The 105,840-nt window shown below is 40.9% G+C and overlaps 2 protein-coding genes and 1 non-coding gene across 9 annotated transcripts; 2 read left to right on the top strand and 1 right to left on the bottom strand.

Annotated features, from left to right (window-relative positions):
• Window positions 1-6,607: 6,607 nt before the first annotated feature.
• On the bottom strand, window positions 6,608-6,679 carry Trnac-gca (transfer RNA cysteine (anticodon GCA)). The gene has a single exon. It is a non-coding gene; the product is annotated as a tRNA-Cys (tRNA).
• Window positions 6,680-21,841: 15,162 nt separating this feature from the next.
• Window positions 21,842-96,909, top strand: LOC128741347 (uncharacterized). 7 transcript variants are annotated; one of them, XM_053837116.1, is made up of 7 exons: window positions 21,842-21,907; window positions 22,638-23,195; window positions 76,597-78,833; window positions 80,756-81,041; window positions 81,111-81,251; window positions 84,370-84,592; window positions 94,319-96,909. In XM_053837116.1, exons 3-7 carry the CDS (start codon window positions 76,762-76,764, stop codon window positions 95,923-95,925), a joined length of 4,329 nt encoding a protein of 1,442 aa, XP_053693091.1. In that variant the 5' UTR covers window positions 21,842-21,907; window positions 22,638-23,195; window positions 76,597-76,761; the 3' UTR covers window positions 95,926-96,909. The 7 variants fall into 7 exon arrangements, with proteins under 7 accessions (XP_053693091.1, XP_053693092.1, XP_053693090.1 ...); XM_053837117.1 differs by lacking the exon at window positions 21,842-21,907 and adding an exon at window positions 22,136-22,409 and having other exon boundaries at window positions 22,646-23,195; XM_053837115.1 differs by lacking the exon at window positions 21,842-21,907 and adding an exon at window positions 22,136-22,409.
• Window positions 96,910-102,972: 6,063 nt separating this feature from the next.
• LOC128742661 (transcription initiation factor TFIID subunit 10-like) lies at window positions 102,973-103,769 on the top strand. The gene is made up of 4 exons (XM_053839087.1): window positions 102,973-103,032; window positions 103,093-103,241; window positions 103,312-103,376; window positions 103,445-103,769. Exons 2-4 carry the CDS (start codon window positions 103,125-103,127, stop codon window positions 103,674-103,676), a joined length of 414 nt encoding a protein of 137 aa, XP_053695062.1. The 5' UTR covers window positions 102,973-103,032; window positions 103,093-103,124; the 3' UTR covers window positions 103,677-103,769.
• Window positions 103,770-105,840: the final 2,071 nt, after the last annotated feature.

The following is a 105,840-nucleotide window of genomic DNA, read 5'->3' as shown; positions in this document are numbered from 1 at the left end:
AAGAATCATGAGAATTGCTCTAGCCGTTCTTGAGATATTTATGGTACCGACTTTCAAAACCTGGTTTCGAGAAAAACGGCATTGAATTTTTTATGCGCTGTGCAATTGTTCCAGACATGCGCGGTACAAATGACTGTAACTTTGTCATTTTTTGGAATTCATCGAAACGGTTTCAAACACATATGCTAAAAATGTTAATCTTTTGATATAAACAATAAAAAAAATTCGATTTTTTAGAATTGAAAAAGTACTATGCCCCCTTAATAGCCGTATAGTATAATATAAGATCGAAAAAAGTGCCACGATAATTTGCTATTTTTTCTTCTTTACATTTTCAAGCACTTATCATCATGTTACTAAATTGTAACGATTTTAACAGCGAAATTTAGCCATAAAAGATAATGGATGTATAATAAAACTAACATTATTTTTTGAGCTATTGCCATATGGCATACATTGAAATGTATTGCTACAGTTTTGTGATATTTTTCGTATCTGAGATTCGCTCTCATACACTATTACCATGGTTAATTTCGTTCTCTGAACTGGATTCTAGATCTATTTCATTTGGGATTCAATAACCAGAAACACCAAACTTTTGGAAATATGGCTTTTTTTATCTTTTCGGTGTTTGCCGAAATGATTTTCAGCCTAATTTGAGATCAATTTCTTTCTGATTTTCAGAAACGTTTTCAGCAATTTTATGCTAATTTGAAATTATTTCCTATTACAGCCTTTTCGGTCTCATTTATCAGCGATCTCAAGCTTAATATAGGATCATTATTTTGTATTTTTGGGCTTTTTTGGGAATTTATCAATAATTTCAATGGTCTAGAAAACGCTAAAGCGTTTCTCGGTAATTTCATTTGTTATTTATTTCGTTTACATTCACCGGACACGGACAGACAATCTTTATCAGTGATGGCCGAATGGCCGTTCCACGAGATTTATGTGGCCCGCGGACTGATTTGAGGGATAGTGGGCTTATGATTTATTTAGTTGATATAGTTGATCTGAATGCTTTGTTAGAGCAAGTCCTAGAAAATGGTTGCAGCGACGGTATATTTTATGTTTTATTATTCGCAGTAATAGCCACACGTCATAATGGACCGCGAAATTCATGGGACGATTTGTTTTGGCCCACCGAATGCCTCACATGTGTACCACTGGTCTATATAAACACTTATAAACTAAGGACTAGAACTATGAATTCACATAAAAATTCCTTATACGGTCGCGAAAAACGTTAGAACTAGCACTGCTCCATTCAACTCCATTAAATTGGGTCAACGCATTTACAGAGCATTTTGCCATGCTGATAATCATGAAACTACACCAGTTGTCACCAGTCGCAAAACTTGACTGTCGTTGACTTTTCGTAGCAACTGACAGTCAGTGGGAGCACAGATAGTCCGGGAGATTTTGGGGTCGTCAGCATATAACCAGGGGGGTCGTCAGTATATTTTGCAACCTTTCGGTAACACATGGCAAACGTCACTAAAAATATGATTAATAATAATTGTTCTAAGCTAATGTCTTGTGAGACTCCGGAAGGATTATTAATTTTATCTGACTCTGTTGATCCCCGTTTGACGCATAGTGGACGGTTAGTCAAATACGTCTTGACCAAGCAGACAAGATTTGATGACACAACCAGACGATCGAGTTTGGTATGCGGAACATGGTGGTTGACTCTGTCACAGAGACCTTAAAGTCGGTGTATATCGTGTTGATTTGAAAGTTCTGGTCCATGTAAGGAAAGCACAGCAACGAGAACTGAACTAACGGTAACGGTAACGGTAACGGTAACGGAAGATCTAGCAGGGAAAAATTCGGGTTGTTCTGGAGAAATGTATGACTTCGCAACTCTAAAAAGATCTTAGTTTATAGGTATTTCAAAACGTTTTAATCTGGAACATAGAGAGTCCATTGCATTTAGCACCCTTTTTCAGCACTGAGAACATCATTGATTTCTTCAAGCCCAATTTAAGATCGTTGGACATCAGAAGCGTTTTTCTGCGATTTCAAGCTTCAGTTGGAAACATTATTTTACTGGACCTTTATCGCCTTTAGAAGTATTTTTCGATTATCTTAAGCCTAATTTGGGACTATTTACTTTATTTTTTTTTTTTTGCTTTTTGACTTTTGAAAGCGTTTTCTAGCTAGAGTTTTTAACGATTTTGGGGCTAATTTGGGACAAATATCCCTTTGACTCTTTGCTGACCTTTAGAGTGTTTCCAGCGATTTTGACTTTAATTGGAAACTATTTTCCTTTTCAACTTTTGGTCACAAGAAGCGTGTTTTAGCTAGTTCATGCTTAATTTGGATCATATTTTGACCATTTTTATGGAATTGAAAAGTGCTTTTCGATGAACTTAACCTAAATCAGCCCAGAATTACCCCGCAAAATCAGTCAAATTTCCAACTTTGAAATGCCATTGCATCAATGCACATAGCTCACATACTTAATGTGATATTTCTTATCGAACTATATCTATTTGCCTTCAAAATAGTGTTATTAAGCTATGAAAATAGCGATTTATTTTCATTTTATTGCGGGAAGTATAAAATTTGTCAAGTGATGCCATATGACATCATTGGGACGATTCGGGTTAAACCTAATAAGGAATTATATTGTCTATATTATAATAATAAATTGAAAAGTTTTTTCGATAATCTTAGGCCTAATAAGGACCTAATTATTTTCTTTTTGAGCCTTTTTCAGCGATTTGGGATGTAGCATGTACATTTTTGGGTACAGTTTTTATTATTATTTGTCTTACTGGGAAATTTTCGATACCTATTCAGATAGGTTTTATATAGCCGAATGCGTATATACGGAGTGTCGTTTAGTATGGTAGTTCAGCATCGCTTGCTTTCTTGCCTTACTCGTTGCAAAACATTTCGCATCTACTCTTTTACGTCTATTGCTCTATAATTCTATAATTTACTCTATAATTTATTCGTATAATTCATCGGACAATTTGGGTCTAAATGAATACTTAAAAGTTACTTAATTGTTAGTATTTACATTGTCAAGTGCATGAATTCGTTGGCGGTAAATGCGTGATGGTTCGTCAAAATTAAAAAGGTCAGCAAAGCAGTTGAATTGTCTGGTCATGGAAGCGATGGGAGAGTTGGCAGCATATTGCGTTGAATAGGAGTCTTCCTGTAGAATCATTCTGGGTCGTAAAACTCTTGAAGGTGCGTAGAGTCCGATTTGCGATAGGATGTCCGGTGCATCATATTCGCCAGTTAAAAGCTTGCAGACAAACACAGATTGACCTGTCTACGTCGACTTAGCATGCTTAAACCCAACAGACGACAACGGTCTTCGTACGGTGTTAAGTTTTGCTGATCCCTCCACGGAAGATGACGAAGTACATATCGAACAAATTTTCGCTGTACGTTTTCCAGTCTGGCGGACCAGACAGACTCGTGCGGGTTCCAAACGATGCTCGCAAATTCCAGCGTTGACCGTACAATAGAGCAATAGAGAGCTTTGAAGCAGATCGGGTCATTGAATTCACCATCACTTGCCACCATCACCATTACGGCTGCATGCACGCACCAACAATCATATCGTGCGAAAAAGATGCCGTCAAGTGTATTTGCAGCGTCGTAATAGACGTAAGAGACGAGACGCAAAGAGAATCTAACATTTGCAGTTATGACCTATTCAAAAATCAGGCTAGAATGATTGAAAAACTATTTAATGGGCACCCAGTGGAATTTAATATTCCTTTATAGGAGTCTCATTTTTAGTATTTGAAGGTCATTTTGAAATTTTTAGGTCTCACGCACTATGGATTGGTGAAGAAAGTGTTCACAAGGCGGGATTTACATAGAAACTTTGTAAACGAGGTATGTATCTCGTAAATGCGTTCAGGATGTACACGTTCAGGCATGTAATGCACGAGTAAGGTTTTCCGCACAAACTGACGCCGCTGATCAAAACTACCCTGAAGCAAGTGATGTGCTACGTGCGCGTTTCGAGGGCCTCTCGAGTCCTTTCGAATCACGTGATAGGGTTGCGGCAAGGGAATGGACTTTCCTGTTTGCTATTCAATATTACTATTGAAGATGCGAGCGGGCATCAAAACGAGAGGAACGATCTTCAGCAAGCGTTGCCAACTCCTAGCCTTCGTAAACGACCTCGACACATTACTAGCGGAGACAATCTACGCCAGATTAAAAACGATGGCTAGAAATATTCGTTTACATATCAATGCGTCAAACACGAAATATATGGTGGGAAGAAGCTCCAGGGATAGCAACGTATGCCTTGACGGCTATAAACTGGAAGTGGTTGACGAGTTCGTATATTTGGAATCTCTAGTCACCGCCGACAATAATACGAGTAAGAAGATCCAACGATGCTTTCAAGCTGGAGATCGAGCCTACTTTTCCCTCCGCAAGACGCTTTGATCAAGGAGCATACACCGCCGCACAAAGCTGACGATGTACAACACGCTAATCAGACCGGTAGTCCTCTACGGACTTGAGACAGCCTACGGAAGACACACGTGCACTAGCCGTATTTGAACGAAAGGAGTTACGGACTATTTTTGACGGAGTACAAACGGATAGCTGAGAGTGACGTAGGCGTTGTACCACGAGTTGCATGCACTACTTGGACCGAAAGCTGGGTGACTGGCCACGTCACAAGCATGCCGGACGGCTGTTCATTGAAATCTGTTCTCTTCAAGAACCCCACCGGCACCAGGAATAGAGGGGCCCGCGTACTGGATAGCTCGACCAGGTTGAAGCCGACTTGCGTGTGTCGAGACGCTCAACGAATTGGCGACGAATATCCCAGAACCGAGAACAGTGGAGAGGAATTCTTGATACGACATGAGCCACCCCGGCTCTCGGCTGGTAAAGTTAAGGTATACACGTTCATGTTTATACTATATTGCTATATTTTGCTTGGCCTAAGTAATGATTAAGTGTTGAATAATAACACATAAATTAAGAATGTGCCTAAGTTATTTACACTTTTTAACTATGTATAAGGCTTTGAAACCATTGGCCAATAAAAGATAGTTTCGCGGTCGTAAATATGCTTACGTGTCAGCGGTTTCGAAACCTTGCCTGGTTTAAGAGTTTTGAGCTGTGTTGGTACTGTTCGGAGGCACCCCGGATTGAGCTGCCCTTCAACCAGGTGGCCAGTTTTCGACCTGAACTGCGTTACAAACGCGACGTTTCGACGATGGTCACGCTAGGGTTTAATGGTAATCAATGAATGCCGGATTAACTGCTCAGGGTCGCATTGGTTATGTTTGGATATATTCTGGTGATACCTGGGAGTCTCTAGGGGTGGCAGGTGCTTAGAGATAAACGTGCAATGACATTGGAATTAGATTGTATTAACTAACAAAATTAAAAACTAGAACTAAACTTCTGATGATGGCTTTACAAAGAGATAATTGGAACTAATTTTTTTCGTCTTAGTAGTTTCTCATACCTAGTAGAATTTAATGTAAAATAATTGAGAAAAATAGTAATAGCAAAATGCTGCAAAATAACGGTTAATTAAATTCATTTTTTGCTAGACGTATGCCCGTATGCTGATTAAATTATAGTTCATTATAGTATACAGGGATACCTCGACATAAGACAACCTCGTTATAAAACAACTTCGATATAGAATGATTTATGTATTTTGGACAGGCGTTACGTGTACGCTATTTTGGACACTTCCATTTAATTTTGCCGTAAATGTCCAAAATAACGTACGCGTAACGCCTGTCCAAAATAGATAAATCACCCTAAGACAATTCGATGTAAGACAATAAGTTGATAACGACACTAGAGTTAATTTTCCATTCCAGAACGGGCTTCATGAAGATGTTCATTATATCAAAATAATTCTGGAAATTGTAGAATACCTAGCTCAAGCAATAATAAATAGATCAAAAAACATAATCCCACAAAATTAGCGACTGCTAACGCATTTTTTTTTTTTTTTTTTTTTTGAAGAAATCATGTTTCGATATAAGACAACTTTTTGAATAAATTGTCTTATATCGAGGTATCCCTGTGTAATTAGGAATTTCGTGTCTCTGGTTTCTGGATAATCATTGCATGAAGCAATGATTCAGTCAGTATATACATTTCTCTGATTGCACAAAATCAGTAAACGTGGAAATATCAAGTGCAAGCTTGATTGTACTAAACTTTTACCGTACTGGTTTGTCCTAAAATTTTACAATTTTTTCGCAAGTGTAAGTTTGATACGTCAAAAAGAAAAATTAAAATGCAAATTGCTGGCAAAAAAAATATTTTGCAATGCTAGGTTAATGATTGTAATTTTTTTACAGCAGCTTTTTGTATTTTGTAATCATGAATAAAAACGATTACAAAAGACTGAGAACTGGCGGATTTTAATTGTTCAATGATATGAAATTCTTTTGAATAGTAGACAACGGATGTGTGTTTCAGAAGTGGTTCTGCCCTTCATTTAGCCAGCTTCTTCTGAAATATTGAGTCAACTTTCTTGTTGTTACTTTTAAGTCTAATGTTCACGATAGCGGGCGTAGCTTAAGCGAGACATGCAAAATTTTAAACAACCTTCTTTAGTACACGGAGCAAAAAGGATCGGTTGAGGGGGCACCCGGGTTTGAACCGGGGACCTCTCGATCTGCAGTCGAATGCTCTACCACTGAGCTATACCCCCACCACTGACAACAGTGGGGCATCTAACGAGAAAATCACGTAACCGTTTACTGCGACGCAAAATACTAGGCGTAATCAAAGCAGAGAGCAGAAGCCCCAACTGGCCGATTCATTGGGCCGCTGCTAAAGATAAGAAGAGTCCCAATCGGGTACATGCGATGTCGTGTGCGATGAAACCGATGAAACGAGCAGCGGAATGGTACAGTTAGAGACACAATTAACTTTAGGAGAAGTGAATAATACAATACAATACTACCTTTTGTCAAAAGCAAACTAATGCTTGACTGACTTATGACCTATACGACAGGTTCAACGTTTAATACTTAATTTTATTTCTAGCGCTATGTAATTTTGGAAAAGGGTTGCCCCTTTTCACAATGAATACAAAACTTTAAACGTGGCAATATATTAAAAATAAAAGTGAATAGAAATGCCGTAGAACGTATCGACTTTAATTGCCGAATAGTTAGTGCTCTAAAGCGATTCTAGCAATGCTTTGTATAATCAGATTCGTTCGCAAAGATCGCATTTCAAAGGGCCACAGCCACGTTTCTGCAAAATATATGTTCAAGTACTATCGCCGAATTTCTCGCAAGTAACAGTAAAGTCGTGTTTAGAAAAAAAGTTCCGTCAGCGGCTTTCTGTTCGGCCTCTAGGCCGCTTTTTGAGCTGCCTATTGCAACCTTGCATGAGCGGGAATCCCTGAGATTGTCCGCCGTCATGCGGCCCATTATTTACAAACAGAGGCATGGAAATTCAGCAAACATTTCCAGCACGGTTGGCGTGAGATGTTTGCAAAACATGGACCACACCATTTACGGTTCACCTGACTAGCCAAAGTCCATTGCAAACGGGAGCATGATTTGTGCTAGCTCTAATTTATTTCGTCTTTAACTACGAAGAACAGTTTTTTTTTTAAATTACTTGTTGCAAAATTACTCATAACTTTTCAGCTTCAGAGATTTTAGCCAATCCCAAACCAAAAACGGCTCTTTCGTAACCATCAGGAAGTTACGGAATTCGTTTCACTGCGACTGCGAGTCGTCCACGCCGTCGTACCGCACCGCCGCGCCAGTGCAAAGTCCGCCAGTTCAGTTCCACGAACGTCAGCCCTGCCAGCAGCCCCGGTCGAGTGCTCGCTTGCGCTGATCGTCCGTAACCAATTCAATTACTTGCAAATATTAACTGCACCCGTTCGTTGTTTATTCGGTATCAATTTCAGTTTTGTAACATCGTACGAACCGACCCGGTCGATTTTGCTGACGGCGCACAAAGGCTACTGCTGGGCTACGGCTGGGGCCGGTTTAATGCTGTTTCGACGAAAATACTCCGCGGTTCAACAGCTTCTTATGACACACATAAAAATCGATATGGCATTATTTTGTGCTGAGAATCAGCAAATTGTTTGTGCTTTGTTTGTTTATGAGCTGGTGGCTTTTTTTTTGTTCTCTCTGTTTAAGGAAAGAACATTAAGCCTAACTGGTCGAAGGAGTGACGAATGGTTACATACGAGCATGCTCACATATAAATGACCATTGCGGGTATGTGGCGATTTTACATTCCGAACCCATCGAAATAGTGGCACTAGGTTAGTGGGTCTTCGGTGAAGCAAACTTAATCAACTTTTTCGCCAACCAACCAACCATCGGTACAGGTGTATGTAAATGCTAAATGGTTTGCCACGAGTGGTGAGAAGTTGGATGGCTTAGGGTTGGTAGGAAATAAGGTTGTTTAATTTTCTGCAGCTATGGCCTACATGTGGAGCCATCGCTCGCGGCTAATGCAACCGTACGATTGCATAGAACGATTAGCAGTATGGGACTACGTAAGTTTGAATAACCTACATTTCAATTCAGTTACATCCAGCACAACGAGCTATCCAATTCATGATCGCGCCGTATCTGATTTGTTGATTTCCTGTTTTTTTGTTCATTGTTGAATATGCTCAAAATCAGATCATGCATCCTATTCAATGTTACATTGAAAAATGGAAGACGCAAAACGACAGAAGACAAAACTAGGCCAAACAGTTTGTAAAGATCCTATTAATGAAATTTCCATAGGATAATGGCACCAGAAATCACAACATTTGTAGACGGAAAACAAGTAAACCGAAGCACACAATAAACAGAAACATTTTTGCTACGTTTTCGTTATAAAAATTACGACTAAGTGTTTGGAAAAGTCACCGTAAATGTAAAATTTGTGGTTCCGACCTCCGAGATCTAGCTTTTGGCTCCTCCAGAAACATCTTTTGCATCTTGTTGTAGTCTGAAAATTTATTTATATTCACATTTGCTTACCCGAAAAACTTCGTATTACCACAGATTAAACTGTGTTCTACATAAATCGTAAATCTCGGATGACCTTTGTTGAGTTTTTCAAGTTCGTGAGGAGTTTATGGGTGGTTTAATATACAAATTTCCTCACAGTTAAGTAGAAAACAACTCCCCCATTGTTTAGTCTGATCAAATAAAGCGGATAGCATTAAAATATTCGCCATATGATTATATAACATTTCACCGAATACCATTTTGCGGAACACCACTTCTCGGTTGACCATAACGCGGAATATAGAGTTTCGCGGAGTACCATTTCGCGAAAAACCTCACGCGGGATGTACCATTTCACGGAAAATATTTTCATGGAAAGTATCATTTCGCAGGGGTTATCCTCTCCTTACTCGCTGTCACTCGTTCGAACCCAACTGCCGGAAAGTAATAGAGGTCAGTAGACCTAGGAAAATAAATAAACCTAGATAGAGGTTGCAGGCGCTTTCGACGGCGGGTCACCGGCAACACTCGCGCCCTGCGGCCGTCTCGCCCTGAATCACCTAGTGTTACTATTGATAGTTTTTGGTGGTCTTGTTATTGACTATTTATGGAAGTGTCTAAAATTTCTGGAGTTCGATTAGTTTTTAAGTTACGCAAAAAATTTTGTTTTATTTGTATGAGAGTCCTGATCCACCACAGGGGTGAGGGGTCTAGAACCATCATAAAAAAAATTCCTACCTCCAAAGCCCCCCACATCCCAAATTTGTTTCCATTTGCTTGATTAGTTCTCTAGTTATGAGGAAGTTTGTATTTCATTTGTATGGGAGCCCCCCCCCCCTTTAGTGAGGGGAGGGGTCTCTAACCATCATAAGAACCTTTCCCAGTCCCAAAAACCCCTACATGCAAATTCGTTTCAGTAGTTTGCGATTCACATACGGAACATACGGACAGACAGACAGACAGAAATCCATTTTTATAGGTAAAAAATAGATTTACAAAATTCGATCTTTTGATCGTTTAACCCTTTATAAGGCAGTGGCAACTATATTGCCACCAACAAAAATTTTTTATTTTGCTTCTATGATTATATTGATGTCATTATAGACGCAAAACAAATATTTTTCGTTGGTGGCAATTTTATTGCCACGGCCTTATAAAGGGTTAAAGGTCGTTTAATTAGAAGTCCCGCTGTACTTCGTCGGCGCAGAACATTGGAGCCTCCTCTACAAAGCAGAAACTATACGCAGCATGCAGCGACGTGCAGGTTCATGCACGAGTTTAATAGACTTCAGAATATTATAACTTTGGATATGACACCAAATATGTTGAGACGAAGACTTAGTCTGCACTACAGAGGTCAATTATATAGTGTTTATATTTTATGTATTTATAATTTACTAAAGTCAATGTTTAATTTATAACTGTAATTTAATTATTGCTCAAGGGTAAAAAACCTATAAAAGCCAGAACAAATACAAATAAATAAATAAAGAACAAAATAGAATCAATCTGCAGTTGAGTAGTCGCATCTCACCAGAAAGCGTGACGAATTTTTGCAGTAATTTTACTCAAATTCAAAAATCAGTAGGTGAAAGACAAAAGTCGAAGACTAAAAATCAAAAGTCAAAATTCAAAAACCAACAGTTAAAAGTTATAAATCGAAAGCTAAAAGACTAACCAAAAGTCTATTCAAAAGTCAAAAGTGCACAGCCAAAAGCCAAAAGTCGAAAGCGAATGACATATGTAAAAAGTTGAAAGACAAAAGAGTAATTCTCGCTGAAACGGGGCCACTACGGACACGAGATCTTCAAATATTAGAACTTTTGCACTTAATTGGTTCAAAATGGTTACGAAATAAGACTTACACTTTGAATACCTCGAAATAGTGGACCCCTCGTTCGTCAAAGGGCCTAACAGTGTCAACAAAAATTGAATTTCCAATATTTGAAGATCTCGTATCAGTAGTGGCCCCGTTTCAGCGAGAATTACTGAAAAGTAAAATGTCAGGAGTCAAAAGCTGAAAGTTAAATGTCAAAATTTGTAAATCAAAAGTTGAACGTTAAAATCAAAAGGAGACTCAGATGTCAAAATTTTACTCAAAAGTAAAAACCTTAAAATCAAAAGTCAAAAGATAAAAAACAAACTTCAATTCAAGCCCCCATGCAAAGCAGAAGTCAAATCAAAATTCTTTAAAATTCAAAAGTGAAAAGTGACAAAAACCGAAATTGGAAATTGGATTTCTAATGAACTTGAAATTGAATATGAAATTAGACACGACAATTTATATAAAATTTGGCACGAATTTGACTTTAAATAAAGTTTGAACTTTCACCTGAAACTTTTACCTTGGACTTCAATTGTGCTTGAAATTCGACTTTTAAGACTAATTATGACTTGAAATCGGAGTTGAAAGATGGACTTAAAGTTTGACTTGAATTCAGAATAATTTGAATTAGAAATAAAAATTAAACTGGAAACCGCATTGGAATTTGGATTTGAAATTCGACTTAAAATTGAATTTTATTGAAACTGCAATTTGAATTGGAGTCAAAATTATAGAGTTGAAATAGGGTTTGAAATCGGACATAAAAGTAGACTTGAAACTGGATCGATATTTACGCAATTAATTTATTTATCGGAAAAATACTAGACAAACAGATTAAATAGTCCGGACTTTCGGGTCACATCTTGAGAGTTTTGTACGTGCCCAGCCTGGGCATTCCCGTGGCCTTGTTCAAAAGTCAGGTCTTCTATCAGATTATTAACCTTTCCTTTATTTTATTTCATTTAATTAATAATAAATAAATCTAGCTATATATATAAAAGTGAGCGTGAGTATGTTTGTATGTTTCTGTGTTCCACCATAACTCCAGAACGCATTGACCAATCTGCACCAAACTTGACACATATGTTGCTTGATATAAGAAAATCAGCACTGTGGGGTTGACAAAGGGGGGGGGGGGGGTTCGTAACAGGGGGAGGCCTTAACTTCGAATTGCCTGGACGGTTATTCGTCAAACTTGGCACAATTGTTCCTTGGCATAAGAGAATCAGCACTGGAAGGTTAACAAAAACAAGGGAGGAGGTTCCCTGACAGGAGAGAGGGTCCCTAAAAGAAGGGAAGCCATAACTCCAAAACGCCTTGACCGTTATTTATCAAACTTGGCACACATGTTCCTTAACATAAGGGAATCGAATCAGAACTGAAGTGGTTGACAAAAGAGGGGGGAGGTTCATAACAGGGTGAGGCTCCGAAATATTTGCACGGTTTTCCCATAAGTGACGGTGGGACAAGGCGGGGGGAGTAACGTCCACATGACTGCAACAATTTATCCGTACAACAGAAAAAATCAGAATACTAAACTGCAATGCTCGCAGCTGTAGCTTTGTCAAGTGTAATTATGCACCAAATCAAAGTGACTCGTATAAAAAGTGTTCATTCAATCATTAGTGTAAAGTGGTGTTGGCCGACTCTATTTGGATTACAGGGGCAATCATTCAAACAGTGTGCAGTTGATCTGAGGACACCATGTTTTTCTCATGGCCAGCTTTATATGGTATGTTTCAGATTTCAGGATAGGATGCAATACTAAACTAATGAATAAATAAAAAGTTGTGTTTAGAAAAATACAATAATAAAACTATTCATTACCTATGGGTAGGGTGGCCATTGTTAAAAGCGGAAGATGCAAATAGGGAAAATATCTTTATTTCTCTTTCTTTATGAGGCTTTATAGAGATTTCCGTAAAACAAATATTTCCCTCCGTTCCCAGCTCATACAATCCTAAGAACAGAACAAAAGACTAAATGGTATGTAAGCAAATGGAAATTTATGTAAACAAGTTAAAAATAACATTATAAATGTATTTTACCACAGTGTCCCTTGAAAAAGACACCAAACATAGTGTCGAAACGTCGGGAAAACATCAAAATTCAGTCTTGATAAATTTCTCCGAAGACTGCCCCGCCAAATATTAAGAGTTACGATTTCCGTAAAGAAAACAGATGTGCAAGTGGCCGGGTAGACAAAGCTGGGGAAGCTGACAAATGGGGAGGGACGTCCAAAAGAGGCGTTATATTTTTGCACTATAAACATTTCGGTTGCAATAACTGATGTACAAATGGCTGTGAGATAAAGGCGCCCCGAGTAAGATCGGGCACTCAGCTAGTAAATAAATAAAACCTGGCCTGGTTAGGCCTCCATGAAACAAATTAAACACTTTAAATCAAAGAGAAGAAAACTTTTGCCAATTAAAGTTCAAAATTTTATTCTGACAGATACGGATATCGCCTGATTTCGGACTTTAATCGGAAAACGATTAACGCAGGTGCGTGATTTGGAAATTGGTTTTATAATGTAAGGTTTCAGTTTATCTACCAATTTAGCTTTGATCAAGGTTAGTCAAGAAAGGTTTTCTGATGTTCAAATTTATTTATCACCCCCGCTGGGTTACCCTTGACAATCGACGAAATTTTCAAAGCGAAAACTATTAAATGTGTATTAACAACGTCGATGGTTGCTATCCAATCGCTCCGCGCAATTCTATTCTACAAACTGTGAAAACTAGATCACCTATTTTAACTCACCTTGGCTTTGATTATTCTGATATAGATAAGGCCGTTACAAATATTTTATAAAGTTTTTGTCCTTTCGGTGTTGGGCAACTGAAGGGAAAGGGGCAAAAAACAGAATTTTTTTAATCAAGCGAAAAAATATGCGTTTCAAGCATTTTTACTCAAAGTTTAAACGTGAAAACCAAATATATTCCTGCTTTTCATATACGCGTTATTATTTTCCATGCAAAAACCAACGAACAGAAAGACTAAATCCAATTATATTTTTTCCCGATTTTCGGAAATTCCATTGTTTGAGTTACCATTTCTGTTGGAATTTCTGTTGGATTTCTGTTTCGTGCACTCATTTCTCGGGTTCTTTAGGCTGTGGAGCCCACAGACGATTGATTTTACAAAAAAAAAATTGGGCTTATATCCCACAAATTATTTTTTTGTTTTTTATAATAAATTTTATTCAGGTGCCAACAAACAGTATGTTCTTATTAAATAATAAGATAAAGATTAAATAATCAATAAGTATACCAAAGGTCATTCAGCATCAATTATATTTTTCATAGCAGGGGTCGATTTTAGGTTGTCATGTACAAGGAAATATTAAAAAAAAATTGCAGTTTTGCACAAATCCAACTGCGAATGCGAGACAAGACGTTTCCATGCAAAGTAGCTAATACATAAGCGACTGGACCGTAAACTGAAGCGTGCGCTTCGGTCGATTTATCGATTTTTTATCTCTTCCAGTAGGTACATTTAAAGCCTTTTCCAGCCAGTCACACCCCATGTGCTGTCGTGTCGAGCCGGCTTTGTCCATGTCCAGCCAGCCGCAGTCGTTGCGCGGCGGATTCATGGTTGTTTATCGAACGCCTTTCTCTCGACGGCGGACGGCTTGAAACACAATCCGTTAGACTAAACAGAGAAAAGCACCCAGGGAACTGAACCCCATCAAGTAATAGGCACAACGTGTGCTCGGAACGATTTAGTTTTATCTTGAAAATGGACCGTACGTGATTTCTACACACGCAAAATGCTGCCCGTTGCCACCCTTCCGGAGGGTTCCACTCCAGCACCCATACCCACCCATTGTATCGCTTTGCGTGCCGATCAGGTTCCCCTTTCTAATTCTGCAAGTGCTTTCTAGCTGGTCATAAGACTGCACCACACGAACAACTGTGATTGGTGGTGGAATTTCCTTACAGAGACCGCCTGCATTGAACCATTCCTACAGAGCAGGAATTTCTAGCATTTTCAACCATCTGGAGCAGCTGTAAGCTAATCCGAGCTTGACTTAAAGTTCCTGGAAAACCATCACTCATTTTTCGTTGAATTATGATTGCGTGAAATGATTCAACGAATAAAGCACCTCGACGGTGTGCGGTCTAAAATGGCTGTGTTCGCTGTTACCTGAGCCGCCGTACCGTACCCGATGGCACAAAAACGGGTTGCAAATAAAAATGTCTGCAGCGTGGTGGAATATTAAGCGATTTATATGTAGTCACGCCCATTGGGGGGTGGAGCCATCGTGTTTTCAAGCCGGTGTTAGTTGAGAGAATGTCGATTTCTTATATTGCCGGCCGTTTGAATGTATACGATATGCAGAAAGCTAGTGAGAGCACAATCGTATCTGCGAGAATGTTACTACCTAGTTCATGAGCGTGAATGTTGGCTATTGTGGAAGTATGCACCCCGATAGGTAATATATAATTTTATAAGTCAGAAAACAATGCGCTAAATAGGTTTGCATATTTTAAAATTTAAGGTTTCATTCAGTAAGTAACATTTAAATTGAACACATGGGTGCTTTTCCATTTTGTTCAAAAATATTGACCAAAATAGATTATTAGGCATTTCTTCTTAAACAAATGTAAAGCCTTAACGATTTTTATAACAAACTTCTCTGAACAAATAACTTACCTAAACTTAAACTTTTCAGTGTTTAGTTTTAAAGTCTCCACTAGCTTATGCTGGTGAATGGTTGTACTGGTTTCGAATTGGAGATCCAAGTGTAAAGCCACCAAGCCCGATCACCGATACGCACCGCATGTCACGCAAGCACAGAATTAGAGTGTCGACCACAAAATTCACTCACAATTCACAATTCACAAAATTCACAAAATGGATGAGGTCTTACCTTATCGGCCGTAGCTTATGCCTAAAAATCGGTCCAGAAGAATCAAGACTGTTTTGCAATCTAACGGGAGTTCCTCAAGGAAGTTATTTAGGACCTTTGATTTTTACATTATACGTCAACGATGAATGCGCGATGCTGCGCGAAAAATTTGCTTACAATCACTGTCCTCAAATGCAACATAATTACATTCCACCGCACTCAATTACTTCAATTGTTTTGGGTCACGCACTGCAACGAGTTGACCACATTCATTCGTGATCTAAGCGTAGCTCCCGATTGTGCACTTACCTTTGCATCTTGAGAAGATTGTCTTGAGGACTATTAGGCAACACGCATTTATATTTAAAATTTCCATTGACTTCAAGGATCCTCACTGTCTCCGATGGCTCTACTGCGCCTTCGTATGCTCAATACTAGATTCATGTTCTGGTTCCCGTTTCGAGCTACCTGCATTGTAAGGATTGAAGTGGTGCAAAAAATGTTTATGCGTTACACTCTTCGCATGCTGCCATGAAATAACCCGTTGGATCCCCCGTATATGATGCAAGATGCCGATTGTTGGGAGTCGAAACACGCTCATGTTTTGTTCGTTGATAAACTCTTAAACAGATGAATTAATTGCCTTACTGTACTGGAACAGTTCAATCTCTACGCCCCACGGTCATTCCAGTACTCCTGGTACGGGCCCCAGATAATGCAGGCAGTTTCTAGGAGAGGTCTTAAACGACCGGAAGCACAATCTGAATCTGGAATCACAATCTGGATCACTGAACTCGTTAAAAACCTTTAACGAAACTAATAAACCCCAGCCGGTAATTTTCTGGGTCCAAGATTACTGCCTTGCGGCGCCCCATGATTGTTGTTCTCATGATTTAACTTAAAGGACTGGATATGTAAACAGATCGAAAAATAACGATCAGTTTTGTGGTTCTGCTTGCTATAGAGTGTATCTTTCGGTCATTTTTTCCTTTCTACTCAAAAGTCAAGCACACAATTTAAAAAAATGCAGGCAATTAAGCCAATTGTCTACACATGTAAACAAATCACTTGAGAGTTACTCTGTTAAAGTTGTATAGGGAAATACTCTCACAACAGACGCCATAACTACTAGATAAGTATAGGCGCTAGCATCACCGGATTTTTGCAGGTTATATTTGTTGGGCAAATCGCGTCGAGCTTGTTATTGCTTTGGCTTCCGAATTTTTGACAGTAGTCGACCTCAGCAGTTCCAATAAAATATGTAATAGCACTAGACGATGATCTGCAATTCAGCATGGTAGCTGCTTTAATGTTTAAGTAGAATTATTATCGACCATTCGAATCCAAGTTGCGTAGTATCTTTTGGGCATGATAGTTCAACTTAACAGCAGCGGAAAACTTTTCAATAATTTTTCAATGAAATTTAAGATTAATTTTGCAACTAAAATCGCAGACTGTTACCCCACCTGTCGGGTACTCGCAATTCATCCACATTAAATCGAATTATTCGTCAAATCGACTTCAGGTATCAGCAACCTGTTCCAGGTTGTTGGACGGACAGAGATATAATCCAGCAGATAAGATCAGATTACTGTAATTACCGCGACATTACGCTGGTGAACGCTGCCTACAAGGTGTTCTCCAAAAATGTCGGGAGTATCACGTGCTCACGCATCATACTTTTGTGGATTTTGGGGGCAGCATACAATACCGTTGAACGCGAACAGCTATAGCAACTAATGCACGAGTACAGTTTTCCGGACAAACTGATGTGGTTGATCAAAGCTTTCCCGGAGCGAGTGATGCGATTTCACGGGCATTCTCGAATCCTGCAACAGGGGGATAGACTATCCTGTATGTTATTCAATATCGCTATTGAAAGTGGCGAGCGGATATCGAAATGAGAGAAACGATCTTCAGCTAGAATAGCACTCCTACCCTTCGCCTAGCCTAGCAGACGATCTCGACATCATTACTAGAGACATTATGATGGCGGAGGCAATCTGCGCCAGACTAAAAACCTAGGAGGAGGCTAGGAGGATTGGACTACAAATCAATGCGTTAAAAATCAAATATATGGTAAGAAGAAGCTCCAGAGAAAGTAACATTTGCCCCCCTCATACAGTGACTATCGATGTCGATGGACTGGAAGCGGTTGATGAGTTCGTATATTTGTGATCTCTGATCACCGCCGACAATAATACAAGTAAGCAGGCTTGGCATACACTTTTCACTTTGATTTTGCTCTTTTGATTACTGCTCCTCAGCCAAGCAGAATTTGAAAAAGTGGTGTATGGGGCATTTGTAGAGCTGGTAATTGTCTAGAATATTGCTGAAGAAAGTGAAGTTTTATCTGTAGTATTTACGGCGCTGTAGGTCAGCAATGCCGTTGATAGCAAAAAGAGCGCTCTTTTTGCTACCAAGAGGGTAGCAGCCTTATAGCGCCATAAATACAAAATGCACAGTAATGCTTACTTCAGCAATATTGTAGATAATAATAAATTCTACAAACGTCCCATACATCACTTTTTCAAATTTTGCTTGGCTGAGATGCAGTAATCAAAAGAGCAAAATCGAAGCAAAAAGTGTATGCCAAGCCTGCAAGTAAGGAGACTCAACGACGCGTTCAAGCTGAAAGACGAGCCTACTTTTTTCTCCGCAAGACGCTAATAATACCGTTAGTCCTCTACAGACTTGAGACTGAAATTTTGCTTACGGAAGGCATACGTGCACTTGCCATATTTCAACGAAAGGTATTGCGGTACGCGTATGAACCACGAGTTGCATGCATTACTTGGAGAGATTCCCATCGTACATCTGACGAAAGTTGGGATACTTTGGTGGGCCGGCCACGTCGCAAGGAAACCGGACGAATGTGCAATGAAATCCGTTCAAGAACCCCATCAGTACCAGGAATAGAGGAGCCCATCGAGCCAGATGGCTCGACCAGCTTGAAGCCGACTTGCGTGTGTCGAGATCGACACACGCAATGTATTGGCGACGAGCATTCCAGAACCGAGTACAGTGGAGAGGAATTCTTGAGACGGCAAGAGCTACCCCGGCTCTCTGCTGGTAGAAGGAAGTAAATAGGTAAGTAATACAAGATTAAATCATTAACTATTTAGCGGCATAATTCTGTAGCTCTAAATAGTAGCGGCATGGATGATAAGATTTCGTCAAAATGGTTTATCGTCCTGTCACAGTTTTCTCAATCTTGGTAATATGCCGCACTTCCCACTAAATGTGACTCCGAAGTTTGAAAGTGTGACTGCACAAAGCTGCGATCATACTGGGTCCTACTGAAATCATTGTGGTAAGAAAGAGAAAGAGCAACAACGGCAATGTTGCTGTTTCGTTCTGTCACATACATTGCTATTAGTTCCTTCAATAATGTAAAGTATTGGGGAAAATAGTTCAGATTTACCAGCCCGACATATAATCTATACCTATAAAAATGGATTTCTGTCTGTCTGTCTGTCCGTATGTTCCAGAATGTACAGAATTGAAAACTACTGAACCGATTGACGTGAAAATTTGCATGTAGGCCCCTTTTGGGCCGGGGAAGATTCTTATGATGATAAGAGACCCCTCCCCTCTAAGAGGGAAGGCTGCCATACAAATGAAACACAAATTTCTGCATAGAACTAATCGAGCAAATGGAATCAAATTTGGCATGTAGGTGTTTTTGGAGGTAAGATTTTTTTATAGTGAATTGAGACCCTTAACCTCTTTAGGAAGGGAACTATGACCCCTCCCTATTTTAAGAGGGGGGGCTTCCATACCAATGAAATACAAATTTCCTCATAACTAGAGAACTAATCAATCAAATGGAACCAAATTTGGTATGTGGGTGTTTTTGCAGGCAATTTTTGACGTAGGACTATGTCTTTCAGGAATGTAGCTGGTATAGGGGGTCATTCCAAAAAATCTTTCTCGAAAAGTGGTCAGGTTTTGAACGCTAATAGCTTAGTGGTTTCCCGATCGATTTTCAATATTCTTACACAAATCGATTGAAAAACCTTCCCAGAAGTAGAACCCAAAAGAAGAAAAGTATGGATCCTTGATGTTGAACTATTGAAAAATTAAAAATAATGAACCTATATTTTACCAGAATTCTCGCTTCGTGATTGGTTGTTGGAAATGACGTGATCAATGTGGAAACGCGTTTTCACACTTCGTCTTATAATTCAGTCAATTTTCAAAAGATTTCCTAGATATTTACACCAATTAATCGGAAAATCGATTTGAAAAATATTGAAAATATAGAAAACTATTGATTTTTCAATGCGCGTCATTGAAAAATTGAAAATAACTCTAACTTGGTCGTACTAGAAATTGTCGCTTTGTGATTGGTTGGAATAATTTCCAATTATTATCGAACAAGTCTTGGTACAGTTCAGGATGCACCGAGAAAGTTGATGGAAAGTTCCATTTAATTCTACTATAACAAAGTTACAAGAGAATTAAATGGAATCCTACCCTTTCTCGTTGATTGCTAATTGGCTTGAAAATTCCTTATTTAGATGTACCACCAACGGCAACATGAGTGGTGAGTCGGTGACGCAGTCGTGCACGTCTGCAGTTCCCGGTCGGTCGTATTCTGGAATTGGCAGTAAATATGCTGCACGCGACAACAAAACGACCAGAAGCATCCCACGTCACTTGCAGCTGGCCACTTGGAATGGTATTTCATCGTGATTCAGGATCATACACGAACGGCTTCGTTGATCGCATAGCTGCTGAGGCTTTTCGACTGGTCCGTTGCAACAAGTCGTGCCTGGTTTGCGGTCATCGGTACCCCAATTTACCGAACAGAGAATTACGTTCAGTGCGTTAGTGCAAGTTAATTGCAAGCTGGAGTTATGATAATCAAACGATCGGTCCTTTCAAGGGGCACACAACGATTAAAGAGTTTATTATATTTTCTCGCCCAGTTAATACCATAATAACACAGGCAACGAGGGAAAAGTTGAATTTTTCGCCATTGCGGATGACCAAAAAATGACGGAAATAAGTTTTCTGGTCACGGGCGACATTTTCTGCGACTTCCACGTCTGCAGGTTGTAACTGCTTTATTATCAGTGTGCTTTTGTAAGCCGTGTAATAGATGCGTGTTATCCCAACAAACATGTTTGTTGATTACTAGCTTATTCAACCGTTATATAGCTATAATCCGGGTTACAAGCGCTTGTTAAGCTGTTATACGACAAAAATGTTTGTTGGGATGCTATATAAAACGACAAGAAAAGAAACACACATACACACACAGGGTCTGGCCACATCAGTTTTAGAGAGTAGAGAAATGCATTAGAAAACAGAACGCTCAGGCGTATACGAGAAAGCAACAATACCAGCAAATATGCTACTGATCGGAATAAAATCGGTTCGTCGCTATTTCATTGAGCGACCGATCGCTTTAGCGAAAAAGAGAGAGCGATAGCCGAAGGTTGTTGTTGAAGCCAAGATTGAAAGTGAAACTCGAAATTCAGTCTGTTGGATATGCTTGAAGCGAGTGCGTGCATTCTGTTTCTTGAAGAAGTCTTGATTTCCGTTGCGACAAGCCGCAGAAAAGTTGCGCAAAATTTTCAACTTTTTGAAAACTCGCATGTACCGTCTACCGATTACCAGAGGAAAAGCACTATTCAACGTAGAAACGAAGTTTGGCGGGTCATCTAGTATTTAAATAAATGGAAACTGAAAACTTGCGAACATAAATGACAAATGGTATTGGCCGCCCTCATTTGCTTCGAGCTAACTTACATTGTTACCAAATGACATTTTTATACAAATAAACAAATAAACATTGAAAATTCAAACATATGTGCAATGCAGTTACAATATAAGTGTTGTAAATAGTAAAATTTATGGAAATATTGCTGTTTTTACACTGCTGTTCGGTGTTCATTTCTGTTTGGACTATGAGATACAAATCGACACCCTGTGCTCTCAACTTCCCGACTTTCCCCCTCTATATGTCGGTTTCGGAAACAACCATCAATTTGCGTTCCTCCAATGACAGCCAGAATCTGGCTGACAGTTTGCGGTTTGCGCAATCTTTTTCGCCTCGGGCGAAAAAACGTCAAAAGTAACTTTTGCTTTTGCATTCTTTTCTCTCCTTGGTGTTATTTTCAGAGAAAGCGCTCGTCGTTTCTGTTCAAGACAGAGTGTGAAAAAATATTTTCGCTGCTGTGTCGCTGTGTGCTGTGCAGGGTTACCACATGCACAGATTATTCTGTGTTTAACAGATATTTGAATGAAATCGCCTGTACAGAATCTGTATGCATAGAATACAGATTTTCGCCAAATTACACAGATTAAACAGATTTTTGAGCTTTTACATGAGAGTGAAAGAGGCGGAAATAGTCAGCAAAATGACTCTCTATCTCTTTCACTCTCATTGTTTTGCATTGGACAGATTTTTGCACAGATATTTTTCCTCGCCGTACAGATTGTCAGATTTTTTCAATAAAAAACACAGAATTAAATGTGGCATCCCTGGTGCTGTGCTGTGCTGGCTGGGTGGCCATTCGTTCGAATGCGTTTTCATTCTCGAAGGTTTTCCTCGCCGAGTAACATCGATCGTCGCGCTGTGCTGTGTTGCGTATCGCGTAGCTCCCCAACCTACTACCAACCAAGCTCAGCAGCAGCAGAGCCATAGTGCAGTTGCTAAAGGAGAGGGCCCCCCTTTGTGCGCATTGAAGCAAAATTTTGCCAACTTTGCAAATGGTGATTTTTTTCTGGGGTTGTGCAAATAGTTGTTCCAGTTTTGGCCTGAAAGGTGAATTGTTATTGAACTTTATGGCAAATTTCCGATTGGTTTTCGTGTAGTGTTGTGCTGCTATTGTAAGTGTGGAAATTTGTATGCAATTGTCTGCAAATATAAATTGAAAAAGGTGAAAAATTTGGAAAAAATAAAAGTGAACAGTTCCGTGGGTGGATGAAAAATGTTGCGTAAATATTGTTACTTAAGATACGAATAAGGTGTTTTAATAAGTTTATTTTGAAGTTTTACAGCGTTACACTAAATATGAATCGAAGCCTGCTACATTTATCAACCCGTGAAAAGGTCAATTCTGTGAACTGCATTAGCCATTGTTGTGATTGTATGGACTGCTAGGAAATTTATTACTGTCCGTCAGCTGCTGAAGAATACGAGAAATGTGGCAAACACGTTGAGCTCCGTATGAAAAAGCAGCGCCGCAGTATTTCCTGATAAGTAAATGAATACAGTGTATTAAAAAGATTAATAACAAGTGTGGTGAAAGTTGTTACATAAGCTGGTTCCCTACAAAAAATTTATAGGTGTTAGAAACATTTAAATGAAAATTGTTAAAATAATTAGAATTTACTGTCTGTAATAATACAGATACAAAGACTTAACACATCCTCGGAAGTGCATCGTGTGGCATTTCAGCCTCTACACAACCCCTTTTCAGTCGTGCAGGAAAGGATCTGTCATTTACACGAATTAAGAAAGCGGAAAAGTAAAAGCATGAAGCAAACGGAACCGAAGGCAACCGGAAGAATAATACGGTTGTTACATCAGTAGGGGTGCTCATACAAGGTAAGAATTAATACGAAGGAATTCCACCATTTCGAAACCTGGAGAAAATTTGATATTCTATTTGATTAATTAAAAATTAAAGCAATTAAAATTGCAATATTTTTAAATAAATCTATGTAATATCTTTCATATGATATGCAACCAACCGTGAGGTAATAAATTAAGCAAGTTTTCTAATTAAATTCTTAAATATTGCCCCATCTGCCTTCTACTGCTGGCGTCCAACGCAACGAAACAAATTCTCCATCGAAGCGTTAATAGCACTTTCGTCATTCTACTATTTTGCCCCTCCGTCAAATATGAATCGCGTGCCGGTTCATACTAACGATTGCTTTTAATTGGTTGGCCATCCATCCTATGTATGTTGGCTAATTGAGAGGAAATTGGAATTCGATTGGTATTTGTTTACGCTAAAATTGATCGAAATGCCGCTTAGTGGTCTAAAGGCAACACGCCCATCGCTTCGAGCAATTAAGTAATGATTTAACCGCATTTTTTTCTAGTCAGGTTTTGCTTTTGAATAGCTGAAACAAGTTAGTATAAAATAGCACCTGAAATGAAATGCCAAACAATATTATAATTCTTCAAAATATCAATTATGCTGGCACCGTTGCGGCGTCACGGTTGCCGGCTTCCATTTGGCCTTTCATTAGGTAAATGGCGATGATGGTGCTAATTCAGTAGAGCACTCTTCTGATCAGTACGGACTAATCTAAAAAATAGCGGACTAATCCGCTTTCAGAATCGATTTCGGTGAGCCAATGAACTCTTACCGCTATGTAAGCTAAGCTATTTTCGGCATGATTCTTTGCGTGTAAGAAATTCCTTTGTAGGCACGCTTCCACCGCGGGACAAAGGACGGAAACGAACCGGAATAGCATTCACTGGGAACAACCGATACAAAATGCAAACTATCTGTTTGAAGGCTGTAGCTTCTGTTCCGAGCGGGGCCGGCCGATAAGGTCGCCCGTGGTACTGGTGTCGATTGTCTATTGAGTTTAATTGAATTGCTGCTACTCGCACACTAGTCGTCGTGGTGGTTGGTAAGAGATAAGTGCGCACACTTAAGCTGTTATATTTATAAGTTCACATATAGGCAAGCAGCAGCAATGAATAGGGCTCTGGTTGAACGTGAACCGGTGCCAGAACTGCTAATGACTGCCGATGGACTGTACGTACGGCGTGGACGAGTGTTGTATGTAAGTGCTCTCTTTCCTTGCGGTGTCACGTTTGTGAAGCACATAACTGGAAGTGGAATGGCTGGCTCGAACTATGTGCCGAGTTAAGAATATAAATGGGTTCAACTTAATTAAAAACTGTAATTTTTCATTGAATAATGTTTTAGATTAATTTTTGCGGCATCTTCAAATAAGCAGTTGAAATGCGCACGACTTTCATGCTCAGCTGATTCCGATAGACTGTTCACTGTCGTTTCATAGAAAGTTGTATATTTTTTACTCAAAGACTATATTGGTAGTGAATTTTATTATTGTGTTTCGGCTGACATGACTGCCTGTAGTGGTCTAAATGTTGTGTAGCGCCCACTATTAACCATAATCGTAATTTCTTTAGTTTTTTTCGTATTAAACTATCTGTTTCTCAACCGCTCTCAGATTTGATACTCAATTTTATTTCAACGCCTCGTCTAAGAACATTATCTTTCGTCGTCAGGGTAGGATTTAGCGATTCGAAGATGAAGGCTTCGATTCGAAGGCTTTAGGTGTTGTGCTAAAACCATCTCATTTGTTACTAATAACTCCGGAGTTCCACAAGGAAGCAACATGAAACATGGTACGCGCCATTCACGCAGAAATAGCCCACTCGCTCAATGCAACCTCGTGTATTTTGACCCTGCAAAACTTCATTGCCAGGAGAGATACTCTGATGGAATAGCTTCCCCACATGGGTGGAAGCTGGGAGAGATTAGTAAGATCTGTAAAGAAGATACTGTACCAGATAAACCTTCCAAGGCTACCTACAGACGAAGTTCTCGAGAACAAATTGGTAGAGGTTGAGGTCACTATCCACTCACGGATCCTCACGTACATTCCTGTCGAAGATGGCGAGAACAAAACACCAAATCCTAATCACTATTTGTTGGGATCTTTCAATGGTTCAAAACTTCTTGTGTCATACGACGAGAACCTCGCTACTCTAGCCAATAGCTGGATAACCTCGCAAATCTACGTCTCCTCTTTTTTGCCATCGATCTATATTGGCGACGTAGTGATAGACACGGATCCGGATCTACCCACTCAAATCATACTCCAAGGGACGAGTTATTGTCGTCAAGCACGGTAAGAACGGACAAATACGCAGCGCTACAGTGGAACCGGCATTCGACGTTTATGAACAACCGGTGGTAAAGCTGGCAGTCTTGGACGTCAGCGCAGCACCGAGTAAGCGGAGCAACGCGATATGCGAAACTCGCCTCCTCTTTAGAAGAGTAAAAGCTAATTTAATTAATAGGTAAATATGCTGACAATTAACATGCAAATCTAACGTCCTGCTTAAACGAAGACCCCATTATTAACAAGACTGGCATCTCTATTATTTTTCTATACAAAAGTTATGCGTCACCATCGGCGATGCTTTTTTCAATGAATTACGTGGTGTGACGTGGTAAATTTTGCATGAATGTTGGTAAGCTCCCCAACGACTATGTTGACATTGTGGTATGAATATTAGCCCTCACTTACACAGATGCATCTGGGGACCACCACAAACGGTCTGTCAAGCAACCAATTCGGCTTCCGCAAAGGCAAATCTACGGTGGGTGCCATCTTGTCTGTCACTAGGACAGCCGTGGTGGCAATTCCTCGTAAGAAGACGGGTATCCATTATTGCGCAGTTGTCACGCTCGGCGTGAGAAGTGCTTTTTATAGGCGCTAGCTGGGACTCCATAGCCAACTCACCTCGGAAGGTCCAAGTGCCGGTGTCGCTGTATAGGATTCTGGAAAAATATTTCCAGAATCGTGTGCTATGCTACAACACGGAGGAGGATCAGAAGTGCGTTCCAAATCACCGCAGGGGTTCCGCAAGATTCCATACTATGCCCGGTGTTGTGGAACGTCATGTATGACGAGATGTTGAAGCTAAAGTTCCCGATAGGGGTTGTGATTGTCGGCTTTGCGGACGACATCACCTTGGAAGTCTACGGTGAATCTATCGGAGAGGCCGAGGTGATGGCTGCCCATTCTATAAGCACCGTTGAAAATTGAATGCGCTCCTGGAAACTGGAACTAGCGCATCACAAAATGGAGGTATCGTGGTGAACAACCGCAAGTCGGTGCAGCAAGCAAAGATCAGCGTCAGGGACTCCACTATTTTGTCAACGCGGTCCTTAAAACTCCTGGGAGTCATGGTCGACGATAAGCTCAAGTTCGGAAGCCACGTCGACTATGCTTGCAAGAGGGCTTTCACAGCTATTTCGGCATTGTCTTGTATGATGTCTAATAGCTCTGCGGTATATGGCAGCAAGCGAAGGCTATTAGCCAATGTGGTCCAGTCCATCCTTAGGTATGGCGGGCCGGTGTGATCATTGGCGTTAGGAACCAAAAGCTACCTAGGTAAGCTTGAAAGTACCTATCGTCTCATGTGCTTGAGAGTGGCCAGTGCATATCGCACCGTTTCACATGACGCAATCTGCGTCTTAGCGGGTATGATGCCTATTGACATTATCATCAGCGAGGACGTAGAGTGCTTCAACCAACGTGGAACTAGAGGCACACGGAGTACCACAAGATCGGCCTCGATGACCACATGGCAGCGGGCATGGTCTGATTCCACAAAAGACCGGTGGACACATCGACTTATCCCGGAACTATTCGGGTGAGTCAATAGGCGCCACGGCGAAGTTAACTTCCACCTGGCACAGATTCTGTCAGGGCATGGTTGTTTTAGACAGTATCTGCACAAGTTTGGGCATGCGGAGTCCCCCGCGTGTCCCGAATGCGTGGATGTAGAGGAAACTGCAGAACATGCTTTCTTCATATGCCCTCGTTTCGCGGGCGCTAGAAGCAACATTATGGCAGTGAGCGGACAAGACACTACTCCGGATGACTTAGTCCGAAGGATGTGTTCTAGCTCGGACGTCTGGATAGCGGTCAATACGGTAGCTACCCAGATTGTACTTGAGTTACAAAACCGCTGGAGTGCGTGAAGCACAATAGCCCCTCCCTGAAGTAATATCGATAAGGTGGTGCCAGCGGGGATTGAGGCTGGAGAGTCGAGTAGGGTTTTAGTGGATCTGGATCCTCACGCCCCATTAGGGAGGTCGAGATACCAAACCCCACTCCCTGAGTTGTCTTCTCAGGTGTCTGATAGTACCGTATCTTCTAAGAGGTGCTGAGTAGATTTCTCTACTCGTAAAAAAGGGGGGCACCACTTTGGCCAGCAGACGAGCTACCAGTCTTCTTGTTGCAGGGGTCTTCGGCTTAAACCAATATCACAGATAAAATTTGCTGTATCACGAAAATTCGGTAACAGAAAGAAGAGGGTAAAGATTTGTGCTTGCTAATTTGAAAATTAGAATCTAACAACTAAGGCTAAATCACAGATTGGAAAACTGCTTAGGGACAGTTGAAGCACAGGCTTCAAATTCACGGATGGCTTTCTCGATGGAACGGATTAAAAAAACTCCTAGAAACAGCTAATTCCACATTGAACATTAAAATACATTAAACCAAATTACTTAAATAAATCGTGTATCTCACAGGCAAAATTTAACAACAAAATTAACGAAGTTTCTTTTCAAATTTTCGAACGTCTTGCAATCCTGTGTCTCGGATTTGTTTTCGGGAACATCTAGTTGTCCAGGATCTGAGCCTAAGCCGATGAAAAGATGGATATCGGATGTTCTTAAGCTCTTTCGTGGCCTTGGCGATTAACTGCTTTTCCGTTTTGGCCATGAAATTATTGGAGTAGATCCTCCGTTTGATGAGGGCCCAAATTTTTCTATCGGTCGCAGCTGGAGGACGTTAAGTGAGTTGCCTGTCTTTGGTATAAGTTTTATTTTCAGCCGCTCCATCCAGAGCCGTAGCGTGACATTGGCGGAAACCCAATTTAGCACCCCCTCATTTCTTAAATCAGTGCTCGTTCCAAGTTCATCACTTTTTCGTATTCGCCCTTTATCCAATACTTAGATGCACTTAACGTATGTATTGAAAAAATGAACTGATTTCGGTTGGCGATGGAAAAAAAATTATATTCAGCTGGTTCATCTCCTCTAGTGATCTCTTGGCTTGATGGGCCAAGGCCAGGTCCGGCCCGAAACCACATTCTATGCGCGATACTTCTTATTGAAGGTGGCAATTTCCGGTAGGTGCTTTATACTGTATCTTCGCATCTCCTCGTTCACCGTAAACCCTGAACAAAATAACAGCGGCTTGAACATTCTCTTCACTCTGATCGTCAGCCACAGAAGGATCTTCGGAAACTTGGGGCGGATGATATACTCGACGTCATCACTTACCTTTTTGGTGGGGGACATAAAGTACTCGGTCCTTTGCCAGTCGTTGCGTCCAGCGTCAAATAGTTTTCGTCGCCTATTATTTATATAGTCGTTCTCTGAGCGATTGCCTGCTATTCAGACACGGCCTGCCTCGACTGACGCTTCCGCATAAAACTGTCCGTTTTGGCCAAGTACTGCTTCACCGTTTAGCCGATTTCTCTGAACTCCCAGTCCATGGCGCGGAACGATGAGGCCATTTTCTCGCGGGAGAAAATGTTGCGAATATTAGATTGTTCTATTCTAGGCTTCTTCGCTGGAAGTACGAACAAAGCATCGAACGTAGTTGTTTGATGGCTTTCACCATGGTTGCCGCATGCAAATCAACTGATAAAGTGGCATGAAAAATCGCTAAAATAGTATAGTTTCTAATGCATACGTTATTGCTAATGCTAAACTGAAATGTAGGCCCTTTTTGACGTCCTAAGAGCTTGCGCCCATGGCGGGGGCCAATCTGTCCAACCGCACGCTACTGTGCTGGGTCCTTTTTCTCCAATGTTCTTTTGGTATAATAGGCCGAGGCCTGGTCCGGCCAAAAGACCACATCCTTCTTCGCATGATACTGTTTAATGGATGCGACAACCTCCGGTAATTACCATTGCAAACCAAAGTCTAGTCAAGCCAAGTTTCATTTGCAACACCCTGTCGCATCAATACAAGTTTAATCACGCGATAAGCTATTGTGAAACGCCTGGTCGTGATATTTTACAAAGTAGTATGCTCATGAAAGTAGGATTCATGACTCAAAGAATCTTCTTCACTGAGTAATTCATGGGATACTTAAAGGAGGATTCTTACTGTTAGGAGTTGCTGACTAGACTAACGACAAACAGTCTTAAGTTTTTTGTGAGCAAATAAACTAAACTAAAGTCTAGTCCATTTTCGAATCGAAACAGATTCAACTATTGACTAACAGCCACTTCCAACCAAGATTCGAACATACAATCACTAGCTTATCAGACCAGCGCCGTATCTCAAAACCAACTGACAGGTACTTCGTACTGTATATCTTCCCATTCACCGCAAGCCCCGAATGAATGAACAGCGGCGTGGACACAGAATACCCTTTCGGCAGATCATCTTCTTCATGGGAGACGTAAAGCATCTGGTAAAGTAGGTCTCGTCATCCAATATGTCCACAAGACGCGCTTCGCCGCAAATATGCTTTTCATCAGCACCTTCAGCCATTCCTTCTGTGGGAATGCCTGCTGCTTAGACACGGCCGGTCTCGACTTACGCTTCGGCACAAAAATGTCTATTTTGACCACGTACGTACTTCACAGTTTTGTCAGTTACTCAGACCTCCCGATCCAATACGCGGAACGATGAGGCCACCTTGCTCTCGGTCTTTCTTTTCACATTCTGCTGCACACTGCACTTTACGGTTTCAAAACGAATCCTCTGTTCACCGCTCTCGCCTTCTTCTAGGAGGAAGTTCCTCACGAATATCTTCGTGCTTGTGTGGAGCTGGCAGTATGAACAAAGCATCAAGCGTAGTTGTTTGACTGTTTTCACCATGTAAAACAACTGAAAACGCTGTTAATTTTTTTTATGCACACAGTAGGGTTGTTTAACTCTATAGCGGTACCGCCCAGTCGAGATTCAAACATACGACGACTGGCTTGTTATGCCAGCATCGTACCTCGGAACTAACTGGACGACCCGAGTATCCCCATCTGTAGCGAATGGTCATTCTGTTCCATACCAAAAATTCAACATAAAAAAGCTAGATACGATTTATGCAAAATCGCTGATAGTCAAGTATAACAAACGATGGCAATCCTCGTCAAGTCGTCAAAATGTCAAGTAAATTTTAAATTCATCAGCATATACCAGTCCGCCTGTTTTAAGCGCAGAGGTAGCGTCATTAAAGAAGAAAATGAATAAAAGCAGTACCAAGTTACTGCTTTGCGGAACACTAGATTTATTCGTGAACGGGGACGATACATTTGAGCCAAGTTTCCTTTGCAACACCCTGTCGCATCAATACAAGTTTAATTACGTGATGAGCTATTGTGAAACACCTAGTCGTGATATTTTACAAAGTAGCATGCTCATGAAAGTAGGATTCATGAGTCAAAGTATCGTCTTTACTGAGTAATTGTTGGGATACTTGAAGCAGGATTCTTACTGTTGGGAGTTGCTGACTAGACTGATGGCGACAAACATGTATGAACCCAGTTGAATGGAGACAACTTTTGTGTACAGACCGCTGGGACTTTTTCCTGATTGAGTGAAGTGAAAAAGCTTTCGTTGGTTGGGGCTGACCGTGACGTTTCTGCATAACTTGCACAGGAAACTAAACAAAAAACAACCGAGTTTGTTATTGGTTCGCGTATCCTACCATTTTACTACATGCAAGTAAGTAGCAATCAATGTGCGCTGTGTCAGCGAAACTATCGTTATGTGCATCATGCATGAGAAGATTATTCGATTCAGTTGTCATTATCGATCATTCATCGTTTTATAACTGTGATAAAAAATTGTGCTCCAACGGATTGAGATAATTACTTTGTGCGTTAGTTGTAATAGCTTTTTTACTTTAAGAGACTGTGGTTAGCAAATTATAGTAAACAAAGTGATGTCGTTTGTATAAAGGAATCAGAAACGTAAAAAAATGGTGCTCCTAATTTTCGAAGGACTCCAAATATCTATTTTATTCTAATAGAAATCAATTTTTGTGCTTCTTCAAGGCAGATTACTCCATAACCTCTATATCAACGGCAGCTCCGCCCAAAAATAAATGATTTGAGCGGATTAACTACTTCTTCATGGTATCACCATGAAACTAACAAACTGTGATCATTATATAAGTAATGCGGAATCGGAAAACCTTGCAACGCAATTGCTACAAATGTTACAAAACAATAATGGTTTCACTTATTAATGCCGACCTTCGGACAATTAATTACAGCAACGGATAAAAAATAATTCGCCGCATTCGTGAACTAGTCCATAAAATGATTATTGCCCGCAAGTCGCTGGGAGACTGCGGGTTTAAGCGCATTTTATCGTACATGATTGTGCAACGGCGAAATTCGTTTTGAATTAATTGTTAGCATGCGTGTCGCCCAAATTAGAATGTCAGTTGTTGTGTTTCGAATGTCACTGAATATCAGAGGTCAAGTTGTTAGGTAATATCTAGCTAGACAGACAACCTCTGTGCTGTTTATCGCACTCATAGAAACAGATAAAGTATTTGAGGAACCAACAACTACCAAGTAAAGTCGTGGTTCTCTAATGTTACGGTACGGCACATCGTAGTTTGCAGGAAAGGACACTGAAAATATACTGAGTATAGTACAATTTCGGAACCTTAACCATCATGGGTTGGATAGTATAATTTTGGCGTCGCAAACTTTTCGTGCAGGGTACTTTTAAATTGCAAAAAGTTTTTATAATCCTAACAATAGAATAAATTATTCCTCGTCAACTGTATCTCTAACCCGCTACTACATTTCCTATCTGCAATAGCACAGTACCCATCTTATTAGACGCTACGGAATTTTCAAGTTCAACATAATCAATTATGCATTATCATGGTTAGTTCATAAATCCAACTTCGGGGGGAACAGCAACCCACGGCAAATAATGAAACCGTACATTAATAATGTTTGGGAGGTTGTCCAACATTTCTTCTTCATTCGAATTCGCAAGCCACGGTGAGTGGCAACTACAGTGCAGCATTGCAGTGCAGTTCCTCAGTTGCCAACTCGTAATCGTTTCGTCGGTTCGGCTAGTTGTAAAGCAAATTTTCAGCAGAAAAAAAACAAAATGAAGCCACGCGAAAAGCGCACACAAGTTAAAACCATTATTCGGTGATTCACCTCATTTCACTCAAATAATACCGCTATCTCGCTAACTGCTAGAAACAGTTTATTATACCTACATATTTTCAATCTATTTCCGCGGTTCGGTTGCAGCAGAGGGGTTTCATTGAGCAATTCTATGCATCAATCTTTTTTTTTTTTTTGAAGTCTAGATATGTGAATAATGTGAAAATACTGTGATAGACTCGTCTACGCGGTGGTGCCCTCGCGTGATCAACAATAACAAACAAAACAAAGGAGCAAACAATTTTCAAATAATTGCTATTCGGTCGCGACAGACTCACGTTTCGGTTCTGCTGTACCGATAAGCCAGCCGGCAGGCAGAGACTGCCGCAGAGGATATCAGTTCAAATATTATTTTTGTTATGTACAACAAACAACAATCGCGCTTGACGTTTTTGTTGACAAACGACGGACGTGCGTGATTATTTGGTGGCTGGTTTGGCTGACGGAATGTTGGAGATTGGTACTCGTACAATATGAAATAACAAGATTGGTAATGGAATGAGTTCTGCTTTCCGTATAAAGCATTACTTTATATAACCTTGAAGGTTTCGCCGATTTGCAGGCGATCACGCTACAGATAGGTTTTGTCTCCTACAACATAGTTCTTATGAAGAGCGTTTATTATTATAATTATCTAGATCGCTATTCCTTCTATATTTTAAACTGTATCGTTTGCTGTTCTAATTAACAAATAAAGTTACAATTATTGTAAAATTACACGATGAACTATATGGAAACGTTATGTCATCTCTATGATCGGGTACGTCGCTCAGTATTTGGCAGATAAGATAAGATTTCAAAATCATCAACAACAGGCTAATTTTACTACATTCGTTGTTTAATTAAATTTATTTACGGAAGTGACATTTCGCTTCTTCTAGTAACATACAACCGGGATGGCTCTTGCCGTATCAAGAATGCCACTCCACTGTACTCGTCAGTACTGTACTCGAGCTACTCGTCGCCATTTCGTTGCACGTCTAGCACGTTGGACCCCTCTATTCCTGGTACCGATGGGATTCTTGAAAAGAACAGATGTCACTACACAGTCGTTTGACATGCCTGCGACGTGGCCGGCCTACCATAGAAAAGGTCCGCAAGCGTGGTATCAACAGAGTCATCCAAAAACTATCAACCAATCTCATGTGGTCGCTTACATGACTCCTATAAGTCGAATCGAACATAACTTCTAGGCAGTAGCGATTAAAATAGCTATAAAAACCTATAAAATATCTTAAAGTGCTCATAGAAAATCAATTTAAAAGAAATCATCTAATAAAAGAACGGAAATTGAATGAACTAAGAAAAGTTATATTAAAAATGTGAAAAGTTATTGACTGGATAACTAATACAACTCCGGTCGGTCGAGTGAGTTATCCAATTACACTACCGCACCGACCAGCTTATCATTAGGTAGTGTGATGCCCAGTGTTCCTTACACTATCCCAATACATTCGGTCTTAATTTGATTTATATTTCGTTTACTCCTCCTAAGAAATTAGTATTCGTTTGTTAATAATTTTCAGGCCGATATTTCGTTCTCGGTTTTGGATCTTTTTCATACCTAAACAGGATGCAAAACTGGATTCGAAATTGAATATTGAATTCCAATTGGAGATATTAGAAATTTTCTGAGAGAAAGTTTTATATTACTATGATAACATTAAAAGGAAGGTATTATTTTCCTTTGGACACCCCAACATGTGAAGATCAAAGCACTAAAATTTCCCAGAAGGCACCATTTTGACGTATAGGACTACGTCTTGCGGCAAGTTTTGAGATAGGGTGTCATTCCAAAAAATCGAAAATTGTGAGCGTCACGAAAAATGATTGGTTTTGAGCGCTAATAGCTCAACGGTTTTCCGATCGATTTTTAATATTGAAAAATCGGATATAATGAAGCATTGTCCACCAAGAAATCCTCGCTTCGTGATTGGTTGTGCGAAATGACGTCATCAAAAGTGGTAAAGCTTTTTCACACTTCGGCTTATAATTCAGTTAATTTTCAATAGATTTCCAAAATATTTACACCAATCGATCGGAAAATCGAATTGGAACATAGAGAAAACTATTTATTTTCAATGCGCGTCATTGAAAAATTGAAAATAACTCTAACTCGGTCTAACTAGAAACTGTCGCTTCGTGATTGGTTGAAATAATTACCAATTATTTTCGAACAAGTCTTGGTACAATTCATGAATCAACGAGAAAGTCGTTGGAAAATTCCATTTAATTCTACTATAACAAAATTACAAGAGAACTCAATGGAATTCTACCCTTTCTCGTTGATTGCAATTTGCTTTGATATATCCTTAATCTGCTGTACCACCAACGGCAACACGAGCGGTGCCGCAGATATTTTAATTTCAATAATCGTCACTGTTTCAATGTTTCAATGCCTGCCGTGAACAAGTGATATCGATTAATACCAAGTTAACAACAAATGAAACACTAAATCGCCACAACAATGTGCAAGAAAATGAATTAAAACCAAACCGAAAATGTTTTGTTTTAACAATTAATTGCTGGCTCAATAAACTTTATTTTGATCAGCGGAGAACAACAATCTTTTATATCTTCATACAAGCATATTTTCGTCCTTAAAAGGACGGTGTCTGTTAATTGATACAACTGTTAGAAATATCGACATTCTTCTCACTTATCTGGGACAACACCTCTAGTAACTCCGAAGAAAAGTTTGTTCATTTCTCCGTCGATATGGACAGCCAGCTACCGAAGATACAGGTCTTCTCGTCACCGCACGATAAATCCAAAATTTCAGCAGCGAAATCAATTCTGTTGGTTCATGGGCGCACGTAATTTTGCTTTCTCAGCAAACTGCAGACCAGCGGCACTTTTCAATTCCGCTTTGCCAGATGGATGTCAGACGAAACGTTTAAAATAACAAACAAACAAACTGATAAAAATGAACCCGATTTTCGACTACCCTTTGTTATATACTAAAGTAACGAGCGGCTGAAAAGGCGGTAACTACGAAAAGCAGAAATGACGAACCACGAAAAAAGGGCTGGCCGAATATACACTTCGAATTCGAATAAAAAGGCTTGCTGCTTGGCTTGGCATAGTTATTCTGATATATAACGAGAGGCAAGCCGGCGAACAGCATTATTCAAACGCTGGCTGAGTTACTGTCAACATCTCATTGACATCCAACTGCTCCCTCCGGATTGGTACTTCATCGTGCAGCTTCGTCGATATTTTAGATCGCAAAAGCCTTTCCGGTTGGCTAGTTTGCGGTTATCGATACTCCAATTTACCGAAAAGAAAATTACGCTGAGTGCGTTAGTGCAAGTTTAGTGCAAGCTGGACTTATGATAATCAAACAATCGGTAGATCGGTACTTTTAAAGGCCACACAACGATTGAAGAGTTTATTATATTTTCTTGCCCAGTTAATACCATAATAACACATGCAACGCAAAAAAAATGCTTGGAAAAATTATCTAAGTATTGCCACTAGAGAGAACCTGGCCAAATACCGACGTGCTGGGAACCAGTTGACCACGATCCTGAGGAGAAAAAGGCGCCAAAAGGAGGACAGAGATCGTGAAGAATTAGAGCAACTATTCCGAGCTAATGACACGCGCAAGTTTTATGAGAAGGTGAATCAAACTCGGAAGGGCTACACACCGAAACCTGACATGTGTAGGGACGAGGGAGGGAATCTAATTACAAACGAGCGCGAGGTGGTCGACAGGTGGAAGCAGTTCTTTGATGAACACCTCAATGGCGAAGTCGCAGAAGGAGGCGGAACGGAAATTAACCTAGGAGCGCCCATGGAAGATAGTAATATCCTAGCACCTGATCTCCACGAAGTCAAACGAGAAATCAGGCTGCTGAAGACCAATAAAGCCGCTGGGAAGGACCGCCTACCGACAGAGCTTTATAAACATGGCGGAGAAACGCTAGCAAAGGCTCTACACTGGGTTATTTCGAGGATTTGGGAGGAGGAAAAGCTACCGGAGGAATGGATGGAAGTAGTGGTTTGTCCCATCTACAAAAAGGGTGATCGGCTAGACTGCTGCAACTATCGTGGTATTACGCTGGTAAACGCCGCCTACAAGGTACTCTCCCAGATCCTGTTACGCCGGCTGTCACCTATAGCACAAGGTTTCGAAGAGAATTATCAGGCGGGTTTCATGGGGGCTCGCGCAACTACGGACCAAATTTTTACTATCCGACAGATCTTGCAGAAATGTCGGGAGTACAACGTGCCCACGCATCACATCTTTATTGATTTCAAAGCAGCATACGATACAGTCGATCGAGACAGACTATGGCAGATAATGCACGAATACGGTTTTCCGGACAAACTGACGCGACTGATCAGAGCTACATTGGATCGAGTGATGTGTTTCGTACGCATCTCTGGGACACTCTCGAGTCCCTTCGAGACGCGACGAGGGTTGAGACAAGGTGACGGTCTATCCTGCATGCTATTCAACATCGCTCTTGAGGGGGTGATCCGACGAGCGGGCATCGAAACGAGAGGCACGATTTTTACCAAGAGTAGCCAACTTCTAGGCTTTGCAGATGACTTCGATAGCATTGCCAGAAACTTTGCGACGGCGGAGGCAATCTACGCCAGACTGAAAGCGGAGTCTAGGAGAATCGGGCTAAAAATAAATGCGTCGAAGACCAAATACATGAAAGGAAGAGGCTCAAAGGAAACAAACGCGCGCCTCGCACGGACGGTAACCGTTGACGGCGACGAACTAGAAGTGGTAGAGGAGTTCGTGTATTTGAGATCGCTGGTGACCGCGGACAACAACACTAGTAAGGAGATCCAGCGGCGCATCCAAGCGGGAAATCGGGCCTACTTTGCCCTTCGTAAAACGCTACGATCAGGAAGCATACGCCGCCGCACGAAGCTAACAATGTACAAAACCATTATCAGAACGGTAGTTCTTTATGGACTTGAAGCCGTGACGCTGCTTACGGAGGACATACGCGCCCTTGCCGTGTTTGAGCGGAAAGTGCTGCGGACGATATTCGGCGGAGTACAAACTGAAAGCGGAGAGTGGCGGAGGCGTATGAACCACGAGCTACAGGCACTGCTTGGGGAGACTCCCATCGTACATCTAGCGAAAGTTAGCAGGCTACGATGGGCCGGACACGTCGTAAGGATGCCGGACGACAGTGCGACGAAAACAGTCCTCTTCAACAACCCCACCGGCACCAGGAACAGGGGGGCCCAACGTGCACGATGGCTCGACCAGGTCGAAAGCGATTTGCGACTTCTGAGACGACTAGGAAATTGGCGAAGAGTGGCCTAAGACCGAGTTGAACGGAGACGAGTGCTTGAAACAGCACGAGCCACCCCGGCTCTATGCTGCTGAAGAAGAAGAAGAAAAGTTTTGCGTAAAATTTTCAGCTTTTTGAAAACTCGCGCGTACCGTCTGCCGATTACGAGAGGAAAAGCACTGTTCAACGTAGAAACAGATCATGAAAATTTATTTACTGTTTGGTTTAGTGTGACTTCGATTTGTTATAACAAAATAGATTCAATCAATTCATAGAAGTAACTCCGAAATCTGTTGAGGATTGAACGTATACAATGTTACTACTTTGATAAACGTTACGTACAACGCATGTAGCATGTAATGCATGAAAGAATCGTATTATTACACACATGGATACATGTTACTATCGCTACAAAGAGACTTACGAAGTCCTACGTCATCTATGCGGTCGTGTCTTGTGCACAACCCTTCTGATTTTTTGAAAATATTGGAAGTCTTCCTAAAGAGCTAATTCTTATTTGACGAAAAACAACGCTGTATTCCCCGAATTTGCATTCTGAATTGGCAACGAAAGAATGTTTCAGTTCTGCGTAGTTATATTAGAGAGAGTAGATTAGCGAGCACAAACATAGATCGGAGGAAAATGTAATCTCCAAAGATGCACCCAACTGGATTGCATTCAGGAGTTTCACAGCCGGTGTGTGTACCGAAAGGCTTTGCTTCGTTATCGTTGATTGCTGACTAAAAGCTCCAGTCACCGTTGTTTGATACTGGCAAACAGCTTTGCTAAATTTGAGATGCCAAACAGCGCCAACGTACGTTTGGCTGTTATCGTTAAACCTGACCTGCCTGATCAGGTGACGGCGATGTGTGTATTTCTATTGTGGCTGCGGTAGCAACTGATCTGCGCCTCGAAAACAAAGTAAATCGCTTCAATCCACATCCGCGACTGATTGTGCTAATTGAATGTGCATGTTTACGTGTTTACTATCGGTTCCATTACAGTGCTTGAAAGTTCCTCGTTGAACGCTTTTGCCAATCGATGTTACTTATCACACTAAATGTAAATACATTTCTTATTTTGCTCGAAGTGTTGCAGTTACCATGTTGCGAAGATTATGCGATTTCATTGTCTGCTATCAACCTGGATAGTCTGCCAGGAAAAATAACAACCTTCATGTGTAATTGCAACATTACATTGGTAGTGAAACGATACACTTACTAAACTCTGCAATTGGTTGCACCTGAAGCATTCCAAAACATAAACAAGCTCTCTTTTTTCTCTATCTGCTTCGGTAAATATCCAGAGATGCATAACTCAGCTCTTTAGTTTATGAAAGCGTCTGAAACCCTCAAGCGTGCAATTTCGCAAGTACAAAGTAACGTCGCGACGTGAGAGTACTACTAGATTCACAATATAACTCTATGTAAATTTTTACCCCTATCTGCCTAAACACACCCAAGCCTGAACTTTTACACAGTAGGTAAATCTCGATGCTTCGGTTGGCTTAGCACGGCTGCAAAGAGAAACGCTTTTCGACCTTGTGCAGTTGTTCAATGTCAATTTTATGTAACAAGACCGGGACGTCAAACATTACATAACTGTTGCTTTTCAAGCCGGCGCGGCAGTAGAAGCGGGCGTATAGGTACAGATTCAACTGTAGCAATCACGATGCAACTCTATTGGCAAACTTTTGATCTCGGTGGGAATCTTACGGAGGCTGGCAGATTGGCTGGATAACGGTTGCGATGATGTTCGTTGGAGGATGAAACGTGTCCCGGAGCCAGCCAGCCAGCCAGTGTGGTTTCTTTTCTCTCCCCATCATCGCCAACCACATGCCTGTGTTCCCTGGAGGCAGTTCCCTGATTTTGCTGCAGCAAAAGAGCGCCAGGATAAGTTTTAATACGGTGCAGCTTATGTGCCACTCTAAATAAACTAGTTCCGGAACAGCTTGATGGGGTATTCATTGCCAGCCATCTTTCCGCCCACCGATGCCCAGCTTGTGTGCCTGGTGCATCGCATGGTGAGTGTACGATATACACGCCTGGCTCCACTATTGCATTGATATGAATTATGTACACATAAGCCTTGTTGCGGTAGTTATTGCAGTGTGAACGTTATGCTTTGGTGCCAGTTTTCGGATTATCCTGTCACTGAGTACTTTTGAACTTGAAGCCTGCATCCTTGACCGGAGCTGAAGGCTAATGGTGTGGGCGTTTATGGTGATTTATTAGGGACGGTGAGATATGATCTTTAAGCTTCGTCTCAAAAATTAAATTCGATCATTTATGCACCGACTATGGTTACAGGAAAAACTCAATCATGGTTTAATCTCTAGATTAAATTTTATCGCCGATAAATAGCTGTCGTCGTTATTATTAATTGGTCTATTCATAGGCCTAGCCGAAAGCGTAATGTTGTATACATATCACGAAACGGAGGCAACGACCTTATAATAGGTACATGCTATGAAAACGTGTGGTATCATATCGATGTACGACGGTGACGATGAAACAGACAAGCGTGATGAGGATTATCAGCACCTTTTCGTTTTCGTGAAAAATGTATAATTTTGCTTTAAATATAAGACTCGTACAGCAAAGTCCTCCGGTTAAACACTAGCGAGTGGGGAAATTCGCACTGATTCGCGTGCCTAATTTTCAAATTAATCGCGCTTTTCATTTAGAAAATCCTCAATTTTACGTTCTTTTTTAAGCTACAATAGCCGAAAAGTTAACATCTGCAAAATAAATACTATTGTGAAACTTTTACCACTAAAAGATTAGGAATTTGCGGTCATTATTTTTTTTTATAAAATGAAGTAGAATGACGAATTCTAGTCCTCCAGTACTGTCGGTCCTGGGCTGCCGTTTTCCAAGCCTCTCGATTATCATCTGAACGTGCATCGTCGACAGCGCATATCTATTGCCTTTTGCCACCAAGTATTGATCACAGAATTGTACACTCAAAAACTCCGAGCACTCATCAATCCGCTATTTTTAGCGTTCATGTTTCGTGTTCGTTATGGGCCACCGGGCCAGAACACTAATTCGTTCTGTCGAGTTTTGTGCCAATTTGCAAACTAAGCTGACTACGTAATCCGTAGAAACCCCGATTCGAGGCTGCAATTCGTCGTTCTACTTCGTGGTTTACATCGGTGTCACATTTTACGGGCATACTAAGGTACATACGGTCGGTGTTAAGTCAGACCGAACCAAGTAACAGCCTCCGTAATATTTCCACCGAGAACAAAAGTTTGACAAAACTCTGATTTCGAGAAAAACGCGTTCAAAGTTTGCTGCTCTGTATGGTTTATATCTATCAATCGTTCGAAATCATTCCATAACTCTGGCTGTTTGCAACTATCATGTAGGCTGATTAAAGTAAATTGTAGCTTAGCTGATTTAACACCGACCAATTATGAATTCCTTTACTACTTTATATCGTTCCCCGCCAGCAACAATGTACTTCGTTTTGGCACACAATATGGTAAGTCCGAATATTGTTGTTTTCAATGCAAAAGGCCTAAGGACATTATCGACGTCATCCGCAAAACCAAGAAGAATGTGAGATTTCGTGAAGATAGTCCCGTTCTTTTCCATCTTTGCTCTTCGTATTGCACCTTCCAAGGCGATGTGGAATAGTAAATTAAAGAATGCATCCGACATCACAAGAACGGTTGAAGTTTCACCCGCTATTCTGACGTATAATTTTGACCCATTCAGCGTCGTACACGCTCGGAAAACCATGTTCTAGTATTATCTGCAACAGCTCATTTCGATTGATTAAATCGCACACCGCCTTAAAATCCTCAAATAGATGATGAGTCTGCAAGTTGTTACAGAACAGGATACGAGAGAACAGGATACGAGGATAGGCAGAATTGAGCAATAGTTTTTACGCTCATTTTTAAAAAGATAGGGCCATTTGCCCTCCATCCAACCACTATTCCGGGATTAATTCTTTCTCCCAGATCCTGACAATGATCATGAGGATTACTTCGTACCGCCGCTTGCTCCCCGCTTTGAAAAATGCAACCGGGATACCGTCCTTCCCAGCACCCTTACCGTTTTACCTCCCTAAATAGCCTTTTTAACCTCCTCTTGTGTTGCTGGCTCCATAGCTCCAATTCTTATCCTGTTCCTGCTGATCTCCATCTTTACCTCTCCACTAAACAGTGTCTGAAAGTGCTCCTTCCACCTGGCTACTACCTGCGTTCGACATCCTTCCGCGTATCTTACACACGATCGGTCCCTGAAAAGACCATTCTCCAGACTCCATTTGGATGGCTCCAGGTGTTGTTCCGAATGTTCAAACGTGAAAAAGTGCTACAGATGGCGATACATCTGGCCATGGCAAAGTTGATGATCCTCAGACTGTTTGCCTTGGTCAACAGATGAAGACTATGTCTTCCAATGACAGGACGGAAGAACTCCTCCCTCCTGATCTGCGCATTTGCATCTCCGATGATGATTTTCACGTCCTATTTTGGGTACTCTCCATAGGTCCTCTCGAGTCTGTCGTAGAGACCGTCCTTAGCATCATCGGATTTATCATCTGTCATTGCCTAAACGTTGATTACGCTGTAATTGAAGAATCACTATGAAATCGACTCCTCGTTCTGCCTTTCTATCGCCAGTGGAGTAGATGTGGTACTTGAAAGAAGTGCCTGCGATAGAGTCCACTCCAAGAAACTTCGAACTTCCTGAATAAGTAGTAGCGATCTCCACTGCGAGTCGATGTAGCTCTCGAGCAAGCAAGCTGCCTCGTGCTGGTTCATGGAAAGTTCGGACATTCCAGTTACCGAGTTTCTAATCGTTATCCATTAACCCATTTCCTCCCAGCGTTGCGAAAACGCAACGCACTTTCACTCGATTCTAGAGGAGGCCCGGTTTAAGATATCAACTTGGACGCTGAGAAACAAAGAAAGATTGGAAAAAAAATCTAGTCGACCTGTTTTTGCTCAAAGCTCGGATGTTATATGTAACATAATTACAGCTGAGTGTTAAAAAATGTTGGCATCTCTGGTTGGTACCCGACTGTTTTACTAACTAAACTACCGCCGCTCACTATTAGGTAGTCTAATGGCTAATTTTGTATTATTCTGCCAAATTTATCACTCTCCGTATACTAAAAAAACTTAATTCCATTCAATTCCTTTAAATCACGAATAAAGAAAAAAGTTCCTTTTTTTTCTATCTCATACATTCAGTTACGCGAAATTCAAAATTGTTTGAAAAATATGTTTTTTTCGCGTACCAGTTAATACTTGCGACTCAGTAGTCAGTTTCCCAAAAACTTTACATTTTGGAGCATATTTTCAATTATAAGATCGACTGTACTTAAACATTTACAATTACTGATAGCGTTTAAGCACTTCAACTTTTATGTCACGCCACTAACGAAAGAATTGCTCATTTCTTGTAGACTGTCTGCTTATTCATTTGGTTTTATAAGCTAAGACTATAACAGTTACTTTTAATTGAGCATTGTGAAGTTAATCACTGCAGGCAAAGTGGCATGGCTATAAAACCGGGTATAAAATAGTTTAAAGCAATATCCTGGCAAGTTACGTTTATTACGGTCGAAAGCGGTGTGCTGCTATTTGTCATCTATTCTGTGCATGCAAAGTGCGCTACAATTGCTCCAGTACCATTAGTCTCTTTGATATCTGTGGGCATGTGAGCGTTTAATGAAGTTGAGTAGCATCCGATTTATTTTTGTTGCAGATCAAAGCAAAATTCAATTTCTGTTTTTTTTTCAACGCAGAATTACATTTTGAGGTATGTGCGTATTCTAGATCAAATAGATTACGTGCGGGGCAAAAAACTTTGTACGTATGTGGTAGGTGGAATTCATAACAGATTTCAAATAATGCGCAGTATGACACGGGGGAACGAGGGTCAATTTATGGGCCGTGTCCACAAAAAAGCAATCACTCTCCATTCGCTTAATTGGTGGCGGCAGTTATCAAGCTATCAAATTATTACCGTCCGTTTCTTGTTGCACAGACGTTTACTAGTGAGGTTTTTGGACCCGTGCGTGATTGCTAAAATTATTTTTTTTCTTATCTGATTTTTTTGTGTGTATTTCATCTGTTTACGCCAAAAGTTACATGTGTTTCATTGCTGAACAAAGGCAACTGAACTTAATCGGTTCGAAACAGTTTGCTCAAATTCAAGTAGCATTTATCCGTAGAACTGCGAGACATTTCTAAACGACACAGGAAACGTCAGCTGAGCTGAATGCGTGCTACTTTTCCTCCTCAAGGTTCCATCGGGCAGGCGGACATTCTTGCTGGCTGGTAACGTCACAGCTTGGCTCGGCTCGACTCGGCGTAAACAAAAACATATAAACACCGTATTACGCCCTGGCGGCGCGGCACGACGACGCGGCAATGACTGATTTGAACGCCCCCTGATGAGCGACCGAGCGGACCTTGCAGTGGTGTTTTCATTCAGGAAATGATTGTGCACTAGTGGTACTGTTTGTTATATACGTATGCAAGTTGTGAAACCGGCACGGGACACAACCGAGCACTAGGTAATTCGCACGCGTGCCGGACGCCAATTACGAGACGCTCGCTCCCTGCATTGACGGATCTGCGAGTTGTTGTGGTTTTGCTGGTCTGGTCGCGCTTATTGCGTTCTGATCATAATTTCTGATGTCGAAACGCAAATCCGTTTAGCGTTTCACGCTAGGTTGTTTTATCGGGTTTACATAATTTGATTCGAAATAGTTCATATAAGAAAAGTATTCAACATTATTAAAAATTGGTTCATAGCACAGATGCCTGATACTACTATTGTCAACAATTTATCAATTTTGACATATAATTGAATACAATATTTTTCCCAGTTTGCGTCACGTGGGCGCTGTCGTCAAAATGCTATCTTATCACTCCACAGTGTTATTTTTATCTAATTCATACCTAACCTAATGATTTCATACGCTACATTAGACGTCATCCCAATTCCATTCATTCAGTAGGATTCTCCTATTGATTGCATGAATTCACAAACCGTTGATTATTATTATCTGTGGGCAGAGGATCAACAAGCGTCTGCTGTAGGTACTCATGATATCAGTTGCAGTACCTACTACCAAGTAAACTGTGAAAGGATTCTGCGAAATTAGATTTCCCACAAAGAAAACACCAGCGCTAGTAATACCCCAACATGGGGTCGGTTTGCCGCTAGTAGTAAAACTGCGCATGTGTAGAAATTGGATAGCACTGTTTTGTGCTTTTTTTAATTGGTTAACTGAAGCTCCTACTGTACAACTAGATTTACAAACTGAAGCCCTAACCTTGCGTCTACCTTTTTAATTTTGTCATTTATATGAAAATGTTTTGATAGAAAACTGATAAACTAGGAGGCCATCTGTTTCTTTAGTCAATATAGCAAATTTATTTTGTCCATTTTCACAAGTTGTCGAAGAAAAAAATTGTTATCCAAGTGACAGTCATATGTTTATCACGCTAGAAATTCCTTAATGTCATCTGGCTTGAAAAAGTTAAACAATTCTGTTCAATTAACACGTCTAGCCAACTGTATTGCTGCGCGTTTAGTATGAATAAAAACAATAATAATCGATTTGATAATTTTGAGCTGCTCATTAAATTTGCTTCATTTATCAATGTCCATGAGTTTTCTTCGCTGCAGATGTTCAACGAACATTTATTAATATCAAGTGGTTGGATCAAGTGCTGCCGTACACCATTTCCGTTTAACAGAAACTACAAGCGAAATATGTCGCCCAAGAAAATCCGGGCTTTTGAGATAATGTTTTCGAGATAACGGCTGAGTTCCACTCGAGCCCGACGAACCGGCTGTCCTAACGAAGCTGATGCAACTTATTCGTCGAAATAATAGGCGACCGGCCGGGCTTTTGCTACTCATCTCTACGGTCGGTGGTCCTATATTTCACCCAAAGCAGAGTCGGTCTGGCTTTAGTTTGTGAGTCAAAGTTTAGTTCACGCCATGTACCCTGTATCGTTAGCAAAGCTTACCACTACTGTACTGGTTTATCAATGATCCGGCTCACTAATAAGTTTCTCGTTCGTGTCGGGTTGGAGCTACGATCTAAGCTACCACCGCAACGCCGCATCGTACACCAGACGGGGCAGCGCAGTGCTGTTGTTGTTTGCATTCTGAGATTAAATTCCAAAGTTTCAAAGCAACCCGAGAAGGTGTTTTAATTATCAGCTTCTCGTTGTGCCGTAATAGTTGCGGCTACGGCTGAGAGAATGCATGCACACGGGCAAAGTGCGCTTCTACAGGGGAAAAGTGTTTTGCAAAACAAAGTCAATCCCTGTGTGTTCGTTTCCTTTTCACTTTGATAGGAGCTCACGAAACGAAACTGGTATTAAACTGTTTACGGTAGGCTTATCAGTATCAAAGTTTAAATTTTTATATCTATTTTAGCACATTTAGCAAATATTCAATGAAATGAATAACGTTCGAAAACGTTCCCATTATCATTTATTCTTATCTATAACGAGACACGTAGCTTCTCTGGAAAGCTTTGTTAGTCATATTTATTCAACCATTTATTGTACATACGCGACACGTAAGTGGCGTTCATGTACTGCCAAAATGTGCGTGGTTTGACAACCAAATTAAATCAATTATTATCAGCCGTATTAGAGGCGGAGTTTGTTGTATATTGGATAAGTAGTTTTTTTTGCTCACATCTAACTCTGAATTGGAATCAACTTAATTCCGGTTGAAATATAGGGCGACTGTAACAATTTTGGTTGAAGCTACCATTACTGATGTAATGATGTGCTAATGTGATCTCTGCAGCTTTCGACCGTATAAACCACGAGCTAGCCATCTCTAAATACCACAAATTGGGCATTCACGATTTGGCTTCGCTTCTATCCCATTGACAGAACTATGTCAGTCAAAATCGGCGAATACGCTTCGCCACCCTTCACAGTAACCTTCGGCGTTCCCCAAGGCAGTCGTTTGAGACCAAGGCAGTCCAGTGTCTGTTGTACATGAATGAGGTGAATATGATCCCCAAATATTTGAGATTATCATATGCTGGCATATATATGTAATTTGAAAATTTGCTATACAGTAAAAAGCCCTAATGACGCCCACATACTGAAAAAGAATCTGGAAACCCTAGATAAATGGTGCCGAATTAACAAGATGTCACTAAATGTGTTCCTGTGCTTGGTCATCTCCTTCGGTCGCAAAAGTAATATGTATCTGCATCTGCAGGGCATTCAACTAAAGTCGTACACTAGTTGATATTGCAGATTCCTCTTAACTAGCTAATTGTGTGATGCTAAAATAGGTTTTTGTGTTATGAGCTGTTTCTTAACTAATCTTGTGTTCCACAAGGTAGTAATTTGGGATCGTGTATATTTTTTTCAGTGTTGTTTTTCACTTTTATCAATATATTTCATTAATTTAAAAAAAATCTCAGGTCGCTTTCTATTCAAAGGGTATATCGTAATTTCACAGCAAACCAAATATTCAAACCTCAAGCTTAGCTAAGAAATAAAACTTAAGTATTCTCGATATGGTCACCCTAGCTATTGTAAGGTTTATTTTAGCATCGAGAAGGTAAAAGGGTCGTTCCAAATATTCGCATTTAATACTCTGTAAATAACAACGGTAAAGGATTTTTTTACAGAATTAGACTATCCCCATCATAACACATGTGCTTTTTAGTTTCACACGTTCTTAAGCCTTTGAAACATTTGTTTTTAAATTGAAATTCTAAAAGGAATCTCAAAATTGCAGTATATCATAACAATTTTAATACTCAGATGCTTGAGTTAGCAATTTGTCATTAGTTGACGTTGTCATCGCAAACTAAATTGCATTTCATGATATTAAATGGTGACCGCAAGAGAAAGTCGTATCCTCTAAACGTGCGATAGTTTTTTGTTCCATAAACAGGAACTTTGCCATACAGAAATGCTGCCAGCTAGCAGTTCCGAGTTATACTCTCGGAACAACTTGTCATAAACAGATGGCAGAGCCAATTATTTAGTTTTAAACTTTTCCCATTTTTCCGCTTGCTAGTTTATAGTTCAGCTGAATTTTATTCCCGCCAAGGTGTTCAGGGGAGGGCAAATAAATAATCGATACAGTTTTTATTGGCGCAAGCCAGTTTAATGCCGTACATTTCGATTAAACCATACGCCAATAAAGCTCTGGTACCTTTCATGCCTAGTGCATGGCTTGTACGTTATAAACTTTTATGAACCAGAAAAGTATAGTACGTTTAAGTGCCTCTACCATCACTGTATGGTGCAAATCCATTAATTATATTACCCGAGAGCCTTTTTTTGTCAAAAGAGAGCACGAATTTCGGCACCTCTCACTTCATGTCATCCCTTTTGACTAGAACTTTCCTGTCGTTTTGCAAACGCCTTTATCGTGCTTTGGCGGACCCACGTGAGCGAGAAAGCGGCTTCCGCCTGTCAAACAGTTTTTAAACTTTTTAACCCCGGTTTACTCGAAAACTGTTTTTACCCCCATTAAAAATCTCACCAACTTTCCATTACTCCGGGTATACGTGCAACGTAGCATGAAGCTCCGTTCGTGTACAGATATCGATTTTCCAATCAAAACTAATGACAGCGTCGTTGTCCCCACAAACGTGTTCTGTAATAACCATTGCACATCATTACGATTACGGTAATAAATCATTGAACAGCTCGCATGACGAGGTAGCATTCAATTCGATTGTCAATATCCAATATCTGTGCGCTTGGTTCAAATGATGATTAAAGGTCAACTGCGGGAGACAGTTCAGCATATGTGTAAACAACAGCAGCACGACTGCCTGTATAGGTACAGTACATATGCAACTTAATAACAGCTGGGATCAAATAACAACTAGTAGACACATCAGACACAGGCGGTGGTACACCAAAAGTGACAGGTTTTTCCTCTAGCTAACACATTCGTTTCGTGATTCCGCCAGCCAGCCTGCCCGCCAGGAGGAGTAGTCCATTGAGTGCCGTGTTTTCAAGAAGTTAGTAAACAGCAGTAACGTGTCCATGTTGACTAGCTTTTTCCGGCGACTTCCCACAATTGAATCGGTGTGGTGAGGCGTCTGTCTGCGTGTGTGTATCATTTGTGGTGTGTTCAATATTTACGCTGGTTTCCTCTCTGTGCTTGTTTTGTTGCACCCTGAGCTTAGAAATTAGATATCCGTCTGTAAGGCTATTACAAGGGGAGCTGAAATATTACTGCTCAATACGATATGGAAGTGACGCATGCATAATCTATTCCATAAGATGATCAGTAAGCACGCAAAGTGTGCGAGATTTTCCGTTTGTGATTTATAATGTGCCAAGTAGGTACACCTTTTATCTAACTCAAATAACAGATTTTTTGTACGTGGGAATAGTCTCTTGAAAAATTGATAATATATGCTGTATTCTAGCTTTTTTCAGGCCGCATTCAAAAATTCATAAAAGTTGTAAACGTGAGTTGCAGAAAGAACCTTATTATCAACCGGTTTTCATGCCACAGAATTTTGTTTAACCAACTGGTTTTCAAAAATGGCGAAAGTTCGATGGTGCGTTAATTTTTGCCTCCTATAATTTCAATATGCACGAACAATTTTCATGCGCATATGCTGCACAACTAGTGAAACTGCTGAAAATTTATCTTTTCCATTCGAATATTTTATTTTAGTCACTATAAAGCAATTTGATCATGATGATAAGTAAAACTTAAACCTTTCTGCGTACGACTATATTTCTTGTTAACAAAACTGGCTGGCTGAAAAAAGTTGAATTTTACCACAGCGAGGTTGTAGCTTTGTAGAACAAAGTTCGCCAGGTATGTCTTTTACAATTACACGGTAATGTTAAAACTTGATTAGTATTGGATATATTGAGACCGTGAGTCGCTTAAACGATACAGTCAGGTTCGATTTGTACAACAGTTATTTCTTAGATTGTGCAATATATTATAGTGCTAATGAAATTCTCAATTCAACAGTCTCAAATGGGCCACCGTGATCTGTTATACTGTATCGCAGTACCTAAAGTCACGGACATTGGCTACGCAGTTTTAAAATAAACCCCCTTAAAAGTTTTTTGAAAATAAGACAACCAGATGCCCGCCTAATCCATCCCAACCATGCTAAATTCTCTTAGCTTGTAAAGTTTTTTAAGCTAAATTTCTTAATAGCTAAAGCTTAAACTAAAAGCATTGATTGAAGTTTTTGGAGCGTCTTAGTAGAATACGAAATTTAGAAATTAAATAAAAAGAAAACTTATCCAATTTAATTCTACTATGTATATTTTATTCTTGACATATACGTATTTCGCCTACCACTTGCAGGCTTCCTCAGTGTCTGTTTTCGAAATTCGAAAACGTAGTCGTAGGTGAAATACGTATCTGTCAAAAATAAAATATACATAGTAGAATTAAATTGGATAAGTTTTCCTTTTAGTTACTTTCCAGGTAAAAGCATTGAATTATCTTAAGTTAAATTGCTGCTAGGCTTACTTTTCGCACGAGAAACTATAGTATATAACATGAAGCACCCCAATCAAATGACCACACTTTCAGTTCATCTTTATTAATAGTTTTATCATTGTGTAATAAGTAAAACAATAGAAGTAGAAAAATATACACCACTTTTAAGAATAATAACTTGCCACATACGACTTACAAAAAACTAATTGATTTCATTTTTTTATTTCAGGTAAAAACAGCTGATTTACGACTTAAAAACTACAAGGTATATAGCCCTAAGCGATGTACATTAGATTAAAGACTAATGTAATCTGCATTTCTGGCATATATATGTTTATAAGAATCTGTGAGTGCAATTGGTTAAGTGAATGTTTAAAAGAGAAGAGCGAAATATTCAGATTCAATTCTTCATGGAATGCAATGGTGGCTTTCAAAATACGTGGACAAATACGTTCATAAGTACAACGCCTGCAACCATTGAGACATAGAAATTTCTTTTGAAAATCACTTATGTGCAACATAATGGATAAAATAATAATAAATGACCAGCCCACAGATTGAAGTATTAAATATGATTATGCGTAGCTTGACATGCTTTAATAATCTTACTTTAACTCGCTTGTGGCCTTTAAAAGGGCCATTGGTTACAAATAACATTAGAGTCAAAGCACGTTCATCGCAAATATGACATGCCATTCGAATGTCCTTCTATTTTGACATGAATGGCAACAGGCACGTAAGTAAGCGGCGTCGATTCACTGTCTTTTGCTCCGAGAAGCTTTCCGCTTGTTACATAGCAGAAAACATGGCACGTATGCAAAAAATTCTGTTTTATTTGTATGAGAGTCCTTATCCTCCTACCACAGGGATGAGGGGTCTCAAACCATCATAAAATAAATTCATGCCTCCAAAAACTCCCACATGCCAAATTAGGTTCCATTTGTTTAATTAGTTCTTGAGTTTTGAGGAAATTTGTGTTTCATTTGTATTGGAGCCCTCCCTCTTAGAAGAGGAAGGAATCTCAGTACACCATAGAAAAAAATCTTACCTCCCAAAACCCCCACATACAAAATTTGGTTCCACATGCTTGATTAGTTCTCGAATTTTGAGGAAATTTGTGTTTCATTTGTATAGGAGCCCCCCCCTCCCTTGTACGCCCTCCTTAAAATTGCTCTCTTACCCCTCCATAAAGTTGATGAGCATTTTATCTATCCAACGACATATAAATTGTTCAGTTTCGTTCAGTAGTTTAGTAGTTATTAGCATTTGCAATCTTTCATTCAAACGTTACACTTCCATTTTCGTTTTCACAAAGTGCTACCCAGTCTCAGTATAGTAAACAAAGAGGTAGTCCTACGTCAAAAATGGCACAATCAGGTATGTATAATCTTTTTTCAGCATACAGTGTCACGTCGTCCTCTTAATGAAAACCGTCTATCCTTACTGTTTTTGTACTGAGCCTATCTCTTGCGGGAGTCGAGAGCAACTTAAATACGCACATGACAATATTAATAAGAAAACATTTTCTTATATGGACGGTGACTGTTCATTTAAAATGTCGTGACCCTTTTTTCCTGTCGTGACTTCTTCTGTCGTAATTTATAAATGACCCAAATTTGCCGCTTATGCATACTTTTGTTAGACTAATCTCAAGATTTTAGTCTTGACCTTGGAATGAGGTCATACATATATTAATATTTTTTTGAAACGATGGTTCTACAATTGATGAAGGGACGGTAGGGGAAAGAAATGAAAATTTTTGGTGAAGGAGGGGGAAGAGCGGAAAGGAAGGGGGGGGGGGGGTATTGGTAGCTATGCTTGACAAGTAGTCATTTTGACTCCTACCTTTTGTCCAATGCTGGAAGGTGCATGAGTCGAACCAAGCTGTAATCTGAGATTATAACCGGATTCGAACCCACAACACCCTCCAGGGCATGTGGTTCGCTGGTACTTGTACCTTTGAACCATAGAGGCGCTGGACAAAAGGAGACCGCAAAATCCACTTCTCAAGGATAAAGAAGTGGATTTTGCGGTCTCCTTTTGTCCAGCGCCTCTATGGTTCAAAGGTACAAGTACCAGCGAACCACATGCCCTGGAGGGTGTTGTGGGTTCGAATCCGGTTATAATCTCAGATTACAGCTTGGTTCGACTCATGCACCTTCCAGCATTGGACAAAAGGTAGGAGTCAAAATGACTACTTGTCAAGCATAGCTACCAATACCCCCCCCCCTTCCTTTCCGCTCTTCCCCCTCCTTCACCAAAAATTTTCATTTCTTTCCCCTACCGTCCCTTCATCAATTGTAGAACCATCGTTTCAAAAAAATATACTTTTGTTTCTATGTGTGGACTCATCACTGCTACCAGTGTAGTTGATCTATTGTGATATCACCCGGGTGATTGCTGTAACCTGCACTGCATTTCTTTTTGCTATAATCGCTATTGAGTGAGCGATATGCTTATTAAATTTTATGCGTCCTTGTATGTATTGGAGTTTACCCTTCCTTCAAAGCTTGATCTACTTTACGCACTTGTTCCTCGCTGCCAGTACTATCCCATAATATAGCCGTCCCTGGCGAGGAGTCATTCGTTCCTCTGACCAGTAGTGTTGCGAAACCCACACTCGTGTGGTCTAATTTTCTCACACACGTTCATACTCATTCTAACGAACACACCGGCATAAGGATCCCTTTAAAACTCCCGCTCTGATTTCTTCATGCATTGCAACGAGTTTTTGCGAGTATGTGTTTAGCTAACAGCTACAGTTGTTTGTCGCTCGTCGTTCGTCGTTGTAGTTCGATCTGCTGATGCCGATTACACGTGAGGGCTCGCGCTCCCATCCATGAGTAGAATCGAGGGCGAAGATGAAAAAGAAGAAGAAAAAGTAATGCAAAATTTGTATCCCAGTCACGGGCAGTTGATTCCCCGCGAGTTTTTTGGCTCGCGAATAATCTATGCAGGAAGACGATGTGGAGACGTGAGCGCGCGAGTGTGTGGGTAGCAAAATTTCTGCTCACAGCACCGGCGGCTGTTTCTTTTACGACTGCGGCGTAAGCGTTAAATGCTATGTTTCTCATACTCTTTTGCGTGTAAGTAGGTTGGTGGTTGACTTCTCACTCGATTCGCAACATTTATGACTAGTACACTTAACTATAGGAGGGACTTTTTTACTGTCAAAAGGATTCCGCGGGTAATATAGAATTCAGCATGAAGGAAGGGTAAATGAGGGGCCTGAAAATAAACTCATGCTAAAACCAGTTGGCATCGAATGGCTTGATTCTTCTAAGCTTCGCTTGTCAAAGCAGACTCGGTAACCTTGCGGCTAAGGAGCTCCCCGCTTATGCATACTACTTGCATTCACAATTTTTTACTGGCAGACGAAAACGAGGTGTAAATTATTATTCTGGTTTTCACATTTAACCAACTTACAATTTTAGGGAAACGGTTTTGATGTGACTAAGAACCGATATAATAAAAAATCATTCCTTGATGTACTCAACAAATGCAAACCAAGAACGGGCTAAGAAATTCCGTTTGTACTTACGTACAGAAAACAAAATAAAATTTTAAAAAACATGTCTGGATTCATCACAGCAAGAGCGATCATAGTCTGCAAACACTTAATAATTTTTTTGTGATGTTACGCGCCGAAGTGTAGACGACACAGAGTAAAAAATGTCATCTTTTTCATGACATTTTTTGTTGGTCGCACGTCTTCAAATTCATGTCACCAATCAGTACATTTACCAGCCTCACTTGGGCGACAGTTATTGTTAAAATTTCAATTTTGGGTATACAAATGAATAAAATGCGAACAATAATCTATGTAACATATTAGTTTAATCGATGATTCTCAACGTACGATAAAAGATAAAAATTATAACAGTTCTGTTTGATTCGGCTTGACCAGCGTCGTGCGTTGAAGCTACGTTTTCGGAGGCATCCGACAAGACTAGTTAGTAAATTTGATTTCACGATAGCAATTTCTTTCTTCTGCAAGAAAATTATTTTATTTACATCTTTATGTTCGCAATATGTTTGCTGAGCGAAAATAGTTCAATGCATGTTTTGCATGCTCCGATCACGTACATCGATTGAACCAAGATTTAAATTATGTTCTCTCGCGAGTTATTAATGCGCAAAAATTACATCGCGCTTCTAATGAACGTCGGCGCAGTGAGGTCGTGAGGCGTTAACTTCACTTCACAAAAAAAGTCGACGAACTCATTAGTGTTGCCGTCACTAGCCCAGACGGCGAACGTGACGGTAAACATTGACAAATCAAGAATTCAACCCAAGGACGATTGCTCTTTGATGGGTCTGAGCTTCGAACCTGTGGTTTTCGATTCACGTGCGAGTGTTTTCCTCTGCGCGATTGATTTCGTTTCATCGTTTGTCATCGTTTGATGGATGATGATGATGATGGTCCAGTAGCAATATGGTCTCCAGTTCGAACGGCATATAATAACTTGCTGCATCGCCGAAAAGGTAATATTTGTTCAATTTACTGAATCATTTATTTATGGGTTGAGCAAATAAAACTTTTCGATTTACGTTTGGATACCTAGCCGCGGTGTACGATTGCTTAGCTCATTCCACCGTTCTATTTTGGGTCGGCCAACGAAATCATTATTCTTTAACGGTGTGGAAGACGATAGCGTCAACTTCACCTTTCGTGGACGGTGCGCATAGATGATTTATTTTCGGTCGAGTTAACCTTATCCTCGTAAAAAATGGCTACCGCCCTAAAGGAGTCTGGTTGCCGTCAAAAATGATGGTGATGATGATGGCGAACGGCAAATTGGCAAATAAAAACCGTACACCGACGAAACACATCGCATCGGTTCATTATTACGGTGGTAAGAAAATTGTGGAAATTTTGAATGATTAGTTTCTCGTCACAAGCAGCTGCGTTGTGGCGATGAATTGGTGCCGACTTTGTCTATAAGACATAATTTTACCATCAAACTCATAACGTTGAAAAAACTCTTTAAATTGTAACATCACTTTTGGGGTAATTCTTGGAAACAAAATTTTTTAGTGTGGTACGAACAAATAATTAAAAGTTTATTTATTTATTTATTTATTTATTTATTTATTTATTATTACTTCATCTGACTATAGTCTACATGAATGGTTTCTATAAAACATTGGTGCTTCTTAACCTTTGTACAAATTTATACGATGGCTCGTCGAAATTAAACAATTCTTCCACTTTAGAAAATGTTCTAACACATGCAGTGACGGGTTCATTACATCCAAAGACGGTACGGTGGAATGGAGTTTGCAGTAAGCCGGTGGAACGTAGAGTCCGTTGCGAAGCACGAAAGTCCAATAGAGATAAAAGTCTGGGGGAATCAATTTCACCGTTGATGACTTTGGCCACGAATACTGCCTGGTGCGTTTTTCGTCGATAATCTAGCGAGTCTAGATCAAGTAACCGGCAGCGATCAGAATACGGTGGGAGAATCTCGGGATGACGCCATGGTAGATGTCGCAGGGCAAGCCGAATGAATTTCCTTTGTACTCGTTCGATGCGCAGGTTCCATGTTAACTGCTGAGGACACCATACAATACTACAGTTTTCAAGCAGTGGCCGAACCAGAGCACAATACAAGGATTTCAGGCAATGCGGATCATTGAAATTTCGTCCAATTTTAGAAATGAATCCCAGTTGACGCATTGCCTTCGAAATAATCGATTCACGGTGTAGGTCGAATGTTAGCTTAGTATCAAGTAGCACACCAAGGTCGCTAACGTGGTCTACTCTGCGTAGCTCAGACCCCTCAATCTGATAGTTAAATAGAATCGGACTTTTAATACGGTAAAAACTTATCACTTCACATTTTGCCACACTTAGTGTGAGCCAGTTTCGTTTACACCAATCAACAAATGTATCGAGTAATTCTTGCAGGCGGCGACAATCATCAGTTTTTCCAATAGGTAGAAATAATTTCAAGTCATCAGCGTACACAAGTCTGCATCCGATGTCCAATAGCAACGTGACGTCGTTGAAAAACAGTGAAAAAAGTAGTGGTCCCATATTACTACCTTGCGGAACACCCGAGGTATTAGTAAATTGCGCAGAAATACACGTGCCAAGCTTCACGCGCAATACCCTGTCACGCAAGTACGAGCTGAGCCATCGCACTAGTTGTTGGGATGCACCGAGTCGAAAAAGTTTACGCAATAATATTGAATGGTCGATCCGATCAAAAGCTGCCTTCAAGTCCGTGTAGATTGCGTCCACTTGCTTCTTATTTTCTATTTGTGAGATACAGGTAGAGGTGAACTCCATTAAATTCGTACAAACGGAACGACCAGGCATGAAGCCGTGTTGAGCTGAAGATATGTAGTTTTTTGTACGAGACAACATCATACTGCTAACAATTATTTCGAACAATTTTGACGCGGCAGACAAATTAGTAATTCCGCGATAGTTTCTAACGTTCCGGCGGTCGCCTGTTTTATACACTGGGAACATAAACGACTCCTTCCAAATATTCGGGAATTTAGCTTGTTCGAAGGATTTGTTAAAAATAATGCGTAAGGGAACGACTAACGGTACAATACAGCGATTCAAAACTACAGCTGGGATGCCATCAGGCCCCGCAGAGAAGGAACGCTTCAGTTTTTTTGCAGCGGTTATTATCATGTCAGCAGTAATCTCAAACACATTCAAGTTGACCAAATCAGCTGGAACGTATGAGGCAGCGGTTTGTGCATCCTGATCAGACGCTGTTTCATTGGCGAACACAGATGAGAAAAAGTTTGCGAACAGCTCACAAGATTCAGAAACGGATGTAGCATCAATTCCGTCAAGGCACACGTGGTAAGGAATGGACGAGCATTTCCTTTTCGAATTAACGAAATTCCAAAAATTTTTCGGTTGTTTACGGAGATCAGTTTGCACACGCAGTACATAGGATTTATACAGAACCGCATTCAAACGACGATATTCAGCACTGGAACGTTTAAAGTTGCGCTGTGTCAGCGTTGTTTTACGTTTACGATATGCACGCTGTGCTCGGTTGCGTTCCCTCTTCAACTGCCTAAGATATGGAGTGCCCCACGCAGGTGAAGCCGGTCGTTTCGCAAGAGGTACATTAGAATTCATCCATTGCGAAATAGTTTCACAAAACTTCGATGCCATCTCATCAACATCGTTAAACTCAAGTAAAGCCCTCCAATCAACAGAAAGCAAGTACTGATCTAGCGCAGAGAAGTCCATCCTTCGAAAATTCAACTTTTTTGTTTCATCAATCAGAGCCGGAGCGGTCCTATTATCACAGACAGGCAACGACATCACAAGCGGTGGGTGGTGAGGGTCGACAGGCAGCAGCGGGGTAACACAACGATCGATCGACAATGAGCATCCAGAAGTGCAAAATACCAGGTCTAACATGCGTCCGAGATGATTGCGCTGTGTGTTCACTTGTGTAAGGTTCAGAAAATTCATACCATCGATCAAAGCGGCATTGGCACAGGGCAGATGCGCTATGGATACATTTTGGCTTCCATCCGATCCCCATTCAATGCGAGGCTGATTAAAATCGCCGCACACCAGAAGCGAGCCCCGATCAGTACATTTGTCCCACAGCTCACAAATAGACGAAACGTGGCTATCGACAATGTCGATGCTGGAACTTTTGTCCGGCGGAATGTACAGGCAGCAAAGTAACAGCTGTTTGCCACGGACAGTAGCATTAACGCAAACTTGCTCTAAGTGGGCGCTGTAAGTAGATTCGGCAATCGAACTAGGGTAGCATTGTGCCACGGCAATAAGTACACCTCCGAAGCTGGATTTGTCACTGTTGCGTGGATTACGGTCGCAGCGGAAAACATTATAAGACGTGCCGAATAATTGCAGCGAGTCGATGCGGTCGTCTAGTCCAGTCTCCGTTAAAAATATTACGTCAAGATCACACTCATGAGTCGTCAAGAAAAAATCGTCAATTTTTGTCCTCATTCCGCGTACATTTTGTAGATAGAGAGTGATGTCATGCGCATTATCGACGTCACACTGCAATACGGAATCACTTAGGGCAGTAAGAACAGAATTATCGCATAAATACTCGCCTCTGATGGGAGCCCTAAGGTTCCCATCGTCCACATAAAAACGCCTTGTACTTAATTCATCTCCTCTTCCGATGCTATGGGTCGTCGGCTGTAGTTTTTTGGCTGGTTTACAAATTCCCTGAATAGTACGCCAGCCGGCCAAGATGCAGGATCCAAAGCTTGAATTTTCAGCGCAGGGTCAAGTCCGATTTTGTACGACACGAAGGACAATTGGCTAATATCTTTGTCCTTTGGTACTAGTCGCACAACTTCGATAGTATCGGGAACATTTAAGCACTGTGACACAATTTTTTGCACGTCACTGTTTGTAGCTAACGGATTCAGGCCAGAGAGATACAACCAAAATCTAGCTGCTGGTGCGGTGGTAGGCAGAATGGAAGGAACCGAAAGATCGTTCAATGTGATGTCCTTTGTTCCACGATCGGTAGCCGCCGCACTGGAAGGCAGCTGTTCTTCTCGACGACGTTTAACACCACGTACAGGCCAGATTGGTGAGCCGAGTGGGTTTTGCGGAGGAGCAAGCGGTGGCATGTCATTCAGTGAAATGTTGTCTATTTTGTTACTCAATGATTCGACGACATCACACAGACGCTGGCATTGCGCAGATAGAACGGATGGAGCGCTGGTTTGGCATTGTATATCCGAAATGTATTTTTTTACGCTGCGGTTATTTAGTTCGTTTCTGCATGCAGTACACACGAGTAAAACCTTTCCCAGAGCAAACGAATCTCTCAATCCACGTACGTTAATGCCACAGCATTGCTGGCTTATATGCATGTAAGCCTCGCAAAAACCGCAGCGCATTGGTTCGATATCATTAATTTCATTATTGCATTCGCAGCATTGTTTTTTCTCCATTACGTTGCGTGCGTTGGTTCGTATCAGGTAGATAAAGCAGACTCAAGCAACTGTCAAGCGTTTGACGAAAAAGCTGGTGCTGTCGGTGATTTAGCCGCGCAAACAAAACAATCACTTTGCAGTAACGAAAAAATATTCCTTTTCCACCGGAGAAACGTACGAATTACTCTAACTCCACGATATCACTCAACTAAGAATAGATATTAATCGCCTTAATCAAACTTCGATACAAGAAACAGAACAGAACAGAACAGAAAAACAGAACAGAAAAGTTCAACCCAACACGGTGGCATTTTCCATTTCTAGAATGAAAGTTTACTAATTTGCACCACTCTGCAAATGTAGTCGCATTGCAATTTTCCGACTCAAAGCGCATGTAGCACGTATCTTTGAAAGCAGAAGTTATGTTTCTTAGTAATGGTGGTGCATAACTCTTTATTAGTGCATACTGTCTCTCTGTTGTTGTATTTAAGTTTTCCTGAATGCAGCATCTTGCTTTTGTTCATGTGTTTCATTTTGCTAATCCCGAACGCAGACACGGTGGAGCCTGGAATTCTTGGGAGTGGTGCTTTTCCGCGTCGGATAAATTTTGCTTTTCTAGCGTTGCTCTATAAATCTGAACTAAGTTGCTTCGGAATGTCCACCCGCTGCACAGATGATAAATCATATTTCGTTTTCATGGTAGAGAATACCCGCTGGTATTTTATTCAATTCGTATTTGGTAATAAAATTGCGCAGTTCAAATTTAATGAACGGAAATAATTTAGTTTCATAGAATTCCATTATAATTCATATTGTACGGGAAAAATATAGTCACGTACTATGCTGTACCGGTTTCCTACAAAATTAAATTTCCGCTTGAGCCAGGAATGTAATGATAGGCATCAGATAAATTCTTTTTTTTTCTCCCCTTCTTCGACGGCGATATACCTGGTAGCGCTTAATAGTCATTTCCGCAAATGTGCCATAACAATAACCAGTTCACCAAGTGGTAACTGAAGGCTGACGGATGCTGTTAGACTGTCACATCCATTCATTGAAGGGAGACACTCCTTTCGTAGTTATATCACACCGATCGATGTTTTTTCTCTCAGAGATGACGTAGGACTGTTCATCGCAAAGCAAGTGAATCCTTTCTCTAGTATGCCTTCTAATATGCTAGCAATCAGATTCCTTCAGTTAATGTACCAGTCAGCTGATGGTGGAGCAGAAGATTTTGTGTCATTTATGACACCCTTTCTACAAGCAGTTCTACATGTCTGTCAAGCAGTACCTTTTGAGTACTTTTAATTATCCACATTAATTCCTACATTCATGATTTAATTGCAAGTGTATGATTTGGATTTGCTAAGGGGAGAAACATCACGACATTCAGGTAAATGTCACCACCAAGCTTGAATGTTGTGTTGTCTATCCTGACTTAGAAACTGCAGGAAATTTGCGCAGCAATTTGAAGTCAATCACTGTTTCGGCAATCCGAACCGAACAACTGACGATGATGTACGTACGTGACATTTTGTGACGCTCTAACATTTATTGCACAGGGATTTGCTGCGTTTAGCTATATATAGATACATGCTTATCTATTTGAAGTTGTGTGGTTATTTTGGTATCACTTTGAAGCAGATATTGGTTGACAAGCACACGTGTGGCCAGGGTGTTTGAGATTTTGGATCTTTTGCTGGATCTGTGCTAAACGGTAAGTCGGTTATCGCATTGGCTATGTGGTTGGATTTGTTTTATGGTGTGCACGTATCCGAGATAAATAATCTCTCGAAAACGAAAGCTCGTAGCAAGTGCACGTAACAGAGCTTTTTCCCGCAAAGTAGCCTTGAACAGGTTTTTAGTTAGGATACTAAGAGGCAATCGAAAAACCTTTAATGTAAAAATTTAATTTAAAATTAGTTTTTGGAATTCCATAGGACTTCAAAAAATCAATAACAATATAGTTTTTGCTTTTTGAAACACCCAGGCTAGAAAATAATTGAAATTAAAAAAAAAATCCGGAGACAATGAAAAAATGGTACGTGTTTTTATAACCCCTTACCTCACGTTGAAAACATCATCAGTAAGCAACTCGTAACAGACGAAATGTGACTTTTAGTCAGTTGAAATAAGCAATTAAACCTAATGGCGAGACAGAGAAGCTTTACAATGCAACACCTTTACAAATTATCCACACCACTAACTACTCGAGTCGTTGTCGGTGAGTCAACAACAAACAAAGCGTAACTACGCGAAGTGTATGAAGTAAAATTTGCTACGTTAAGTAGATACTAAAGTGTCCACTTCGCAAACCGTAACAATCCTTTCGCCACCTTTGGGGTGCAAACTGTAGTGGCTATATCATTCTCGGATACATTTTTAGTGTGAAAACTGGGACTGGTGTAACTTCCTTGTTGAAAAAAGACGACCGACGAATGAAATTCATTTCGTTCAATGTAGGATTTGATCCAAAGTGTCAAAACATTGCATTTGATATGAGTGCCAGGCCTGGTCACTTGCTGGTCGTATAAGACAAGTAGTTTCTTGCACGTTTAAAACTTGCAAATATGATAGGTTATATACCATCTTCCCTGAAACGCCACTTCTAAAAAGAATATTATTATAGAAACTTCTTGCTACCCTACCGTTCCCCCATCAGTCGTTCTGGAGCTCCGGGAACACGATGCTCTACCAGCAAAGTTCAGCGACCGAAGGTAGTTGACGGTACTCTGCTCTGACTGTAGTGATCACGTATATTATCAAAACGTTTGTGGACTTTAAATAAACTTAATGATTTTGTAGCGGCTTCTGTTCAGCTATTTGGCAATATATTTACACTTCGATGTCGTATTAAGTGCAAGGTGGTGAAGTCTTAGTTATCATCTTTAATTACTAAACTGTGTTGACGGCGGTGGTTTACAATACGTTTTAATAGCTCCAAGTTATTACTGGTTCAAACGCCTAAATTAATGCCGTTCCATATAGCTTGGCTAGCAATGTCGTTGGCTTTAACGTTTCGTTTTGCAATCAAGAAAATAACATCTAGCCTCTCTATCCAAAATGCCCGACAACCGTGCACGTTTCAGCGACATGCTTGTTTCGTATCTCATTTCTAGCTTTACATCCAAATTTTATCACATTCCTCGAATATTACTAAAGTGCTGCAGGGTAGCAATTTAAAGCCATTTCTTTTCACGGTATTTATCAGCGGTGCATTACAGCTACTTCTTTCTATATGTATGATAGCAAGATATCTAAGATATTTAAGATATTTTTTCAATTTTTTCAGCTTTTTTTTGGAGTTTGAAATTTGGAGGAAACTTTCCAGACAATATTTTTCGTGAATTACTAAGAAAATTTACTTGCATTTTCGTAAGAAAATGTTTGCTCAACGACGCTTGGTTCAGGAGTTATGATTTTCTGACTTGATTTCCGAGAAATTTAGAAAATTTTCCTTAGAAAGGGAAAATAGAGACTTTGATTTTTTTAAATTTTGTTTTTGTTTATAAGTTAACTAGCTGACCCGACAAACTTCGTATTGCCACAAATTAACCTGTGTTGTACATAAATCATGAATCTCGGATGATCTTTGTCACAATCTCGAGTTTTGCAAGCCCCCCAGTGGGCGGCGCTTCCGACGACGGGTCACCGGCAATACTCGCGACCGTCTCGTCCTGAATGATCTAGTGTTACTATAGATAGTTTTTGTGGTCTTGTATTGACTAATGTTTTATGGAAGAGTCTCGAATTTCTCGAGTTTGATTAGTTTTTGAGTTTCGCAAAAATTTCTGTTTTATTTGTTTGAGAGTTCATATGCCCCTACCACAGGGGTGAGAGGTCTCTAACTATCGTAAAATAAATTCAAGACTCCAAAATCTCCCACATGCCAAATTTGGTTCCATTTGCTTGATTAGTTCTCGAGTTATGAGGAAATTTGTTTTTCATTTGTGTAGGAGCCCCCCCCCCCCTCTTAAAGTGGGGAAATCCATAGAAAATATACCATAGAAAATATTCTTGCCTACAAAAACACCCACACGATAAATTTGGTTCCATTTGCTTGATTAGTTCTAGAGTTATGAGGAAATTTGTATTTCGTTTGTATGAGAGCCCCCCCTCTTAAAAAGGTAAGGGGTCCTAATTCATCATAGAAAAAATGGTTGCCTTCATAAACACCCACATGCCAAATATGGTTCCATTTACTTGATTAGTTCTCGAATTATGAGGAAATTTGTATTTCATTTGTATAGAAGCACCCCCTCTTAAAAATGGGAGGGGTCCTAATTCACCATAAAAAATATTTTTGCCTCCAGAAACCTCCACATGCCAAATTTGGTTCTATTTGCTTGATTAGTTCTCGAGTTATGAGGAAATTTGAATTTCATTTGTATGGGAGCCCCCCCTCCTAAAGTGGGGAGGGGTTCTAATTCACCATAGAAAATATTCATGCCCTAGAAAACTTTCACATGTCAAATTTGGTTCCATTTGCTTGATTATTTCTCGAGTTATGAGGAAATTTGCATTTCATTTGTATAGGAGCCCCCCCTCCTAAAGTGGGGAGGGGTTCTAATTCACCATAGAAAATATTCATGCCCTAGAAAACTTTCACATGCCAAATTTGGTTCTATTTGCTTGATTAGTTCTCGAGTTATGAGGAAATTTGAATTTCATTTGTATGGGAGCCCCCCCTCCTAAAGTGGGGAGGGGTTCTAATTCACCATAGAAAATATTCATGCCCTAGAAAACTTTCACATGTCAAATTTGGTTCCATTTGCTTGATTAGTTCTCGAGTTATGAGGAAATTTGTATGGAAGCCCCCCCTTTTAAAGAGGAGAGGAGTTATAATTCCCCTTATAAAGAGGGGAGGGGTCTCAATTTACCATAGAATAAATTCTTGTCACCGAAAACACCCACATGCCAAATTTTGTTCTATTTGCTTTATTAGTTGTCGAGTTATGCAGAAATTTGTGTTTCACTTGTATGGAAGCCCCCCCTCTTAGTGGGGGGAGGGGTTTCTAACCATCATTAAAACCTTTCCTGGCCCCAAAAAACCTCTACATGCATATTTTCATGCCGATTGGTTCAGTAGTTTTCGATTCTATAAGGAACATACGGACAGACAGACAGACAGAAATCCTGCTTTATAGGTATAGATAAACTGGAGTTAATTTCAACCGTACTTTAAATTCATTAGATTTTTTATGTAGTTTAAAATCAATTTGAACACTTTTTGTTGCATTCGAAAAGTATTACTTCCTAGTAGGTTATTACTGGAATGGTTTATCGATCGGTCACATAGTTAAAAAGTTATGCACATAAATGTCCACAATCAACAAGCGCAGTTATGGTAAAATCACCACGCATTCATACATGTGTTTGCTTACCCTTAACTCCTTCTGTTTGTTTGCCAGTGCAGCAGCAAACAAGCTTTAATAAAAAAAAGCAAACTATAAACATTTTGTTATTATTTATCGGTGCGTGAAATGGAAATTGGTTCGTGTTCAAACCGTATGGCAGCTCACACCGATAATGAGTTTCCCCTGCAGTAACTGCTGTAGTGGAAAATCGAACTGCCCTTTGTCACATTTTTACTGCTATAGTTCGATGTCAAACTGTGTAGGGCCTTTGATGGGTTAAATTATTAAAATACCAACTGAGTACCCGGTCTTGTTCAAGAGTTAAAATTTGGTTGAGTTCATGTGCTGGATCATGCTGATGATAGAGCTATAAATGGTTATCGAACATCATATTGATTCATTGATTCAAGATGTTCAGCTAAATTGCAAGAAGGTTATGTTGTCGTGTGACTTATTTTGCCCTATAATGCCTTCTAATCCAAGTGTAACGATAAATGGATAACATGTTTGGTAAATACTAGTGGATTGCAGCCGGCTCGATCGTCGGGACGTATACTGTCCTTACCCGTCCTAGGTAATTGATTGATAATTGGTTTACATACGAGAGGCCACTGCTTCAGATAGTATGTCTGTGACTGGTTCGGACGTTGGAAACCGCGACAGCCCCCCTTACTCAAATCTACAACCCACCGTCTCACACATTTGCCTCACTAGCCAGTCACGCATTCCATTAACCACCCGTACCTCCACTCAGTCCCATTGCTTACTCATCTATCAACCCCACAACCCGCTCACGGCACCACCCACTCAACCCATCGCTTGTCCACCTATTAGTACATCTGTTTCCGTTCCGGAAATTCCTATAATATTAGAGAATTAAAGTCCTTTTTCCTTAATTGGACCTCCCACCCTACCCTTTTTATAACGGCCATCCCCTGTTGTCAATCACCCAATGTTTATATTTCTATGTCAAATTTGGTGGAAAACGATCTCGGTTTCATGGATTCAGCTTGTTTGGTGCTTCGTTTTGGCTGCTTCTTCCGACGAGTCTGAAAGCCAATTTTCGCTCTGGCACGCATAACATTAGTCGATGAGGTACCTGGTTCTTTCGCCATATCTCGTACTGATGCCAAAGGATGCCGCTTGTAGTAATCCCTTCCCAAGTAGCAATTTGAGTGTTATTACGTTGCTCAAGTGCTTTTTATGACCCCTAGAACCTTCTGATCACTGCTTCAAAAAGTCTTCCGACCAAGTAGCCCACTCTTCAGAAGGAATTTTATAACCTCTTTAAGAATTAAGCTATAAGCAATAAAGCCGATTATACTTTTCACTGTTTGACAGCCACCGCCATAATTCAATGAAGTTTTTCACTCTGTTCTACAAAGCTAGAAAGCAAAAATTTTGCTCTGGTATAAAGCTAAATCAGTCAGCCAGCCTTGTTAACCATCTAATGGGCTGTCTGTAGATATTAGCTAATTACTTGATTGCTATGATTTACTAAAATATTTTGTTTTCGTTGGAGTAAACTTTCATTGACAGTATAGGATAAAAAGAAAAGAACCCAAGAGAAACCCTTGAGGGACCCCACCTGTGAGGTTAGTTGGTTCGGATAACGTGGTTTAAAAGCTTATTTGTTGTTGTCATGACTGCAGCCACTTCGAAAGTTTTCTTTTCGTTATATAATTTTCCAAATAAAAATGGGTCGATTCTGTTAAGCGCTTTCCTGAGGTCAGCATAAAGTCGCATTCAGAGACTCACAGAGACGAGACTCATATGTAACTTTAATGTTTTTCTTTCTTGGAAATATTATCAGCATTTATTTCTTTGTTGAAATTCACTTGCATTAACCAACCACCAGTAATTTACCAGCTGTTCAAACAGTTCCGTTAATAGGACAATTTAATGTTAAATTAGTTTACCATAAGCGTTTAGACTCAGCCTCCAAATGCTTCTACCAGACTTATCAAAAATATGTTTATATTATGATAGCCGCAGTACGTTACGTTAGTACCCCTGCAAAACTCAGCTATAAAAACCATCGACTTAGATCCGGCTCCGTGGAGCACTCTTATAGCACGTAGAAACACAATTGATAACAGAGCTAACTGAAAAAATATAACGCATCGTAATCATGTCTTCAAAATTTATTTCTGTTCGTACGAAATAGAAGAAATATGATAGTCGAAATCCGCACGGCGTTGAAACGTACTGATGGAAAAGAAAACTATAGTCGTTATTGAAATTAGACAGTTATGATTCTATGCTATGTTGTTTTATTTTTCTCGATAATATTTAATTGTGTAACGCCCGGTGTTGAGAACCTAAAGTGATGAAAATACAACAGTTCTAAACAATTGGTTGTAAGCCGGCTAAAGCTGGCTTTTCCACTTTTTCTATCGTTAATACCAATTAGAGTGCCTACTTTAGATCATTGTTACTTCTATAGAATTAATATCAGTCGAAATTTGCATCACCCTACATCATCATCAATTGTTTGATTTATTCCTACTTCTCTACTCGATAAATCAATACTCGACTGAACCGCAGCGCATCCGGTGTCGGCGTGGCAATGTATTTACAAACCTCCGTGATCATGCACCATTGAGCAAAAAACCAGAACGTCAAAACTCAGCGACAAATAACGAAATCACGGAAAAATCGATAACCAACTGTAGTAGGTACGTTTCTACTGCACTAAAAATTCTCGTTGCCTCCTGCCTGCATCATACACGATCATTTTTCCCTGTGCTAAAATTGGGTATAAAGCGAAGTATTTTTCAAAAAATTTTACAGGACTTAATCTTTAGAATAATCACTCAGACCAAGAGTGAGATATTTGCTACATAAAAATAATTTTCAAAAGATGTTCAATCAAATATTTATGTAGCTAGTAAAAATATGTTCATCGCTGTTAAAGTGAAGTACGGTTAGTATGTACAGAGGAAATATGCGGCGTATGGCATACATAGATGAAAGCAAGTTTTCCGAGTTTCCGCTTCATTTTACAGTATAGTTGCTTCCTGCTTTTGCAACGGGTTTTCGTTTACAGTGGAAATAAAAAAAATAACAAAAATACATGATGCATGTAGTAATAAAATTCGGAGGTCGGGTTGTTTGTGCAATCCAGTTTCTCGCTAAATTTTCTGAAGTTTAATCAATCAGAATAATAAATGTACTTCTACATTCCGTTCATGTTTGCTACAGTCATGCGGAAAAACATCAAACCCTGTACTTGATGCTGCTTTTGCGGACTGTTATTCAGTGAAATCGGCCGGACATATGTAGGTATGCAGGTTTTGTTGTACCGCGAATGTGGAGGCATTCTAACACGAAAGCTTCATTGGAATTCCTCAAGAAAAAAGCCAATAAGCAACCGACGGGAATGACACTCCTTTCGCGTGCGCATCACGTTTCGTTCGTCATTTTTCTTTCTGTCGTGCCTATACGACAAAAATGGTATTTGCTAAAGTAGGTTGTTGAAAACTTAGCCCAGCACAGTTTTTCTTCAGCTATGCGCTGAACAAAAGGGCACACTTTCTGTCAATGCCTTTGAAGATCGAACTGATACGAATCGGCCGAGGCCAAGAAAAGTCACGTTTTGTCCCAATACTGGGTGGTGTCTAATTTAAAATTAAATATGTGAGTTCATAAACAAACGAAATGATGTCCTTCAGTTGTTCAATCTAATTCGGATAAAACGGGTCTAATTTCCAATAAAAATTTCCAATGTCATCTGACAGAACTAACTAACTTTCGATTTGACAACCGAATAAGAATAAAATTACGATGACGTGGCTCAATTTGCATAGTTTATTAGGTTTGCAGTTGGTTTTCTCTTCAGATACTTGCACCAAGCAGCAACAGCAATAGCATAGCAACAGCTGCTCACAATATGTTCAGATTTGTGCATTCCATTCGGTGAGGTCGTAAACACACCGAGCAAGAATCGTTTGCCTTTCAAGGTCGGTCAATTGGACGTTTATTGATATGGAAGAGTTTCCAAATTGCTTATTCACTATTCACATCAATTGATCGATATTGGGAGGTCACCATATGAAATGGTGTCGAAATTGTTAGATGATTTCCAATAGAGCTGGTTCTTGAAAAATGTGAACAACGTTTGGATTCAGAAGAATATTGAAAATATAAATTTGTATCTGTGAGAAAAAGTAGGAGAAAACTCCATTTTAACTGAATTTGTAAATCAGTTGAAAACTGATGAACAAATAACTTAAAAAAGATTTTTTAAATTGTACAAAAACCTTGCACGTGGAGTTTTTTCGAAAAGACGTCAATAGAAACTAAAACAACCAAGAGTCTCTACTAGCTTAATTTCCGTTCGTTGCAGAATTAAACAAAAAACTTCCTCTTTACTCATATTTAAGATTCTACTAAGACACATAACATAACCAAACGTCTCCAAAGATATTTTAACAAGTTGAATTTGATTCTGTCCGGTCCAGGAGCGTTATTGTTGCAGGAAAAGAGAGCAACCGAAAGTACAAAAACGGTAATTCCATGGGACTTAGGGTCGGGTTCGCGTTGTGAATATTATTTCCCATACAATGTCCGTTTACGTAATTTTCAACTGTATTTTAACATTTTATTTGTAAAAATAGTTATTGAAAGAGTTGCTGTAATCAATCTGCTGAAACACTTCTAAAATTGGGCGTCTTGCGTTGAGTCCGATATATATCGGCCAAAATGGCGACCGCTCAAACACAAAAAATCGATTTTGGTGTCAATTTCGTTCTTACATTGTTCATACAATGAAAAATATGTATCGGTGAGGAACTGATTAATTACTAGAAAATGGTCTTAGAAAGCTTATGTTGAAACTAAAAGTGGACTCAGCCGTTTTTGAGAAATCCTGCTCATAAACTTTGAAAACACTGTTTTTAGAAACACGCGTTCAAAAATTCACGTTCCTTCCTTAGTCGCTCTGCCACATCATTAGAAATGTGCGAGTAACTTCATAAATATTTGACGTATTGCCATGAAATTTTCTGTGTGTATAGGTACCTGCTTAAATAAATGTACAAAAGAAAACCAATATTTCAAAAATACTAACTTTCTAAAGACCACTTGATTGTTTGCGCAATTTAAGTATATCGAGAGCCCTATTGCAACCGTAGGTGACCATTAACTAGAAAAGAAATGGAAGTCTGAACAATTTGGTGATCAAAAATGGTAACAGAGCCTGTTTTGCTTTAATTTTTATTGAAGAGGGTTTTCGCATAGAAAGCAACAACAATCAGGAATATAAGCAGAACGCTCACTGTCTATCGCTGTCTGCAGTAATGCTTTCACATGCTTTCGCGCGTTTTCGTGGCAAAAAGTCACCCGCTACTGCCGGGTTCCCTTGTATCTGTAGAAGGTTCTGTTCTGTGATAGAACCCAACTGCTTGTATAACCAGCGGTATAAATAGGCTAAGTTAAAGTGATTTTTGACCAAGTATACGTTGTTACATACAAAACGAAACTGACGGAATATACGTTTAAATACCACTATCAAGCGATACTTTGTGCAATCGTTTGCAGTTCAGCATTTTTAACGGCTGGACTTTGGAATCCCTGAATCGACCAATTCCAAAGTCCAGAAGGTTCTTGACGATCAGACTAGGATCGCTGACTATAGTCAGCCCATAAATGTCCAATACGCGGCACTTCTGTGTCAAGAATCTCGTCAAGCAGCAATCTCCAGGGCCGGCGCTTCCCTTAACCTTCCTAGTGCATTGGGGTCGTTTTCGACCCATCGGCATACTTACAAAGCTTGATACTCAGTAACGGAACGAGCTAGAGACTTGAAATTTTCTGACTTTTCCTAACTTTCGAAAACTAGCATTGTGGGGGAGTTTCAGCTTTCAGCGACATCTAGAAGAGCTACAGCAAAAAAAGTTACAAATTATGCATTGGGGTCAAAAACGACCCAAGTTTTAAAATTGCTCTCATTTATCTATTTTCAATCCGAATTTCGTTTTCTTTACCTCGTTTGAAAGGTATGGTCACAGGCTGGCACCCAAGGTATGTTAGGGAATATTTGTTGACTAATGGCCACTTCTGCGTCGGTTCCGAAACAGCCACTACCAGGTCCGGGGGACATTTGTATACGTTGAGATAATTCTTTTTGTGGCGCATCAATCACATTGGCTTGATAAAATAAGACTAATTGAAGTACAATGGGGACATTTTGGACCCAAATGGCCACTTCACCATTGGTTCCGAAACATCCGGTACCCGGTTTTAGGGGACAATTTTGATTTTTAGGATGATTTATCTTGCAACACGTCGAATTACATCTGTTTGATAACATAAGACTATTGAAAGCATAATAAAGACATTTTCAAAGCAAATGGACACGTCAGAATTGGTCCCGGAATATCCGGTACCCGGTTTTCGGGGACATTTTTGTAATTTAGGATAACTCATCTTGCGACACATCACATCACATCGGCTTGATCAAATAAGACTGATGGAAGTAAAACTAGGTCATTTAGAAGCGAAATGGCTACTTTACCAAAACGATGTTCCGGAACATCCGGTACTTGATTCCGGGGGACATTTTTGGATTTCGAAATAATTCATCTTGCGGCAAATCAAATCCCATCGCATTGATAAAATAACAATATAATGGAAGAACAATCCAAAAATGTCTCCAAAAACCGGATACCGGAATGTCCGGAACCGATGGTGAAATGGTCATTTGGCTCCAAAATGTTTCCATTGAACTCCCATTAGTGGTATTTTATCAAGCCTATGTGATTTGATGTGCCGCATGATCTTATCCAAGAATGTTCTCATAAACCGTGCATCCGATGTTCCAGAACCGATGATGAAATGGCCATTTGTCTTCAAATTGTCCCCATAGCTCTTGTAACTGTCTTATTTGATCAAGGCGTTGTGATTTGATGTGCCGCAAGATGAATTATTTCAAAATCCAAAAATGTCCCCCGGAATCAGTTACCGGATGTTCCGGAACCGATGGTAAAGTGGTCATTTGGCTTCTAAATGACCTTATTTCACTTCTATCAGTCTTATTTGATCAAGCCAATGTGATTTGATGTGTCGCAAGATGAGTTATCTCAAAAATTAAAAAAGTCCCCGAAAACCGGGTACCGGATGTACCGCTGATGCTGATGTGGCCATTTACTTTCAAAATGTCTTTATTATATTTTCAATAGTCTTATGTTATCAAGCTGATGTAATTCGGCGTGTTGCAAGATAAATCATCCCAAAATTCAAAATTGTCCACTAAAACCGGGTACCGGATGTTCCGGAACCGATGGTGAAGTAACCATATGGGTCCAAAATGTCCCCATTGTACTTCAATTAGTCTTATTTTATCAAGCCAAACTGATTTGATGTGCCGCAAAATGAATTATCTCAAAGTATACAAATGTCCCCCGGACCTGGTAGTGGGTGTTTCGGAACCGACGCAGAAGTGGCCAGTAGTCCATAAATATTCCCTAACATACCTTGAGTGCCAGTTTTTGGCCATACCTTTCAAACGAGGCAAAGAAAACGAAATTTGGATTGAAAATGGATGAATGAGAGCAATTTCAAAACTTGGGTCGTTTTCGACCCCAATGCACAATATGTAACTTTTTTCTAATGCATTAGGAAGGTTAAGTAAAACCAGCAGCTGCTTAGAGCGCCACCTCGAGGGGGCGCCATTTCGCTTACATTAAAAAAAACCGTAGCATTAAATAATTAAGTGGTTAATATACCTAAAACTTTCTTTCTCCTTTAGCAAGATAAAGCCGGAATGGCAAGTGATCTAGAGTTAGTCTCTGCTGTATTTGCCGCCAATTCGTTGAGCATCTCGACACAAGCAAATCGGCTTCAACCGATGGTCGAGCCATCTAGTAAGTTGGGTCTCTCTATTCCTAAAGGCCCTCATATACGTACGAACATGTTGGCCGAAAATGTTGGAGAATTCATGTTCGGTCAACACTCACGCCTTTGTTTGAGCGCCACGAACCAAGCAGGCAAAAGAAGATGTTGGGCTTTTCGCTCGACCTGAATGACCCGCCAACATTTTAATCGTTCCCAACCCAACATATGCGTACGTGTATGGGGCCCTTAAGGCCAATGAAGGTCTAGAAGAGAACAGATTCACTGTACGGTCATCCGGTATTCTTGCGACGTGACCGACCCATCGTACTCCCCTAACTTTCGACAAGTGTACTTTGAGAATCATTCCAAGTAGTACCTGAAGTGTATGGTTCATACGCCTACGCCATTCTTCGCTTTCCAGTTGCGCTCCACTTCCTCCTGATGAAAATCTATTCGCAACAAAACATCACAATCAAAACACTCAGACAAAGGTGGTAGGAAAGTGGCATTGATGATATTAAATTATTTAGACATTTTTCGGGAGAGATTTTCGAATCTCTTCAGAATCCGCAATCAGCAGATTCATCTTCGATAAGTTGTAAGGTATGAGGACGAAGTATGAGGAAGGTATGAGGACGAAGAACGATGGCGGTTGACTGTGATCAGTGTTGCGAAGCCCGCACTTGAGTGGACTAATTTTCTCACACACGTGTACTCGTTCTAATGAACACACCGGCATAAGCATTCCCTAGGGACTCCCGCTCTTCTTTATTCATGCACTGCAACGACTCTTGCGAGTGTCATTGCAGCCTGAGCAACTGAAACTGATCACTTGCGATGACTTGCACTCCCACCCGCGTGTAGAACCGAGGGCGTAAGACGAAGAAGAAAACAAAAAGTAATGCGCTATCTGTATCCCAGTGTGCCGTTAGCCCTCACAGGCAGCTGGCTGCTCACAAGTTGTTTGCCTTGTGAGTGGTTATGCAGAAAGACGCTACGAGACTGTGCATTTGCGAGTGTGTAGGTAGTAAAATGTCTGCAGACAGCAACGCCGGCTGTTTTTTGTTAAATTGGCTAGCGCCGGCCCTGGCAATCTCCTTTGCTTGCTTGAGGCTCGAGACTGAAACATGTAGTTTATTTTGCCTGGACCTTCAGAATCTCAATCACGGGTGAATAACCAGTTTTTAAATATATCTGCACAGTCAATTCAGAGCTTTCATTTTGAACCGAAAAAATACAATCGATGTTCTGACTGGGTTCCTTACGTTGCTCTCGAAGACGAATACCTACACCTTCAATAAAAATCGAAACGGTATCATTCGTACACGCGGTGAAGCGAAAATGAACGAGTTTTCGGTACGGATTGCAATATGCCCATACGTTATCGGGCTACGTGTCTTAAGGCAAAAACGATAATAATTTAAAATATGTTCCTCTCTCTAAAAAAATGGTCTAAATGTGGTGGTATATTTTCCATTAAATTGATTTTGGTATTTATTCGATTGAGATATTAAGTGGTACTTTCTGGATGACTATTGGGTACTAACAATTCAGTATGTCCGCTTTTACCTTAAATTCAGAGCTGTAAATGAATTATTATGAATTATATTATAAGTTTTATTCATAATTCTCTCTACCTATGTTTCTGTATCTCCGTATTTCTCCCATTATCTTTGTATCCTTCTCTATGTATCACTGTACATCTCTTTCGCTGAACGGATTTATGTTTCGTTTGAAACTGACAGCTGAACGAAATAAAGGAGAGATTTGTCAAGCCGATCGAAATATTTTAACAATGTATTTCTATCTTTGTATCTTTGTATTCCTACGCTTTCTCAATCTGCTGCCTTTGCATGAATTCGTACAAATAGAAGCGGAAAAAAGTGCTCTAAGGCTTAATAGGTTCAGGCATATTTCGGATCTTTTTGGCCACATGAATATTCTGAAACTTTTCAAAATCGGACCCGTGTTAAGTATGAACGGAGATTGGATGAATCCGGAGGATAACTACGATACTCCCTACAAGGTGTGTGAAACTTCACGCTCCGACTGGGAGAGGGGAGTTCCTATGGTTCGTCAAGGCTCAACGATATTTTTCACGGTTGGCTCAAAAATTGGTTCAAAAACTGATGCTGGAATCTATGGCCCTGGAACAAAAATATCAGTGGCTATGGGACTATGGCCAACTGTGTTTCAGGCGGAGATCTTTTCAATAATTGAATGTGTGAATGTTTGCTTGAGAAGAAGATATAAGCATGCAAATATATGCATTTTCTCTGATAGTCAAGCAACATTGAAAGCGATAAGCGCTTGCAAATGCACATCGAAAATAGTCTGGGATTGCATTCTTTCATTACGGCAGCTATGCCAAATCAATACAGTAAATCTATACTGGGTTCCAGGGCATTGTGGCTGTAGCCGCAGATCAAGTCTTCGGATTATTGGGAACAGTATTCGTGATGAGTAGTTTGAAGGTAAGTATATTTAACCGAAAGAAGTAGCGAAAAGATACACCGGTGTGATCTGCTATACAATATATTTGTTACTAAGCTGCCGACTGCTGAGTGCAGTGAGCTTTTATCGATCGATATGCAAGGAGAAAAGCTACCTGAGTAATTAATCGATTCGCGCGATCGGTTCTGATAATTATTAATTGAGACGGGAAAGCTGATTTTATGCATTCGTGCAGTTGATCGTCCCTAAATTACGATATGCTTTAACAGTGGCATTGAAGGCAATGAAATAGTAGACGAGCTAGCAAAAGCGGGCTCCAATTCGGAATTCATCGGTCCGGAGCCTTTTTGCGGTATATCAAAATGCACAATCAAAATGGAACTTAAACGCTGGGAAGAACAAAAGGTGACGGCCAATTGGATTGCTGTCAGAGGTTGTAACCAGTCAAAAAGATTCATTAATCCAAACGTAAAAACCACTAAAAAGCTCATAGAGCTCAGCAAGAGAGCTCTGTGTACATACACCGGCCTAGTAACAGGTCACTGTCCGAGTAGACATCATTTAAAGAACATGGGTCGTGTTGAAAATTATGTCTGTTGCTTCTGCAATCTTGAAAGCGAAACGTCGGAGCACCTGCTCTGCAGTTGTAGTGCGCTTTACACGAGCAGAGATAAATTTCTTGACAAGAGATGCTTATCTCCTAGTGAAATTTGGTCTACCAATCCCGGGAAGGTTATCGGTTTCATAAACCATATTATACCTGATTGGGAGCGTGCAGGAGCAAATGACTAGTTGTCTATAATGGCAGTTGGCACGTACGGTAAACAGGGATATACTACAAAAGTTCAAATTAATTCAAGGAACACGACTGCCTTAACTCCCATTTTTTCCAAATATGCCGGAAAACGGTCCAGACGTTTCGGGGTTAAGGCGGAACGTACATAAAAATGTATAAACGTCATACATTGATATTTATATATAGGGAAAAATGAAATGTTTTCTCACTTTTTCATCATTCAAATGAGTTAAACTGGGCTAGGAATATGTTACTCAATAAGCTTTGTTTTCAATATATTAAGGCTCGTTTTAAATAGTCTAGAAAAAGAAAAGTTACATTAATGTACTTCATGTCACCATGTGAATCGGCAAACCATAAGGTGGTACAAATAAACGGCTCCATAAGCACAATCTGTCATCCAAAACAGGATATTTACTTTTGCTTTTTATTCGTCAGCAAATGAAATGAATGCTGTAACCTTTGATCCTGACTGGTTGAAATGAAATTTTAATTGACGATAATTGTGTTATCTTAAGCGGAATTTTTTTTCTCGAATACACTCTCATTAAAACGATTGCTTCTGATATTGCAATTTCATTGAAGGATGAAAACGTATACCTACACTGCCAAATCTTTGTGTGCCCAAAAAACTTCGCGATAACTTCTTTGTCTTGAAGCTAACCAAAAGCCAGTCCGTCATTACTTTGAAGTGAATGTGACGATTTCCAAATCAGTAAATGAAGATACTGTGCTATGTTGGAAAACAGCACGTACGTTGCAAATAAACTTTTCGTGGTATACATTAACAGAATAATTAAAATAATGAACACTTTTGGTAATTATCTGCACCGTGTGGATCGGAGCGATTTTTCACAAGCTTTCGGTGACAATCGCAAAGAACTCGCACACCCTACAGAAACCAACCGCTTGCCAGCTCATTTCTAATCTTTTATTTTTCCTCTTTTCTCCGTTTCATTCCACGCACAGAGTTGTCGGGTCGGAAAAGATGCATTACGTTTTCCCGTCGAGCAACGTAACTTCGCAAAGCAAATGGATCAACTATCCGAAGCAGACGAGTAATCGTACCGCCAAAGGGTTTTCGCTAGCATCGAAGACATACCGCGGAAAAGCATTCCTCTTGCAGCTACTAGAATGGCCGGACGTTTGCATGTCCTCTTGATACTAACCCAGCTGTTTCTCATTGTACGTGTAGCGGATCAGACGAAATGCACCGTGACGTCGACGTACGGCAGCTTCGGCAGCGGTGCCAGTTTTCTGGCCGGGCCAGAGGGGGGAGCCGACCGAGCCCAGCTACCGTTTTCTGACTATCCAACTTACAATGATGACAGCGAGGATGTACATAGTTTTCTGAAAGTGTTGAGTTGTTCCGATACGGTATTACGGACGGTTAACGACGAATACTTGCGGCCGGTAAATTCGTACAAAGCAGTGTTACTGGAACGTGTGTTGGTCGAAAATCCGGCCAGTGACTTTCTGTCGTTCAAGAACGAAAACTACTTAGAGGTGGTTCGGTGGAGTGATAGTAACGTTACGGAACAGCAGCTGGAACTGACCTTCGGAAGGAATGATAAGAGATATACTAATTTAATGATACTAGATGTAAGCGGAAATCAGCTTAAAAGTTTAAGACGAAACTATTTTAGCAAACTAGAGAGATTAAAACTGTTGAAACTATCCGAGAATCAATTATTCAATCTTCCAAACGATATTTTCTACGACTTAATAAATTTAGAGGAGCTGCAGCTGCAGAACAACCAACTGAACGAGATTGTTTTGGGTCTTCTGCGACTGCTCAGTCGGTTACGGATTTTGAACCTATCGAACAACACTATACACGATCTTCCACGGAACATCTTCAATGGGTTGAACAATCTAACGGAGCTGAATTTGTCCAGCAATCGACTGTACGTGGTGCCATTTCAAATATTTAAAGAACTGCGAGCGTTGGAAGTGTTGGATGTCTCCAACAATATGCTCGTTTCATTTCTGGACAACTTTTTTCTCACCAACAAGCAGCTGCGCGTATTAAGACTGAATAACAATATTATCGAGAAGATCTCGAAAAATGCACTGTACGGCTTGAAAAAACTTCAGATACTGGATCTGTCATCGAACAAGCTGGTGTTCATCGATCGGAATGCCTTCGACACCCTAGAAGACCTGAGACACCTATACGTCAACCACAACCAGATTTACATACTCCCATCAACAGTATTTTCGGCGTTGAAAAATGTGCAATCGATCAACCTGAGCAACAATGTGATGCGAACGCTTCCGAATTCCATCTTCTCCAGCCAGTACAAGCTGGAAAGACTCTACCTAGATGCCACCAATCTAGAATCACTGAGCAACTGGATTTCCCGTCACAACAAAACCATCAACAAGGACATTCTCCGAAACCTGCATTACCTGTCGATCCGCAACAATACCCGCCTGAAGGAAATCGAACCGTGTGTTTTCCGCAACGTTCCGAATCTGGAAACTCTTCTACTATCGAACAATAGACTGACCAGCCTGCCGAAAGAGATCGGTGAGCTAACAAAACTGCGCTACCTGGACGTCGCCAACAACGACATTATGTACATTCCGGAACAGATCCGGACTCTGCACATGTTGCAGGAAGCCAACTTTCTCAACAATGACTACGGTTGCGATTGCCACATGTACTGGATTCTGAGTTGGATCGACGATTTGCAGGCGGAAAATAATACGCAAAAAATCTACGATTTACTGCGTCTTTCTGAGCTCAAGTGTCGCAACGGATATCCGGGCGATATCGTTCGGGTGTTGCAGCACATCAACTGCTTCAAGCCGGAACTGCTACAGTCATCGGACAGCAAGATGCACCTGCTGAAATCGGACGCCGTACTGGAGTGTGTCTTCACTGGCAATCCACCGCCGGACATCATCTGGATAACGCCGAAAAACGAAATTCTACGCCACAGTCAGGAGCTGGAGCAAAAGTCGCTGCTGTACGAACCGTCCAGCCAGATAGGATCGAGTAAGTACCAGCAGTCGGTCGAGTTTCAAATGTTAACGACCGATAATGTCACTGGCGATGGTCCGCTGCGGGACAATTTGGGCATGGGCATTACGCTGCTGGAGAATGGCTTCCTGCGGATTCACAACATCTCGCGCCGGGATAGCGGCCTGTACACGTGCTATGCCATCAACATCATGGGAAATGCCACCGCCGGCATAAGGTAAGTGATTTTATTGGCCATCATTTACTATTTAATTGACAGAATTTTTACAGTTTTAACCAGATTAATTTCCCGTTCACCAATTGTTGTTACTAATTGCGTCTGCAGAAACGAAACTGCCAGCTTTGCCTTGCTGACACAGTTTCATGTACGGAGACATCACGTAATAATTAATTCCAGCCTTCGCAAGTTGAAAGCTGCCATTCACAACCCGGTCTGTCTTGAATAATTGCACATGGCTCAGTTTCACTTAGTTTTCCACCAAAGACGCGCCCGGGGCGAGGTCGTAGGATGCGTATCATCTAAAATGCAGGCTTACTTTGCACTTGACTTTTAATAGTCCTACATTAATGCCACGTATGATATAGGTGTTCTGTGAGCGATCTTAAAACGTTCATTCGTGAATTGCGAAACTTCAAGAACACAAGCACTGACCTGAATAAAACTGCAAATTCATCGTTATCATCATTATAATGAAAAGCATAAAACAATGATATTTTGTTTGGCGAACGTAAGGGACTGAACGAAGGGCAAGTCTAAGTCCAGCTGCCGAAAGGAGCACATCATTTTGTTTGTCATGATAGCTTCTATCAACACGATACGATACGTCATCGTACCGTTGAAATATTTTCATTCCATATGGTGAATGAAACCGACCAGTGGAAAAAGGGAAGGACCGTAAATATGAGAACGTTCATTCCGTTTAGAGCACTTACTTTTTGTTGAGATATGCATAGACTGCGAATGCAAAATTCACGCTTTCTGAATTCGATTTGTCAATTGCTCGTTCATCCTATACAAGCTTATTTATACTTTAGGAGCCGATTCGAATGCAGCTGAACCATTTAGCCAAAGCTTTTTTTGTGCTTAGTACTGTTACGACGATTTACGACAAAAAATATCTGGGTAAAATATTAAGACAAGTATTATTTTCAGACGCATTGGACATAACTTCAGAAGAGTCACTTCGCATGCTGGAAACACATTTTAACAAATCGATTGCAGCAATATGTTAATGTAGGTAAAGCGAGCCACAACTTTATGAGAGAGGACTTTACTGGCAGTTATTTTGCGAAATTACTGCGACACGAATGACGAATGCCGTATTTTGCTGGTTACAAAAATGTTTTTTTGACCCACCCAATAAAAATTTTCCTCAGTTGTCTGAGCAGCTCAAACGTGGCTTTCTGAAAGAAAGCACGGCTTACAAGACGTTCAAATAATTGGATTATCGAAGGTGATTCAGCTCATCCATAGATTTTCCGGCGCCAGTGGGACCAATTAAATTGATAGCGGAAAAACGGCTACAACCGTGTAGGCGTCTGTTTGTTCGCTGAAAGCTAAATCAAAGAGTAGAACATAAACTTTAACAATGTTATTCCACGGACTAAATTCCGTTGAGACTTAGGTTCCAACGAAAATTTATCTAGCCGACTCGAATCCGCTTCTTACTGGATTGATTTATTTATTATTGACACTGCTGATTGCAGATAGACATTCTATCAAATCTCCGCAGTTATGAATTTTACGATGATTCGTCGATATCATCCTCTCTGACGAACAAGTTCAACAGCAAAAAAACCTTCAACGGGGTCACCTGTGCTTGCGATGAAGCGGGTTGAATGGAAGCTCCGTTCCTTCGCTCGTTTGTTGTGTGTGGCTGAGATTCTGCTGCATCGGAAAAAGTAGGGCACATCCCAAGTGCGCTTTGCACTACTACTGAATGCTGCAAGGCATAAAGCTTTTATAAGCAATTGCATTATAACACCCAAGAACGAACGTTGCTACTTTCTTTTTCGGCCCGGCGAACCGCTGTGATAGCAGTCGACTATCAGCGCCAAAATATTCATGCTGACGAACAAGAGAGATGATTGCTCAACAAATCTAATTCAATTTTCCTTTATCTTTCCCCGGCTCGCTAGATTGTACATCGATCCCATCGTATTCTATCGAGTGAAAATTGGCAGCATCATTACCGGCGCCATTTCGGCGGCAACCTTCCTGGCGTTGACACTGATATTCCAAGGAATCCGACGGGTGTTTATCCGCTTCCGCATTATCGATCTGATTTGCCAGAACTGCTGCAGCTACTGCTACCGCAGTGACAAATCTTCATCGAAAGCGCGCCAAATCTACGCCATGCTGGACAACATCGAGCATTACAAGAGCCAGCAGTTGGAACGGTTGCGGGAAAATTACACCCAGCAGGTGCGGGCAGGACGTATCGGAAAACCGTACTAAAATTACTAACCTTTGGTATTGTTTTGCTCCGAATAGGTTCACCGTATCAAAGAAAACTGCGCCCAGCAGGTGGAATGGATTCAGGGCAGCTACTCGACCCAGGCGAAACATTTGCGGGAAATTCGCGATATTGGTACCCACCACTTGACGACGCTGCGGGATCAATATTACGATCAGGTGAGTGCAAGTTCGAAAGTAAGGTAGAAAGGAGAGCCGGATATCCTAGCCACTAGACAATATGGGAAATTGTAATTCAGAACGTGAAAGTACAATCAAGAGTTTATGTCAGGAACTAAGCATCAAGCAATTTTTTTTTAACTATGTAAGTAAATTTTCTAGCAATGCAAGAAAAACCACGTTTAAAAAAGTATTTCGTAAAATATCCATTAGTATTGAAAAACTCGAAAGAATAAACGAGAAAACGCTATTCTACCTCATTGAAAATTATAAAGCATTTTTCTCTTGTAATTTTAAATTTTCGAGTTCCTTAGCTGAACTACAGTAGATAATTACTCTTAGAGGGTACAGTGTCGGACAAAACAATAAGACCACTCTAATGCAAAAAATTCATATTAGCAGTAAAAACTGCCAATTCAAATATAGCATATCCGAAACCGAGCGCGAGCACTCAGGCTAGTATGATAACTTTGAAAACCGCAAATTTAACGCAATCAAAGCCACCCGTTTTAGAAAAATGCGCTGATAATTGTCAAAAATTGAAAACCGGTGCGACAAAATTTAGGATCAGTTCGTCGTTTCGAGCGTTGTTTCGACCGACTTTTGAAAAAAATTTATTGTTTCTCGGTGGTATTTGATGTTTTTCGGATCCTGGTAATTATTTATCAGGTAAACAAGAAGTATGTAAGGTTTTCAACGAAAAATGGGTCGCGCGCATAATTGCACGGAAACACAGCGGATGGTCATCCGCAAAATGTCCCAGGAAGGCAGTAGCCAACGCGAAATCGCAGATTACTTGGGACGATCCAAATCGACCGCAAAAAATCCGAAAGAACCGAACGCCCTAGGAAAATGCCCGCGAGCGTTGACTCTGTCATAAAGCGAGCCTCCAAGATGAGATGAGATGACATTTAAGCATGGAGAAGGGAACATTATGGTGTGGGGGTGCTTCTCCTGGTACGGGGTTGGCCCCCTGTACTAGGTGGATAAGATCATGGATCAGTACCTCTACGTCTAAATCCTAAGGGATGACCGTCAAAAAGTGGTCCAGAATAACAAAGTCGATGTCATAGAGTGGCCAGCGTGGTCACCGGATCTGAACCCTATAGAGAACCTATGGGACATCGTTAAAAGGTCGGTGTACACGGAGAAGTCGAAGAATAAGCAGCAACTGTGGGATAGGATCCAAGCTTATTGGTACGCCATTCCGGTCACCACATGTCAAGTTTAGTCACTTTCTTTTTTTGCTCAAGCAGTGGTCTTACTGTTTTGCCCGATACTAGATCCTTATGGAACTATGAATTTTTAAAAAACTATATCATCAGTCCACAGGCATTTGGAAAATTTAATCTCGGCCTCATCTAATAAACAAATCGGGTAATAAATTGTAGAACATTTGAGCTTCCATTCTCCGTTATTATTTTCCATAACTGAAGCTACAGTCGAAAAACTGACAAACTGTCATGTACCGTCGGTAATCGTTAGTTTACCGGCCATTACTCAGGTTCAATGGCCGTTCAATATTCGTTCGATGACACCAGAGTCCGGCAAATTAAAGCTGACTGGTCCAATACTTTGTGTACTTTTTGAGAAAAAGCTATCATGAAGTTTGAAAACCATGTTGTTATAGGCGCATTTTATTATTATTTTTCCTCGAATTCCCATGTCGCCTTAAGCTTCTGCTTCAAACTTTTTCCATCAATTTTCTATCAAAAATAATTTTATTTCTTCAACCTTCTCAGATACAATGTCCATCCAGAATCACTGACCCTAACGGTCAGTTTGCATCGTTGCAAGATAGTGTAATCGATGTTTCGTTGGATGCGGTGAGTTTCTCCGCTGTATAATTTTTGCATTGTAGGCGAGCTCTGTTAATTCATCTATTAGGTAACAGTATGAATATAGCTCGAGTATTTACCTAATACCGTTCTTTGTAACAATTTTGAGTTTCTTTTCATCGTATTTTTGAGGCAATTTCGAACTTGCCATTCATCGAGTAGATTGAAATCTTTCAAAAGAACCTCTGGTCTTTGGTAGTAAGTACAAAGATCGTTTTTATCTTGTCCATATATGTACGCCCAATGTTTTAATTTGCCATTATATGCTTGTGTTCATTTATTTCATCCACTTCGACTTGCAACCCAGCAAATATAAAAGAAATTAAACGTGACACGTTTTCTCTACGCGCCTTTTTAAACACAAAACAAGAGCCGTCAGTTTTACGAGATTCTGCATAATCTTTCTTTCCAATAATAGTTTTACAATTTTCTTTTAAACCGAAAGACATTTTCGCACAAACAACGCGAGACTGTGTGAATGGTGTGAATAGAAAGAAATAAACACACCGCAATATTGCTGTAACTGTGATAACGCTTTGAAGAAGCACTTTCATATTCGTTACGTGTCACTCATTTCAATGGTCTTCATTCAACATATTTTTATTCTGTCTGATACCTAATATAACTGTATAACAAGTTTATTGACAGTTTTTACACCGTGTGCGCAAGAAATGAAAAATTGACACAGGTATTTATCAACACGACGCGTGTATTCGTTAATGAGAAACTAAGATAATGATCCCTGAAATCAGGATGGAAATATAAAACACTAACGATGGTCTTTCTGTTTGTCTGGTTTTTCATTTTTGGAAGCCAGTATGCATATTTTCTTTGTATTGAATTCATATGATGCTTGAATGGAACTAAAACAACTTTCGCTAGACGCATATGTAAGTTAGCTAGACCTCATTAATAGTTCCTAACGATCCTGCAAGGAGTGTGAGTAAAACTAGTTCCGACTAGTTGGACGGAACATTGAATTCAGATACTGCACAGTTCGGTCGGCTCGTTACCTTCTCCAACACCAACCAATTTAGAAATTGGCCCCATTGTCAGAAAATATTCGGGTTGCCCAACCATCAACGTCAATTAGGGTATTGTCAATTAGTATTGCTGTCCTATATTTTCCACGCACAAAAGTCCAATCCAATTATGGCTGCTAGTCACTAGAAAAAAAAAATGTCACCACATGAGGCTCGGGCTCGCAGAGGTGTTGCGTCAGCAAATGCTTAATCTAATGCTTTGTTTATTTATTTGGTGTTTCGGCTTTTATTTTTCAGGTACGTCGCGTCCGGGACTACTCGACCGGTCAGCTGAATTGGGTTCGAGAGAATTACGTTTTCCAGCGGAATAAGATTCGTAAATTCAGCGCCCATCAGGCATTGCGGCTTCGCGAGGGCTACAAGTACCAGCAGCAGACACTGAACAAGGTGCTGGAAAATCTGCCCAGTTTCTACTTTGAGAACTGCCGGGGTCGAAACGAGGACGACGAGGACTTTGACGGTATGTATTTGTTTTAATTTTTTGTTTGTTATAGAGGCGAATGTTTTTTAACGTCACCAACTACATTCTTCAAAACGAATTTTTCCAAAATATTCGTGATCTACCACAGGAGAGGCGACATTAGCAAACGATAGCGCATACCGACAGTGGGAGTACATGACTAAGCTATGAGCAGAATTACCGCTCAATTGGTTTTAGAGATTATATTTAATAGCAAATCAACACAAAAACGACACCACTGATAGCCATCTTCCAGCCCAAGAACCTTGATCCAGTCCCAACACCTGTAGAAGTAGAACCATTCACCAACGACATTAACTGACTAATTAAGTGAGAATTTAATTTTTTTAGTTTTTTTTTTCTCGCATCATTGCATATTGTAATTTTCACTCATAACAGGTTCACATTTATAACATATGTAACATGTCATTCTATGCTGTTTTGTCATTTGAAACATTCATGGATCAGCGTGGTAAATTGTTTTGGATCATTGTTTACGTTCATTTATTAAGACAATTTCAATTTACTTCTGGTGGTGATTTAAACGTTTTTACATGGGACTACGTCTAACTAAAAGTCACGGGCGTAAAACCAAAATCAACAGTTGGGATCGTTGGAAAATCTAAATCGTGGATTCGAAATTATAATCCCAGAAAATTGTTGAACCATTGGTTGCTCGCTCCAGCGATTCCAACAGTATTGTTCTTTCCTTGCACTCCAGTATCCCGATGGAATGTGTCTTCCTTATAATTCTATTCCCGTGTTCAACTTCCAGCTAACTGCAATTTCTAATATACCCACGCTATGCTAGGACCATGATAGCGTTCGCTCCCTCGCTCGCCGCCAGACAGCTCTTGCATAACGAAACAAATTGCACCAGCTGCGGTGGCAGTGAAATGGTAGCAAGGAAAGGCAATTAACCTTGAACCTTTCAAGGCGCCTGGACAACCCAGCTATAGCCTATAGCGGCGGTGCTTACTGATTGCCAGGAGTGAGTAGTGGGCGAGAAAGTAAAAACCCCCAAAGCAAAGGACAATAGGATATATCAGCAATTGCATTAGCATCCAATCGGTTTTGTCCGGCTGTGTGCAATTGGGGGTTGACGTACGACTACAATCCGACGACGACGACGTCAAACAGCCCCGGGGGTTTTCACCGTTTTCACTCCAGCGCAGGCACCGTCAACGGCGCTGGCGATAATTTGCATTCGGGCAGCCTGCATCGAACAATATTTATTACGAATGTTGTTTGCTCCTTCGCTCCACTCCTACACGCCTTTGTCCCGTGAGAAATAACGTGAATTGCAGGACACTTCTTGTATTGTATTGTGGTTTCGAACAGTCCAGAAAGAGTGGAAAACGTATTGCAGTTAGATAAACGTTGTAAGCTTGAATTGCGCTTCTTTTTGTAGATGTTGATAAGTTGTCCTCCTGGCTATTTTGGAAGAGCATAAAGGGTTGATATGCATTTGGCTGCAAATTGGTTTGAATATGGGTGGCACTGCAGAGCATGCATATTTTATGAGCTGAGTAAAATTGATGGCATTCTGCAGAATGTGCCTTACCGCATTATTCTAGCCTGTTAGAGTTCACTTCGACGTGTGTTTTGTAAAAAGAAAACCAGGAACTAGTTGATATTATTTATATTGGATTGAAAGCAGTTTTTCTTCGAAATAACCATGCAATAATTTAGAGAAAACTTGATTTTTTGGTACCCAAGAAAAAGATAAATTATAGTTGAACTCAAATAACAATATATCAAGAGTTCCTCAAGGCAACAATTTAGGGATCTTTGCTTTTTTACTGTTTATCAGTGACCTTACTACTGGATTTCATGCAATAGAAGTTATAGACAATTGCCATCGCTTGCCAGATTTATTTGCTGAGTGGTGCAGATAGAACTGGACTGGACGTTTGTGATCTGGATGGAGTCGTCCGCCGGATTTTCTGCTGATTCTTCCTTTCGTTTGCCGTTCATACGTCATGCCTACTGCGTCGCCAGCTCTAGGATGCGAGATCGCTATCGAACTTTTACTTATTTCGGTTAACTGACTCGTACGCCGACTTCAAGTCAATGAACAATGAGTGAGACTACAAATTAAATTCTCAAAATTTCTCGAGGATCTGTGGCAAAGTGAACAATTAGTGCACAAAACGACTTTTGTCTACGAAACAGAACGTGGTTGCGATTTTTGTATGCAGAATTGAGGAAAGATATTCCCCCATAATTGCTGCATTCGAGTCGATGGCCTTTTTTGTAGATAAGACATATGAGACTTTTCAGCGTGTCCGTCGGAACTCATCAGTCATTACTTTTGGTATGACCTCAATCATTGAATCTCAATCATTATATTGTTGCTGTCGACGGCTCCACTTGTTAAACAAAAACTTTCCCACTAACTGTGCAAAAGGGGACTGAAACGGTTCACACTTTTTCTGTATGTTTACTAGCTTGCAATGTCATGTCAGATTCCTAACCAATTCCATCGCTCCGGACTGTCTGTGTGTCAAAAATGCCTAAAAAAAGACAGTCTCTCTTTATTGTAGATGTTGAAACTTGAAACTAGCCCGAATTCGTACATTAACGAATGCATTAAAAAATGGACTTTTTTTCGAATGATGATAAAAAAAATACTAGGACAGCTAATTGAGTTTAATAAATTTCCCATGAAAGGTAATTATATTAGCTTACTTGCAAAAAATTCCACGCTCTTGCGAGCGGCCTTCCGGCAGTTTACCGGAACATTCGCCATGGCGGACGAAAACATGCGTGTAGGCATGTTTTTGAGTTCTTTCTTCGCTTTATTTATCAATTCCTCCTCAGTTTTCGCGTCAAAATAGTTAGAAGTAGATCTTACGCTTCAGGTTTGCCCAGAAATTCTCGATGGGATGCAGCTGGGGGGCGTTGAGCGAGTTCGCCGACTTCGATATTCAGCCACTATATCTCCTCTAACGATCGCTTCGAGTAGTGGGCCGACGCCTGATCCGGCCAGAACACCGCGTCTTCGCCCTTATGGTACTTCTTGACGAACGACGCAACTTCTGGCAGGCATTTCGTACTATAAATTTCCCCGTTCACGGCCAGTCCGGAGCGAAAGAAGAACGGCTTTGATATCCCCTTCTCGCTGATTGCCAGCCACAGCAGCATTTTATTGAAGAACTTAGTGTATGAAATGAACTTCAACTCGAAACTCACTTCCTTCGTGGGGGAAGTAAAATACGAAGCGCCATACCAGTCGATGCCATATGCAGCGCCGAGACCAGTGGACGGGATTGCCGCGCATGACACGCATTCAGGTATTCCGCAGAGCAGTCATCTTGGACCCCTCGTATTCCTACTCTATTTCAACGAAGTACTTGAAGAACCACGATTATCGTATGCTGATGATCTAAAAATATTCTCCCGTATCTGCTCAACTGAAGACTGCATCGCACTCCAACGGCAGCTGGATGTCTTCGCTGATTGGTGTACCTTAAACAGAATGGTTGTAAATCCCTCAAAGTGCTCCGTAACATCTTTCTCACGTAAAAAGATGCTGTTTTTTTTAACTACACTATCGAGAACTATCAAGCGGGTCGATCATATCAAAGACCTACGTGTAATGTTCGATACAAATCTAACATTCAGACAGTATATATCAAATCCTCCAGGACCCTGGGATTCATTTTCAGGATTGCCAAAAGTTTCACAGACGTCTACTTAAAAGCATTATACTGCTCCCATGTCAAATCGACGCTGGAGTACTGTTCTGCGGTCTGGAACCCGAACAACCACAACAGTTCTGAACAAATCGAATCCGTCCAGCGCCGTTTCCTGCGTTTTGCGCTTCGTCGGTTGCGCTGGCGAAATCCGTGCCAATTACCACCTGCTAATCCACCTGGATACTCGTTCCGTACGGAGGGATAAATCTAAAGCCCTGCCAATCACCGATAATTTGCGAGGAAAAATAGACTGCCCTCAAATCCTTGAGTGAATCGACTGTAATGTGAAGCCTAGATCCCTTCGAAATAGTGGTATGCCGAGGATGTCATACCACTGTACGAACTACTTCAAATATGAAGCCCTCAGCGGTCTCCAGAGGATGTTTAACGAAATTGCATCCATATCCGATTTGCACCTGTTGCGCCAAACCCTACGTAAGCGATTCAACTGCTTCTTAAGTCGGTCCAACTAATTTGCTTACCTGTAAGTCTGTTGATGTAATAAATAAATAAGAAATAAGAATAAGAAATCTCGTAAACTTTAATGTGAGACAAAGATAGTCCAACCTATTTTGCAGTATCTTTGGTGTACCTCGAGGAAGTAACTCGGGACCGTTGCTATTTTCGCTGTTCATGGAAGAATTAACGATTCATATACCACTTTAACACCGCCGGACAGCCAGCTTAATTTATAGGCTGTAGGCATAAAGTAAACGCTACAGTGGCTCACAGCCTTTTATTCGCTACCTCCTCGGGGATACGATCAGTGGAGATTGTATAACCCACCATCACATGGAGCTTCGTTGATCCTCCGGCGAGACAGGTGTTTGGTGCCGCAAGCCTTGCAAACCCTCACAATGAAAGCAACGAATGATGGTCAAAGAAATTTGGACTGGAACAATCGAAAAAGATCCAAGCGTCGAAAAGGATTACGTTTTGGAAATTGGGACGTGGAACTGTCGATCTTTCAACTTCTAAGGGGGCACTCGAGTGCTCTCCAAGTTATTGAAGAGGCGCGAATTCGTGCTGGAAGAGTTCAACGGTATGTACGGTCAGAGACAGATATACAATCTATCAGAGCTGTGGTAACATATATGAGGTGGGTACAGCTTTCATAGTTCACGATAACGACAAAGTGGAATTCTACGCGCTGTTGGAGCGTGAATACGACTGCTATCCAAAACATGACATCAAGATCGTCGTGGGGATTTCAATGCTCAGGTTGGCCAGGATGAGGAATATAAACCGGTGATTGGAGGGCCTTACACTTATCGACTTTGCCGCCATGAACAAAAACATGACCGTACGTAGTACCTTCTTCCAGAATAAACGTGTAGGAGATCACCAAATCAGACAAAATCTCAGATCGACCACGTTTTGATTAACTTGCAGCACTTGTCAGACATCATTGACGACAGATCCTGTCAAAGCACCAACGTTTACTGAAACCACTGCTTGGTAATAGTTAAGATGCGCCCAACACTCTCGGGTAAATTTCGCACGGCTGAAACATCCAGAAGTCGCCGTAAACTACGTGCATTCACTCGAAGCTCGAAGACGAGCTGGACGAAGCCCCTTTCGAGGACTGTTGGAATACCATCAAAACAGCCTTTGGCAGTGTAACGGAAAGGATCATCGGGCCCATGGCACGGAATTAGCGGAACGACTGGTATGACGATGATTGCAACAGGATAATAGATGAGGAGAGCGCTGTGTGGGCGGCAGAGCTGCGCAGAGCCACACGTCAGAACGTGGAAAGATAAATAGGAATAGAAGAAGATACAGTGAACTCAAATCTTCCGGGAGAAAAAGCGCTGCCTGGCTGAATATCTGAACGGCGTCCAGGCGATTTCGAAAATACGACAAACCGTAAACCACCCCAATGATGGACGAAGTTGAGGAGGCCATCATGCAGCCAAAGTGCAATAAATCGGTTGGGAAAAATGACATCGGAGCGGAGCTTATTAAAAAAGAACTGGTAAAGCTGGTCACTTGCACCGGATAATTGTGGCAGTTTGGGATACAAACAGCTTTGGGAAGAGTGGAAAGATGGGCGACAAGTTGGATTGTGAGAACTATCGTGCGTCCACCATTCTCAGTGCCGCCTACAAAGTGCTGTCTCAAGTCATTTTCCACCGACTATCACCAATTGCGAACAGAATTCTGGAAATCTATCAAACCGGCGTTGTAGTACTGTCAACAACGGATCAAATATTTACCTTTCTACCTTTGAACCGCAGAGGCGCTGGACAAAAGGAGACTGCACAACCCCCTTATTAAGCTAGCGAAATATCTGGATGGGTTATTTTTAGACACAAATTGTGCCTTTTCCTCCGTCTATTGTAAAAACCACCAACTGAGAAGTTTTAATCTAACTTGTTTTTACTGGCAGGACGACGACACTATGCAGGCCCTTGCGACTTACGCTGTTTATTTGTACATCAAACATGTTCATGTTCTTGTACATGTTCGTGACGCTGTTCGTCTGTCAGCGTATTAGCCGCGATTCTCGGCGCGGGTATTCGGGGAATGGCTCCATTCCTATGAAATAACCCAACCTCGTGTTTTTAGTCTTGACATTGAAATGCGGTCAAGCATATATACCTATTAATATTTCTTGAAACGGTGGTTCTACATTTGATGAATGGACGGTAGCGGAAAGTTGTAACGTTCGTGTTGCACACAACGCACAGCAGCTTAAGCGCCACTCCGGTTTAGGAGGCTGCTGACGCTTTTGAAAGTCCGGCTATGAGACTCTGTAAAACGGGCGGGTTAACTCATCTGACTTTTCCTAACAGGGGTTAAACCAAGAATTATTCGTACAGACTGATCGATTAATATCTACAAAATCTCCTGAACAAATGAACTAAAAGAATCGAGACGATACGCGAATCTAAATGAGAAAAGATCTCACCATTCATTAATTCGAAAAACAAACAAAAGTTCGATATCTTTCGGGTGGTTTTCAAACTAACAGGCTGTTTATTGAACGCATCAGCCTACTGGTCCCGGGACAGGGTAAAGCTACTCAACTTAAGGCTAACAATGGCAAACAGTCTTATTTGCTAGCACTTGCGGTTTTTTGATTTGGTTCTTCCACACAGTTCGACAGCACAGGCCGAACGGTCCTGATAACACAGGCAGTAGCGATCAATCAGCTGATCCAGGTAGTCAAGCTGATCCAGATGTTAACGAAGAGCGTATAGCGTTTGCCACCTTAGGGTGAGTGGCAGGCGCCGGTCCGTAGCACGTTCTGAGTGCGCTGAGTGGATCAGTCAATCTTATGACTTATGACAGCGTGTTCGATGGGTCCGCTTAGCAGATTGGTCTTCTGCCCAAGCCAGAATAAACATCCCAAGTTGAATGGGGAACCCTGTTCAACGTGTACATTCGTTATGCGTATGCCTGATAAGTTATTTTAGTCACCGTAGCACGCAACTTACCTGCTAGTTGTAAGTTTTACGGGCACGAGTCACTTTTTTTTTGGTAACTCCTATACTAGCAGTCGGTCTAAAACTTTAAAAGTTACTTATAAGGCCTAATCTCGCTACTCTATCTTCTTCTCACCTTAAGCACGGGTGGATTTTACTAGCAAAGTCCTTGACTTTGTCAACCACCTTGAAATGCACCTTTGGAAAATCGCGAACTTTGATACGGAAGAAAAGTTTAGTTTGAAGATCTCCACTCAATTAGCAATGGAGTTGGTCGGATCCCTTATTTATAGCATTTTCGGCATAATAGCAATCGAAATGCTATTATATTTCGCGACAAAGATTAATTCTATCAACCTGTACGATTTATTTCTTGTACATCATTCGCGATTGTTTGAAGAACAATCTCGAGCGCACACCAGTGATTTAAATCACTCAGCCATTAGGCAAAGCGAGATGACCAATTTGAGTGACGCCAATAGTGAGTATGTATCGGCGCGATCGACAGTAACTCTTCTAGTAACCGACAGGTGGCTATTTTCGTAAGTTGCGGTGAGCTTTTTATTACTAGTGTGCAATTATTGTGCGGTTACGTGCAATCTAGTTGGGAAAAAGCGGAAAGGTGAGGAAGAGGGGGGGGGGGGGGGGTTAATGGTAACTACGCTTAACAAGTAGTCGACAAAAGATAGCAGTCACAACGACTACTTGTTAAGCGTTGCTCTTTCCCCTCCATACCATTACTTTCCCCTACCGTCTCTTCATCAATTGTAGACCCACCGTTTCAAAAAATATTAATAAAAATCATACAAATATTTCTGATATGCCAAATTCAACCAAGGATTGTCCACTATATAGAATTTTTAGCATTTTTTCTCTAGTCATCACCACTGAAGCGCGAGGCTTCGTTCCACCGCACGAGTTTGCCGGCCTAAAAGCCGGCTCTGGTAAATACAGAATTCCCACGCACCACTTGTGCGTTGACTTCAAAGCTGCATATGATACCATCGACCGAAAAGATCAATGAAAAATAAGGGACGCGAACGGCTTCCCCAGGAAGCTGATCAAATTGATTCAATCCACGATTTATGGTACACAGTGCTGTTTTCGGATGAGGCTGATGGATTGCCCAGTTCATTCGAATCACACAAAGGGCTTCGTCAAGGTCATAGGTGCTGTTTATAACACTACACTAGTGTTATGAACCGAGCGGATATCAGCACGCGGAACACGATCTTCAACAACTCTAGTCAATTTGTCTACTTTGCCGATGACATGGATACTGTTGGCAGAACATCTATGGCGGTGGCTGAACAGTACTCCAGACTAAAGCGCGAATGGTGTATGCTTCAAATCCAGTAGGAACAAGACGACCAAGGGCGCCAGCAAGCAAGATGGTTCGACCAGGCTGAACGGATTTTGCTGGAGAATACACCGCGTTCTAGGGTTTATAGACCGATAGCCCACAACCGAACAACTGCTTTCTGTGTGTTTTGAGCTTTAATTCATGTCCGATGATATTCCTGATTGGCGTCTGCGATATATTGAGATCCGGCAGATTCAGTTATACCCGTTTCTTTGTACTTTCTTAGGATAGGGAAGATAAATTTCTGGTAGACGCTTATGTGTTTCAGCTTTATTATCAGTTGTAGCAACACGAAAACAATCTTTCAAATTAAACTACACCTCTCAAAAGTCAAATGATTACACAAAAAATATTCCCATTTGGGTCAAACCAACTTTAGAGGTAATTCCCACTAATGAAGAACTCTGACATGCACCCTTTTCACTTTGAATATTGGGAATACCGTCATAATTCAGATCGCATTTTAATTACGGAAAGTGCCCCAGTTGCTTGCTGTATTGCCACATGAAGTCAGGTGACTACGGGAAGTGCAATGTCAGCTAAAAACATGTGACTTTTAAGCTTTCGAACGACGTCCGAGTCTTTTCTTTTCGTATTGCTTCTAGCGCTAAAATGCACATATTTCAGTCACGCCAGGTATATTAATAGTTGCACTTGCAAGTTAACTTTACCCAGAAGTACCATAAAGTCTTCACGACGTCACGACGATAAGGCGATTGTGCTGAACTGGTTATTCTTCTTTGTGCTGATGCTATACATCACCACAACTAAGTAGCAAAGCCATTCAAGTTTCTGCCACGACACGAGAATAACAGTTAGTTATCACCTCTTTTTACAATTTCAGGAATGAACGTTTTCGAAGGTAAAAAAGAAAGTTTTCGTAAGAAGAAACAGAAGCTGAAATGCAGGCGATGCTAAATTCTTATTAGCCAATTTCACAATAAATCACGTTTATATCAATTTGGTCATCAACCCGTTCCACTCACTCACAAACTCGCCTCATAATTGGATTTACGATCTCCACCCCTATAGTCATATAGTCACACAACAAAACACAATTCGCCTACATCGCACACATTCGTCACCGATTCTTTGCTTCCACTGGGGTCTGCGCGTATCATTCCGTTCCGGTGGTGGAATTCCGCATCCGCACAAAAATTCATCCTCCACCCTGCAAAATCAAGCCTCTGGGAAAAACATTTTAAAACCTCTTCTTCTTCTTTCGTTTCAGGTTTCGAAGTCTATCTGAAGGCCAAGATAGAAAAACTCTCGCAGCTGGACGCTGCCACAGCGGCGGCTGCTGCAGCCGCCATCGCCAATGCGGCAGCGGTTCCGAAGAGCGGCAGCGGTCATCTGAAGTATCTGGAGAATTTTTCCACCAAGAGCGTGGACGAAAGCAAGGCGTCGGTATACTTCACCCCGAACGAAGGCCATCTGAGTCCGGAACCGTCGCTGCAGCTGCAGCTGTCGCCGATCCACATTAACTACATTAACGATGGCACGATGGTCCCGCTGGAGAGAGCCGCCATCGGGGAAGTTGGCGTGGAGGATACACCGCGCTCGTTTAAATCGGTTGTCGCTGGGTCGGGAGTAGCTGACATAAGCGGAGCAGTTGCTGTGCGATCCATTCTGAAGCCTTCAGCGAAATTTGTGTATGATAAGAATATGCACAAGTATCGGATGAGTTATCAGCCCAACCGGCTGAGTGGGGGGTATGCGGGTGATGAATTTTTAGAGAGTGCAAAGTATGACCGCTACCATGACGTGATGCAGGAGATGCCCGCGATGGGTGGCGCAGAGTCGTGCGAGGATGAGACGACGTTCAGTCTGAAGCGTAAGCGAAATCATAAACGAAGAAGAAAAGCAGGAAGAATTCCGGCCGGGGGAAAGCAACTGTGTGAATATGAGACGCTGCTGATGAAGAACATTTCCAGTGATCCTAAAGATTCGCATTATAATATCGTGCACGTGAATAAGCTTGGCGGCGGACCGGCAGGCCTGTGCGGGTGGGATAGTGGTTGGACAGCAGGACGAGCTGCCAACCGAAGGAAACCTCCGCTGATTAATGACTATTGCTACTCTCTGGAGCATATGATTCAAGATAGCAACGAGAAGATTCGCAAGCTAATATACGATTCTAAAATAGACATTATGAACGAGATGATAACAGGGAATAGTTCTAGGGATAAGGTTAGTAGTAATAGCACGAGTTACAAGAGTAATTTAAACATAGACAACAGCGAGCCGGAACGATCTGCGCCTCCAGCAGGCCAGCGGATAGTACAGAACGTCCCTACGGCAGCTGTGGTAGAATCGGCTATGGTAGCCAGCAGTAGTAGCAATAGCAGCAACAGTTGTAGCAACAACAACAGCCAAGTGAATGGCAATAACAATGGTAGTCGAGAGTCCACTTCGACAGCGCAGAATCTCAACTACCATCAGCCTTTGAAAAAAATCCATAAACTTCATTTCGATTCCAGTACAAACCGCATCCAACAGAGCACCAGCCTGCCGGAAATGTACTACGGATGCTCCAGTTCGAGCTCTAGCTCAATGCTAATGCACAGTTCGGTTGATAACCATCAGCAGACCGCTGGTGGTTCTAATAAATCTTCCAACCAGTCGATCCTTCAACAGCAAACGCTTTCCTCTGCCTCGTCGTCCGGCTCAAACACGATGGCATCGCCTCCGTTTTCCTCGTCCATTCCGTACCACCAGCCAACGGTGCACGGCAAACACGTAATCCTGGCCGTGGAAAAGGAGGACGAACCGTCATCCTCCAAGCCAGCATGTAGTGGTAGTAGTGGAAAAAACAATAGCAATGCTACCAGCAAGTAAATCGGCGAAAGTGTTTTAGTTATTTTAGAAAAAAATTGTGTTTCGACCGAGAAAACAGAAGTCCAGTTCGATCCATCATTCGAACGCGGTGTGTCGCTCAAGCATATTCATCAATAAAATCGCAGTCAATATCGTGTGACAAGAGAGGGAAAAAAGTTTCAACCTTGTTCTTGCAAAAAGCAAGCAGCGGATTTTTAAATTCTATGAAACTAAACCGATATACGGTTTACAATAATAAGAAGGAGGTTAGCTCATGACTGTTTCCGTACTCAGTATCCCACGTTAGTTCAATATTTAAACACTGCAGCTGCAATGCGTCGATTTCATAGGATGATTTTTTTATTACTCAGATTGATTGCATAGAATTGAATTTATTCAGTACTACCACACGTGTTGAATTTGTCGTTCGTTGGTGTGTTAACTCCTAAAAGGAGAGCTTGTTTTGGTCTAAAAAAATTAATTTTCCTCACAATTCTTTTGTGTTTTGAGAAAAAAATTGGTAAGATGAAAATAGTCATGGATATAGTTGAAAGATGAACTTTTAATATATTATCACTAAACACGAAGTATTTGGAGTTCTTAACTAGACACTAGATTTATGTATTAAAACTATCAACAAAACAAAGGTTGGATGCCATGCATAGGACAAAGTACATCGTGTATGGAATCAGCCAACAAAAAAAAGAAGCAGCAAATAAAAAAAAAGGTAAATTATGTGCAAACAGCTGTAGCAGTTTCAATTACAGAATCTTTTAAAAAAGAATTAAGATACGAAAACACTCACACGCACGTACGTACGGAGCAGTAAACTAATGATAACAAAAGTGAATATTACTATACAGACTAATACGCAAAACCAAGAGCGAAAAAAGCAGAAGAAGAGGAAGAAGCAAAAAAATACAATAAATTAAACAGAGCATTAACTTCATTGGATATGAGAGTAGAAGACAGAGAAAATATATCAAATTTAACTATCTTAATAACAAATGCACAATGCCGTGTTGTTTGTTTATCCATATAGAACGGGAAAAGAACGAGAACAATTACTTCATTTCGGATTTAATTGTAAGACGAAACACGAGCATTACCGTCGATGACTGTGTTCCAAACAAAATCCATGAAATTCTCGAACGATATTGAATCGATATCGATAGCTGAATCACTTTACAATTGGGGAAAATTTCTATAAACAACAAAATGGTTCACCAATGGGAAACCTCTTATTACCATCCCAATGCGAAGTGCTCATGGCAAACGAAGAAAATACGCTAGAAGAAAATAGTTACCACAAAGATGGTGGCGATACGTCAAAGAGAAGTGAAAAACTGGAAATGGTGGCTCATTTAATGGAAATGTTGGCCCAACTGGCGGCCTTCCGCCCTTCCTCCAGAGAACGGAAGCTCTGCCTCTGAATGAACAAGCAACGCAGAAGAAAATGAAAAATATATCTCAGATTACAAAAATGAACGGTTACCAGAAGACAATACGAGCTATATTAAAGAGTGGTCACTGACACTGGCACGAGTAATAGAAAATATAAGGAAAGTGCTAGTAGAATGCCACGAATCTCTCCGCCGAAACATAAAGTTTGGGATGGGACTTTTCTGTTCCTACTAAGGAACAACTATCCAAAAAATATTTCGTATCTACAAAACTCTTAATCGAGGAATCTAGAAAATGGGGAATTTACGGAAACAGTTACCCACTCGGTAGTTAAGCACAAATTGGTCAAACGAGAAGGAACTTCTCTCGAATAAGCAAACACTTAACGGAGGGGACGAAAGGATACGGCAGAGTGTGTCTCACAATTTAAGATCGAGAGTAACAGAGCTTATCTTCAATGAGGATCATCCACCAACCGCCAACAACGAAGAGGCGATAAACAACAGCTCTACGTGGAAGATGGATGTAGCGGAGGGTTTGAAGATATACAAGGAACGGCCTTCCACTTTATAAAACAAAACGTCTGGAAACAAATTCTAGTCAAAACAAGTCGAGTAAATAGGAGCATAACATATTTCATCGACAATTTAAAAACTTATGGAATAGTAGTTAGTTACTTTACCAGCCGAGAGCCGGGGTGGCTCTTGCCGTATCAAGAATTCCTCTCCATTATACTCGGTCATGGGCTACTCGCCGTCAATTCTTTGTGCGTCTCGGCACACGAAAGTCGGCTTCAACCTGGTCGAGCCATATAACACGTTGAGCCCCCCTATTCCTGGTACCGGTGGGGTTCTTGAAGACAACGGATTTCATTGCACAGTCGTCCGGCATCCTTGCGACGTGGTCGGCCCATCGTAGTCTCCCAATCCGCCATTCCCCGCTTTCCGTTTGTACTCCGCCAAAAATAGTCCGCAACACCTCTCGTTCCAATACGGCAAGTGCATGTGTGTCTTCCGTAAGTAAAGTAAGTTATTATCTCAAGTCCGTAGAACACTACCGGTCTGATTAGCGTTTTGTGCATCGTCAGCTTTGTGCGGCGGCGTACGTTCCTTGATTGAAGTGTCTTATGGAGGGAAAAAGAGGCTCGATTTCCAGCTTGAATGCGTTATTCGATCTCCTTACTCGTATTATTATCGGCGGGGACCAGTTGATCGCCGTCAATAGTCACTGTTCGTGGGACGCGAACGTTGCTTTAACACATCACTCGCTCCAGGGTAGCTTTGATGGAATAGAGATGAATTGGGATGATGGCTGCATTCCATTATTCCTAAGGTATCGACGAAAGCATGCTTCAAAGGATTGAATGTTAATAGAGATTTCATTCGTATGATGCTTAGACTCATATCCAATCACTTCACATCTAACACGCATCTCTTTCGTGTAGGCTTTCAACAAGTATCCACTGTATTTGTGGCGATACCTTCCACGACATTGAGCATATAGTTTGGGCGAATGCTGTGAGCTTAGACCTACTGAGCTAACTGATTTCCTGATTGCCAGTACATCACTCTGATATACACAGTCTTGAAAAATGTCGACGAAAATATAAAACGTTCCTCTCTAATTCGCAGACCCACTTAATGATGAGGTTGTGACTGGAGATGAGATCCAAAAGAACGGGGTACGACGACTACACACGACATGTTTGCACATGTTTGATAATCGAAAAGAGAAAAAAACTTAAACCAGGAACCCTACACCTATCACCCCTTATCCACCCATTTTTTTTCAAACCTACCTAAACCTAACTTCAACAAATCGGTCGCAACGATCACACCTGCTAAGATAATAGTTTAAACAGTGTTTAGTATATTATTACTGTAAAAAACTGAAACACGACTCCTCTAGGTTTCCGACTCGAGCCTAATCAATTAACCTAATTAAAAAAAATTTCGTTGGGTTTGAAGCAGCGTTTGAACGACTGGACCCCAAAAACATATGTAGGATGCACTGAAGCATTGAGAAATTCCAGATAAGCTAAAAAAAGCAAACTTACTTACTTACTTATGTGTCCATGTCCACCGGTCCGGCAGAACAAAGGGATGAAATCAGAGATCTCCACTGCTGATGCTCCACTGAGCCTCTGGGTCTACCTCTTCTACGCTGTCCTTGTGGATTCCAGTCGAGTGCTTCTGTGCAGACCTCGTTCGCTCCTTTCCTCAAGGTGCGTGAGTTCCTCATTGGATATCCAGTTGTCAGGCCACCAAGCACGAATGATATATCGCAGGCACCGGTTAATAAACTTTTTGCGTTGTCTCCGCTGAGACGCACCACGTTTCGCAGGCATATAGCAGTACGGATTTAACGTTTGAATTAAAGATTCGGGTTTTCATATCTAGAGTGGTCTGGTTTGAGCGCCAAATGTTTCACAGCCCTGCAAAGGCATCTCTGGCCTTTCTGATTCGTGTGGATATATTAGTCTTGGTACCACCATTGGGCGTTGTCTGGCTACCAAGCCACTGAAAGACGTCTACCTGCTCAACTTGTTGTCCCGCTACTGTGAAGTTGGTGGAATTGTCAGTGTTCACTACCATAGACTTAGTTTTCGCTACATTGACTGTGAGACCTACTGCCTGGGTGCTCTCGGAGAGGTCATCTAACCTGCTCTGCATATCGTTTCGGCGTTGCGCGAGTAAGACAATGTCGTCGCTAGGTCGAGTTCATTTAGCTGCTCCACCGTTAGAGGATTCCAAGGCAATCCTCGATTTGCTCTACTGCTCCAATTGCTCCAACTAATATCTCATCCATAACGATGAGAAACAGAAGCGGTGATAAAATGCAGCCCTGTCTCACGCCAGCAGTAACCCTTATTGGGTCGGACAAGACGCCGTCGTGCAAAACCTTGCACGAGAACGCCTCGCACTGAGCCTCGATGAGATGGACTAGCTTATTTGGAACTCCTCTACACCTAAGTGCGCCCCAGATGTTTTCGTGATTGAGTCGGTCGAACGCCTTTCGATGTCAACGAACACCAGCAGAAGAGAGTCCTGGAATTCGTTGATCTGCTCCAATATAATGCACATGATCGGCCAGCACGGAATGCAGCTTGCTGCCGCCGGAGAGTAGCGTCGATCTTCTGTTGGATCCGGTTGAAGATTACCATACAGAGTACTTTGAGAGTAATACAGAGCAACGTGATGCCACGCCAGTTACCGCATTCAGTTAGGTCTCCTTTCTTAGGGACTTTGACCAATATGCCCTGCATCCAGTCCACCGGAAAAGTTGCAGTTTCCCATATATTGCCTAAAAGCTGATGCATCATCTGGGCTGACAAAGATGGGTCAGCATTGAGCATTTCGGCTGAAATACAGTCTATCGCTGGCGCTCTATTGGATTTCATACTCTTGATGGCTGCTACAATTTCATCCAGCGATGGACTCTCCGAGACTGTAGGACTGTAGGCGTCATACGCTGCTAGACAGTTGAAACTCAGAAGAGTTGTTCAAAATGTTCAGTCCATCGCTTAAGCTGTTCTGTACGCTCAGTCAGTAGGCGTTCGCTCAATGCCGGCTTTCGTTTCTCTCCGCTCGTCGATCTTCCTCCGAATTTCATCCGAAATTCACTCCCTCCGCCCGCTGCGCGCTTTGCCGAGGGTTTCATCACTGGTCGTGATGAAGGCGTTCTTGATGCCCTTCCATTGCTCTTCGACGGTTCCACCAGGTAGCAGCTCCGAGGCTCGCGATTCAAGTTGTTCGACAAAGGCCCTTTTCACCTCAGGATTCTCCAATCGACAGACATCGTAGCGGCAACCAACTTTCTCCTCCCGTCGTTGGACACGTGCGACGCGCAGACGTTACTCAGTGATAACAAGTTTGTTGCGTACATCAAGAAGGCTCCTTCGCAATTTCCGGCTGCAGAATTTCCGGCATGCAGATGTGGTCGATTTGGTTTTCTGTTCGGCCGTCGCGGGAAACCCACGTGACTTTATGTACTGGTCTATGGGGGAAGAGCGATCCACCAATGACCATGTTGTTATTACCACAGAATTCTGTAAACAGCTCCCCTGACGCCCATGACGCGTTCAAGGTCTGCGTTGTCCAGAGTAGAGCAAGACTTGCCCGGATGATGTCCTGTGTTCGCCTTTTGCCAGTACCCGGCCAACGGACCTCGCTCAGCCCCAGGATTTCAAGCCTCAGGCGACTAGCTTCCCTTGCAAGTTGAGCCAGCTATTGGTACTTTTGGAGCCAGTATTGGAACTTTTGTATTTAACCCATTATGTCCTAACGTATGATATATGAAGATAGAATTAACAATGCGAATGTCGCAAGCGTAAACAAACCGAGTGAGGGTTGATTTTCCTATGCTGGCCCAGCAAAGAATAACTCTCATCCGTTTTGTTTACATTTGCGACATTCGCCCTTTTGTTAATTCTATCTAGATATAGCTTGCTAAACCCAGTCAAAAAGCTACAAAAACATCGTTTTTCACTCAAACGTGTTTTTACCGGGGTATAACTGATGGGAGAAAAGGGCACATCATCCTAACTGTCGAATTGCACAGGGAGAGCAGTAGAATTTATTCACGTCACTAATTGGAAATTCAGTCACTTTGTTCGAGCCGCGTATAGTTCTAAATTTGGCGATTTAATTTAGGTCTTTGATCATAGGTAAGTAATTTTACTACAGGTGAGTATTTCTTCTTTATAGGTGAGTAATTCTTCCTTACAGGTGAGTATGTTTATTATTCGAGTTCGAGTCTTTTCACTTCAATTTCCTTTACAGATTTCCCGGATCCCGGAACATCTTCAGTACGTTATTTTTAGTGATCAAAATTAACGATATTTTCGATACAAGGGCGATATTTTTCGAAACCTTTCGAACCAACACGATACCGCGAATACAACGCATTTCGCAGTGAGTCAGGTAACACAGTAGATTTCTTCATTCAATTCACAATTCAATATGATACAATTTGTATTTGCACTTGTAATTTGCTTCGGGTTGAACGTAAACACTTCGGCTGACGTTTAGTTGCTGGCTGCCAGATGCGTAGAAAGAGGAGCATTGAGGGTCTCGTCTCGGCGACACATTTATACTTTAGAGCCTGGAAGCAGAGATGCCATATTTTCTAAAAAAAATGTCTGCAACTGCTCGAAAACCGAAAAAATCGAGCAGTTTTCCGGCTACTCGAATTTTCTGGTTTAAAAATAATCTGCGAAAATCTGCACACTTTTTTAGGAAGTCTGTGAAAGTTTAAAGAGCTTCGAACAAAAATCTGCACCAAAACAATAAAAGTCAGAAAAACTGCAAATATCTGCAAATTTATAATAATCTGCAAGACCGTTCCAAAAATCTGGAATTTGCAGACAAATCTGCAAGTCTGGTATCCCTGCCTGGAAGTCAGAGACGAGCGAAATGTCTATATACTGCTCGAATCAGTTTTCGCGAATGTTCCCTTTATCGGCTGTGGATCATCATCTAGGGTTGTACACGGTTGATGTCTGCATACACGGTACTAATTCGTCGTGTACGAACACTGACTATTTTGCTGACCACCCTATACATTTAAGCTTATCGTTTCAGACAGATCGTTTGCTTTACTGTTTCGTTTTCAACACGTTCCGTTTTCTTGCCTCTTATCTGAGCTTCTACTGTGAAACGGTATTCATCTGTCAAATCGTCGCCTTCGGTAAACAACAAACATTTTCGTTTTGCTGAATTTTAAGTAAAACAATTTGTTCTCTCTAATACAAATAGTCCGATAATTTATAAAGTTTCATTTCAGTTCTCCGATAGCACTGCAGCTACTGAAACGTAATGGGTGATAATTTTGGAATCCATCGCGGGCCTCCGAAACGACAAGCCGATGAGGATCGTACTCAAGGTCAGATTTTGAGCGATTTTCTTGTGCAGCTGGAGGATTACACCCCCACGGTAGGTTACCAGAATAAGCAAAAAAATGTTTAGACACTGTTAACCAACATGATCATTTGTCCTCTACCAGATTCCGGATGCCGTCACGTCCTACTATTTGAATTCTGCTGGTTTCGAAGCATCCGATCCGAGAATGTATGTACTTCCAGAATAGCAGTCAGAGGAGGCTCATCTATTAACCCATACAATCCTTTCTCTTACAGTGTTCGGCTGATTTCCATCGCAGCGCAAAAGTTTATCTCGGACGTGGCCAATGATGCTTTGCAGCATTGCAAAACAAGAACCAGCAACGCACCGAACACAAGCCATGGTTCTTCGAAGAATCAAAACGCTAAACTGGCCAAGGATCGCAAATATACGCTAACCATGGAGGATTTGCAGCCGGCGCTGAATGATTACGGTATTACCGTGCGCAAGGCGCACTATTTCGTTTAGTAAGTTTTTTCTGCGGAAATTTGGCAAACAATACAGATTTATTCTTTGCATATAATCAAACGGACGATGTGAATAAATTTCCGGTCTAAAAAGTTGTTTGTAAATCAATAGTTTATTTTTTAGACAAAGTCTAGAATTTTTATTTATGAGAGGACATATGCATCTCATATATTTATTTCAGATCATTCAGATTCAGATTGTTAGATCAACTCAAAGCAAATGTAATCATTTGCTTCAGGGACAAAGCGAGTAGGTAAGGTAGTAGAATACCCATGTCGAAAATCAAGTTGTTCATTTGAAAAAATTAAATTTTCATCGATGAGTGATATCATTCTGTTAAGTAAGAATTATTCACTCCAATATATTTTATGGAAGGAAATAGGCTATATTTTCGCCTTTAACTTTAAATAAAGTTCGAAAGGTACAGTTCTGATGTTCGGTACGAAGGGACGAGATACCTCAGTTAAATCTTCTTTGCACTAAACAAGACAGCAGCACATCGGGACGTCTGGAAAATGAGCTAAGGCCATTTTGAAAGCTTCGTATGAAACCTTTGAAACCAGGGGGGATCTATCGGTAAGGAATTGTGAAACTCACATGTAAAGGGGCAGGCAGGTGACCATAATTTTTAATGCCGCTCTTGCTACTTTTTTTCTTACCAATTTGCTGCTCTTGCCTGTATATGTAGTTTTCGAAAAGTTTCTTAGTTTGTTTTATTTACGCTAAAAAGCAAATAAATGCATTATCGGGATCAAAATAATACAAACGACAATTGCGCTGCGTGTTTGGGTTTGAGTTTCTGTCAACTGCAGCAGACGAAAATAGAGTTGCGAGTCCCTTGGCTCGAAATCAATCACACGCCGTTTGGTCCATGACAGTACAAACGTCATGGACCAAACACCATCTGCGGTAACGCACACATGTATGGAATGTGACAGCAATAGATCCCCCCTGTTTGAAACGCATATATGTTACGTTACGACTTACGACTTTCACTGCTTACATTTAAAGTGTGCAGTGCGAAATGCAAAGTGCAAGCGTTGAATTTTTAACGCGCAATTTTGCTTGAAAAGCACTAAAATGGCAATCAAAACAATGCAATACAAACTTCAAACTTTACATTGAAGCAGTCGTCTAGTATCAGACTTTTATAATACTAGAACTAGAAATCAAAAAGAATTCCTGATTGAAATCCGATAGGATAAGGGTTACATAAACAAACGCATCAGTTCAGCTAACGTGTTCGATTCTAATGTTTAAAGTTTGAATCAGAACGCAACCGCGACGGACGATGTAGGGGAATGGTCATAATCCGACTGAGTGCGGGTGCGGTGGACATTGAATGAAGTGCGCGCGAAGAGCACCGGAGAAAGAGAATGCAAATGAAAGAGCACTGCACAAGCACGCAGTTGATAGGTAGGCAACAGGAAATAGCAACGTTTCTGCGGGAATGCGATCTGAGCTGAGTTCAGCATACTTTTTTCCATCACCCGCCACAGCGTTGCAGCGCGAGCGCAGCAGAGGGCGACGACGCGATGCGGGTGCGCATTTTATTTATAAAATTCCAAACAAAGAAGATGATTTCGAAATGAATCGAGTATGTGTGTCTTGAGATTTGAGAATCAGATCAGAAGAAGTAAAAAGGTTCATCCCGTGCACATGTTGCTAATCGATCACACGACTAGTGTTGTGATAGCAATGTGGCAGAATATACTGAAGAAGGGATTATCAGCCGAATTTATTACTGTTTGGCAAAGTATAACAAGCCGATGGCGGTATTTGTAGTCCGAGATTCGAAGGAGGATTTAGCTTAGCTACTAAACTAGCTGCAAGTCGAAAGAAAAAACATTGTTCGAATATCAGTTTGTTGATTTAATTCAGTTAAAAATACAAACATAAAAATTACAGACGGATAGAAAGCAACGAATTGCTTAAATTTCTCTCAAAATCTACAAAAATTCCTTGTTTTCTACAGTTTTCTACAAAATAGTTTAAAAAAACACAATTTTATGACACAGAAAGAAGTGTAAAATAAAGCAAATTAAAAATACTTGACCAAACTCGTGACTTTAGTCATGACCTTGAAATGCGGTCAGGCATATATTAATATTTATTTTGAAACGATGATTCTACAATTGATGAAGGGACGGTAAGGGAAAGTAAT

The sequence above is a fragment of the Sabethes cyaneus genome, chromosome 3 (assembly GCF_943734655.1).
Source record: "Sabethes cyaneus chromosome 3, idSabCyanKW18_F2, whole genome shotgun sequence".
Taxonomy (NCBI): domain Eukaryota; kingdom Metazoa; phylum Arthropoda; class Insecta; order Diptera; family Culicidae; genus Sabethes; species Sabethes cyaneus.
This window is presented reverse-complemented; position numbering and strand designations above follow the sequence as displayed.

Coding starts and splice junctions, on each gene's coding strand:
- LOC128741347 (XM_053837116.1), top strand. CDS start 76,762: ATGGCCGGACGTTTGCATGTCCTCTTGATACTAACCCAGCTGTTTCTC. Junction 78,834..80,755: donor AATGCCACCGCCGGCATAAG/GTAAGTGATTTT, acceptor CCGGCTCGCTAG/ATTGTACATCGATCCCATCG. Junction 81,252..84,369: donor GGGATCAATATTACGATCAG/GTGAGTGCAAGT, acceptor TTTATTTTTCAG/GTACGTCGCGTCCGGGACTA.
- LOC128742661 (XM_053839087.1), top strand. CDS start 103,125: ATGGGTGATAATTTTGGAATCCATCGCGGGCCTCCGAAACGACAAGCC. Junction 103,242..103,311: donor TGGAGGATTACACCCCCACG/GTAGGTTACCAG, acceptor GTCCTCTACCAG/ATTCCGGATGCCGTCACGTC. Junction 103,377..103,444: donor GAAGCATCCGATCCGAGAAT/GTATGTACTTCC, acceptor TTTCTCTTACAG/TGTTCGGCTGATTTCCATCG.